The 130,000-nt window shown below is 45.2% G+C and overlaps 4 protein-coding genes and 1 long non-coding RNA gene across 10 annotated transcripts; 1 reads left to right on the plus strand and 4 right to left on the minus strand.

Moving 5' to 3' along the window:
- Positions 1-17,852: 17,852 nt before the first annotated feature.
- LOC129710115 (transformer-2 protein homolog alpha-like) lies at positions 17,853-37,212 on the minus strand. Of its 5 annotated transcripts, none has more exons than XM_055656859.1 (8): positions 36,992-37,212; positions 25,585-25,736; positions 23,343-23,514; positions 22,161-22,349; positions 21,461-21,576; positions 20,421-20,489; positions 18,398-18,459; positions 17,853-18,310 (listed from the first exon to the last, which is right to left on the minus strand). In XM_055656859.1, exons 1-8 carry the CDS (start codon positions 37,025-37,027, stop codon positions 18,306-18,308), a joined length of 801 nt encoding a protein of 266 aa, XP_055512834.1. In that variant the 5' UTR covers positions 37,028-37,212; the 3' UTR covers positions 17,853-18,305. The 5 variants fall into 5 exon arrangements, with proteins under 5 accessions (XP_055512834.1, XP_055512833.1, XP_055512832.1 ...); XM_055656858.1 differs by lacking the exon at positions 36,992-37,212 and adding an exon at positions 31,907-31,975 and having other exon boundaries at positions 18,398-18,456; XM_055656857.1 differs by lacking the exon at positions 36,992-37,212 and adding an exon at positions 31,907-31,975.
- Positions 37,213-45,018: 7,806 nt separating this feature from the next.
- LOC129710118 (uncharacterized) lies at positions 45,019-52,349 on the minus strand. The gene is made up of 2 exons (XR_008725635.1): positions 51,669-52,349; positions 45,019-46,299 (listed from the first exon to the last, which is right to left on the minus strand). It is a non-coding gene; the product is annotated as an uncharacterized LOC129710118 (long non-coding RNA).
- snf8 (SNF8 subunit of ESCRT-II) lies at positions 49,335-59,539 on the plus strand. Its single transcript, XM_055656862.1, has 8 exons — positions 49,335-49,484; positions 52,356-52,406; positions 52,546-52,684; positions 54,761-54,865; positions 57,062-57,134; positions 57,232-57,373; positions 57,687-57,761; positions 58,555-59,539. The coding sequence occupies exons 1-8, from the start codon at positions 49,431-49,433 to the stop codon at positions 58,690-58,692; spliced, it is 777 nt and encodes a 258-aa protein (XP_055512837.1). The 5' UTR covers positions 49,335-49,430; the 3' UTR covers positions 58,693-59,539.
- A 5,838-nt stretch (positions 59,540-65,377) lies between these two features.
- On the minus strand, positions 65,378-82,144 carry ube2z (ubiquitin-conjugating enzyme E2Z). The gene is made up of 7 exons (XM_055656855.1): positions 81,927-82,144; positions 76,780-76,852; positions 75,377-75,564; positions 74,108-74,219; positions 71,507-71,619; positions 69,838-69,928; positions 65,378-67,304 (listed from the first exon to the last, which is right to left on the minus strand). The coding sequence occupies exons 1-7, from the start codon at positions 82,097-82,099 to the stop codon at positions 67,134-67,136; spliced, it is 921 nt and encodes a 306-aa protein (XP_055512830.1). The 5' UTR covers positions 82,100-82,144; the 3' UTR covers positions 65,378-67,133.
- A 2,776-nt stretch (positions 82,145-84,920) lies between these two features.
- Positions 84,921-89,782, minus strand: atp5mc1 (ATP synthase membrane subunit c locus 1). Of its 2 annotated transcripts, none has more exons than XM_055656863.1 (5): positions 89,744-89,782; positions 88,938-88,987; positions 87,848-87,925; positions 86,043-86,233; positions 84,921-85,214 (listed from the first exon to the last, which is right to left on the minus strand). In XM_055656863.1, exons 2-5 carry the CDS (start codon positions 88,977-88,979, stop codon positions 85,100-85,102), a joined length of 426 nt encoding a protein of 141 aa, XP_055512838.1. In that variant the 5' UTR covers positions 88,980-88,987; positions 89,744-89,782; the 3' UTR covers positions 84,921-85,099. The 2 variants fall into 2 exon arrangements, with proteins under 2 accessions (XP_055512838.1, XP_055512839.1); XM_055656864.1 differs by lacking the exon at positions 89,744-89,782 and adding an exon at positions 89,664-89,687.
- Between the last annotated feature and the right edge of the window lie 40,218 nt (positions 89,783-130,000).

Here is a 130,000-nt window from a genome sequence, read left to right on the forward strand (position 1 = left end):
CAGTTACGAATGACTCAGAAAACACGGAACATTAATAATAATAGAAACATAGAAAATAGGTGCAGGAGTAGGCAATTCGGCCACTTAAATATAGCTACAAATAATAAAACATTAATGATAAAACACCATTGATCAAGCATGTGAACCAACAAAATGCCAGAGCATAGGGATTTTGTGTCTATCTTCGGTTTAAACCAGCATCTGCAGTTTCTTCCCACACAAGTGAGATGGGACTTTAGCACCGTTGCAGAGTTTGTCCCAGCCAGCGAGCCCGGGGCGGAGTCCAGCGAGGAGACACTGTACCGGGTAGCGGCGGCATGCTGGGTCCTGACCCGATTGGAAGTGCCCCGTGTTTGTCCACTAAACGCTCCCAGATATGAATATTAGTTTTAGATCAATTTAGAGATACAGCGCGGAAACAGGCCCTTCGGCCCACCGAGTCTGCACCGACCACCGATCCCCGCAAACTCCGTACAACACCAACATCAATATCAGGTCCAGGGAGCATGCAGCCCAGCAGTATGAATATTAATTTCTCTAATTTCAAGTAACCCTTGCACTCCCTCTCTCTCCCCCCCCCCCCCCCCCCCCCCCCCCACCCCAGTCATCCTGTTTTTTGACTGTTCGCACCCCTTCGTCACGACCTATTTCACTGCCAACAATGGACCATTGTGGGCTCCACCTTTCCTTGCTCATCATCGGTGCCGGCTCTAATTCGTTTTGCACCTTGTCATACCTCTAGTTTCCTTTTCCTCTGATTTTCAGTCTGAAGAAAGGGCTCGACCGGAAACATCACCCACTCAATAGACAATAGGCAATAGGTGCCATTCGGCCCTTAGAGCCAGCACCACCATTCAATGTGATCATGGCTGATCATCCCCAATCAGTACCCCGTTCCTGCCTTCTCCCCATATCCCCTGACTCCGCTACCTTTAAGAGCCCCATCTAGCTCTCTCTTGAAAGCATCCAGAGAACCGGCCTCCACCGAGGCAGAGAATTCCACAGACTCACAACTCTCTGTGAGAAAAAAGTGTTTCCTCGTCTCCGTTCTAAATACCTTACCCCTTATTCTTAAACTGTGCATGGCCCCTGGTTCTGGACTCCCCCAACATCGAGAACATGTTTCCTGCCTCTAGCGTGTCCAGACCCTTAATAATCTTATATGTTTCAATAAGATGCCCTCTCATCCTTCTAAACTCCAGAGTGTACAAGCCCAGCCGCTCCATTCTCTCAGCATATGACAGTCCCGCCATCCCGGGAATTAACCTTGTAAACCTACGCTGCACCCCCTCAAAAACAAGAATGTCCTTCCTCATATTAGGGGACCAAAACTGCACAGAGATCCATCCTTCTCTCCAGAGATGCTGCCTGTCCCGCTGAGTTACTCTGGCATTTTGAGTCTATCTGCGGCGTAAACCAGCATCTGCAGTTCCTTCCCACACACCCAAGTTCTGGTTTGAAACCCCCCCCCCCCCCCCCCCCCCCCCCCCTTGATAAAAACGTCTACATGTAAACACGAGGAACCGCAGATGCTGGGAGCATGCACTGACACAAAGTAACTCCGCCAGCGGGTCAGGCAGGCAGCATCTGTGGACAACTGCGTGTAGGAAGGAACAGCAGATGCTGGTTTATACCGAATATGTTGGGTTTGAAGAAGGATTCCGGCCCGAAACGTCAACTGTCACTTTTCACCAGAGATGCTGCCTGGCCCGCTATGTTACTCCGGCACATTGTGTCTATCTGTATAGGAAGGAACTGCAGATGCTTATTTACACCAAAGATAGACACAAAAAGCTGGAGTAACTCAGCGGGTCAGGCAGTATTCCTGGAGAATGGGACCCCGACTCGATACATCATCTATTTATTTTATCCAGAGATGCTGCCTGACCCGCTGAGTTAACTCCAGTACTTCGTTTCTATCTGTTCAAGAAGGAACTGCAGATGCTGGAAAATCGAAGGTAGACAATGCTGGAGAAACTCAGCGGGTGCGGCAGCATCTATGGAGCGAAGGAAATATGCAACGTTTCGGGCCGAAACCCTTATTCAGACTGATCTTATGGGTAGACCACACTTAAGGCTGTTTTAGCTTGTAACTACTTCACCACAGTTTAATTATCTGTCCCGCTTCGCTTTGCCACCGCCCCGGTGAAATCTACACGGATGCAAAGCGTGTGTCGGAAGGAACTGCAGATGCTGGTTTACACCGAAGATAGACACAAAATGCTGGAGTAACTCAGCGGGACAGACAGCATCCCTGGAGGATATGAATAGGTGACGTTTCGGGTCAAAAGAAGGTCAGCTAGGTATTGGTATGAAACTGAACTCAAATGTCTGAAGAATGGTCTAGACTCGAAACGTCACCCATTCCCTCTCTCCAGAGATGCTGCCTGTCCCGCTGAGTTACTCTAGCTTTATGTGTCTGTCTTCGAAAGGAGAAGTTTAGTTCTCCCTCCCCCCCCCCCCCCCCCCTCTCAGGTTGTGCTCCAATAACACTGACGATGAAGCTATGGGCAACCTTTCATTCATTTGTTTTATTTCTCTCTCTATCACCGCCTATACCTCTCGTTACCCGTTCCCCCCGACTCTCAGCCTAAAGAAGGGTCTCGACCCGAAACGTCATCTATCCTTTTTGCTCCAGAGATGCTGCCTGACCCGCTGAATTACTACCGTTGTTTGTGTCTAGCTCCAGATGCAACAGTTGCTTTTTGACCAGCGAGAGCCTTGGGTACAACGTGCAGTGTGAAGAAGTGTCTCGACTCGAAATGTCCTTCGCTCCATAGATGCTGCCTCACCCGCTGAGTTTCTCCAGCATTTTTTGTCTAACTTCGATTTTCCAGCACCTGCGGTTCTTTCTTAAACATGTACAGAGTGGTCTGATCTGTATCTAAATCGTTAGGATTATTCCCTGTGTGTGAAGTGGGCAGTTGACGGCTCTTGGTGACAGCTAATAATCTTTCAACGAATTCACTGCAAGGAAAATAATGAGCGGCTGTTCACTGATCGGCGGTCCCGCACCGAGCAGCCGCGGTCTCTGAAACACATCCTCACAATCCCTGATCATTGTGGAAATGAGAAACTAGAGAAAGCTGGAGTAACTCTGCGGCACAGGCAGCATCTCTGGAGAGATGGAATGGGTGTTGTTTAGGGTCGAGACCCTTCTTCAGACTAGTCAGGGGACAGGGAGACGATAGATATATAGAAACATAGAAACATAGAAAATGGGTGCAGGAGTAGGCCATTCGGCCCTTCGAGCCTGCACCGCCATTCAATATGATCATGGCTGATCATCCAACTCAGTATCCCATCCCTGCCTTCTCTCCATACCCCCTGATCCCTTTAGCCACAAGGGGCCACATCTAACTCCCTCTTAAATATAAGTCTGAAGAAGGGTTTCGGCCCGAAACGTTGCCTATTTCCTTCGCTCCATAGATGCTGCTGCACCCGCTGAGTTTCTCCAGCTTTTTTGTGTAACCTGGCCTCAACTACCTTCTGTGGCAGAGAGTTCCACAGATTCACCACTCTCTGTGTAAAAAATGTTTTTCTCATCTCGGTCCTAAAAGATTTCCCCCTCATCCTTAAAGTTTGTCCCCTTGTTCTGGACTTCCCCAACATATAATCTTCCTGCATCTAGCCTGTCCAACCCCTTAAGAATTTTGTAAGTTTCTATTAGATCCCCCCCTCAATCTTCTAAATTCTAGCGTGTACAAGCCGAGTCTTTCCAGTCTTTCTTCATATGAAAGTCCTGACATCCCAGGAATCAGTCTGGTGAACCTTCTCTGTAATCTTTCTATGGCAAGAATGTCTTTCCTCAGATTAGGAGACCAAAACTGCACGCACTACTCCAGGTGTGGTCTCACCAAGACCCTGTACAACTGCAGTAGAACCTCCCTGCTCCTATACTCAAATCCTTTTGCTATGAATGCTAACATACCATTCGCTTTCATCACTGATGTTGAGAGTTCAAAGAACAACGAATGGAAGGTATGCAACAAAAAAAAACAACGGCGATAAAGGAAACACGCCATTGTTAACTGTTTAAGAAGGAACTGCAGATGCTGGAAAATCGACGGTAGACAAAAGTGCTGGAGAAACACAGCGGGTGCAGCAGCATCTATGGAGCGAAGGAAATAGGCAACGTTGCCTATTTCCTTCGCTCCATGCAAACAGTTGATCAATCTCCACTATAGGAAATAGGCAACGTTTCGGCCCGAAACCCGGAAGGGTTTCGGGCCGAAACGTTGCCTATTTCCTTCGCTCCATAGATGCTGCTGCACCCGCTGAGTTTCTCCAGCATTTTTGTCTATAATTGTTAACTGTTTGTTGGGTGAAACCAAGAAGCTGGTGCGACTTTGGTGGGGGAGCGATGGGTCGGATTTAAGAAATGAACAATAAAACACACATAAAGAGTGAAAGATCAAGTGGCGTCTGCGTTACTCTATCGGTTCAGTCTCAGGAAAGGTCCCAACCCAAAACATCGCCAGTCCATTCGCTCCACGGAGTCTGCCTGACCCGTTGAGGTTGAAGGTACTCCAGCACTTTGTGTTTCGTTCAAGTCTCCAGCATCTTCATTCTCCCGCCTCACTCGCTCGTCTCTCGGTTCGATGAAAAGTGAGATATCATCGGTTTCATCCGCGGCCCAGATACATCCTCCTCACGAAATCTGATCGACCTAAATCATTGTTTTTTTTTCGCCAGACGCCGTCCGGTCTATCCCCCCCCCCCCCCCCCCCCATTATTTTAGTTTAGAGATACAGCACGGAAACAGGCCCTTCGGCCCACCGAGTTCATACCGACCCGCGACCATACAAGCCAGCAGTATGAATATTGATTTCTCTAATTTCAATTAACCCTTGCATCCCCTCTCTCTCCGCCCCCCCCACCCTAGTCGGCCTGCCAGCTCCACTGTTCCTACCCATTCATTATCACCCCTTCCACAGCCAACAATGGACCATTGTGGGCTCCACCTTTCTTTGGCCATCGGTGCCGGCTCTGATTTGTTCTGTGCTTTTCCATCCCTCTAGATTCCCCTTTCCCCTGACCCTCAGTCTGAAAAAGGGTCCCGACTCGAAACGTCCCCAGAGATGCACCGGAGATTCTCTCCAGAGATGCTGCCTGACCCGCTGAGTTACTCCAAGCTTTTTGTGTCTATCTTCACCAGCATCTGCAGTTTCTCCATACACATCCGTTCACACTAGTTCTATATTATCCCGTTTTCGCATCCTACACACTAGGACAATTCACAGAAGCCAAATTAACCCACGAGCCGTTAGATTTCGCGCAGCTGAAGCGTTTTGCATTTCAAATCTATAAATGTTTGTTTGCGGATCATTTAGGTCACAATGTCATTTGGAATTGCAGTAGAATGACTCTACTCCGCCATTCAATCGTGGCTCTTCCATCTATCCCTCCTAACCCCCCTTCTCCTGCCTTCTCCCCATAACCTCTGACACCCGCACTAATCAAGAACCTTATCTCTCTCTGCCTTAAATCGGGAACTTTCGTTTCTTTCTCAAACAGGATGTCAAAGGTTTCAGGGGACGGGGTGTTTCGGAGATTCGGGGGGTTGATGTCCTTGACATCGCGGTGAGGGGAATACAACGAGGGGGTGAAGAACACAGTGGGTCGGGCAGCGTCCGCGGAGAGGGAACTCGGCTGTTATAGGCCCGGCATTGAGGGCGAGAGTAACATCACACAACACTGTTTTCGTTCATGTTTTCGTCGGTATATTTTAGATCTTAGAAACATGGAAAATAGGTGCTTGAGCAGGCCATTCGGTCCTTCGAGTCAGCACCCGGATTTAATATGATCAGGGCTGATCGTCCAGAATCAGTACCCTGCTCCTGCCTTCTCCCCATATCCCTTCATCTCATTAGCCCTTAGAATTATATCTTACTCTCTCTCTTGAATACTTTCATTTTTAATACACATTCTTTATTCCCCAGAACAGAGTGGCATTATCTATTTGTTGCCTTTCGACGGTTTCTATGGTGTGAGGGAGGCTGCGTTAAAGGCATCGAGGGACACGAAGATTGCAGATTGAATTACTTCGGAATTAAAGGACGTTCCTTTAGGAGGGAGATGAGGAGGAATTTCTTCAGTCAGAGGGCGGTGAATCTGTGGAATTCATTGCCACGACAAGCTGTGGAGGCCAAGTCAATGGATATTTTTTTCAGGCAGATACGGGTAGATTATTTGATCAGTACGGGTGTCAGGGGTTATGGGGAGAAGGCAGGAGAATGGGGTTAGGAGGGAACGATGGATCGGCCATGATTGAGTGGCGGGCCAGAATTGATGGGCCGAATGGAGTAATTCTGCTCCTAACACGTGAATGTACTGATGATGGTGTGATCGAGATTACACGGATTTGAAGGCTAAAGGCCTCCTGTCATGCCCGAGTTACTTCCTCAACGCGTCTGGGTTGGAATAGTTACGAGAACAACGAGAAAGGGATAGCCACAACAAACAAGCTGGAGTAACTCAGTGTGCCAGACAGTTACATAGAAACATAGAAATTAGGTGCAGGACTAGGCCATTCGGCCCTTCGAGCCTGCACCGCCATTCAATATGATCATGGCTGATCATCCAACTCAGTATCCCGTACCTGCCTTCTCTCCATACCCCCTGATCCCCTTAGCCACAAGGGCCACATCTAACTCCCTCTTAAATATAGCCAATGAACTGGCCTCAACTCCCCTCTGTGGCAGAGAGTTCCAGAGATTCACCACTCTCTGTGTGAAAAAAGTTCTCCTCATCTCGGTTTTAAAGGATTTCCCCCTTATCCTTAAGCTGTGACCCTTGTCCTGGACTTCCCTAACATCGGGAACAATCTTCCTGCATCTAGCCTGTCCAACCCCTTAAGAATTTTGTAAGTTTCTATAAGATCCCCTCTCAATCTTCTAAATTCTAGAGAGTATAAACCAAGTCTATCCAGTCTTTCTTCATAAGACAGTCCTGACATATGGACCCCAGGAATCAGTCTGGTGAACCGTCTCTGCACTCCCTCTATGGCAATCATGTCCTTCCTCAGATTTGGAGACCAAAACTCCAGAGCTGCTGTCTGACCCGTTGAGTTACTCCAACTTTAAGTGTCCATCTTCGGTTTAAACCAGCATCTGCAGTTCCTTCCTACACGCGAGAATGGGTTATTAGAAGTAGATTGTAGCTAACATTATTAACGCGGATGAACAAAAGTGCTGGACTCTGCTTTGTGGCCAAATCTGAAAATTAAAACTGAAAATACTGGGGGGGGGGGGGGGGGGGGGGGGGGGGGGGGGGGGGGGGAGGGAGGGGGGGGGGGGGAGGAGGGGAGAGTTGGGGGACTCAAATGAGACTCAACGATGGCCTCAACAGGACAGCAAGTTCAAGTTCAAGTTCAAATTAGTTTATTGTCATGTGTCCCTGTATAGGACAATGAAATTCTTGCTTTGCTTAAGCACACAGAAAATAGCAGGCATTTACTACAAAACAGATCAGTGTGTCCATATACCATGATACCAGCATCGGTGGAAAAACAAACAGTTACTCTCGTAACATTCTTAGTTTAGTTTGGAGATACTGCATGGAAACAGACCCTTCGGCCCACCGAGTCCGCACCGACCAGCGATCACTCGTTCACACTAGTTCGATGTTATCCCTCTTTCCCATCCACTCCCTGCACACTAGCACGTCTTTGGGAGGAAACCGGGGCACCCGGAGGAAAGAAAACCACGCGTTCACAGGGACGACCTGCAAACTCCACACAGATAGCACCCGTGGTCAGGATGGAACCCGGGTCTCCGGCGCTGAGAGGCAGCGGCTCGGCCAGTTGCGCCACCGTGCCGCCCGCAAAGTCGTGTTTAGATGAACTCTGGAACTCTCTGCCACAGAGGGTAGTTGAGGCCAGTTCATTGGCTATATTTAAGAGGGAGTTAGATGTGGCCCTTGTGGCTAAGGGGATCAGGAGGTATGGAGAGAAGGCAGGTACGGGATACTGAGTTGGATGATCAGCCATGATCATATTGAATGGCGGTGCAGGGTCGAAGGGCCGAATGGCCTACTCCTGCACCTAATTTCTATGTTTCTATGTTTCTATGAACATCCAAAGCGTCAAAACATGGAGAGGCGAGCATTGGAAAATGTGATTAGTATAGTCAGGTGTTGATTAAAAAAAATACTGGAGTAACTCAGCGGGGCAGGCAGCATCTCTGGAGAGAAGGAGTGGGTGACGTTTCGGGTCGAGACCTTTCTTCAGACTGCCGGGCACCTGGCAGTTGGCACAAACACGGTGGGCCGAATGGCCCGTTTCCGCGCTGTGTTAATCTTATCACTGGATCTTTCTCCTCGGTTTGTGTGTTAGTTCCTTGAGATCGGCAAACCTTGAGCCCCACTGCTTGCACCGGGAGAACCGGGACAAAGGTTAAAGTCATGTTGAGACTTTACACAACAAACCCACAACATGCTGAAAACACGCAGCGGGCCAGTCAGCCTCTGTGGGGATAGATAACGTTAATAGACAATAGACAATAGGTGCAGGAGTAGGCCATTCGGCCCTTCGAGCCAGCACCGCCATTCAATGTGATCATGGCTGATCATCCCCAATCTGTACCCCGTTCCTGCCTTCTCCCCATGTCCCCTGACTCCGCTATCTTTAAGAGCCCTATCTAGCTCTCCCTTGAAAGTATCCAGAGAACCGGCCTCCACCGCCCTCTGAGGCAGAGAATTCCACACTCACAACTCTCTGTGTGAAAAAGTGTTTCCTCATCTCCGTTCCAAATGGCTTACCCCTTATTCTTAAACTGTGGTCCCTGGTTCCAGATTCTGCCGACATCTGGAACATGTTTCCTGCCTCTAGCTTGTCCAAACCCTTAATAATCTTAGTTCCAGTAGACTTTCATTTTGAAGACAGTCTGTAGAAAGGTGATCTATTACATGTTGCACTTTAGAAAAATAGAAACATAGAAAATAGGTGCAGGAGTAGGCCATTCGGCCCTTCGAGCCTGCACCGCCATTCAATATGATCATGGCTGAGCATCCAACTCAGTATCCCATCCCTGCCTTCTCTCCATACCCCCTGATCCCTTTAGCCACAAGGGCCACATCTAACTCCCTCTTAAATATAGCCAATGAACTGGCCTCAACTACCTTCTGTGGCAGAGAATTCCACAGATTCACCACTCTCTGCGTAAAAAATGATTTCTCATCTCGGTCCTAAAAGACTTCCCTCTTATCGTTAAAATGTGACCCCTAGTTCTGGACTTCCCCAACATCGGGAATAATTTTCCTGCATCTAGCCTGTCCAACCCCATAAAATTTTGTAAGTTTCTATAAGATCCCCCCCCCCCCCATCAATCTTCTAAATTCTAGCGAGTACAAGCCGAGTCTATCCAGTCTTTCTTCATATGAAAGTCCTGCCATCCCAGGAATCAGTCTGGTGAACCTTCTCTGTACTCCCTCTATGGCAAGAATGTCTTTCCTCAGATTAGGAGACCAAAACTGTACGCAATACTCCATATGTGGTCTCACCAAGACCCTGTACAACTGCAGCAGAACCTCCCTGCTCTTATACTCAAATCCCCTTTCCCAACTTGCTCTCCCCCACCCCACAATTAATCTGATGAAGGGTGTTGACCCGAAACGTAATAAGGTCATGTGGTCATAAGGGATAGGAGTAGAATTAGGCCATTCGGCCCATCAAGTCTACTCCACCATTCAATCAATCATGGCAGATCTATCTCTCCTTCCTAACCCCATTCTCCTGCCTTCTCCCCAGAACATCTGACACCCGCACTAATCACGAAACTATCTGCCCTAATCTATCCATAAAATAGACAATAAAATGCTTGAGTTACTCAGCCGGTCAGGCAGCATCTCTGGAGAAATGAAATGGGTGGCGTTTCGGGTCGAGACCCTTCGTAATCTATCGATAGATAGATAGATAGGCGTAATCTATCGATGTTCTCCAGAGATGCTGCCTGACCTGCTGGGTTACTCCAGCGCTTTATGTCCTTATTTTTTTGTATTAACTCGTTCTTAGTTTCTAATTTCTGAACTGCAGTGCGACCGGTGTTTTGGGAGGGAATCACAGAGCATAGAACTGGATTTCCAGAACATATTCTTCATATCTGAAGAAGGGTCTCGACCCAAAACGTCGCCCATTCCTTCTCTCCAGAGATGCTGCCTGTCCCGCTGAGTTACTCCAGCTTTTTGCGTCTAACTTCAGTAAACGCTCGTAAATTTGACGCTTAGGTTTAGCCGAATTTTCAGGCTAATGTCGAATCTTTTTCGTAGGAAGGAATAGCAGATGTTGGTTTACACCGAAGATAGACACGAAATGCTGGAGTAACACAGCGGGACAGGCAGCATCTCTGGAGAGAAGGAATTGGCGACGTTTCGGGTCGAGACCCTTAATCAGACCTTAACTCAGAACGGTTTCGCTTGGTTCAGAGGGAACCGGAGGTCAAATACCAGAGTGCTGGAGGAACTCAGCGGGCCGAGATTCCAGCATCTACAGTTTCTTGTGTCTCCGTCTTAATTCAGGTCAAGGACAGACGCAAAATGCTGGAGTAACTTAACGGGACTGTCTGAATGGGCTGTCTTCTCGACTCGAAACGTCACCCATTCCTTCTCTCCAGAGATGCTGCCTGTCCCGCTGAGTTACTCCAGTTTTTTGTGTCTATCTTCGGTATCAACCAGTATCTGCAGTTCCCTTCCACACACAACGACGTGGGTCAGAATCTCTTCACGAGGGAGGGTAGTGGCGTATGCAGGGAGTAGGTTTAGATACAATACAATAAACCAGAGAGAAAAAAAAGTTCAGTGTAAATACACACATCACAAACACACACACACACACACACACACACACACACACACACACACACACACACATATAGATATACGCGCACATACTTGTACTCATACAAGTCATACTTGCGCACATATATATATATATAAACACAAAAAGCCAACCAATAGTGTAATAATAATAATAGTCTATGTAGTTCAGAGCGTATTTGAGGTTTTAGTGCTTAATAGCCGAATAGCTGTGTGGAAGACTCGGCTTGTACTCGCTAGAATTTAGAAGATTGAGGGGGGGGGGGGGGGTTTTATAAAAACTAAAAAAATTCTTAGGGGGTTGGACAGGCTAGATGCAGGAAGAATTTTCCCCGATGTTGGGGAAGTCCAGAACAAGGGGTCACAGTTCAAAGATAAGGGGGAAATCTTTTAGGACCGAGATGAGAAAAACATTTTTCACACAGAGAGTGGTGAATCTGTGGAATTCTCTGCCACAGAAGGTAGTTGAGGCCACAGTTCATTGGCTATATTTAAGAGGGAGTTTGATGTGGCCCTTGTGGCTAAAGGGATCAGGGGGTATGGAGAGAAGGAAGGTACAGGATACTGAGTTGGATGATCAGCCATGATCACATTGAATGGCGGTGCAGGATTGAAGGGCCGAATGGCCTACTCCTGCACCTAGTTTCTATGTTTCTATGTTTCTAAGAAGCTGCTCCTGAACCTGGACGTTGCAGTTTTCAGGCTCATGTACCATTTTTTTTCAGGTGGCAGGGGGGTGAACTGAGTGCGCGGTGTACGTCTCTGGTGACGCTGGCTGCCTTTTTGACTCCGGTAAATCCATCTGACGGTGGGGAGATCGGAGTCGGTGATGAACCAACCGGGCAGCGTTCCCAACTCTTTGCTGTCTTCTTCGCTCCTGGGCATTCAAGTTAGATGGAGTTAATGAGATTATTGCTCCCAGTACAGTATGTGGGTATGACTCGCGAAGGAAAACATAATTCGAGTGACGTCCGGCACACAGAACAATAATGTGTGTGTGGTACCAGATTCATGTGCGATTTAAAAAATATATATAAAATAGAAACATAGAAACATAGAAATTAGGTGCAGGAGTAGGCCATTCAATATGATCATGGCTGATCATCCAACTCAGTATCCCGTACCTGCCTTCTCTCCATACCCCCTGATCCCCTTAACCACAAGGGCCACATCTAACTCCCTCTTAAATATAGCCAATGAACTGACCTCAACTACCCTCTGTGGCAGAAAGTTCCAGAGATTCACCACTCTCTGCGTGAAAAAAGTTCTTCTCATCTCGGTTTTAAAGGATTATCCTTAAGCTGTGACCCCTTGTCCTGGACTTCCCTAACATCGGGAACAATCTTCCTGCATCTAGCCTGTCCAACCCCTTAAGAATTTTGTAAGTTTCTATAAGATCCCCTCTCAATCTCCTAAATTCTAGAGAGTATAAACCAAGTCTATCCAGTCTTTCATAAGACAGTCCTGACATCCCAGGAATCAGTCTGGTGAACCGTCTCTGCACTCCCTCTATGGCAATAATGTCCTTCCTCAGATTTGGAGACCTGAGGATATCTTTCCAGCCAATGAATCGCGAGAGATATAGACGGCGATGTAGAGAGATATCGAACAAATTAATGAAAGATAAATGCATAAAAGTAACCAGGACAATGGATACAGTCCATTGTTAGCTGTTTGCGAGGTGAGATTGAAAGGTGGTGTGACTTTGGTGGGGGAGGGATGGAGAGAGGGGGATGGCAGGCAGGAGTTACTTGAAGTTAGAGAAATCAATATTCATCCCGCTGGGTTGTAAGTTGCCCAAGACACATATGAGATGCTACATGGCCACGGTTTTGGGGGATGAAATAGATATGAATTCTCCCAATGTGCAATTATGATCGGTTCTTTAATAGTTTTAACAATTTTAACAAACCACGTTACAGAGTAAAATTCAACTATCCCGTCGCGATTCCGTGCCCTTGAGAAACATCCGAGGATCGGATTGCAATGGAATTCTCGATTTCGCTTCGGATAGGAATCAAAATCAATAGAAGGTATATTGGTGTTCAAGAAGGAACTGCAGATGCTGGAAAATCGAAGGTACACAAAAATGCTGGAGAAACTCAGCGGGTGCAGCAGCATCTATGGAGCGAAGGTATTGGTAGTCGTTTTACATTCGAAATATTTGCAGTAATATCGGAAAAAAAAACATTTTGAAGGGAGCTAGACAGATAGAAGATAGTCACGACATGCTGGGGTAACTCAGCAGGTGAGGCAGCATCTCTGGAGAGATGGAATGGGTGATGTTTCGGATCGACATCCTAACAATGGCCTGTTCCCTTTATCAACGTTACTTTATTGCATATCTTTCATTCATTTGTTCTATATCATCGTCTATATCTCTCGTGTCCCTTTCCCCTGAATCTAGTTTGAAGAAGGGTCTCGACCCGAAACGCCACCCATTCCTTCTCTTCAGAGATGCTGCCTGTCCCGCTGAGTTACTCCAGCATTTTGGGGTCTATCTTCGGTGTAAACCAGCATCTGCAGTTCCCTCCTACACACGTCGCCCAGTTCTGCTGTGTTTTGTGGGGTTCTGTTGTATACAGCGCCGGTGCCTGGTTTCGTCGAGTTATTGGGCTCGTATGGAGGCTTTGAGTGGGTTGGATCGGTGTGGCTTTTCACCCCGAGTGTAACCCGGTCTCATGGCCAGCAGCAACACCTCATCCGAAAGACCACGCTGCCAATCTCCGCGCTTCCCTGAAACATATATTTCACGGCATCCTCTCCAACTTCTAACCCGCTTGCATTTTCAAAGCAAACTCAAAACCAAAGCAATATTTTTTTTTGTTACGGGATTAGACTGAGCACTCGGCACACGGGAGGTTTGGGGGGTTAGATGTATGATCAGTTCTTCAAGACGCCACGGGAGATCACAAACCCTGCCAAACCCATGGGGCTGTGTTTATTTTTTAATATATCAAATCGAGACACGTATTTTACGCCAAAATAGATGAGATTTGGCAGGTTAAACTTCCCTTTAAAATAACTTTTAAACAAACTTGGCTGGACGATAAAACTCGCACCGCCCGGACGTGTTAATCATGGCCAGTTTGGATCTTTACACAATTTCTACCGCCCCCCGGACCTGAGACGTGACGTTAGATGCAGCTCACAGGTGTCTCAATATCTTACTCCTGCAAATACACGTTGACTATTCCACCTTTGTCTTCTTTGGAAGAGCGGAGGCCGAGGGGAGATTTGATTGCGGTGGGGAATATAATCGGAGTTTAGATAAATTGACGTATTTCCCTGTTCATATCTCTCGTTTCCCTTATCCCTAACCAGTCTGAAAAAAAAGGGTCTCGACCCGAAACGTCACCCATTCCTTCTCTCCAGAGATGCTGCCTGACCTGCTGAGTTACTCCAGCATTCTGTGTCTATCTCCGGTTTAAACCAGCATCTGCAGTTCCTTCCTACAAAAATTGAGGGACATGGTTTTAGAGTGATTATTAAAAGGACATATTGAGCAGGTATGGCGGAGACGCCCCTCAAACGAGGAAAGGATATTACCCCTGTGTTCAAGAAGGAACTGCAGATGCTGGAAGATCGAAGTGTACAAAATAAGTACACAAAAATGCTGGAGAAACTCAGCGGGTGCAGCAGCATCTATGGAGCGAAGGAAATAGGCGACGTTTCGGGCCGAAACCCTTCTTCAGACTAAATGACTAGGTATCAAATCATATTTCTGGAAACACGCTAATGAATATATGCATAGACTCCGAGGATGTCGGATGATTTTTTTTACATAGTTCGTGTTGTATGTATTTTTTAAATTCTGAATGAAGTTCGTTTTAATTATTAACGTGATTCGATAGGAGATTGGGAGGTTTATTCTACCGAGCGGGACCAAGGGATGTGGATCTCACCGAAAGGGAGGGGGTTTAAAACACTGCAACTGGAAACACTCAATATGTCAGGCAGCATGTGTGAGTGGAGAGACAGAGTGAAAGTTTGTGGTCGGTCACTCTGCGAGAGGACGGGTCTTAGCTTGGAACATTGACACGGTCAGAAACGCCCCTCACATTTAAACAGAATTTGCATGAGTACCTGATTAAAACTCAAAGCGTTGGAGCAACTCAGCGGGCTGGGCATCAACTCTCCGGAGAAAAGTAGTGGGTGCTTTTTTTTTCGAATCTAGATCCTCCATCGGGGATAAGCAACTTGCTGGAGAGACTCAGCGGGTCGGGCAACATCCGCGAAGGCGATGGTGATACTAAAGTGAGAGTGCAGATGGAAGTGAGTGAGTGAGTGAGTGAGTGAGTGAGTGAGCGAGTGAGCGAGTGTGACAGGGAGGGTGAGGCAGGGGCTGGTAGGTGATAGGTGCGTCCAGGTGATGGAGGGAATATTTGGGGGGGGGGGGCAGGAGAGCGGGGTGGGTCGCGGGGGAAGGGGTAGACAGAGGAGAAACACAACTGAATATGTGTGTGACCACACGCGAGTGGGAGGCGGAGAAGGGAGAGGGGGAGCATGTGGGGACCGGGAGGAGTGGGAGAGAACCGCAGGTGTCAGTTTATGTGTAATAGAAAATGAACTGCAGATGCTGGTTTATACCAAAACTGGAGTAACTCAGCGGGTCAGGCAGAATCTCTGGAGAAAATGGAGATGTGACGGTTGGTGTGGAAACGGCAGGAACTGGATGCAATAAAAAGAAACAGGACAAATCAGAGCCGGCAAATGATGTTCTCTGGTAGTGTGGTTCCCCCCCCCCCCCACCCACCCAAACCTCTCTAGATTCAGTCTGAAGAAGGGCCGCGATCCGCAATATCACCTATCCATGTTCTCCAGAGATACTGCCTGACCCGCTGAGTGACTTCAGCATTTTGTGCCTATCTTCGGTGTGAACCAGCATCTGCAGTTGCTTCCGACCTAAATGTAGTTGATTGGGACTTTGGACCAGTTTTATTATGTCCCACCGTGAATGGGATTGTGTGATTTTCGCATCCGTACAAGTGCTTTGCCGAGTTTATCAGGTAACCGTTGTGTTGGAAGGAACTGCAGATGCTGGTTTGCAGCGAAGATAGACACTAAATGCTGGATTAACAGCGGGACAGGCAGCATCTCTGGAGAAAAAGGGTCTGAAATCTTCTTCAAAAAACCTGATATATGAAGTCTGATTAAAGGTGGTTCATAGGTCTCCATTTGCACACCGTCCAATCACATAAGGTACCACTATATATATATCATAACACACACACACACACATATATATATTTGATTGTGTATATGTGTGTGCATATATATATTCGAGTCAAACTCAGGTACAATGTACAAACTCAAGTACAATGTATATATAAATGTATTTACATTCATATATATATATAGTGGTACCTTATGTGATTGGACGGTGTGCAAATGGAGACCTGTGAACCACCTTTAATCCGACTTCATCCTGCACTAAATGTTATTCCCTTTATCCTGCATCTGTACACTATGGATGGCTTGATTGTAATCATGTATAGTCTTGTATGCAACAGCAAAAAATGTTCACAGTACCTTGGTACATGTGACAAGAAACTAAACTAAATTGCATTTATTTTAATTCTACATCTATATACTTGGAATAAATTCCTTTGTTGGGATGGTGGGATTTAAATCCCATGTCTTTAGTGCATTGTTGAGCCCAGGAATTAATGCAACTTCAGGAACGAAACCACTACAATACAATATTTTGACACATGTATACTGGTCCTCTTAACAAGCAGCAATACAAACCTGACTGGTTAAGGCTGCAACTACCAGTTTTTATGGTCTTTTCAAAACAGAAGTGTGTTTTCAAGGGGTATAGGTATAGGTAATGTCCAAATTTCCTATGAAGCTGCAACAAGAAAAAAAACGCCATAGTTCCACTTTATATACCGAGAATAACAAATAAACACTCTTGATCTTATTCCTGAAAATGGCGACACAGGATGGTGAAGGAAGTATTTGGCACACTTGCCTTCATCAGTCAGGGCACCAAATACAGGAGCTGGGCAGTCACATCTGTACGAGGAATTGGCGAGAGCGCCCTTGCAGTACCTGGTGTAGTTCTGAATCGCCACCTACTCTTTTTCTCCAGAGGTGCTGGGACTCCACTCCTGCATGGTCCTTCAGTAAGCTTTGGTACATCTCTGATTTTCCTCTACCCCATTGAGGACATTGGACAGAGGAGAGATTTCTTTAAGCTGGAAACTGCAGAAAAGATTCCCAAGGATGTTATCAGAACTGGTGGGCTCATAAGGAAGCTAGATCGGTTGAGACTTTTCCTGGAGCAGAGGCGTTTGTGGGGTGATCTGATGGAAGTATATTAAAATCACAAGGAGCACAGATACTGTGACTGGTCACAACCCCCTTTCCCAGAGAAGAAGAAGAGTGTAAAAATAGAGGGCAATGATTTAAAGTGAGAGGGAAAAGATTCAAAAAGGACACAAAGGGATGAATCTTTCCACACAGTGGGTGGTGGCTACATGGCACCAACTGCGTGAGGAAGATGTAGATGCCTGTACAATTACAATGTTTGAAATACATTTAGACAAGTACATGGATACTATTGTAAATGTTTAGAGGGATACAGGCCAAACACAAGCAAATGCGACTAGCTCGAGTGGACATCTTGGCAAGCGTGAATGAGTTGAGCCAAAGGCGCCGTTATTGTGCTGCATTTTTTCTGTGCAGCAACTTGTGTGAAGCAGCATCATATCGGGCGGAGGGGAAGGAGGCAAGGGTGAAGCAGAGCGGCATCAGAAAGTACTTTGCGATATCATCCACGGCATCACCAAAGCAGCCTGGCTCTGCGAGGCCCGGGTCAAATGGATCTCAGGTCTGATCTACGAGGAGTCTCAAAGGTTTTCCTGGAGGATGCGTTCACCTACACGCCAAGCGCTGACAGATGGCCAAAACCATGGATGTGGTGTATGCTCCGAAACATCAGTGATGCCATTCTCTATGGGTTCAGTGGCTGAAGAACACCCTCTTTTCACCAAACCACAAAACGTGCGATAGTAAAGAAATCAGGCCCCACATTGTGTCCAAGTCATTTATTGCAAGTCAAACAGCAGCTTTATCATTGAATCTTTTCTTATGAAGCACTGCATAATCAAACCTTTGTGCACAAAAAGTCAAGACACCGCTTAATATGCAAAAGTTAATTTAAGAACATTCGTACCAGAATTATTTCTGCAATAATGATTTAATGCAACACATACAGCATGTGGAATCCATTAAAAAGACAGACTCCTTCTTACAATGTATATGCAATGCCACTTAGTGAAGCACCAGAACACATCTTAAAATGAAAGACTGTTGATTATAGGGCTTTGCTTAATAAAATAAAAAAAAGCTTTTTCTTTTTATTTTGAAAAAATGCATTGCAATGCCCAAGATTTTCCATCTTTGTTAAAAAAAAAAAAATCCCTGTAGGCTGAAAACCTTTCCATCACTTAAACTGACAGGACGTACTTGGTCTATCATCAGTGTCAACCTGCAGGAAGAAAACAGCATTTCAGAATCAGATTGAGCACAAATAGCTCTGCAAAGCAGGAGAGAAACTGCAGGCGTGGACACTTACGTGGTGTGTAAGAACGAGATCGAGATCGGTATCTGCTGTAACAGGGTGAAGTTGAACGTCTTCTAGGAAGAGAAGAAATTCAGAATACAACCAGGAAGTTGAGATTTTTATCACGCAACCTCAATTTTCAAAATATACACAGGCTGGTTGGCTCGTCTCCTCACAGTTTGCAACTTTGAAATTTAGAGATGTCTGCTAGTTACTGTATTGTTATAATATAAATGGACATTTAATACACAAGAAAAAAGAGGCAATCCCCTTCATAACTTAGAGATAGCTTGGTCAGGTTACAGGTAAAACTTTGTTTATTGTTGAGTTGAGGGTGTGCAATGTCAATCTAAAAGCAGATTCAATCAGAGGTAGTGACTCCCAGTTCAGGTAGAGGCCTGAGGTGGGGGCCTCCAGCCTCCAGTCAGTAGAAGGGTCCCGAACAGAAATGTTCTCCAGAGATGCTGTCCCTTTGAGTCCCTTTCAATCTAAAATCAGATGGTTACTTAACTGTAGAGGAATTAACATTGATATGTGGTTATATTATGCATTATAGGCATTTGGAAGAAGGAATGATTATAATTCATTTGCAATTGTACGTTGAAATATTACTCATCTAATTTTTTTACTCAGCTAAACAAAGTTGGGTTTTATGTTACATTAAAAATGAGTGAGGTAAATTGCAGATGAGTTTTGGGAAGGAAATTCTAGTGAAAAGCATAAATCACTGGAGGAAATTCTGTCATTGCCCGAGTATAGTGAGAGGTGATCAAAAGACTAAAACTGGAGAAAGGGAAGGCATAGTGGAGCTTTAACGTTAGAGAAAGAGCAAAGTATGGAGGTATGTGGAAAAAGGAATCAAGATACAAAATATAAAGTTGGGGTTGGAAATAAAGCTATATCACATTTACATAGAGGCAAAACATCCCAGTGTACGTACATTTGTCAGAAGTGACAGCACAATATAGAAGAGATGGTTAGATGTACAAAAATATAAATTAAATTAGGCTTAACAAAATCTTAAAGACAAGCAAACACTAGTGCAAAAGTGATTTTAAAATAACATGAAATTGGTTGCCTGCATAACACTGGGAGTTAAGTCTGGAAGTGATGTTAAAGGCATGAAAGAGGACAAAATCCAAAATTTATCATCCAATTCATCTGCCATCAAATTAAGTTACCAAGCACCACGTGTGTGAACTATAGGGAGAGGTTGAGTAGGCTATTATTTGGAGTGCAAGAGGATGAGGGGTGATCTTATAGAGGTGTACAAAATAATGAGAGGAATAGATCGGGTAGATGCACATAGTCTCTTGCCCAGACTAGGGGAATTGAGGACCAGAGGGCATAGGTTCAAGGTGAAGATGGAAAAGATTTAATAGGAATCTGAGGGGGTAACTTTTTCACACAGAGGGTGGTGGTGTGCGAACAAGCAGATGAGGTTGTTGAGGCTGGGACTATCCCAACGTTTAAGAAATAGACAGGTGCATGGTTAGGACAGGTTTGGGGGGATATGGACAGGTGGGACTAGTGTTGTTGGGACATGTTGGCTGGTATGGGCAAGTTGGGCTGAAGGGCCTGTTTCCACACTCTATGATTCTCTGGAAAAACACACCAGTTTTAACCAAAGGAATGGAAGTTTAGACAACAAGATGGAGTTAGGCCTGAGGGAAGTCAAATGTGGTAACAATGGTGGTCTTCAGAGCCTTTGAGCTGGAGAGATTCAGTCAGGTAGACCAGTGATTCCCAACCTGGGGCCACATGAGGCCCAAAGGGGCCATGGCAAATTTCAGGGGGGCCACAGAAAAATTTGGGGATTTAGGGGGCCACGGGTTCAATGAACTTTTTTCCCCCACTAATAATGTCGGGAGGGGGGGCACAGAAAAATGTAAAGAGCCCAAGGGGGCCATGAACTAAAAAAGGTTGGGAACCACTGAGGTAGACAACGTTACAAAGAGAGAGACAGTTAGAATGGTCCAATTATATTAAATATGGAGGACAACACTGTGCACAAAGAATATATTCAAATAATTACCTGTAGGTGAAATCCCCATCATCGTATCTATCACTGTGAGAGTCATGGTAATGAGAGGAATGAACACGGCTGCAAAATGCCAACATAAAATTAGCATCCACCCATGTTCATAATTACTAGAGCAGGGGTCGGCAACCTACGGCCCCTGGGCCGAATGCGGCCCGCAACCCGAAATCGTCCGGCCCGCAAGCATATTTTTTTCCCCGTATTTATCCAGCCGGCCGACTTCCTTCTTCTCCGGTACCTCCCGGGCCCGAGGCCACGGCGCCCAGGCGCGGTGACGCAAGGAGACCTGGGCTGGCGGCCTCAATGGCGGAGCAGCGCCGAGCTGCCGAACAGCCGAGGAGCACCGAGCTGCCGAGGAGCGCCGAGCTATGGCTGTGCCGCATCCTGCGCTAAGCCGCCGGCACGGCTGCACAACCTTCTGTGTCTGGCCTTCACTCTCGGGATCAGAGGTGGACAAAAAAAAAGCTGGAGAAACTCAGTGGGTGAGGCAGTAACTATGGAGCGAAGGAATAGGGGATGTTTCGGGTCGAGACCCTTCTTCAAAATCAGATGACGCTGCTCTGAGACCAGTCTGAAGAAGGGTCTCGACCCGAAACGTCACCTCTTCCTTCGCTCCATAGATGCTGCCTCACCCGCTGAGTATCTCCAGCTTTTTTGTCTACCTTCAATTTTTCGAGCACCTGCAGCTCTTTCTTAAATGCACTGTCGAGATCGGTGGTGTCAATAGGCCGGGGACGAGTGATTGTGAATATTTGAGCCAGCGCCTTCAGGACAGAGCCAAGGCAATGGTCCGTAGGTGCGCCATGTTCGTGAGCACCCGTAACCATTTTTGTCTGCATCCTCAAAGGGGCAGGATCTATGTGAACACGCGATTTGATGCCTGCCATCCGGGGCAGGATCCATGTGTACACATGATAAATGTGGCCCACCATCCGCTCACAGACGTGCGTCCCGGCCCCTCTGCAGAACAAGGTTGCCGACCCCTGTGCTAGAGCATTACAATACAAAAATTATATATAAAAGGCTGAGCTCACGTTGTTGGTCGGCCCATGTAGATTCCTGGAGTTGGTGTGTGGGGCCGTTTTGTAATGGAATAATCTACTCTAATACGCCGGCCATCAAGTTCCATCCCATTTGCACGTTCCTTTGCCTATTGAGAAAAGCATTACTTTAATGCTGCTATTTGCAATGTTGCATTTTACCAGAACTTACACTTAAAGTAATAAGATTTAAACTGATGAATACAATTTTCGATGTACATATGTTACTGTTTTGTAGCCATAGGAAAAGTGTTACAAAAATGCTATTGCACTAGTTGGATTTGTTGCAATACGTGCCAACTTTACTGCCGTCATTCCAGATTAGAAAGTACAGACCCTTTGGCAAAATAATCGGAATTGACAGAACATAGATAGAGTAGAGGGTTTAAGATACATACAAAATGGTCACCCTTTATTTGAGATTTTTTCACAGAACTGTTACTTTAGCAATTTACACTTAAAAGGATAGCAAAAGTGAGATAAACCCTAGACTGTGGCTCTGCAGGTCTAGCCCAGAACTGGAGGGCCTGCACCTTCTAGCAACCCCAATTTTTTTTTAAAACTGGGTTTTATATTTCCACATACTGGAATAATAGTAAAACAAAGTGCTTGCATTTCCCAACATGAATTCACGCTGTCAGATGAAAATCTTAGTTTGTGCCCCATTGGCAGTCGAATTGCCAAGTAAACGTACTTCTTTAGAGTCTTCAACGTTTTCAAAATAGACAAACGCAAATCCTCTTGATCTTCCTGTCCGCTGGTCATAGACCACATTGATTCCTGCGAGTGGTCCATATCGGGAAAACACTTCACGCAGCTCCCGGTCAGTAGTGTACAAGCTCAGGCCAAACACGCCGATACAATTGTTAGGATTCGGGTTGGTCTAAAGAGGAAATAAAAACAGCAGTTGAATGATAGTAGTCACCATCCTTCCCCAAAAAGGAGATACTGAACATGTTATTGAAATATATATCATTCCCATCATGTATATTATGGTAATCAACTGTTCTGAAACTGATACTTGATAGATGTTCAGCTGCACAGTGATCACATGAATAAGCCCCACTAGCTGCAAGATTCATCTATAAATCAGTGTTCTGGATGCCAGTCAGATGACCGAGCCAAAACATAGTCAGTACAAATGGAGAAACAAAGCACTGCAGATGTTAGGTAATCACCAAAGATAGATACTCAGCAAGTCAGGCAGCATCTCTGGAGAACATGGATAGATGACGTTACTACAGATACCTACTTCAGTCAAGCACGAGAATTGAGAAAAGACAATCAAATTGTCAAAGAACATTGCTTCCAGCAAATCTTTCACTGAGTGTGTGGTCCTGCATCTGGCCATGACAATGAGGTGGCAAGATCCTTCCTCTTGAAGGAAAGAGGTGTACAAAGTTACTAGACTTGGCACAAGAGTAATCAAATCTCCTCTGTTACCTCCTTTGCTTAATAGACCAAAATTATATTGTGTAGGAAGGAACTGCAGATGCTGGTTTATACCGAAGATAGCCACAAAAGACTGGAGTATTGTAGTGGGATGTGCAGCATCTCTGGAGAAAAAGAATAGGTGGCGTTTCGGGTCAGAACCATTCCTGAAACAACACCTATTCTTTTTCTCCAGAGATGCTGCCCGACCTGCTGAGTTAGTCCAGCTGTTTGAGTCTATCCTCAAACCAAAGTTATATTGTTTGGATTAATTGATAATGTTTTTGAATATTTTGTAGCATATTGTTTGTTAGTCGATTCTATGAAATTAGATTGGTGAGCTACATCTGAGAACAATATTACCAAACAGCAGGGTTTCTTGGCATAATATACCTTTTTTTAAAAATAAATACACAAAATAATCAAATTCCCAATCTCTACTGACCCTGTTTCCAACGTGACGCCGCCTGCTGGATATGGGAGAGTGGCTGCTGCTTCTTCGACGCCTGTACACAGGTGAGTACGATCGGCTCCTGGTTTTCCTCCTGTATGACCGAGTGTGAGATCTGGATCGTGAGTAATACTTTGAGCGACGGCGATGACGACGGGAACGTGACCTGTGGAGACAGGAATGTAATTGATCAACAGTTCTATATTCTATAAAACAAAAATAAATGTGTATAATTATAATTATAAATAAATAACCTTAATTGTGATCTCAGCAAGGCTTCTACTTCAAAACTACATTTTACTGTGTCTTAACAGTGAATACGTTTCAATTGTACTTCACAGGCCACTTCCGGGCAGAGGAATAACTTGTCGTTTCAATGGATTAACACTCAAGCAAAACATTTCCATGTTCAGGCCCAGACAATTTTCTTCAAAGAAAAACTAAAATGTATCAAAATCTCCTGGGATAGCTCACCAAATAAATACATATAAATTGCAGAACCACAATAAGAACATCAAGGAATAAGATAAAGCATTTAGTTGCATTTTAAAGGAAATGCCAAGCACAAGGAAGGGAATAGCAGAATGTGTGGTCAGAATTAGGTGGGAGAAGCTTAAATATAAATGCTGCCATGGACGGTTTGGGCCAAACGGTCTGCTTCAGTATTGCATATTGAACGTAATTTTCTCTATTTGCTGAGTAAGTCACTGCAGTGATCAAGCAACAACTTGGAGCTGGTCACTTTATTTTTAAAGAAGTCTATCAGCATGAAAGTCAGTCAGTCATTGAAAGATGACAACCTGGCAAATCATTGTTTCATTCGTTTTTATGTTATCATAGCTTTGTAGGTTAATTGGCTTCTGTAAATTGCCCCTAGTGTGTATGGTGTGAAACTGGGAAAACATAGAACTAGTGTACTGGTGAAGTCAGCGTGAACTCGGTGGGCTGAAAGGCCCGTTTCCACGCTGTATCATCTCTAAACTAAACAAAATATGTTGAAGAATTCAAAAGCACTGTGTGCCTGTTTTCCCACCTTTCTTTCCCACTGCAAATTCTATTACCGACTCCCACAAAATAACAAAGGTTTCTAATGGCTGGGAACACTGCTTTTGTTTTCATCATTTTATGCAAATGCAAGAACCAAGGTTGGAAAAAGAGACCACAATATATTTCTGCCAAAATCCCAAAAAACTGATCCAAACAATCTCAGGCACGAGGATCCAAATAGCATATTTATACTTCAATATCTTATACTCTGGAGTCTTCTTCCTTCTAAACCTTGATGACTAAATGCCCAAACTAGTCTGTTTTGCCTATTTTCCTGTGCTCCCATAACCTTTTCAAAATATGAAGACCACAATCGATCGCCTTCCCCAAGGTTCTATTAACCCAACTTTCTTGCCTTTCAGAAAATGACCCTCGTACTCTGAAACGTACTCTGAATGGCCTTTTTCCTTTATCGTTACTTTTTTTTAAAAACATTTCTTTCATTCATTTGTTCTATGACCGTCTGATGAAGGGTCTCGACCCGAAACCTGATCCAGCATTTTGTGTCTATCTTCGTACTTTGAATCTGTCCTTTTAAGATTAGGCATCTTCGACTAACATTGATATTTTGCAATTTATGCTCCTGCATGTCAGATCCCTCTGCTTCTCAATTATATTCAGAGGCAGTTTCCAAGGAATGTGTTGCTTCCTACCAAATGTGTCATATTTATCTGCATACTAATGAATGAATAAGTTTATTGGCCAAGTATTCACATACAAGGAATTTGCCTTGGTGCTCCGCCCACAAGTGACAACATGACACAGTGACAATTAGGAATGACACATATAACATTAATAATAAAACATTATCGATGAAACGTGTGAATTCTGCAAAAGTAACATTTGGCTCATCATTTATTCTGGTAAAACACAATTTCACACTTTTCGGCAGTCTGAATAAATACTGTTACTCATAGCCCCCACTCCCCCAATTTGATATTCATTCAGTTACTAGGTTCAATCTTCAAATCCTCTACCACAAATCACAATATTACTATGTGAGAATTGGCTAAGATCTATTATAAATTCAAATATATTATGCAGTAAGAAAAAAATGAGTTCAGCATTAGAAATGAATACACAGTGAAGGGAATATTTTTAAATGCGCATCAAAGGTTTCAAACTCGAGTCATGATTGTGAAGAACATGCATCATAGAGATTCAGGAATCTTATAGTATTTCCACTCACCGTGATCTGGACCTTGACCGAGATCGTGAGAATGATGTCCGGGATCCTGACAACTTTGATATTCTTGACAGTGAGCGAGAGGCAGATTGGCTTTTAGGCTTAGCCAGTCCAGCTGGGCTCCTACTCCGTGATCTTGATGTTGACCTCCCATCCTAGTGCATCAGGATATTTTGTTACCAAATAAGTAGCAAGATAAGACAAACAGCAACCTAACCAGGCAAAATGCCTTATTCTCAACTATAGCACTTAATTTCACCTCAACCACTTCCCTAATAAAGCAAGCCCCATTAACCTAGCCAGAAAATTAAATAGTCCCTGATATTATTTGTCCAATTTTTTTTTCTATTAATCAGTCTGATTATAAAGTTTAGCATGCAATTTATACTAGAATTGTAGCATACAGACACAAATAGACTATATACATTACTTGGCCTAGGTATCTTTCCTTCAGACACCTTCTTTTAAATTTACTTCACTCGTTTTTAAATTTTCTTTTCTTCATTCTTCATTTTTCAGTTTTCTCACACCGAGAATTCTTCACCTTCCAAACCACTTAATGCCTTACACCATGCATGCTCTTCTATCTGACCATTCTTCGCTCTCATTTCAGCTTCAAATTTATTTGACTGATCTGCAATACTTGTGTCATTATCTTGATTATCTTCCATTATTCCACCTTCTTCATGTTTATTAACCTTAATGAAAAAAGAATATTCAGCATGATGAGGTATATGGGATCAGATTAAAACTTGTTGCAAATCTTAATTTCCCATTAAAATTTATTCAGCCATTTAGGATTTTATTTGAAGTGCCTACTGGGGAAAGGATGAGCCAATTGAGTTTTACTTTTTTTGTACGAATCAGACAGTATTCAAGTTCCTCGAGGTTTGAGATGGCAAAATCAAGCGCTACAGTGAAATAGTTACTTTAATAAATATTACTCAGTATTATCTCTGGTTTTAAAAAACCACTGCAATCAAAATTAAAAACTCAAAATTATACAAATATTTCTACTTGGATTCTCATACCCATTTATTGGCGTGGGAAATAGATGATATAATGACCACAATCCTTTCATTCAAAAGACATTTTGAAAAGAAAAAAAAAAAGTATGGGGAAGATATGTTAACAGTTTGCTCTCTACGTAGTTAGTTTCAACAGTTTCAACTTAATTCTTATCATTAGGCTGCTGCTTATCCAAATTTAATTTCATTCAAGTTGAATTTGGCTGCAAATCTGATTTGGATTATGTAATAAAAGCTTGTGCCATGATCCTTAATAAACAGAAAAACAAATCAAAGAGGAATAAAATACAGTGGGATGAATCTGATCATTCTTCTTGTAAACTGAAATTAGGTGAGAAGGGGCTAAAGATTATGTGCACACGTGTTAGCTTTACATGCTGGTAATCTCAAGAAGTCATCTTCCCCGAATGTTTATGACTTTATTGTAATCGCATCATTTTTGATCTCGCTGCAGAAAATCCTCAGACACGACGATTTGTGCATAATAAAACACGATAAAGCCCTATTATTAAGAGAGCAGTTCAAAACTAATCTGCCCAAAAGAATGCAGCACCATTCCACCATTGTTGGAAAATGCTCCAAAAATTTAAATACATGCTCAATTTGGAGTTAGCAATCAGACTGTATAGTTAAAAATAAAGACATCATTACTAATGAAATATAATGAGCGAGATGAAATAAATAACCTCATCAAGACAGTAAAGAAATTAATGTGCCTGTTGGGTACAGATTTGGCATTTTTGTGTTTCCTAAATCACCAAAATCAAACTGATTCGCCACAGAGAGAGATTACAGTAGGCAGGTCTAACGCCCATAGCATTTGGTTGCAAGTACTCAGCCATAGAGATTTTTCACAAACAACACAAGATTTAACCCAACTAGACCAAATCCAGCTACCAGAACAGATGAAACTGTCTAGCTAGAGCAAATTACTGAAACTGATGAGTGGTCATTACTGATATCTTGCAAGCCAATACCATCTTCCTGGAGGAATTGGTGGTCCACACAGGCTCAAACCATAACAATTAAAAAAATATTCCTGACTACATTTTACAAACTTTATTCAATATCAGCTTTCCTGTAATTCGAGTCTAAAATTCTCCAATTTATAGCATTCTTGGATATTAATTTATAAACAGCAAGCCGTTAACTGTCGTGTAAATAAAGAACTGTATTTAACTTCATTTACCAAATACATACATGTAAAGATTTTAAACTTAATTAATGTTTCAAGTAAACTGCCTGATTTCTATGTGACAAAAAATTATATAAATTGATATAATATCAAAACATCAGTTGAATGCAATTCAACAAGCAATATTTTGGTGATTTACTGTCTTGGTGCAAGAGGGTGGTAAACCCCAGGCTGCTCTAAGTGAATCATTTGCCTGTCTGCCATGACGATTTTAATGCCATTAGTGTACAAATCAGTGTTCTTAACGTAATAAATTCTGTTTGATTAATGCAGGCTTTTGAAGATTGGTAATAATACTTTGATAGATTATCTTTCATAAAAGTTTTAGTTTAGCTTAAGAGCGTGGAAACGGGCCCCTCTGCCCACCAAGTCCATGCCGACCAGTGATCACCCATACAATAGTTTTATACATTTTGGACAATTTACAGAAGCCAATTAACCTGCAAAACCGCATGTCTTGAGAATGTGGGAGTAAACCGGTGCACCCGGAGAAAACCCACACGGTCACAGGGAGAACGTACAATTTCCGTACAGACAGCTCCCGTGGTCAGGATCGAACAAGGGTATCGGGCGCTGGAAGGCAGTAACTCTACTGCTGCGCCAGTGTGGATTCTTTGAAACAAAATAGAAAATGCTAGAAAAACCCAGCATGTCACACAGCATCTGTGGAAAGAGAAGCAGAGTTAATGTTTCAGGTTGAAAACCCTTTGTCAAAGTGGAAAACTGCCTAATCTGCTGAATTTTTTTCCTTCTATTTTCATTTCAGATTTCCAGCATCCAGTTTTTTTCCATAGTCAGACAGAAAAGAAACAGGACCACTGAGTCAGTGCTGAACATAAAGCACCCATTTACATTAAAGCGACACTATTCTCATTTTATTGTACTTTTCAGAAGCTAATTAACCTATCAATTCACACATCCTTGGGAAGTGGGAGGAATTTTGAAGGGCTGAATGAAAGCTCCAATCACAGGGAGAACATGCAAACTGCACACAGATCAAGATCAAACCCAGAGACACAAGAGACTGCAGATGAGGGGAGAGGGGGAAGGGGGTGAAGAATGATCTGCATTTTTGTGTTGAAACCTTGCATTAGGACCCAGTGTGAAGATAGCCAGTATAAAGAGGAGGGGAGAATGGTGAGATGGGAGTCAGTGAATGGTGGATAAGGGAAGGGTGAAAGCTGACAGCAGGTTGAGCCAGGTGGGGGAGGTGAAGTTGGATGGCACAAGCAGGTAGATGATAGAGGGAGGCAGACAGAAAAGGGAATTTGGAGCCAGTGGGGGAAGTTGAGGATGAAGGAAGGAACTGCTGCTGGAGGGTGATGAGCAGGAACACAAAAGGCTACTAATGCTGGAAACTAATAAGGATTGTGATGCTGGGAACACATAGGCACAAAGAACTGCTGATGCTGGAAACATGCGGCAAACACAAAGTGCTAGAATAACTCAGCAGGTGGGGCAGCATCTGTGGAGGGAATGTACAGATGATGTTTCTCATCAGTACCCTTTGTCAGAATGATTGTGCTTAGGGGAGGGGAGGAGCCAGAAAAGAAGTGGCGGCAGCACTGGCAATTGATCGGCTGATGCTGGTATAGGGGGGAGGGAGGGGGGGGATGGCTGAATGGATGGACAAAGGGTAGATATGAAAACAGACAAAACAGTATCAAAAAAGGAGAGAAGCGATGTTAAATGTAAAGCAAGAGGGAGGGATATACATGGAAGGGCAGGGGGTGGAAGGAAAAGAGAGACAAGATAGTGAAAGAAATGGGTGCCCATTAAGGGAGAGATGAGTAATAGATGGAATCAGAACCAGATGGGGACAGAAGACCCTCTCGCAGAAATGTCTGCTGTGTGGATGGAACCAGGAGTGAAATGGGGGCAAAAATGAAAGAAATGGGAGGTTAAGGGAGGAGGAGTGGGAGAGAGACAAATGTGAGGACTAGAGAAGAATCGGATTTTTGAGAAACCATTGGAGGGTAAGTTTACTTTAAATTGTAAAACTCAAACTTCATACCATTGGGTAATAGGCTACAAAGGTGGAATACGAGGTGTTGTTCCTCTAGCTTCTTTTGGACGTCCAAGCTAGTGGAGACATGGTGTGGAAATGGGAAGGGAAATGGCATGCAACTGGGACCTCAGGATGGCAAGTGGCATCAGAGCATAAGAGTGCTACAAAACATTCACCTTGTCTGTGTTTAGTCTCTCTGAGGTAAAGGAGGCCACATTGCGCGTTTCAGACGCAGTAAATGAGGTTGAAGGAGGCGAGTACAAATCTTTGCTTCAACCAGAAGGGATGCTTATGTTCTAAGATGGTGATGAGGGAGGAGATGCAAGCACAAGTTGCAGAGGAACTTGGACAAGAATCTGGAAGGGGTGGGATAAGCAGACCAGGGAATCACATTTCAAAACCCAATGGATCAAACCCATGTTGGTGGAGCTGTAAGGTAGCATCTCTACTTACAGTATCATAAAGCCACAATTGTTTTTAATTACTGTAATTGTGTTTTAATAGTTCAGCCCAGAAGTAAAATCTAAAATAATGTGACAGTTTAAAATTGTATACAGACAATAATCCAGGGATATGAAACTATCTTCATATCATCTGTGTAAAAAGGAGGATGTAATATCAAGGTGAAGGTTTTATCTGGTCTAGTTCTGTTTATTATCCCACTGCTTGCAAGTGAGCCTCTGTAGACAGGAGCACTATTTTTCAGTAGAATACATGAGATAATTAACTTTTGCAAGGATAATAGTGATTTTCCTGTAATTACATTTAAATAAATTTCAATTGAAATGATTAATATCTGCGTGTTAAAGTAAAACATTTTTGTAAGCCAATTTCAAAACAGTTCCCACATCTACATTCAGGAAGCTGCTAACAACAAGTTAAATCTTAGATTTTCAGATATAATAAACAAAGGTAGACACAAAAAGCTGTAGTAACTCTGCGGGACAGACAGCATCTCTGGAGAGAAGGAATGGGTGATGTTTCGGGTCAAGACCCTTCCTCAGAATGAGTCTCTGAAGAAGGGTCTCGACCTGAAATGTCACCCATTCCTTCTTTCCAGAGATGCTGCCAGTCCCGCAGAATTACTCCAGCTTTTTGTATCTACCTTTGATTTAAACCAACATCTACAGTTCTTTCCTACACAAATAAAAAACAATGTTCTTTAAACACTGACACAACTCAAAATGGCCATACAGAAAAATTCTAATGTATTGATTTATGAGATGCAGTAAGAGAATTGATTGAAAGATACAGCATGGAAACAAGTCCTATGGACCACCGAGTCCATGCCGACCATCAATCATCATTCACACTAGTTCTATGTTATCCCACTTTCGCGTCCACTCACTACATGCTAGAGACTATTAACAGAGGGCGAATTAATCTGCAAACCATTTTTGAGACGTGGTAGGAAACCGGAGTACCCAGGGCATATCCATGAATTTGCACATTCTCAGGGAGGATGTGCAAACTCCTCACAGCCAGCACCCGAGGTCAGGATCGGATCCGGGTCAATGGCATTGTGCCGCAGCAGTTCTACCAGCTGTACCACTACCCTGACCAAAGATGCAGTTGGGCTTCAATGCAAGGAAAATAGGAGTACAAAAACAAAGTCTTGCTGTGGATGTACAAGGCTTTGGTGAGGCCAAATGTGGAACATTATGTGCAGTTTTAGTTTCCATACTCAAAGATATACTTGCCTTGGAGACAGCATGGTGCAGATTCACCAGATCGGACAACATTTCTCAGGAATCAATGAAAAGACCAAGGTTGGTCTATAGCAGGAATTGGACGTGCAAAGTGACATTATTAAAATATACAAGATATTGCAAGGAGCTGACAGAGTACTTGCTGTTTCTTCAGGCTGTAGATTCAAGAAGCACAGTCTCTACATGATGGATCAGTTCATCAATTATAATCAAAGTGCAACTTCCTTACAGAGCAGTAAAAACAAAAGTCTCCTCAGAAAGCAGAAGTTATTCAATCAAGTAGTATTTAAGACTAGAGGATGATAGCATTTGAACATTAAGTGGATAAAGGCATATGGAGATCAGGTAGAAAGTGGACAAGGTACAGGTTCAGCAATGATCTTACTGAATGGTAGAGCAGATTCAGCCGCCTATTCCTTCTTCTATTTCTTAGTTTCATACTTTCTGAAAACTAATCATAAATTTATGTTATGTGCAGGTTTATATCAGTCAATTTAAATGATAAAAGTCCTTTAAGTAAAATGTCATATACACCACAACATTAGAAAGTATTTTGCCAAATTTCAAACCAGTCCCTAGGAAAAGTGTCCCAAGATACTTTTCTATCATTGTCATTTAACTCATCTTGGAAACAAAAATTTACCTTAATGATCATAATTAGAGAGTCAAACAATGCATGAAATTACATATTTGAGTAAAATACATTTCAATAAAACAATCGATGGTCTGATTGTTAATCTAAAGTTAAACATATTCACTTTTGTTGAATCTTTCATTGGCTGGGGAAGGAAAATGTTACCCACTGATTTATTTTGGAAAATACATGTGTGTGGAAGGTATACAAGATGCAATAGGCTTCAACAAATGGCAGAAGTTTCTGTTTTCTTTATTAATTTATGTTTGAGCAACAACTATTTTGATACTGGCTTTTGAATCCTTGACTCAGTTTACCCAGTTCAAAGGTTTCAGAGGTCTTTTATTGTCACATGTACCAATTAAGGTACAGTGATATACGAATTACCATACAGCCATACGAAAAAAAAGGGAAAAAATCCAAAATGTTTGCTCTCTTTACCAATCCTAGATTTGGTTCTACAATTACCACCTGGGTTAGGTCAGGGGTGCAGGTAGAATGACAAAAGCTTCAAATGTATGAAATAATTTTCTATAAGTGCAGTCTTTGTCCCACCCCTAACTCTCTTTTCTAGCTTCCTTCCACCTGCTTTATCAGTCTGAAGAGTCCCGATCCAAAACGTCATCCATCCATTTCCCTCCACAGATGTAGCCGCATCCACTACTTCATTATTTTGCTCATGAATCTAGCTTCTGCAATATCACATCTCCACTGTTATATTAGATGGGCAAACCAACAAATAATATATCAGCCTATAGGCTCTCCCCAGATTATAACACGGTTCAGTTTCTAAGAATTGTAGCCCAAACACATTGGAAGTCATAAATGCAGCTGCAAACCGATTTCCCATGCGGCACAATATGCCTATAGAGAAACGTTGTCAAAAGAAATAGATAGACTGTAGAATCATTAAAAAATCTAATTTTCCCATTCTTAATAATGTTGACATTAACTAATTTAGGCCCAACCTATTTCAGGATAATATTATTCTTTTAATAGATTTTACTGCGGGTAAGGTTTTAAATGCTATTGACAGTTTTAGAAATGATACCACTGCTTGCCTGGACAGCAGGTCTTTTGATCGGATTCACAAAATGGACATCAATGCGTTAACTAGAATGCATTCTTCCTTGGTTCAATGTGGCAAAACTCCAGCTAATGCAAAGAACAATCACCTGCATACCCGCAGCAGCTGACATCTCCCAAACGCACAATTACACAAGTCAGGCATTTGTAAAATGGGAACTGCCTCATAATACGGTGCTGCAGGATTTCATGCGGGAGTAATTGGTCAGGATAAATATAGGAAAGGAAATAAACAGACTTAATAATGTATACATTTTCACAATTTCTGGACACTCCAACAACCAATTTAGTACTTTAAATAAAAGTCACTATTGGAGACATGAAATTAGAGTCAGTGTGGCACAGAGACACAAGTCCTTCAGCCCACCATCATGCTTCTCTCTACCAATTCCATATGCCTGCATTAATTCCATATCCTTCCATACTCTGCTCATTTAAGTACCTGTCAGATGCCTCAAGTGTTGTTACTACTCCTGCCTACACCACCTCCTCTGGCAGCTCATTCAATTTCCCAACTATTCTTTGTAAAAAAAAATCTACTTTAACCTCTTCCCTGTCACCTTAAACACATACACTTTAGTTTTAGACTGCCATGTTTAAATGGCAAACAGACATTGGCTAGCTATTCTTAAGTCTCTCATAATGTTGTTTGCCTCTATCATGTCACCACTTTACTCCAGGAAGAAATACTACTATTCCAGATGATCAATATCTTATTGTACCTTTACACAACCTTCTTCACCATCCATCCTTTACTGATGTTAATTGAGAGATAATTAACAGCAAAGACAATCACGTCGCTATTGAAAGATGCCGTCATTGCTAATGAAATATGCTATATGCAGGATAATATATTTAAAATAACTGATAACATACATCCAAAATAAAAGTCAAAGGGAACTGTAATGCCAGATTTCAACTGGCATTTATAAACCAATTGTAACTGGTGAAAATAACTCAAAATGTTTCCCAGGAGCGTAAACTTACAAGAACTGACTAAAGGTAGGGTTTTATGGAGCACGAGTAAGAAAAAGGAAGAGAGATCGACAAACTACAGGACGGAATTCCAAACCCTATGCGCTTTGCCAGCTGAAGGCACAGGTAATAATGATGCCAGAATTGGGAGGCATATATATATATATATATATATGAATAATTTTTAACACTTGCACCCAGCAAAAGAATAGTTGATCATCTGAAGAATCAATGATCATCTACTTCAGCACATCAAAAGTCTCTATCAATGCCGATAAATTCAGTTCCAGCATAGTTATTCCATAAATATGAAAAATTTGCCTGTGCAATTCCCCACACAACTTATCACTGACATTCAAAGAAGAAATGGGTGATGTTTCTGGGTTGAGACCCTTCTGAAGAACAGTCTTGACCCGAAACGTCACCCATTCCTTCTATCCAGAGATGCTGCCTGTCCCGCTGAGTTACTCCAGCATTTTGTGTCTATCTCAATTCTTTATTACAGTTTCTATGGCAGGTTAATACTAACAACATTTTGTTTTCATGATCGAGTTGAGGTGGGGGAGGCAGCATTTAAATCTTTCTAATAATCTAGATACAAAATCTATGACAGTAGTTCCCTTGGATGCCACCACATTCAAGATAATTCGCAGTCAAAATTGAACAATTCATTCTGTTACAAGGACCTCAAAAATACTAATAGAAGATGACAGCCAAAGATGATGTCTCCGACCATTTGAATGTGAACTGTGTGCATTGTTTCTTTTCACTGTATAGCACACATATGCGGTATTAAAATATGTGAGCAAGGAAGGACAGTAAACAAGTATAACCTTTCACCTTAAAGAGAACACTGTGAAAACAACTAAAGTTAGTCCTGTAGGAAGGATGCTGATTTGCACCGAAGATAGACACAAAAGCTGGGTCGGGCAACATCTCTGGAGAAAAGGAATAGGTGACGTTTCGGGTCGAGGCCCATCTTCAGACTTCTTCAGCAAAGTTTGTGCTTATATCTTCAGGATCCTATTTACATTTTATCCTCCTAGTGTAGTTTCAAACAAGCAATCTGAAGGGTCCTGACCTGAAATTTCATCTATCCATTTTGTTTCACAGATGCTGCTTGACCTATTGAGTTTATCCAGGAGTTTGTTCTTAGCACAAAAGGTCTTAATGGATAGAATCCATGGGCCACATAACGTAGGTAAATGTCCACACTTAATTTATTCATATTTGCTTATTTGATGAAAGAGGCCATTCAGCCCATCATGTCTATGCTAGCTCTCAGTAATTCAATTTTTCCAATCAGTATCAATTAGCACTAACCCCAATTCTGAATACTTTCAAGAGCGTGCTAGATAGGGCTCTTGAAGATAGCAGAGTCAAGGTATATGGGGAGAAGGCAGGGACTGGGTACTGATTGTGGATGATCAGCCATGATCATATTGAATGGTGGTGCTGGCTTGAAGGGCCGAATGGCCTACTCCTGCACCTATTGTCTATTGTCTTCTACTATCCACCTTTGTTAGAGCCAATTTACAGTAGCCAATTCACATAGCAACTGGCTAGTCTTTGAGATGTGTAGGGAAATCAAAGCATTGAAAAGAAACTCATGCAGTCACAGGGAGAATATGCAAATTCAAAACAAATAGAGCCAGGGATCACAATTCAACCCAGCCACTGAAGGTACGAGACTTTATTATTCAATCCGAAAAGACATGATAAAAGCTTGATCTTATTCTTCTGCGAGTCATACCCGATTTTCCAAAATTCATGCAGGAACGAGGGAACTAGCTCCACACTTTCTCAATCCCATCATTCGCACTAAACCAATACCAATACTAAATGCTACGCCGAACAAAACTGCGGGTCCAATTGAGGAAATAATAACAGCGTAATTTGACTCAGGGGCTTATGGTCTAAACAATTGTTTTCCTCGTCTACTAAACAATTATTTCTCTCATCTACCTAACACAAATAACAATTGTAAGTTGTCACCTGAAAGGTTGGCTTTTAAATGCCTGGGGCATCTCTATTCTGATATATATATATATATATATAGATATATAGATATATATAGATGTATATAATTTTTTTTTAATGCTTATAATGCAAAAAAAATGTCATGCCGAGTCGTCTTCCCCGATGTAAACACATATATTTACAGTATGCTCGATATCGAGCTACGGATGGTATTTGGTCCTGCGCTTGTTACATCTCTAGCAACTATATACAATAGATTTAAAGTGTACTATCCAACAACAATAAAAAAAAATCCATGTACTTGCAATGCGTAAGGTTTAGCAAAAATGTATATAATCTAAAAACAAAAGCAAAAGACCCGTTATAAAAATTGTGATACAAAATGTAAACGGCTGGATGCTTGTTTGAATGAAATTTAAGACACTATGCAAAGATGGCTGCCTATAATAAACAAACCTACCGTTTACTTTCACTGGATGCTGGAAACAAAATATTACGGAGAAAGGAAGGGAAGGGGCGAGCGTGTATTAAATCATTCGAATGTAGGTTGTCAAATAAACAGAAATGAATGGGGATACGCGGGAAGAAGTATTGGCACACACTTCATGGTTGCAGAACCGAAACAATAATAAACCCATGCGCGCCCCCAGCCCTGTGCGGTGTAGTAAATGGAAGTATTTGTTGATTCTCAGGACACACACACACACACATGAAGCCCGAAGTTGTCAGCCCTGGCTGGCTCTGCCAACCCTCGGGCTCCTTGCTCTGGTGACACTTTGCGCTATTACTACTCACCCTCTCCTCGTCCGTCAACTCTTCCGTGTCACTCATTTTTAACACAGAACAAAAAAAAAACCCACACACGTACGCACGCTTCCGCAACGAAAATAAATAACCGGATTAAATAACTTGGGGTTTTTAAAAAAAAAAAGACAAATGGGCAAATTAAAAGGAAACTTGGCCGCGCAGATTCCCGACAGCTGACAAAATGGCGCCTTGGCAACCGCGATCCGCTTTATACTGCTTGACAACCGCACTTGCTGGCGACCGTGACGTCACAGACGACGCTGATTGACGTGAGCCATGTCCAATGTGCGTTTGGTATCTTGGCAATGACGCTCCCCTCTGTCCCGCCCCCCCGTGTGGAAGTGGGCGGGGTTACCCCCACCGTCAAGTTAGGCAGACCCGTAGGGACCCCAGCATGTTCTAATCAAAGATACTCTTTGATCTTTTGTTCTAATTTCTATGTCAGAGGGAGAAGAGGAGGGAAGAGACAGTAACCCTAAGATTTTTGCCTCCATCACAGTGAGGAGTGCCTGGTGAACTCACTGTGGTGGATGTTAATTTGTGTTTATTGTGTGTTTTGTTGTTTATTATTACATGTATGGCTGCAGGCAACGACATTTCGTTCTCTGAATGACAAATAAAGGATCTAAGTAAGTCATGAGATCACTTCAAAACAAAACATCCAGTTGGGAAGGTATTGTACATAACTGCAACAAGGCAAAGGATTACCTCATGAAATTGATAGAAAAGTTAGAGAAACTCTTGCCCACAGTAGGGGAATCGAGAACCAGAGGACATTGGGTGGTGGTGGGTGTATGGAACAAACTGTGGGCGAAGGTAGTTGAGGCAGGTCCTACCTCAAAGTTTAAGAAACGGTTAGACAGGTAGGTATATGAAGATACCACACAAATAGTTGGAATAACTCAGCGGGTCAGACGGAATCTCTGGAGAAGAGGAATAGGTGATGTTTTGGGTCGAGACCCTTCTTCAGACAGTCTGGGGAAAGGGAAACGAGAGATATAGACAGTGATTTGGAGAGGTATATAGAACAAATGAATGAAAGATATGTTAAAAAAAAGTAACAAATGAATGAAATATATGCATTCCTTTCTCCACAGATGCTGTCTGACCCGCTGAGTTACTCCAGCGTTTTGTGCCTATCTTAGGTTTAAACCAGCATCTGCAGTTTCTTCCTAGACAGGTACATGGAGAGGACAAATGAAGACAGGTGGGACTATTGTAGATGGGACATGTTGCCCGTTGTGGGCAAATTGGGTTTATTAAGTATATTCAGCACTTTTTTGTTTTTTTTCAAATTTCCGGACTTGCAATATTTTAAATTATTGTGTCCTTCAAATGTAACTTGTTATAACAAAACAGATCCTGTTTTTCAATGAATTGGTTTCATGGTCACTGATGGCCACTGATATTTCATATCTGTATTGTTTTTAAACACGATTATGGACATTGTTACCAGTATTTGAAATCCAGGCTATTTTTAAACGGAATACAAATTCTCAAATTGCCTTGATGGTATTGGAACTCACATTTGGTACACTGTCAATTTGGGGGTTTGGAATATTGAGAAACAAGGAACTACAGATGTTGGTTTACAAGAAAAGACACAAAGTACGAGGATAACTCAGTGGGTCAGGCAGCATCTATGGAGAACATGGATAGATTATGTTTTGGCTCCAGACATTGTGGTGGGGAGTAGTGAGAAAGCTGGAAAAGAAGTGGGGGCAGGACAAAGCCTGGTGAGTAATAGGTGGATGCAGATGAGGGGGGGTTTAATTGACAGATGGTGGGACAAAGGCTAGAACTGAAGTGACAAGAGATGTGGCATAAGTAGGAAAAGGTGTGAGATGGAGAAATGGGTGAAAATTTGGGTGGGGCATAGTGATAAATGGAGTGATGGGGGAAGCAGGGGAGGGTTGTTTGTGAGTTAGTTCCCTAAAATTGGAGAATTCAATGTTCATATCATTAGGTATCAGATTCCTAAGTAAAATATGAGGTGTTGTTCCTCCAGTTTGCAAGTGACCTCACTCTGGCATGGAGGAGGACAGAAAGGTCAGTATGAATGAATACGTTATATTTTATTGTCACATGTGATAAGTCACTGTGAAATTCTTTGCTTGCATACCCAAGGTATACAAATAGTCACCACATAAAGGGCACGTAGAAAATTACAAAGTATCCATTCCAGGCCCCCCTTTATGGGATCTATTTATGACAGCAGGATAAAGAAAGATGACATCCCAGATGTCCTGGGATGGAAAACCTCATCTTGGGAGCAGATGCGGCGAAGATGTAGAAATTGAGACTAGGGGATAGCGTCTTTGCAAGAGACAGTGTGGGAGGAGATGTGGTCCAGATGACTGTGGGAGTTGGTGGTCTGCAGTCGATAGTCTGTCGCTTGTGATGGAGACAGAGAGATCAAGAAAGGAGAGAGAGGTGTCAGAGATAGTCCAAGTGAATTTGAGGGCAGGGTGGAAGTTGGGAGTAAAGTTAATGAAATCAACAGGTTCTGCACAGGTGCAGGAAGCAATTCCGATGCAACGTCATCAATGCAGGGAAAGGAACAGGATGATAGGGTTCATGGAATAAATATGTGTGCACTCCATACCCTTCTCTTTGTCTTTACATGATGCAGACCAAGAAACAGGCAGGGAACCAAACCATTATCACGTTGGACATTGTGCTGAACTATCTGGGTGAATTCTTGATTATTTTTAAATGATAATTCATAAAACAAAATAGAATCACTTTAGAAATAGAATCACTTCCAAATTTAGGAAAGACTGAATTTTGATTCTAATAACATTAATTTAATTTAATCATGTTTAAAGTTACTGGAGTGGTTCTCGGTAATGGCTGCTGAGAAAGATCCATGTAGAAATACTCAACCCAATCAATACCCATTCATTCGATCAATAACCTTTACTGGTCTAAAACATCAACATAAATTAAATGAATAGAATCACTCAAAGTCAATTGACATTTATAAAATTTGTTTTAACCTTCTACTTGTAACAATGAATAAATATTGAGCATTAAGGTTTACAGTTGGGGTTAAATAATCCAATATTTGACAAGCTATGGCAGTGGAGAAAAATGCTACATGTCATGTAACAGTATTGAGACAGAAACTGACAGACTAAGGAAGGATTAAAATTAAAGATTATTATTTGATTAGAGTACATAGAAACAAAGAGGGGAGGGTTTAAGAAGAAATTCCTGACTTAAAAGTCTAAAGAGCTGAATGAGTGGCTGCCAATTAAGAATTAAGAGAATTTAATTGCCATACGGTATGTAGCCACAGAGCAATGAAAATCGTACCTGCAGCAGCTTAAAAGAACAGTCCGAAGAAGGGTCTGATAATGGCAGGGAAGAAACGTCACCCATTCCTTCTCTCCAGAAATGCTGTCTGTCCCGCTGAGTTACTCCAGCATTTTGTGTCTACCCAGATGAATATAATAATCAAAAATCTTCAATAAATTCACATTTGTTATACTATTGTAAAAGAAAAACAAAGTCCATAGAGCAACCAAACACACAGACCAGAGACGATCAAAATTGGTGAGGTTTGGGTCTTGTAGTGTTGATGAGCCTGATGTTTCCTGGGAAGAAGCTGTTCATGAAACTGTGCTCACAGTTTTCAGACTACAGTGACTTCTTCCTGATGGTAGTAATGAAATGATAGCATGGCCAGGGTTGGCTGGGTCTCCGATGATATTGGCTGCTCTTTGAATGGGGGAAAGAACCCTTTGGTGGTGGGATGGTCAGTACTTGTGATGGATTAGGTATACAGTATATATTAAAAATAGATAGACACTTAATGCTGGAGAAACTCAGTGGGACAGGCAGCATCTTGGGAGAGATCCCATTCCTTCTCTCAGAGATGCCTCCTGTTCCACTGAGTTACTCCAGCATTTTGTGTCTGTCTTTCGTGTAAACCAGCATCTGCTGTTCCTTCCTACAGATATGAAAAATGGTTTGATATTGATTTATCGTTTTCACTTGTACTTAAGTACAGTTGAAAAACATTTTTTGTGTGCTATCCAGGTATATCAACCATCTTCATCCGCAGGTGCACCACGCTGTCGGATTGCATCACAGCTTGGTTCAGGAACAGTTCAGCCATGACCGCAAGTAATTGCAGAGATTTGTAGATGTAGCCCAATCTATCAAATAGACCACACTCCCCACCAATGACTCCATCTACACAACGCTGCTTCTGGAAAGCTGGGACATAATCAAAGACTTGTCCAACCCAGTTCATTCTTTCTACTCAATGTTCTGGAGTAACTCAGCAGGTCAGTCAGCATCTCAGGAGAACATGGATAGGTGACTTCTCGGGTCAAGACCCTTCTTCATACTTTCATCCCCCGGCTCCTGTCAGGAAAAGGTTCAGAAGCTTGAAAGCTCACACTCCAAGACTCAGTAAGAGCCTGTTATCAGGATTTTGAATGGTTCTTCCATAAGATAGGGTACTGTCAAATTCTCCTCCACCCCATTGCAGCCATTGGACTTTGTGTATGGAACTGGTGTGTTACAATGCTGAGACCGATATTCTGCACTCCGTGTCTTCCCCTTTGCTCTCCCGATTGTATTTATTTATAGTATTATCTGATCTGATCAGATGGCATGCAAAACAAAACCTTTCACTGTATTTCAATACATATGACAATAATAAACCTAAACAATCAAACCATGTTCGAGTACAACCGGAAGTATAAAAAGAGAAAGGAAATAGAGTGCAGAATATAGTAATACAGCCACAGAGAAAGCACAGATTTTTTTTAAATGCAAGCGCCCAAACAACGTAGATTGTAAGATCAGGAATACATCCTTAAACTAATGCGAAGTCATGTCAGGAGCCTGATAATGGCAGGGAAGAGGCTGATCTTGATTCTGGTGGCATGTGGCTTCCAAACTTTTCATCTTTTGTCTGGCAGGAGTGGGGAGAAGAGGGAATGGCAGAGATGTGGGTGGTCCCCGATTATGTTGGCTGCTTTCCCAAGGCAGCACAGAGTATAGACAGAGTCAATGAGGTGGGGAGGGAGGATGGTTTGTGTGAAAGACTGGGCTGTGTCCACAACTCTGCAATTTCCTGCGCTCTTGGGTGGAACAGTTACCAAACCAAGCTGTCTGACACACGGTGAATAAAGAAATAACAATTAGAGGGCCTGCTGTAAAAATCATCAGGCTGGCTTTTATTTTTAGTGGACTATTAATTATCACAGTTGTAGCAGAAACTTGGACAATTTAATTGCTAGTTTATTAACAATGCGGGGTCCATAAAGCAGGCTGACACGTGCATTATCTCTGTGAAGTGAATGTTGTGGTGAACATACACTTAAATTACAGAGTGTATTATATATAATTGTTTTGGGGCTGTTGATTACTTCCAGCCTGGGCAGAGAAAGAACTAATTTTCAGCTTTGAGCACAAGAAGATGTCAAAGAAGTTCCAGAAGTCAGGTGAAGAATCTGTGAAAGTACAGCAATGACATTTGGCTTCTATATTTAGGCTTTACGGAAGGTAATTAATTCGTGACTGCGCATGCTAAATGTAATACCTAAATATTGACACGATGCAGAAATATAATGTTATATTTTCGGAGGAAGAATAAGAGGGTCGCAGAAACTAAAGAGTCAAGCTTCAAGAGTGTTTTATTGTCATATGCCCTGAAAAGGAATAATGAAATTCCTACTTGCAGCAGCACAAGAAATGTATACATAGTACTCTGTAAACACAAAAAAGAAGTTCAATATACATATAAAAAGAAACAAACAATAATAGTGAATAGACACAATTTTAGGAGGAATGCAAGGACATGATGTGATTTTTTTTTTAATGGATCTGGGACTTTATTTATAAAGGCATGGATACAGCGCAAGGAAGTGATGATGGATCTTCACTAATTGTTGGCTTGGCCAGTAGGAACAATGTGGCCAGCCCCGGATAGCAGTGGTGCAGCGGTAGAGATGCTGCCTTGCAGCGCTAGAGACCCAGGCTTGATCCTGACCACAGGTACTGTCTGTACAGAGTTTGCATGTTCTCCCCGTGACCGCGTGGGTTTTCCCCAGGTGCTTCAGTTTCATCCGGGGAAAAGTGGTGAATCTCTGGAATTCTCTGCCACAGAAGGTAGTTGAGGCCACAGTTCATTGGCTATATTTAAGAGGGAGTTCGATGTGGCTCTTGTGGCTAAAGGGATCAGGGGGTATGGAGAGAAGGCAGGTACAGGATACTGAGTTGGATGATCAGCCATGATCATATTGAATGACGGTGCAGGATCGAAGGGCTGAATGGCCTACTCCTGCACTTAATTTATATGTTTCTATGTTTCTATCCCACACCCCAAAGCCGTACAGGTTTGTAGGTTAATTGGGTTCAATTAAAAAAATGTAAATTGTCCCTAGTGTGTAGGATAGGGCTAGTGTACAGGCATGATCGCTGGTAGGCGTGGACATGGTGGGCTAAAGGGGCTGTTTTCGCGCCGTATCTCTAAAGTAATGTCTAAATGTCAAAGACCCTGACAAAGGGTTTTCATCCTTAATAATATGTTAACTCTATTTCTCTCTTTCCACAATTGTTGCTGTGTGTTTTCAGCATTTTCTAATTTTGTTTCAGATTTCCAGTAGTCTCTGGGCTTTGCCCTTTGAGGGAGCAATGAAGATTTTCAATCCAATTTTCATGCACTTCATTTTTTCATACCGTTGGATTAATATGTGGAGAGCTGCATTCCAATTCTACAATCTCAGATACTATGTATATTTGTACAGAGAATTCTTGAAAACAAGATTTTTTTCCCCTCGGGTTTGGGATCCGGGAACCAGTGGACATAGGTTAAGGTGAGAGGGGAGAGGTTTAATAGGATCCTGAGGGGCTATGTTTTCTTACAGAGGGCAGTGGGTACATGGAAAGAGCTGCCAGAGGCAGTAGTTGAGGCAGGTCCTATAACAACATTTAAAAGTCATTTGGGCACGTGCATGGATAGGAACAATTTAGAGGGATACAGGCAGGAAGAAACTGCAGATGCTGGTTTAAACTGAAGATAGACACAAAAAACTGGAGTCAGACAGCATCTCTCGAGAAAAGGAAAGAGCCAATTTCCATACTTTATGACTCTTTAACTATTAATATACAGCATGCAAATCCGGCCAAAAGTACATTATGGGCAGCACAGTGGCACAATGGTAGAGTTGCTGCCTTACAGCGCCAGAGGCCCGGGTTCAATTCTGATTACAGGTGCTGTCCCTGTACAGAGTTTGTACATTCTTCCTGTGACCGCATGAGTTTTCTCTGGGTGCTCCAGTTTCCTCCCACATTCGAAAGGCGAACAGGTTTGTCGGTTAATTAGGTTCTGCAACTTGTCCCTGGCGTATAGGATAGAACAAGTGTATGGGTAATCGCTGGCCAGTACACTCAGTGAGCAGAAGGACCTATTATCATGCTGTATCTATAAACCAAGCTGGTGGAGCTGCTGCCTCACAGCGCCAGAGGCCCAGTTTCAATCCTGACATTGGATGCTACCTATGTGTACGTTCTCACTGTGCATTGTTCCTCCAGATGCTCCGGTTTTCTCCCGCATCTCACAATCGTGTGGGTTGCTCGGTTAATTGGACACCGACTCTAAGTCTCCCCCTAGTGTGTAAGTGAGTGATAGAATCTAGGAAGAGCCGATGTAAATGTAGGGAGCACAAAATGGGATTAGCGTTGGATTAGTATAAATTGGTGCTTGAAGACGGAGATAATCTCTATCTAAAGGGCCTGTTGCTCAGCTGCTGGACACTCATAAAGTGGATTCTCTGACAGTTGCACACTCCTTCAGTTGAATGGCAAGCTAGATTATCTGGGTGTGATTTGGACCTATACCTTCCCACTCAGCGTTCCGACTGAGCCAATGCTGATGGATCGGCTAAGTACATCTCTGTTCAACCATCCAAACCTCATTCATTCACAAACAGAGCTGTTTTTGGGAGCAGAGTGCTGCCTTTGAATGAACAGATAAACGTATACATACTCATGTGTGAAGAGTCAAGAGCGTTTTTATTGCCATATGTTCACAGATACATAACCCAAAGGTATCGGCATTTCCTTGTTTCTACATGATAGGAGCAGAACCCACTATTGATGAATGCCACCAACAGAAATCCAACCATTTAAATATAGTCGTGACCATAAAATACATTATTATGTTGAAACAACACAAATCCAGAAAGGAAAAATCACAAATTAGATACATTTCGCCTCTAATTATAAACAGTGAAATAGAGATAATAGCAATTGTAAGGATGGCAAAAATAAGTGTGACAATGCATGAAACTTTGAACAATGTCGATGATGTCGTAAATTGTCGATGTTGAAATACAAGAATTAATATCCTTAAACCTATTGATCTTGGAAAACCGTATCTTACTGTCATTATCAGGGAATCATTTTTTCCCCCTAGTAACAACAATAAAACTGAAAACAGCTTCCACGGAATTAAATTTCAACTTGATTATGGACTTAGGGTGAAGATATTTATTCACTGTTTCTCACCGTGGGACCCATTATTATCCTCAAAACCAATTCTGACGTCCACTGCAATTATTTTATCGTTCCATTTGAAAGAGATGTCTGGAGTTCATGATTTACGATCACTGTCTTTAATTCTGGGTTCCTTAAATGAAGTCCAACCATGAGATTAAATCTTGGCACAGAGCGTGATAAAATGAGAGTGTTTTTTTTCACCCTGGCACTCTTGACTGATGCACAGCATCCTGAGATATGACCTAAAGCTGCAGTGACAATACCTCCAAGCTCTGTCCATTCTGCTCCACCTGACAGATCAACTGCTCTTGATATGATGTGATTTGGGGCTCAATAACGCCTTAATAGATCTGGGTTCATTGATAGGTTTAACTTATCTTACCCAGTAATTTGAAGTGTAAATCATTTTTTAAAGGCTATATACCAAAACAGCAAAGGTAGAACTTGGATCAGATACTGAATCCTTTCATATAAATTGAAAATACTGGACACATTTAGCAGGTCAGGCTGCATTTGTGGGAAGAGGAATTTGGAATAGTACACCACAGGAACAGGCCTTTCGGCCCACAAGGTCCATGTCAAACATGATGCCAAGTTAAACTATCTCTGTTTACATGCGATCCATATCCCTCCATTTCCTTGTGTAAATATATATGATGAAGGGTCCCAGTCTAAAGATAGGCGATCCGGAACATCGCCTATTCCTGTCCTCCTGAGATGCTGCTTGACCTGCTGAGTTACTCCAACATTTTGTGTTTTACTCAAGATTCCAGCATCTGCAGTCAAAATGAAATGAAATGAAATGATTCAATTTATTGTCATTGTCAGTGTACAGTACAGAGACAACGAAATGCATTTTTAGCATCTCCCTTGAAAGGGAGACACAGGGCGTCGCGGTGTGCCCGCGCCTGCCGCCGTAATTACATTCCATTACAGGCAAAGGTGGGTGAAGTGTCTTGCCCAAGGACACAACGACAGTATGCACTCCAAGCGGGATTTGAACCGGCTACCTTCCGGTCGCCAGCCGAACTCTTAGCCCATTGTGCTATCTGTCGCCAATTGTGTGTCTCTCCATGTGCCTATGCAAAAGTATCTTAAATGCGACTATCTTATCTGTCTCCATCACATAGAAACAAGAAACATAGAAAATAGGTGCAGGAGTAGGCCATTCGGCCCTTCGAGCCTGCACCGCCATTCAATATGATCATGGCTGATCATCCAACTCAGTATCTCGTACCTGCCTTCTCTCCATACCCCCTGATCCCTTTAGCCACAAGGGCCACATCTAACTCCCTCTTAAATATAGCCAAGATATCACCACCCCTGACATCACTTTCCAGGCACCCACCTCACAACTACCTCACACATCACCTTTAAGCCTTTCCCCTGTCACCTTAAAGCTATGCCCTCTAGCCCGTTGACATTTATACCCTGGAAAAAAGGTTCTATCTACACAGAGTTAACATCTTCGACCTGAAATGTTAACTCTACTTCTCCCACAGATGTGCCCTGGTCTGCTAAGTGTTTCAAGCGTTTTCTGTTTTTATCTTTTAGATTTCCAGCATCTGCAGTTTTTAAAATTGAATTCCTTCTTTCTCCATCCCATATCATTGTTATCAATCAGACCCCTATTTGCACAGGTCAATATTCCTGTGAGGTTTGGACATCTTAATATCACCAATGTCAGGTTCCATATAGCACAGTGCTGGAGGAACTCAGTGGGTCAGGCAGCATTTGCTGAGGGAAGTGGATAGATGACGTTTTGTGTTGGGGGTCTTCTTCAAATGAGGCGAAGTTATCCTCTGTCTCTATTCTTTTTACTGCTGTGTTCTCCAGATACAACCATGGCCCTAACATCAACCAAACATTTGTTGGCAAAATGTCATTACTACCCTCAAACACCACAATTTAATGTCTTTAACTTGAAGCAAATGGAAAAGAATTCAAAGTCAATGTTCGCCAATGGTTCAAACGTCAGCATTTGAATTTTTTTTAATTGTTCTTAGAAACTGGTGATCAGAAGTTGGGAAGATGTGGGTGGGCAGGGGATTGTGGGTGGTTCTTATAGAAACATATAAAATTCTTCAGGGATTGGACTGGCTAGATAGAAACATAGAAAATAGGTGCAGGAGTAGGCCATTCGGCCCTTCGAGCCAGCCATTCAATTTGGCTGATCATCCAAAATCAGTACCCCGTTCTGGCTATTTCCTCATATCCCTTGATTCCCTTGGCCCTAAGAGCTAAATCTAACTCTCTCTTGAAAACATGAATGAAGGAAAAATGTTCCCGATGTTGGGGGAGTCCAGAACCAGAGGTCACAGTTTAAGAATAAGGGGTAGGCCATTTAGGACTGAGATGAGGAAAAACTTTTTCACCCAGAGTTGTGAATCTGTGGAATTCTCTGCCACAGAAGGCACTGGAGGCCAATTCACTGGATGTTTCCAAGAGAGTTAGATGTAGCTCTTAGTGCTAAAAAAATCAAGGGATATGGGGAAAAAGCAGGAACGGGGGACTGATTTTAGATGATCGGCCATGATCATACTGAATGGCGGTACAGGTTCGAAGGGCTGAATGGCCTACTCCTGCACCTATTTTTTCTGTTTCTAGGAAAGATGGAAGAGGGGGGAGGCAGGAGGTGATTGGGGGTGGATGGGGATGATGAGAGTGTGGGGAAGGAGAACGGTTGGGAAGAGCATGTGGGAAGGGAGTGTGGGGAATACGAGGAGGTGAGGAAGATGAGGGGGGGAGGGGGGTGTGGAGTGTGGAAAAGGGCATGTATGAAAGGAGAAGGGCTGGGACGATGGGGTGTGGAAGGAAAGGGGCCGGGGAAGAAAAGATGGGGGTTGACATGGAAAGCAGGGAGGGGGATGGGATGTGGTGGAAAGAGGGAGTTTGGGGAGGAAGAGGACAAGGCAATGTGGCGGGTTAGGGTCGGTGGGGGGGGGGGGGGGGAGTAGATAAGACATGGGGTCAGCAGGTAGCTGTGGGTGGGGGGGCGGGGGTGGGGAGAGTGGACAAGGGGGAAGCAGGTAGCTGTGTGTGGGGAAGTGGACAAGGGGGGGGAGTAGATAAGACATGGGGTCAGTAGGTAACTGTGGGTGGGGAAGTGGACAAGAGGGCGGGGGGGGGGGGGGGAAGCAGGTAGGTGTGGGTGGGGAAGTGGACAAGAGGGCGGGGGGGGGGCAGCAGGGTGGGGGGGGCAGCAGTGGACAAGTGGGGGGGGAAGTAGACAAGGGGGGGGTCAGCAGGTATCTGTGGCGGGGGCAGTGGACAGGGGGGGGTCAGCAGGTAGCTGTGGTGGGGGAAGTGGACAGGGGGGGGGGGAGTAGATAAGACATGGGGTCAGGTAGCTGTGGTGGGGGCTGTGGGAGGGCGGGGCAAGCTGTGGGTGGGGAAGACGGGGGGGGGGGGGGGGGGGGGGGTCAGTAGGTATCTGTGGGTGGGGAAGTGGACAAGGGGGGGGGAGTTGATAAGACATGGGGTCAGTAGGTAACTGTGGGTGGGGAAGTGGACAAGAGGGCGGGCAGCAGGTGGCTGGGGGGGAAGTGGACAAGGGGGAGTAGTAGACTGTGGGTCAGTAGGTAACTGTGGGTGGGAAGTGGACGTGGGGGGGGGGGGGGGGGAGTAGATATACATGGGTCAGCAGGTAGCTGTGGTGTGGGGAAGTGGACAAGGGGGGGGGGGGCAGCAGGTATCTGTGGGTGGGGAAGTGGACAAGGGGGGGGGGGGGGAGGCAGCAGAGGAGGTGGGTGGTGCAGGGTTGGTTGTCCTGCGGTTCCACCTGGCGGCCGCGGCGGGAGGAGGAGGAGAAGGAGGAGGAGCCGGGGCCTTGGATCGAGGCGGCGGCCGGGGGCCGGAGCTTTCCCGTGGGCGAGGGCAGCGGCGGCGGCGGCGGCGGGGAGCGGCCATGCACCGGCGGGGGGTCGGAGCCGGCGCTATCGCCCGCAAGAAGCTGGCGGAGGTGGGTGGCCGGGGCCGGGGGCCGGGGTCTGGGGTCTGGGGTTGGGGTAGGCCCCGGGGACAGGCCTCACTGCTACTGGTGGTGGGACCGTGCTAGAGTCAGGACAGTGACATTACTTGTTGCAGCACAGCAGCATAAATAAACCTCCAGGCAGGGGTTAAACTCCATTACAACAGGCAGACAAACATCCAGCAAGCGATCAGCCATGATCATATAGATTGTCGGTGCAGGCTCGAGGGGCCGAATGGCCTACTCCTGCACCTGTTCTCTATGTGTCTAAATGTTTAGAGGGATCTGGGGCAACGTTGAACACAGAACAGTACAGCACAAGAACAGACCCCTCACTCCCACCCTCACCCCCCCCCCCTCCCCTAACCCCCCCTCCCTCACTCCTCCCCTCACCCCCCCCCCTCACACTCACACCCCCCCCACTCTCAACCCCCATCCCACTCACCCCCCCCCACTCTCAACCTCTAACCCCCCTCCCTCACTCCCACCCTCACCCCCCACTCTCGCCCCCACCATTACTCCCCCACTCTCACTCCCAACCTACCCCCCTCACACCCCCCTCACCCCGCCACTCTCAACCTCCATCCCACTCACCTCTCACTCTCACCCCCTCCCTCCCTCCCTCTCACTCTCACCTCACCCCCCTCCCTCACTCTCACCCTCACCCCCCTCCCTCTAACCTCACTCACCCTCACCCCCCCTCCCTCACTCTCACCCCCCTCTCCCACTCACCCCCCTCTCTCACTCTCACTCTCCACTCTCCTCTCACCCCTCCCTTACCCCCACTCTCACTCTCACCCCCCCTCCCTCACTCTCACCCTCACCCCCCCTCCCTAACTCCCACCCCTCCCTCACCCCCTCCCTCACTTACACTCTCACCCCCCCTCCCCCCACACTCTCACCCCCCTTCCCCACCTCACTGTCCCCACCTGGCCGCACACCCATTTATACCCTTCCCCCCCTTTTAAAAATAAAAATAAACTTCAGAATAAAAAATATAAAGAATATATTATTATTATTATTAAATCGTTGAAAACATTAGCGACGCAGTGGTGCTGGTTTCCGATGGTCTTACAATGCTATTTGCGACAGTGATCGCAACTTCTACTGAAGTGTGGATGGCCGTTGGCTCGCTAGGAGCTCATCCGCCCTTTGACAGGTCTTGTTTTTGGTCCTGCTGGGGGTCCACAGCCCCCTGGCCTCACCTGGCAAACCAGGTGAGGGAGACGGTTTAGTCGCCGACTATCCGACCATGGAGCAGGTAGCACGGGATTACATGGTACCCTTGGCGGGGTGGAACTCCCCCCCCGACCTGACAATTCAGAGTCTGAGGATCCTTCAGTGCTTCTACTCTGGGGCTGTAGAAAGCATCTTGTCCGACAACATCACAATCTGGTTTGGGAACTGCTCCGCCCAGGACAGGAAGGCTCTGCAGAGAGTAGTGCGTTCGGCCGATCGCACTATGGGAACTACACTCGCCCCCCTGCAGGACCTATACATCAGAAGGTGCAGATCCAGAGCCAGCAACATTATGGGGGACCCCTACCACCCCAGCAACGGACTGTTCCAGCTGCTACGGTCAGGCAAACGCCTCCGCTGTCATACGGTGAAAACAGTGAGGATGAGATGGAGTTTCTTCCCACAGGCCATCAGGACTGTAAACTCTTATCTCACCAGGGACTAATTTACTGTACTAATTTACTGTTGTGTTGTGTCTTTTTTAAATTGTTTTTTTTCTAACATGTTTCTGTTCTGTTCTGTAGTTTTTACACAATCCGCAGGCATTGCCACTTTCATTTCACTGCACATCTTGTATGTGTATGTGACAAATAAAGTTGACTTGACTTGAATATACACAAAACAAGAACAGTGCAAAAATGGTTCTGGCATTCTCGGAGACTATACATACATTCATTAATTTTTCCCCTCCACCTACATTCCTTCCTCTGGCTTCACAGTTCTCACTTTTTCTATCCTTATCTCCCACCTTTTGTATTTTCATCTCTTGCCTTTCTCCAATTGCCTATCAAAAACCACACTCACTTGTAGCCACCTATCATTCGCCAGGCTTTCTCCTGCCTCCTCCAGCTTTCTCCTCTTCCAGCCTTCCAGAGGTTATGAAATAAGTTTGCAAATTCAGTTTAGTTGATAGATACAGCGTGGAAACAGGCTCACCGAGTCCACTCCGACCAGCGATCCCCACACACTGGGAAACACCCCTCCTTCTTCTTCTTGCCTATGCCGTGCACAGCCTAAAGTTGTAGGACAGCTTGTTCTATTTGATCTTATTTCATTGTGCACGCTGGGTTGATTGCATTCGTCGAAACAGGGCAGACCACGTGAAGGTTGCAATCTTCCACCCCACTGGGTAACACAATTTACAATTATACCAAGCCAATTAGCCTGCAAACCTGTAGGGCTTTGGAGTGGGGTGGTAGGAATCCAGAGATTCCAGAGAAAACCCACGCAGGTCACAGGAGAACATATAAACTCCATACAGACAGCACCCGTAGTCAGAATCAAACCCAGGTCTCCGCCGCTGTAAGGCAGCTACTATACCGCTGAGCCACACAAGGTTTACAGAAAATATTCAGTGACAAAATGTTCAGGAGCAGTGGACTTGTCTCCAACTTTCTGAAGAATATTTGTACCACTAAAACATTATCTGGTCTTTACCACATGTAGGTCTGTGTTGTGTGCAGATTGCTACTACCTTTTCTGAATTTCCCCAATGACTTGATTTGAAACATTATTCTTTATATGTAAACATCATTACAACCTCAGGTCATGTAATAAGCTCTGCAAATGCGAAATGATATTTAAGTCTGACAGTAGACTGACTTGCAAACTTGATTTGTTTAGGCCAAATATAAGGAGAGAGGAACAGTGATGGCTGAGGATCAACTAATGCAGGTTAGTGCTCAATGTCTTGAGTTGAAATCCCTTCATCTGATCATTTTTCCTGCCTGAGTTTTGCCTTTTAAATTCCTGCATCTTTTTCGGCGGAAGAAGTAGTGGACAGTATTACAAAAGTTTGTCCCACATTTTGCAGATGTCAAAACAGTTGGAAATGTTCAAGACTCACCTGGAGGAATTTGCCAGCAAACACAAGCAGGAGATTCGGAAAAACTCAGAGTTTCGAGTTCAGTTTCAAGACATGTGTGCAACAATTGGAGTGGACCCCCTGGCATGTAAGTCCAGAAACACAATGAAGTGCAGATGCAGGAATCTTAAGCAAAACACAAAGTGCTGGAGGAACTCAGTGGCCCAGGCAGCATCTGTGGATGGAACGGGCAGATTGATGTTTGGGTTGGGACCCTTTTTCAGTCCTGATCCAAAAAGTCAGTACATTTCCTCCACAGATATTCATAAGTTAAAGGAGAAGAATTAGGCCATTTGGCCTATCAAGTCTACTCTGACATTCAAGCATGACTGCTCTATCTTTCCCTCTCAACCCCATTCACGTGCCTGCTGACCATAATCCCTGACACCCGTAGTAACCAAGAATCTGTCAATCTGTGCCTTGCGGCGGCACCTGATAGCAACCCAAGGTCACGACAAACCATCGGCTCTAGAGGGCAGCGTCTTGGTGGGGGAGGCACGAGTCACGGGGTTGTTATCTGAGTTATTATTTAAGGCCGGGCAACGCCCGTGTCAGCTGGGGAGTAGGGAGCTGTATGCAGAAGAATAAACACGTCTAGAGCACACACTTGTGTCGGACTAGTTTTTGGCTGGACTCCTGCCAGTCCCCGCCACAACCTTAAAAATACCCAATGACAATGGCCGGACTGCAGAGCAAGAATTCACCAGATTCTGATTCCTAGAGAATGTCCAGGACTGTCTTCTGTTGAAAGCACTTTGGATAGACTTGTAATTGCCTACTCTCTAGAGTTTCCAGGATCCATATGTTGGAGGTGATCTTATATAGATGGACCTTTCCACAAAATTTCTTAAGGGCCTATCCTGACAGGCTAGATGCAGGAAGATTGTTCTGCCTAATCCTGTGATTGGGGAAGTCCAGGACAAGGGGTGTACAGCTTAGCAGGAAAAGGGGGAAATCCTTTAAAACCGAGATGAGGAGAACTTTTTTCACACAGAGAGTGGTGAATCTCTGGAACTCTCTGCCACAGAGGGTAGTTGAGGCCAGTTCATTGGCTGTATTTAAGAGGGAGTTAGATGTGGCCCTTGTGGCCGGGGGGATCAGGGGGTATGGAGAGAAGGCAGGTACGGGATACTGAGTTGGATGATCAGCCATGATCATATTGAATGGCGGTGCAGGCTCGAAGGGCCGAATGGCCTACTCCTGCACCTAATTTCTATGTTTCTATGTCTATGTTTCTATGACTTGGCCTCCACTGCCGTTTGTAGCAATGAATTCCACAGATTCACCACCCTCTGACTAGAGAAATTTCTCCTCATCTCCTTTCTGTTGCCTAACCAGCACTTTGTACTTTGCATGTAATCCTGCCTATTTCTCTCCAGTCAACTTTCCACTATCCATATCCGTTGGGGGTGTTGGTTAGTATAGATGGACCTTTCCACGGCATTTATCCCATAGCATGCCTATCCTGAGGGCATTCGATGGGGCAGACTTTATTCTGCCTAATCCTTGTGATCTTTGCCCTGGCAGTGTTTGATGGTACAGTGTACAGGGAGCAGGAAAAGGGTCCCAACCCAAAACATTGTCAAGCTCTTCCCTCCATCGATGTTGCCTGAGCTAGAGAGAGGTATCTAACCCAAAATGTGTCTCTGTATGTACCTTGTACCTTCACTGTATCTAACTGTACCTGTGCTTGAAGTGTTTGATGGGGGCAGTGTCAGAGCAGAAAGTATTAGGTAGACAAAAATGCTGGAGAAACTCAGCAGGTGAGGCAGCATCTATGGAGCGAAGGAAATAGGCAACGTTTCGGGTCGAAACCCTTCCGGGTTTCGGCCCGAAATGTTACCTATTTCCTATAGTGGAGATTGTTCAACTCTTTGCATGGAGCGAAGGAAATAGGCAACGTTTCGGGTCGAAACCCTTCTGGGTTTCGGCCCGAAACGTTACCTATTTCCTATAGTGGAGATTGTTCAACTCTTTGCATGGAGCGAAGGAAATGGTCAACGTTTCGGGTCGAAACCCTATCTTCAGACTAATGTGAGGGTGGGGGCAAAGTCACCGTAATAAAACAAACAGAATATTTGCCACCAATAATTGTATTACAGATTTTTGAAAGTTTCTATTCCACTACCACTGACTTGAGGTTTATTTTTCACTCCCCCTGTAGCCGGCAAAGGATTCTGGTCTGAGATGCTGGGTGTTGGAGATTTTTACTATGAGCTGGGAGTACAGATTATTGAAGTCTGCCTGGCTCTGAAACACAGAAATGGAGGTAATACACTGACATTGTTCTGCATGTGTCTCTGTGCTGTGTTCATGGGTGGAAATATAAAAGGCACTATAATTTAGTCATCAAGTTGTACAGCATGGAAACATGCCCTTTGGCCCAACTCTTCCATGCCGACTAAGATGTCCCATCTATGCTAATCACATTTGCCTGCGTTTGGCCCATAACCCTCTAAACCTGTGGTTCCCAACCTTTTTTTGGCCATGCCCCACCTAATGACCTCTAAAATCCTGATGCCCTCACCCCCCCCCCATGTGGTGATATATAATTCTTATCATTTAAAAAGTGAACTCCGTTTCAGCTGAAGAAGCTTAAAACGCCAATACCTTGGTTTAAACAAGCTTCAAAAGAACATGGCATCCATGAAAAAGAAAAATGAAAGAAACAAAAGACAGTTAAAGTTCTGAGCAAGAAATTACTAAAAAATTGTAAAAATAAAATAAAACGAAAATTTGGACCCAGACCTCCTCAGTCGCGCTCAATTGCCTCCCTTAAAAATCAAATTGCTCCCCTGTGGGGCGTACGCCCCACGTTGGGAACCACTGCTCTAAACCCTTCCTATCCATGTAACTGTCCAAGTGTTTTTTAAATGCTGTTATTGTACCTGCCCCAACATCCTCCTCTGGAAGCTCGTTGCATATACCCACCACCATCTGAGTGAAGAAACATAGAAACATAGAAAAATAGATGCAGGAGTGTAGGCCCTTCAATATGATCATGGCTGATCATCTAAAACCAGTATCCCGTTCCTGCTTTTTCCCAACATCCCTTGATTCCGTTAGCCCTAAGAGCTAAATCTAACTCTTGAAAAAATCCAGTGAATTGACAGAGAATACTGGCAGAGAATTCCACAGATTCATAACTCTGGGTAAAAAGTTTTTTTCCTGATCTCAGTCCTAAATGGCCTACCCCTTATTCTTAAAGTCCTGACATCCCAGGAATCAGTTTGGTGAACCTTCTCTGTACTCCCTCTATGGCAAGAATGTCCTTCCTCAGATTAGGAGACCAAAACTGTACACAATACTCCAGCTGTGGTCTCACCAAGACCCTGTACAGTTGCAGTAGAACCTCCCTGCTCCTATACTCAAATACTATATATTGTAAATAACTGGGTCCCAGCACCGAGCCTAGCGGCACCCCACTAGTCTATCTTTGAGACCTTTGTTTGGACTCATGGACTTATTGGGTGAAAGGGCATGTCGGTAGCTTATTTGGCTGTTATAAATTGACCTTAATTTGTTACAAAACTGGAGGAAATTGATGGAAGGAGGGGAGAATAAAAAAGACTGGGATTACTGCAGGATTGACGGTCAGCATGGACTTTGTGGACCAAAGGGCCATGTGAGGGAGAGGGTGATAGTAAGGAGTTCCAGAGCTAATCATGTGCTGGCTGAAACCTCTAGAGGGCAGTGTAAATTAGGAATGTGTGAGTGACCAGAACGGGATGTGGAGATGCCGGAGGGAGGAAGGGTCGTCGGGATTGGGAGGGGGAGGGGGAGGGGGACGATGGAATCAGATAAGAGGTGCTGCTGCTAGTCTGTTGGGAAGAGTTTCTTGCCCAGAGTAGATGAATCGAGGACCAGAGTACATAGGTTTACAGTGAAGGGGAAAAGATTTCAGAGGAATCTGAGGGGTAACCTTTTCACACAAAGGGTGGTGGGAACAAGCTGCCGGAGGAGGTAGTTGAGGCAGGGACTATTCCAATGTTTAAGAAAGAGTTAGGCAGGAACATGGAGTGGTGAGTCTCTGGGGAAGTCCAGGCCAAGGGGTCACAGCTTGGTGAATCTCTGGAATTCTCTGCCACAGAAGGTAGTTGAGGCCAGTTAATTGGCTATATTTAAGAGGGAGTTAGATGTGGCCCTTGTGGCTAAAGAGATCAGGGGGTATGGAGAGAAGGCAGGTACAGGATACTGAGTTGGATGATCAGCCATGATCATCTTGAATGGCGGTGCAGGCTCGAAGGGCCGAATGGCCTACTCCTGCACCTATTTTCTATGTTTCTATGGATAGGACAGGTTTGGAGGGATATGGACCAAACGCAGGCAGGTGGGACTAGTATAGCTGGGACATGTTGGCCGGTGTGGGCAAGTTGGGCCAGTTTCCACATTCTATTACTCTAAGACTTTGAGATGTATGGGGTCTGGGGCAGGAATCACCTCTCCTCCTTGTATCCTCGGACAGGCCTGATCACACTGGACGAGCTGCACCAGCGTGTGCTGAAAGGGAGAGGCAAGTTTGCCCAAGACGTCAGTCAGTGAGTAGTGGAGAGTAAAGAGAGTATCATCATGATTGCTGAGTGTCTTCTCAGTTCTTTGCATTCAAATTCTGTCCTCTGCAACCCGCTCATCCAGGGACGATCTCATCCGAGCGATAAAGAAGTTGAAGTCCTTGGGCAATGGCTTCACTATGATCCCAGTGGGAGGCAGGTACCTGGTGCAGTCTGTTCCGGCCGAATTGAACATGGATCATACTGTGGTGCTGCAAATTGCAGAGGTAGGTGTCCCGATTCCTGACAGCTTCTGCTGTTTAACTCAGCGGGGCGGGACAGGCAGCATCTCTGGAGAGAAGGCATGGGACCCCTTCTTGAGACTTAAAACGTCGCCAACTCCTTCCTTCAATCCAGAGATGCTGCCTGTCCCGCTGAGTTACTCCAGCATTTAGTGTCTATCTTCGGTTTACAGTTCCTTCTGAACCATCAAATTCTACTTGTGCTCTCCATTCAACTGTTTTGTTTCAAATACTTCATGTGTTTAGATTCTGATTTATTCGGGGAAGGGAATTAACTCAGCCCATCTTATTTTTACAGAGGAATGGATACGTGACAGTCAGTGAGATCAAATCAAGCTTGAAGTGGGAGACGGAACGCACCAACCAGGTGTTGGTGGGTATTTACACTTGGTCTGGGATTCCCACGGTAACACCTTGCTGTGCTTTGGAAACAGTGAATTAGACTGTTTGCATCAAACAGCTTTCATTTTCACACATCTTGAAATAACTTTTCAGTGCAAGGTGCTACATTCAAACAAATGGCACCAATGGGTGCAGAGTGATGAAACATAGAAAATAGGTGTAGGAGTAGGCCATTCAGCCCTTCGAGCCTGCACCGCCATTCAATATGATCATGGCATGGACATGTTGGCCAGTGTGCTCAGTATCCTGTACCTGCTCAGTATCCTGTACCTGCCTTCTCTCCATACCCCCTGATCCCTTTGGCCACAAGGGCCACATCCAACTCCCTCTTAAATATAGCCAATGAACTGGCCTCAACTACCTTCTGTGACAGAGAATTCCACAGATTCACCACTCATTGTGTGAAATATGTTTTTCTCATCTCGGTCCTAAAAGACTTCCCCCTTATCCTTAAGCTGTGACCCCTTGGCCTGGACTTCCCCAACATCGGGAACAATCTTCCTGCATCTAGCCTGTCCAACCCCTTAAGAGTTTTGTATGTTTCTATAAGATCCCCCCTCAATCTTCTAAATTCTAGCGAGTACAAGCCGAGTCTATCCAGTCTTTCTTCGTATGAAAGTCTTGACATCCCATCAAGAAATATAGTTTGCATGTTGCTACCGACTACTTTATAGTTGATAGCTGTGGTGTGAAAAACAGTGGGCCGAAGGGCCTGTGTCCACACTCTAGTTCTAAACTATAATGAAGCTTCCCAACTTTTTCAGGAACACTTGTTGAAGGAAGGCTTGGCGTGGATTGACAAGCAGGCTCCCGACGAGCCTCAGTATTGGCTGCCTGCCCTATTCTCTGACCTGTACTCTCGGGACGTGACACCAGAGGAAGCTGATGAAAGCTTGCCATGAGAGGAATAAGTTCATCAAACCGAGGGGGGAAACAACAGCACAGATTGGGACTGTAGCACTGCTGCCTGAGTGAGGGGAATTGGTGTCTGAAGATGAAAAATGTCGCCACTTGTTATTCATATCCTGTATTTAATTTTACTTAATATTTCTGGTATCAGTGTCAAAGATCTCATTCTATATTGCTGTTGGTGGCAACTTTGTGTGTTGTTGAGACAGAAAAAACTACAGATGCTAAAACACGGAGAGTGGAGTAACTCAGTGGATCCGGCTGCATCTGGGGGTGGGGGGAGGGGGGTGGAATGGACAAGTGATGTTTCAGGTTGGGACTCTGCACCCTGAAACTTCATCTGTTCATTTCCCTTCGCAGATGCCGCCTGACCGGCTGTGAATACCTACAGTACTTTCATTATTTTACTGTATTGTTGCAATTATATATCTTTCTCCCAGTCTTTACCTGGGGGTTAAAGTTTGAGAGGATACAAGGAGGCAGAGGAAGGAGGAATGGGTGAAGGGAGAGTGGAGGAAATTGATCAATTTGTTATATATTCCTAAAAAATAAATGCTAATGGTCATAGCTGAACTGCAGGCCAACTGATGTTGCTGCAGCTTAGAATCAGTTCCAGCAACTGGCTCATATTTAGAGAAATTGAATAACAAAAGTCAAGAAGAATAACGTGATTTTGTTTCGGTAACTTAACGCACTAAAAACATTGTGCATCCTGTTCACATCCCATCCATGGTAGAGATTGGGACTGTAGTACTGCTCCCTGGGGAAGGGGAATTACCTGAAGGTGAGAAATGGGGATTTGTTATTCAGTTCCCGTTATTAAAGGTGTGTTGAAAACAATCCAGAAGAGTTTTGAGTTTTTCACGGCGTTCGGTCACTTTAAGTAATGGAGAGTTTCCAGTCTGCATTGAGTCTTTTACCACAATGAAACAGGCCCTTTGGCCCGACTAACCCATGCCGACCAAGATGTCCCATCAAATGGTTTCATTTGTTAATAGTCCTCTTCGCCATGTCTCACTTTCTTGTAGTTCATAAAACCAACTTCAGGCTTCACGGCAGATCATTTTACGTAACTGCCTCTAAGAGCTGATCAGAGCCAAATGTGGATTGTGGGCCAGTTTTGTCCTGAGGTTTATTTAAGTTCACGATAGCCTATAAGTATTTATCAGTTTTATTTTTAAGGGGCCCTGACCTGCAGCGTCACCTATCCAGAGACGCTGCCAGACCTGCTGAATTACTCTGGCACTTTGTCTTTTTGTAAATTCTCACTGGATTGTACAGTTGTGCAGGACTGTGCAGGATTGTAGTTTAACACCTTACACCTTGGTTTTTCTCCCACCCTCATTCAGACCTAACACTTTGTCTCCTTGATCTTCATGCAAAGAACTTTAACTTGTTATAGAGAGTAATACCCACTGTACAGTTCTCAATCCAAGTGCATAAACACAGGTCTAAGGTGATGTTTTAGTACAGGGTGCTGCTGTACTGTCATTGCGATGTATATCCAAGGCCACATCTAACATATATTGAAGAATAGCAGAGCCGTCTAGTATTAATCCTTCAATCATCATGACGGAAATAGATTTCAAGATTCAGTTGGTGGGGAGTTACTGTGTGCAAAATAGCCGACACTTTCTAAAACAGTGAGTACACGGCAACAAGATGCACTCACGCCACACGTCCTTCCTTTCTGGCAAGGTAACTGTTATACATTCTCTTGGGTGGAAGCTTACGATCGGATATTGCTTCTGTCAAAGTAGATTCTCCTGTTTCTGTAGAGTACCCCAAAACATTCTCATACACACCTGCAGCAAGATTGAACAACGTACCTCGGTGACTGCCAATCACCACCCCCCCCGGACACTTATTATTATTTATTCAAATCATTTGCTATGTCGCTCTTCCAGGGAGATGCTAAATGCATTTTGTTGTCTCTGTACTGTACGCTGACAATGACAATTAAAATTGAATCTGAATCTGAATCTGAATCTGAAGAGACAGTCAAGGTGCAGGTCGACTAACAAAATACAAAGTTCTGGAGTAACTCTGAAGAAGGGTTTCGGCCCGAAACGTTGCCTATTTCCTTCGCTCCATAGATGCTGCTGCACCCGCTGAGTTTCTCCAGCACTTTTGTCTACTCTGGAGTAACTCAATGGGTCAGACAGCATCTGCAGAAGAATGGACATTTTGGGTCAGGACCTTTCAAGATTTGATCTGATTTATGATCAACCCATTGCATTTTAATTAGTTTGAGTGACTTTTACCAGATCGTTCCAACTCAGTTTAGTTTAGAGACACAGCGCGGAAACAGGCCCTTTGGCCCAGCGAGTCCCCGCCGACCAGCGATGCCCACACATTAACACTATCCTACACACACTAGGGACAATTTACTATTTTACCAAGCCAATTAGCCTACAAACCTGTACGTTTTTGGAGTTGCTCTCAGTTCAACTGAACACTTGCATTGTGGACACAAATGTCTGCAAAGGAATAGCTGGAAAGGTTTGCAAGGCTCTTAAGCAATTTCAGACAGGATTAAATGATTTTTTTTTCCCCCCAACAGCCTGTGTAATTAACTGAATGGCTTCTGTACTGAGATCTCGACAAATGATCGCGACAAATCTGGTGCACTCTCCCATCATGGGTCTATTTGCAAAGAATGAGGCAGCACAAGAATCATGCGTTGTGTAAATTTTCTGCTATCAGCAAATTTTTATTGCACCAAAAAATTCAATAGTTGCTTATATACAATATGAAACAAATAGACATCAGTGCTTTACATAGTTTGCATATTAGTTGTTAACCACAATTAGACAGTCCTTAACAGATGCAGGTGGTTAAATCGGTGTCATAACCCAGCCTGAGTAGCATTACTGGATCTCCTATCACCCAGGGACTAGCAAATAACCCCTTCCCTCATGTGTAGGAAGGAACTGTAGATTCTGGTTCACACCGAAGATAGATGCAAAATGCTGGAGTACCTCAGCGGTCTCTGGAGAAACGGAATAGGTGACTTTTCGGGTTGGAAAAAGGGTCTCGATTTGAAACGTCACCTATTCCTTTTCTCCAGACATACTGCCTGACCCCCTGAGATATTCCAGCATTTTGTGTCTTAATCTCCTCCCTCATGTTGCCTTGGATAATGTCCTTGCTCACCACTAACGGGCACTGGAATGTACTTTCCAGCTGGAGAATTTAAACCGCTGCATGGAGCCATGAAAAGCCGATGAATGGCCATTCCCCCAGATACATTTTCACCACATAAGGAAGCCGATCAGAGACAAAAACTAGTGCGGCACTGCCTGGCATCATAGACCGAGAGATCACCTGTATGTGTGGTCCATCCGGCCCAGGTTGCCATACAAGGAGTCACTGCAGTGAGATGTCGCTAACACGAGTAGCCCAGGCTGAACAAACCAATGTGTGGAAAGGAACTGCCGATGCTGATTTATACCGAAGATAGACACAAAATGCTGGAGTAATTCAGAGGGTCAGGCAGCATCTCTGGAGAAAATCCGACAGGTGATGTTTTAGGGTCGGGACCGTTCTTTAGACTCTGAGGTACGAAGAAGGGTCCCGTCCCAAAACATCACCCATCCTTTTTCTCCAGAGATGCTGCTTGACCTGCCGAGTTAGTCCAGCATTTTGTGTCAATCTTCTGAACGGACCAATCTTTAATTTACAAAAGGAGGTGCAAGCAGGTGTTTGACATGAAGTTCTCACTTCAGTATTTTCTCTCCCCACTCGTTGCCGAGATACCTGCACCCCATCCAGGTGCCTGCAGTGACTTGCAGGATGTTTGGACAAGAGTGGAGACGGCACAGTGCCTTTTCAGGCCAACGTACACAAACACTCGAGGCATTGGCGGAGGATGACGAGGTTGGGCAGACTGACTGAGGGCATCAGTGTCAACTCCCATCACAATCAGAACACTCAGTCCTGCACAACCCTGGGTCTCCCGACATTTACCTGGGGCTTGAAAACAAAAAGAAATCCAAATAATTGGTTTAAAGTGAAAAAAAAAAAGCATTTGATTAGTGCAGGGACGGAGCAAAGAAGACCAAACTCAAGTGGTCTTCTGTGGGAAAATTATTTTTGACCAGAATCAGCTTCAAGGCTTGCCTGCCTGTACAAAAAACCCACTGGTTTCCAATCCTTGTGCAAGACAATACAGCAAAGACTTTCAGGGAGGTTCTGTGTGCTTCTTGGTTGGACCCTAACAAGTATGCTTCAGTCAATATACCCTTCGAACTACAACCTTCCTGCCACTAACAACATCATTTGCAATCCAGTGGATGTCTTTGCAAAGAAGAAAGTCAATTGATGCACTGTTTGTTTATCCTTCTGATGCTTTGCATCAGACAGTACTCATGCAAGCCTTTTGGGTTAGAAAGAATATCTTGGCAGCTAATTTCGGAACCACACTTTTCGATACATTTGGGATCCACGAGTATAATAAATTCCAGTTTCACAAACTACTGCTTTTAAAATGGACAAATCAATCATGAAATTAACGACAGCCCAGTGGACCAGAGAGCTATTATCAATCTATTATCCATTCACCCATTTACAACATTCCAATAATCCTGTTCAAGAAGGAACTGCAGATGCTGGAAAAACTCAGCGGGTGTGGCAGCATCTATGGAGCGAAGGAAATAGGTAACGTTTCGGGGCCGAAACCCTTGAAGGGTTTCGGCCCGAAACGTTGCCTATTTCCTTCGCTCCATAGACGCTGCTGCACCCGCTGAGTTTCTCCAGCATTTTTGTCTAGTCCAATAATCCTGGTGGCCAGAGGTCTGGTGGTCAGTCGTTAAACATGTTCACCTACTAACGGCCTTAAACGTATTGCATTACGTTTGGTTCAAACATTTCTTCCATTTCATTCCACATGACCGCATCTGAGAGAAGTTTTGCCTGAATGTGTACCCCGGGTGGTTGAAGTTCAGAGGGGCAAACCTGCTTTGGATTAGGTGTCAGAATCTACACTGATCTGAGATCTCAGTTCTGGGTAGCAAAAGGTTTCCATTGCAAATGAACATTAATGATGAAAGGTTTACGAAGGAACTGCAGATGCCGGAACAATCGAAGGTAGACAAAAAACGCTGGAGAAACTCAGCGGGCGAGGCAGCATCTATGGAGCGAAGGAATGGGTGACGTTTCGGGGACCCGAAACGTCACCCATTCCTTCGCTCCATAGATGCTGCCTCACCCGCTGAGTTTCCCCAGCATTTCTGTCTACCTTTTAATGATGAAAGGGTTAGAACAACCCAGTAATAATTGTATATCTGTGTAATGTGAGCCAGTCTATGGACTGCAAAACAGTTCTCACATCCCTATCTTCCCTTATGGCACAATACTTTACTGTGTTGTGGGGGGGTTTGAAGCCTGAAGTGTACATGACATAGGTTTTAAAATGCGCACGCACAGGCACAGAGTAATGCATGTTGCCCAACAGCACCGTGAATGAAGGAACCCTGGACATCCCACCAGAAAGCAAACCGAGCCACTGAAGTGGTCTGGCACCAACTCACTCTTGAGAAACAAGGTGTTAGTCATCATGGTGAAATCGGACCAATTGTCTCAAAATATAAAGTGACTTTATTGTTCCATCAGATATCTATCAAAACCATTTGCTCACAGGAGCAAACCCTCGCACTGGCCTCGGCTATTAATTGCATTGAAAGTGCATAATTACAAGAGCTGTGATCAATGTCCGTGGTCGTTATCTTGGATCGCTTTATAGGATGGAGAACTATTGCATAACACGACATGCCCACCGAACAATCACACACTCGACTCCTGAGAGCAGCACACTCTCGCTGGTACAACAGGCAAGCGGCTGGAGGATCCCTCCTCATCATGCGACGGGGCAATTTCAAGCTGGGTGACCCAGGCACACACACACACACATCTTTTAAACCCGATCTTGCTGGAAAGTGCACAGGGGAGAAGAGTCTTTGCACATCGATCAGGAACAAAGGCAGTTTGGTGAATGTTTCCCCTTCCCCTTCCTCCTGTCACCTGGCAAACCAAAGGAGCCACTCTGGTGTCAACCAACCCAATGCAACCAACCATCAACGGCCCAGGACACCTCTGGGGTCTTTGGGGGGGGGGAAAGGATTACTGTGCAAGAACTGAACTATTAACCGAGTTCCCTTTTTCCCCACAAACGTTGCCTAACCCGCTGAGTGTTTCAAGCAGTTGATATGTTTGCTTGTGGTCCATCTACTCAGGTCCAGTGGCAGAGAGCCAGCTCACCGAAGAGTTAAATTAAAAAATGGAGACATTATTTAGAGAAAAAGGAAATCCTGATTGCACCGTGATGTGACATGCTTCAAGATCCTGCCACAAACTGACAAAAAAACCCAGGATTCTATGTCTTCAACTTTTGAATGACACACGAGCAGGTCCCTACAGTACTCATCACCAGTCAAGCCCATAGATTAGTGTAACAAAGGATCCAAGGCAAATTCATTGGACTTGTTGAGGAACACAGTGTATGGCCTTGTCCTCTGGACCACCAGAAACGGGATCCTTGGACAAACAAGGTAACACGGTCCATAGGCATCTACTCCACTCCATACATCAATAACTCCATACCACAAAAGTATAATCTCTGGGTGGGATAGAAGAATAAAGCAACAAGCAGGCCACATGGAAAGTGTTTTGTTTTATCTCCTACTTGTTGTTGGTCACAGAGTACAAAACCAGGAGGACAGGATACTCGAACCCCAGGAATTTTACAGCCATTGGCCTGTCAGGGTTGATGTTTTACAAATGTTCTGTCTTGCTCGCACCTAGTTAGTTAATTCACCTGAGCAACAAATCCGAAATAGACACCAGAACTCAACTAAGGTGAAAGCTACTTTGAACCAGAAGGGACATTGTGGATTGAGGAAGGATTTAACAGTCTAGTCTCCTAGATTGGATTTGAACTTGCATCGGAGAATGACAAAGTTATGATGGGAACGCAAAGAATCCAGGGCGTGGAGACGGGACTTCAGTAGCATAGTATGTAGGAGAAACTTTGAATAAAGATTTATATTTATCTCCAGTTTTAAGCCAGCCCAACTGTACATTAATGCATAAGAAATTAATTAGCTATGATCGCACATCATCTCCAGATATGGTCTGCAGAAACCTAACAGATCACCAGCCTTTTAAAGACAATAAAAGGAACAAGCAGGCAATAGTGCTTCTTCAACAGGTTGTTACAACTGTTAACCGTGGGGCTTTTTTTGGATTCTAGTTCGATTTTCCAGCACACACTTCAAACAATCTTTCTCCTCGACCTGGGTAACTGACTGCTCAACCAGTTACTCCACAAGACAATTTGCAGGCACCCAGTAGAGTTAACATTATTACACAACATGTGAGACTTGAAGCCAGACTGTGATAAATTCACAGTTTTTAATACTTAAAATCTCGATATGTGGAAAAGGGTCAGGAATAAAGCTGTCAAACTACCATGAACATTAGACTAAATATTTCACAATGCGTGGTTAGTCACGTACCACAAATTCCCTTTAAAAAAAATACATGCCTTTGGGTAGTTTGATAAGACAATTTGAATCGTATCGATTTACGTTATTGATTGGTTAGGGGAGGGACCATAAGGAGCTACTTGTCACCAGTGCAGCCTCATGGAAACAAAACAAAACTGAAATGAAGTAAAAAATGTGGGATTACTGTAAATACTTACTTTAGTGGACAATCGAATGTCATTAATAGAAATGCCTGTAAAAGTGGCCTTTCAGTAAACTGTATTTTGCTGCCTTTGTTTGTGTTTATCTGTTAGCAAGATCAAAGGGCCTTTGAAAAAGACTGAAGGAAGATTCTCTGTAAATGGAGTGGATTAATTCTGTAGGTTGTGCGGGAACACGTTAGCCCCAGGCTCTCTCGCCCCACCTGGTGAAGCTGCAAAAAACTGACTGAAGATGCAAATCCTGAAGCCATAAATACTTGGAACAACAACAGCCCAGAGGAAGTCACCACCACAAACTGCTTTGCATGTGAATGTCACTTATGTAAAACACACAAAACGTCTGTCTGCTGGTTGTATTGGTCGGGATGAAGCACAAGGGTGACATTGTTGGGTAATCTGGGCATTGGAGCAACACTTTACAATGAAAGCAGGGCCCTGCCATTGAGGAGTATGGATTGGAGAGCTAAAATCTTAAAAAAAAAAATATTATCATATATGATTCTGACCCAAGCCAATTCTCCCCTTCACTCTCTCTCTCTCTCTCTCTCTCTCTCTCCTCTCTATCATTATAAAGCGAAAGCCAAGTGAAACAGGTGGCCCACAAAGATCCCTGACCTTTGGTCTATTTACAAAACCACACGAAGGGTCTCGCCCCTGGACCTGAGCTTGTGCCCAGCTTCCCTTAGATCCTCACCACCACAGACACGGCCCGTCCCACAGTCTGTACCCTTAGGGGTTCGAGGTGCCCTGGCTGTCTTGCTCGTTTCCTGAGGAGCTGCTGTCAGAGTCTGGCTCTATCTCCTCCTCTTCGTTTTTCTTTTTCAATCGTTGCCGGGTGATCTGCAGCCGATTCAGTAGGGTCTGGTAATCAAAGTGACCGCGCCTCTCTCCAAACGGATCCTGCAAGGGCAAGAAGAAAATGGCCGCCTCTTTACGCTGAAATTGATTACTACCATTAACAAACACACACGCGCACACATACACGCACACGCACGCGCACACACACACAATATACAATACGGTTTTATTTTTCACATTGCACATAAAGTGCAAGTGAAATGAATTTGCCAGCAGCGGTACAATGATAAAGAACATACAATACACAATTAAAATTTAACACAGACACCCATCACAGCATTCATCACTGTGGTGAAAGGCACAAAATGCACACACACACACACACACATGCAGGAAGGGAATGCAGACGCCAGTTTATACCGAAGATGCTGAAGTAACTCATCTTCACCGGGCAGCATCTCTGGAGAAAAGGAATAGGCATTCTGGTTGGGACCCTTCTTTAGACACGAAACGTCACCCATTCCTCTTCTCCAGAGATGCCGCCGCCTGACCCGCTGAGAGCTTAAGAGCCTTTTCGATAAGTAGATGGATATGCAGGGAGTGGGGAAATAGGATCATGTGCAGTTTAGATCAACCTGGAATCAATCATGTTCAAGAAGGAACTGCAGATGCTGGAAAATCGAAGGTAGACAAAATTGCTGGAGAAACTCAGCGGGTAAGGCAGCATCTATGGAGCGATGGAAATAGGCGACGTTTCGGGCCGAAACGCTTGAAGGGTTTCGGCCCGAAACGTTGCCTATTTCCTTCGCTCCATAGATGCTGCCGTACCCACTGAGTTTCTCCAGCAATTCTATCTACCCTGGAATCAATCATGTTTAGCATGGGCATTGGGCCGAAGGGCCTGTTCCTATGCTCTACTGCTCTATGTTCCTAAGTAATTCGCAGAGAAAGTTCAGCAAATTTACCGACGACTTTGCAAGATGCATAACTCCTTTCGACAAGCATGTGTGAAATCATGTGTATGGCATTAAATGTGAAGTGCTTTGCGTCCTCAATGACAATTTGAGGCATAAATTAAGGAGATTGGCTCAGAATGGAGAGATGACGACACAGTTGGGCTGCTTGTAAAACAACAATTAATCTGATTTGAAACATGCCAATGTTACATTTCTCTTTGTAGTGGTGCTAATGTCAGCTTTTGACTGTCAAGTGGGAACAGATGAGTCAACCTGGATGTGTAATGCTTGGAGTACTGATGCATCATCGTTGACTTTGAAAGAATTTGGCATTACTCTTAGTCAATAACCCCAATGGAATGATATCCCAGTAACTAATTAATAACAGATTCTGTAGAGGCAACAACATCAATCCAGTCCATGTGGAAGGTTGCTTCACAGAACAACTTTGTGAGGAGAATCCACAAGGAAGCGCCCTGCCCAAGTGCGGGGGGAAATGAAGAAGCAATATGTTTTTTTAAATGCTCCAGTCTGGGATCTAACAAAACCAATCAGCATGCCAGATATAATTAAAACAACGTATGTGGGTGTTCAATGCAAAGCAACGTGGAGGAAGGAACTGCAGATGCTGGTTTGAACCGAAGTTAGACACAAAATGCTGGAGTGACTCAGCGGGACAGGCAGCATCTCTGGAGAGAAGAATGGGTGACGTTTCAGATCGAGACAAGTCTTCAGACTGAAGAAGGGTCCCGACCCGAAATGTCACCCATTCCTTCTCTCCAGAGATGCTGCCTGTCTCGACGAGTTACTCCAGTATTTTGTGTCTATCTTCAATGCAAAGGAGATGGATTGGATTAGGTTGGATTATTGTTGTAACGTGTGCCAGAGTACAGTGAAAAGCTTTTGCTTTTTGTGGTAACCAATGAATTCAGATCATACTATACATGAATACAATCAAGTCATACACAAGTTCTACAGCTAGCGCAGAGAAAAAATACCAGAGTGCAGAATATAGTTTACAGCATTGTAGCATTACGTTTACAGAGAAAAACAGAATTTAAAAAATAAATTGTTAGTTTATTCCTTTATTTACTTTATAAGTTTATTACTGAGATATAGTGCAAAGCTTTTTGTTGCATGCTAGCCAGTCAGCGGGAAGGACAATACATTATTACAATCGAGCCATCCACAATGATTTGGAAAATAAATGGTTAAAGTTATTTTTGTACACTGATGCTGGATGTTGGATGAATGATGCTCAAGAAAATGAGGCTCTCTATAAGAGCACCCATTATGGCTGAATTAATCACCAACAAGGCTGGGAGGTACAGCTGATGCCTCACGGTGCCAGAGACCCAGGTTTGATCCTGATCTCGGGTACTGCCAGTGTGGCGTTCGCACGTTCTCACTATGACCATAGGATTTCCTCCGGCTGCTCTGGTTTTCTCCCACATCCCAAAGACGTGCCGGTTTGTAGGTAAATCGCCCCCAAATGTTCAGTGAGTGGATGGGAAAGTAAGATAGGAGAACTAGTACAAACAGGTGATTGAAGGTCAGGGTTTGACTCGGTGGACTGAAGGGGCTATTTACACGCTGCAATCAATCAACTGATTTCACCAATGGCACAGGAGAAAATCACATGTAGATATGAGTAACAAGATTGAGCAAAAAGATGTTACCTGCATGGTTTGTCCCTGTAGATGAAGTCGATCCTTACAAGACAGTTCATAGAAATCGTAGAACTCCATGAAAGATTTCTCCATCACACTCCTGAGTCAATGGAAAACAATCATACAGTAATTTAACTAATCAATATTTTACAGTTGTGTATCTGATTTGTAATTTACACAGCAACAAAAACAACCTACGGCTGAAGACTAGAGGGCATAGGTTTAAGATGAAAGGGTTTTTTTGGAATCATATGGTGCAACACAATTGTTAAAAAATAACTGTTTCAGGACTGGACGAGGGTTGGTCAAGATTATAAATAATGATTCTGGGAATCATCCCCTATCCTTTTCTTTAAATTAGGGGCATAGTACTACTTCTAATACTGTAAATAAAATATTAAATTTTTTAAAAAAAAAATCACAAAAAAAAATAAGATGAAAGGGGCAAAGTTTAAAGGAGATGTGCGGGGCAAGTTTTTATTTGACAGAGTGTGATGGGTACCAGGGCTGGAGATGGAGTTGGAATGAAATTGGCTTTAAGAGAGACTTTTAGATATGCACACGGATATGGATCATGTGCAGGCTGAGGAGATTAGATTAATTTGCCACCAGGTGCAGCGTGGACATTTTGGGCTGAAGGGCCATATCCTGTGACGTACTGGATATCACGCAACAAAAAAGCTTTTCACTGTACCTCGCTACATGTGTCCATAATGAACCAAACTACTGTTTTATGTTCCATTACTGGATGGTGGAGGAGAGATGAGGGGCAAGATAGCCTACTCCTGCTTCAATACCGTATGTTTTTATACTAGCCAATTTAAATGCCACTAGAATAATAGAGCACAAGAGGCCATTCACCCCACGGCATCCATGCTGGCTCCTTCAAAGAGCCATTCAGCTCCCTTGCTTTCTTCACCTTGTTTGCAAATTTCCCACAGAATCGTGTCAATATCAAATTCTCGTCCACTGAATTAAACCCTTTCAGGGAATGCATTCCACATTACATCCACCTACTGATTAAATATTTTCATTTCCATTCGACAAATATTACATCCTTTGGGTATTGACTGCAGTCAGTCACAAGTACTCTGTGCTTTCTTTAAACTCCCTCAGTATAATTATCACGCAAATCGCATTTAACAGTGAAAGGCAACTGGATGGCATTTGATGGCACTGGGCCTGTACTCGCTGGAGTTTAGCAAGATGAGGGGTGCCGTACTTATTGAAACTTACTGAATCGTGAAAGGCCTGGACAGAGTGGACGTGGAGAGGATGTTTCCACTAGTGGGAGAGCGCCCAGGACCAGAGGGCACAGCCTCAGAATAAAAGGAAGCATCTTCAGAAAGGAGATGGAGAGGAATTCCTTTAGTCAGTGGGTGGTTCATTGCCACAGACAGCGGTGGAGGCCAAGTCATTGGGAATTTTTAAGGCAGGGATCGACAGATATTTGATTAGCAAACATGTCAAAGGTTATGGGGAGAAGGTAGGAGAATGGGGTTGAGAGGGAAAGATAGATCAGCCACGACTGAATGGCGGAGTAGACTCGGTGGGCCGAACAGTCTAATTCTGCTCCAATGGTTTATGATCTGAAGGATGAAATATTTCAGAGCATAATTTAACAAGCTTCACCCTTGAGTGAAATTGCTTCATTTAAACCCATGTGAAGTGACCTTACCTTAGTGCATCTGGGCAAGGACATTTCCCATCTAACATATCACAGACAGCTACCCTGACAGATTCATGCCGGATGCATTCATTGTAGTTTTTACTGTCTCCTGGATGTCTCTCCTAAAAAGATTAAGTTAAAAATATCACAGTTTTTAAATAATGTCCATTAATATATTTACAAATATTACCCGACCCATTCTCCTATCCTTCCAAATTTTTCTCCGACTCAATAGGATAGGGAGGTTCTAGAGAGATGTGGGCGAAATGCAGACAAGCCTAAAATGCCAACCTGGTTGGTATGGACAAGATGGGCTAAAGCTCAATGTTGCTGATCTATATAGCTCTGTGGCTCTAAGTGACACACGGCTAGGATTTTGATGGGAATGACAATATTTTGATAGCCTTTGTGTCTCTCTTAGGCATAAATCAACATCTGCAGTTCATTTTCATTACAACATTAAAGGAGATTTTTTTTTTCATGTTACCCCTCTTTCCCCTACAAAGATAAGCCGTTACTCGACCACGGTCCCGGAATAACACATTTAAATGGTTACAGCTTGTTAGCTCTGACTGCTGATGGTAATGGCTTCTCATTTGCAGCATGCACCACGTGACGAGCCTGCCTTTACTCCATCTGCTCTCTGGTATAACAGGTACAAACAGGAACCTCGGGCAATTTTCCCTTTTGCAAAGTCCAGAGTAAAACCTGGACGCTGCTAAAGAATCACAACCCTCCGCAGTCACCAGTGGTGTTCCCCAGTGCTCAGTCCTAGGGCCCCTCATTTTTATCATTTATTTACTTCCCCTTGGTTTTATTTTCAGGAAATACAACATTCAATTTCACTGCTACGCGGATGAAACCCAGCTCTACCTGTCCCACCAAACCCACTTCCATGCTTCCTCCCTCTTCCCTGTCTGCCTGCTTAGTGGAAATTAAAACCGTGTTTGCTCACAACTTCCTCAAACTCAACAGTGGCAAGACTGAAATTCTCCTTGTTGGCTCCAAATCCACCTTATCTAACTGTCCCAATATCTCATTCACCATTGACAATTCCATAGTCCCTCCTTCCCCCCAGGTCAAGAGTCTGGGTGTCATCCTTGATAGCGCACTTTCTTTTGAAAAACACATCAATAGTCTCACTCGGTCTGCTTACTTCCACCTACGCACTATCCACCGTCTTCGCCCATCACTCACCCCTAACAGCACTGCTACTCTCATCCACGCCCTCGTCACCTCCATTATTGATTATTCAACTCACTCCTCTCTAGTTTACCCCACAAGTCCATCCATAAACTCCAGTTGGTCCAGAACTCAGCTGCCCGTACTATCACCAGAACCCCATCCACTGAACACATCACTCCCACCCTCACCCTCAGTGATAGGATGAGAATTTTTATACTGACGAATTGTAATGTTTATGTTGGCCAAAAATAGGACACCTTGATAGTGTCCTCTGTGATGTTCAAAGGAAAGACTCTGAACTCTTGAAGTCCCTGTCCAATTGGTTTTAAGATTCTCCTCCTCACTTTCAAAGCCCTCCACAATCTCGCTCCTCCATACCTCTCTGAACTCCTCCAGCCTTACACTCCATCCCGAACTCTCTGATCCTCTTCTTCCTCCCTGCTCTCCACTCCATCTGCCTGCCCGCCCACGATGGGGTTCAGAGCCTACAGCCGTTTTGCCCCCCGCCTCTGGAACTCTCTCCCACCTTCCACCTGTACTATAGAGTCTCTCCCCACCTTTAAAACCTCCCTCAAAACTCACCTATCCAGCCTGGCCTATCCCACGTAACTCCACCTTCTATCAAATTCATGGATGTGTTGTTTTTGTTTCATTTTGTACTGTTCTGGGTCTTTTTGCTTTTTCTTTTTTATTTTATATGGGTTTATTGACATTTAATCTACTCAATTAGTTTAATCAATCTCTGTAAAGCACTTTGGTTCAAAGTGATTTTGTTTAAAAGTGCTATATAAATAAATATTATTATATTATTATTTTATTTATATATTTGCAATTTGCTTGTTTTAACTGTAAGGTGTCCTTGAGTGCTCTGAAAGGGCGGCCATAAATAAGATGCATTATTATTATTAATATCAGCAACCGCGGGAGAGGTGCCGACTGGAACCAAGGATTATGAAGTTCTCGTCCGTTTAATGCTATCTCTGGTCTCAGACTTGGGGAGGAAGCACAGTGGTTTCAAGACTAAGTTGGATGGAAGAAGTTCCGAGGTTGGACTAGGTCCGAAGAAAGGTCCCAACACAAAACATCACCTATCCCTTTCTCCAGAGATGCTGTCTGACCCACTGAGTTATTCCAGCACCGTGCGTCTATCTTTAGGATGGAAAACAGATTGGCAGAATTTAAATTAAAAATTCATCCACCTAACAATACTTCTTTGGCATATCACTACACTCTAGAGGCCAAATGCCTCAGACGTTTGCTACTTGCCACAACTAGATTGCACTAGTGTCGCTGGGCTCTCCCACTCCTTCACTTCACCGCAATACCGTCATCTTCCATTTCCATCACTCATCTATTTATCTAACTTCCCATAAATAAAATCGTCAAGTCCAAATTATAAATGACTCTAACGTTGTTGAAGCTTACCTGTTCAAAACCCGGCTCATTGTGATATGGGTTCTCAGTCATCAGGGACTGAATGGATATGAGTACTGAAGAGATGCTCTGGGCCGGGCTCCATGCTGGACCTGTCCAGGTGCTAAAATGAAAGATGTCTCCTTAAGACAGAGCAGAAACCTCCAAAATCAGAATATTGGTGATTCGGCACCAATCTCATGCGATATCGGCAAATCTTTTATTTAGTGCAAATCGTCAGCCTGCAACTGTTTTCTTTAAAATACAAAATGCTGCAATCATTCAGCGGGTCGGGGAGCATCGATGGGAAGAGACACTGCCTGGTCCGCTGAGCACTTGTGGCTTTTATTCCAGCTTTCCACAACTCCAAACGCAGGCAGGACGGACTAGTGTAGATGGGGCATGCTGGTCGGTGTGGGCAAGTTGGGTCTGTTTCCACACTGTGTGACTCTGTGAACTGGTGGTTCGGTGATCCCTCTGAATTTTATAGTCGGCAGGGCAGTACTCTGCATATCGCCAACTTGGACAATTTTTACATTTTATCAAGCCAATTAATCAATCCAATTAACCTACAAACCGGTATGTCTTTGGAGTGTGGGAGGAAACTGAAGACCTCGGAGAAAACCCACGCAGGTCACGGGGAGAACGTACAAACTCTATACAGACAGCATCTGTAGTCGGGATCAAACCCGGATCTCTGGCGCTGCATTTTGCTATAAGGCAGCAAATCTACCGCTGTGCCACTGTTCTTGTGTTGTACTCTCTATGATTCTGTCTTTGCAAGGACAGCAAAGCAAAACGTAACTGCATATTCGCACATCCACTGTGCCAAACATCATAGCATTCTGCATCTCTTTATGAGGTGTGTCAATTGCTGATTTCTGCTGGTAAAATGGCTCAGCGGGTCAGGCAGCATCTCTGGAAAAAAAGGATGAGTGATGTTTTGAGTCGGAACCCATCTTCAGCCAGTCTGGAGACCAGTTCCAACTCGAAACGTCACTCGTTCTTTTTCTCCAGAGATGCTGTCTGACCCGCTGAGTTACTCCAGCACTTTGTGTCTACCCTCAGTACAAACCAGCATCTGCAGTTCCTTCATACGTTCATAAGTGATAGGAGCAGAATTAGGCCACTCTGCCCATCAAAGACCCTTCCTCAACATTAGGTAATTCTCTCAACTGGTTGCAGAGTTCAGCATTCAGCCCTGCCTCAGCCTAGTGGGAGGCATTTCAACTTTACTCAGAAATATATGCACTGCATCTCCACCTGACTGTCAGTACTTACCCAAGTATGCTGAGGCACACTTTGCCGTTTCTGTAAAAATTTGGGTTAAAGCGCACGCTGTTATTTCCAGTTGTCACGAGTTTGACCCTCGGAGGGTGGATGGGATAGTCAGGAGGGCAGCGAAAGAGAAAAAGAAAAAAGCCCCCTTCATACGGTGTGTCGAAAGGTCCTGTGATTAGTGCATGGATCTGCATGGAAACGACACAGAAAATCTGATCAGAATGTACTTAACAATTACAGGGCATCAACCAACAAGAGAAAAATTCACGTGTTACAGTGCCCTCCAAATTGTTTGGGACCAAGACCCGTCATTTATTTATTTGCCTTTGTACTCCACAATTTGAGATTTGTAATAGAAATCACACGTGGTTAAATTGCCAAATTCTATTGGGAGGCCGTTTTTGTATATTTTGGTTTCACCATGTAGAAATTACAGCTGTGTTCAAAAGAGCTAACATAGAGCTCTTGGGGCTAGCAGAATCAAGGGCTATGGGGAGAAGGCAGGAACAGGGATACTGATTGTGGATGATCAACCATGATCACATTGAATGGCGCTGCTGGCTCGAAGGGCCGAATGGCCTACTATTCCTATTGTCTATGTATAAGCTATGCCCTCTATTCTTTGACATTTTCTTCCAGGGAAAAAGGTTCTAGCTTTCTATCCTATCTATGCCTTTCAAAATGTTATACATTTCTATCAGGTCTTGACTCAACTTCCATAGAAAACAATTCAAGTTTGTGCAACTTTTCCTTATTAGCTAATACACCCTAATCAAGGCAGTATTTTGGTAAACCTCTTCTGCACCTTCCCCCAAGCCTCCACATCCTTCCGGTAAAGGACTGATCAGAACTGCATGCGATACTCCAAATACGGCTTTACCAAAGTCTTAAAGAGCAGCAACAAGACTACCTGACTTTTATACTTAATACCCTGAAGTATTAAGGGTTCAGAAGGTTAGCATTCTATAACCTACTTCTATCCACCACTCTATCTATGTGTTGCCACTTTCAGGGAGCTATGGACCAGGACCCCAAGATCCCTCTCACATCAATGCCGTTAATGGTCTTGCCACCTACTGCATACTCCCTCCTTACATTTTGCCTCCCAAAGTGCAAAACGCCACACTTGCTTGGATTAAACTCCAGCTCCCATTTCTCTGTCCTTATATGTCGGTATTCTATATCCTGATGTACACGTTGACAGCCTTCCTCACTGTCTGCAACCCCATCAATCTTGGTGTCATCTGCAAATTTGCCATCTACATGCATGTCCAAGTCATCTATTCCACATGCAATTATATGGATCTGAATTAACTCTAAAGGTCAGATTTCAGAATGTATTTTTGGTTTAATATGGAATGCTAAACGAAATTGTGTATGTGTGTAACACGTTGCAGTCACACCTTGGTCATATCTTGTGGGTCTGGCACCACAAACATCCCCGGGGGCGGCTCTTTGTAAATGGACATGATATCCCTGCATCAGAGAAGGAGGACAGCATTAAAACACATTCAACGTTAGACTGCAAAGCTGCATACTACAACAACTAATTCAATCACTGTAACTGAAGTCTTTAAAATTGTGAAAGGATTTGAACTTTTAGTTTAGTTTTTGATTTGCTCTCTGCGGAGAAAAAAAAAGAATAATGCAACAAACACCGGGAGAGACAGAGAGATTCAAAGACAGTGTGAACTCCCTGGCAATTGGGAGTGATGATCAATGTTTGCTGCAGAACAAGGGGCAGAGAAATGGCAGCTTCATCCCAGAAACAGTTTGTGTTTTTGGAACACTTTCCCAACCCAACCAAATTCTAGAGAACATACATACAGAGGTAAAGAATCCCAGATTAAACCCAATCCAGTTCCCGTTCTATTGCGCTTTTCATCCACGTAACCACAAAATCCCAGGTAAACCACGTGAAAAAGGTAGAGGACTCAATATCGTTTCTGATAATCATTTAACTGCATCACTGATAAAGCTAGCGTTTATTCCCCATCCCAATTGCTCGAGAAGGTGTTGGCGAGCTGCCTCTTGAACCCCTGCGGTTCTTTTGGTTAAGTTGCTTCCAGTGTTGTTGGGACTTATCATGTTCTTTGTGCTGGGGTGCAGAGTCATACAGCGTGGAAATAGGCCAAACAGACTGACGCCAAACAACATACCCTCTAAACCTATCCTATGCTACCCATGAGCCTGTCCAATTGTCTCTTAAATGTGATGATAGTGCCTGCAGTACTAATCCTGGGCGATTTTCCGTATTGCCAGGTAGATGTCAGTGTTATGACAGTACTGCTTTGCCTAGATGGCAGCCAGCTCTGGTGTACATGACCACACTTGGGACGTTGTCTGTGCTTTCAGTCATTGCTCGGTATCGTGCGGAGTGAATTGATGGGCTGCACACTCTTGTGGTGGCATGGATGTCGGGAGAAGTCCAGATGCATCATCTATTCGGCATTTCCGACATATCAAATGAAGCAGATCTGCCACCCTATCACAGCCTGTGGACTGTTGCTGCTAAAAATAAAGGCTGAACATCAGATAAGAATAGAATTAAGATTAGCAGTGATGGCTTCCACAGTCGAATTGCTCATGAAGACGAACAGTGAATTTGTCCTTGAAGACACACTGGAATGATGACATGTGAGCGGAGTTAGCAAAGTCTATTGACAATCAAGAAATTTTGTTCTGAAATATTACGCTTCAATTTTTCGTCCTGCTAGAATTTGATGACAGAATTTAACAGGCAATATTTAATGTAGAGCCCCAGCAAAATTGGTCAGTCTATTCAATAACAGATCAATAATAGAAAACAACAGCCGTGCCAAAAGCTAAAAGGTCGCAACACAAAATGCCAAAGCTTAGAACATCGCCAACTCCAGTCTGGATTAGATGCCACGTGAAGGAAATTTAGTTACAGAGAGCAATTTATTTAATTATTTAGTAAAGTGTGATTGCAGATCCACTTCTGTGACCCGTACACAAAGAGTCGCCTGGCCTGGGCGCCATCTTGGATTGCACGAGCAGATACAAAAACTGTATGTACATTCAGAATACACTCAAAACATGTTTTGAGACAATTAAGCACCTTTGAAGTACCGTCACTGTAGAAATGTAGAAAATACAGTCTAATTGCACAAAACAAGTTCCGATGTAATAGACGGAGAATGGTTTTGTTAAAATTATGCTCTCGGCACCTCTGGACCAAATTGCTTCACCATACACCAAAAGAGCTCACTAATAATTCTTCGGAAGGAGAGCAGGAACTGTATTTTTTTTAAAATGTTGATCTCGTGCTCATCTCCAGAAGAGAATGAACCATAAATACCCAAGGGCCTTCAGTTATTTAGCCAAGGTGCACTGGAAGCTCTCAAGGATACACGAACCAAGACCTTGTGACTTAGTTTCAACAAAGCCTTAGTTTTTTTTAGAATTTAACCTACTGCATAATTTATTGGAGCAGTGTCAATCATGATATGTTCATTGATAATTAAAAATTAACTGAATGGACAAAACTGTGCTAAATGGATTTCAATGCAGGTAGATATAAGGCTGTCCATTCAAAACTAGCACAGAGATTGCTTTCCAAACGGAGGGGTACATAAATCATTAAAATATCAAGGAGAAAGTCAGAAAATAATTAAAATGGCAAACAGAACCTGGACCTTTACATCAGGAAAATTAAAATACACAGCATTAAGTCACGCAAGAGCTTGCCAGGACTACAATTGAAATACAGCTGGCAGTTCTGGGTGCCATTTAGGAATGATCCATTGGTCTTAAAAGAATAGATTTAGTCAAGCTATGAAGGTACAAGGGTGCGGGTCACCACTGCCTTCTCAACAGCCGTAAGAGATGGGCAAAAGGTAGGCCCAGGTCTTAAAAAATAACTGAATTCCAAGGATAAACTGAACAACCTCAGGGCGCATTCCCTAATTCAAAAGGTAAATCTGCAATTTGATTAACGTTTCGACGGTACTGAGGAGAATTATTAGAAAGGTTGAAAGAAACACTTGCCGCTGCAAATAGTTTGAAGTGAGGAATCCTCTCCCGCACAGAGCTGCCAGAGGTGGTAATTGAGGCAGGTACTATTTAAATTTAAAATAGCTCCTTCCAAGACCGCAAGAAATTGCAGAGCATTGTGGATGCAGCCAAGGCCATCACGCAAACCAACCTCCCTTCCATTAACTCCATCTACACTTCACGCTGCCTCGGCAAGGCCACCAGCATAATCAAGGTCGGGTCTCACACTCCTTCTTTTCTTTCTCCTCTCTCACATCTGGCAAGAGGTGCAGAAGTGTGAAAATGCAAAGCTCCAGGTTCAGGAAGAGTTTCTTCCCAGTTCAGGCAACTGAACCATCCTATCACCAACTAGAGAGTACTCCTGACCTAGCATCCACTTCTTTGGAGACCTTGAGACTACATGTAATTGGACTTTATCCTGCATCTGTCGACAGTGGATGGCAGGATTGTAATCATGTATAGTCTTTCTGCTGACTGAATAGCACACTTTTCACTGTACCTTGGTCCACGTGACCAAAAACGAAACTAAAGGTGGCCCAAAGAAAAGATTGAAAAGACTAGGCTTGTATTCACTGGAGTTTAGAAGGATGAGGGGATATCTTATAGAAACATATAAAATTATAAAAGGACTGGACAAGCTAGATGCAGGAAAAATGTTCCTAATGTTGGGCGAGTCCAGAACCAGGGGCCACAGTCTTAGAATAAAGGGGAGATCATTTAAGACGGAGGTGAGAAAAAACGTTTTCACCCAGAGAGTTGTGAATGTATGGAATTCCCTGCCACAGGGGGCAGTGGAGGTCAAGTCACTGAATGGATTTAAGAGAGAGTTAGATAGAGCTCTAGGGGCTAGTTGAGTAAGGGGATATGGGGAGAAGGCAGGCACGGGTTATTGATAGGGGACGATCAGCCATGATCACAATGGCGGTGCTGGCTCGATGGACCAAATGGCCTCCTCCTGCACCTATTTTCTATGTTGGCCCGAAAGGCCTGTCTCCATGCTGTATGGCTATCTAATAATTCTACAGCATAAGAATGGGTAGATCCACATTATACCCATTGTTTCACAACTCTCCATCTCCCTGCACAGAATATTACCAAAGGGGTTAGTTCGCAATATTTTAATTCCACCAAATCCTCTGTTGCTTTAAAATATTCACACAGGACAAATCATAAAGCTCCAAATACCTTCATCAGAACATCTGCAAATGTAACTGCTGGCACTTTGTTAGCTAGCAACAGATATGAATGCTCATGACCGTAGGGAGTTTAGCAGGGAGTGGGCCTCCATCACAGAGAGGAGTAGGAAGTTGAAATAAACACCAACGTTTGTGTAAAAGCAGTATGCAAATAAAGTTGGCTTTTGAAAACAAAAGAAAAAGCGGGCTTAGGGAATGCTGGTGGAGGAAAAACCGAGTTGAAGGTACAATGAAAAGAGACACCGTAAATATACATTTAGTACGCGCACTGATGTGCATTAAAGTGAAACTGATAGACACTGGAGTAACTCAGTGAGACAGGCAGTATCTTTGGAGAGAAGGAATGGGTGATGTTTCGGCTCGAGACACTTCTTGAGACTTGAGACGTCACATTCCTTCTCTCCAGAGATACTACCTGACCCGCTGAGTTACTCCATCAATTAGTGTCTATCTTCGGTTTAATCAGGCATCTGCAGTTCCTTCCTGTACAAGTGAAACTGATAGTTGTGTACGAGGGAGGCTGGGATTGAAAGGATCGCGGATGAAGGAAGTGATTGAGCTCAGGAGACTGCACCATGAACGTTCTCCTAGACCATTCTTGCTTTTTGCTCCTTACTGCACCCTGCTATCCTAAACATCCCCCCCCTCCCTCCATCTCACAGCGACCCCCAGAAGCCCCCGTCCTCTACACCCCCTGGATATTGGGTTACTTCACTAACGCCCTTCCCCCACCCTTCTCCTGTGTCCCCCCTCTTCTCTCCATTGTGACCCCTCTCCCCTGTGATCCCTCACCTCGTCCCCTCTCTCCCTATGACCCCTCACCCTGTGACCCCTCTCCCTGTGACCGCTCACCTCGTCACCCCTCTCCCTGTGACCCCTCACCCCGTCCCCTCTCCATATGACCCCTCACCCCGTCCCCCGCCCTGTGACCCCTCACCTCGTCACCCCTCGCCCTGTGACCCCCCACTCCTCTCCCTCCCCCTCTCCGTCCCCTCGCCGTGACCCCCTCACCTCGTCCTGTGACCCCTCTGTCGTCCCCCTCACCCTGTGACCCCCTCCTCCTCACCCTGTGACCCCTCACCCCGTCCTGTACCCCCCCCCTCCTCACCCTGTGACCCCTCACCTCGTCCCCTCGCCCTATGACCCCTCACTCACTCTCCCTGTGACCCCTCACCTCGTCCACCTCTCTCCCTCCTCACCCCTCACCTCTCCCCTCCCTGTGACCCCCTCACTCCTCACCCTGTGACCCCTCACCCCCGCCCTGTGACCCCTCACTCCTCACCCTGTGACCCCTCACCCCGCCTCTTGTCCCCTCTGGGCCGGCCTAACGAACCCACCTCTTGATCCGCAGCAGGCAGGGCTGCGAGGGCTTCTCGTTGTCCCAGTCGGTGCTGAGGGTGGGGTCCCACGAGGTGGCGTGGAGCTGACTGAGGAGGCCGCTCGCCACCGTGCCGGTGCTGCCTGGTAACAGCATCGGGCTCACGCTCTCCTCCACCGGGGCCTCCGCCATCTTGCCCGCTCCGCCCGCACTGCGCGCACGCGCCGACAGCCGGCCGGCCCCGGCGTCAGCAGCGCCGCCACCGCCCGCTCCCAGTACTGCAGCCCGCCCGCCCGCCGCAAACACCGCCCCCCCGCCGCCCGCTCCCAGTACTGCCAGCCCGCCCGCCCGCCACAAACACCGCCACCCGCCGCCCGCTCCCAGTACTGCAGCCCGCCCGCCCGCCGCAAACACCGCCCCCCGCCGCCCGCTCCCAGTACTGCCGCCCCTCCCAGTACTGCAGCCCGCCCGCCCGCCGCAAACACCGCCACCCGCCGCCCGCTCCCAGTACTGCAGCCGCCCGCCCGCCCACCGCCACCCGCCCGCCCGCTCCCAGTACTGCAGCCCGCCCGCCCGCCGCAAAAAACCCGCCCACCGCCGCCCGCTCCCAGTACTGCCGCCCGCCCGCCCGCCCGCCGCAAACACCGCCACCCGCCGCCCGCTCCCAGTACTGCCGCCCGCCCGCCCGCCACAAACACCGCCACCCGCCGCCCGCTCCCAGTACTGCAGCCCGCCCGCCCGCCACAAACACAAACCCACCGCCCCTCCCGCTGCGCCCCCGCCCTCCCCAGTACCGCCGCCGCCCCGCTCCCAGTACCGCCCGCCAGTACCAAAGATCTTTGGCCAGTACTGCGCCCCCGCCCGCCCACCGCAAACACCGCCACCTGCCGTCCGCTCCCAGTACTGTCGCCCGCCCGCCCGCCGCAAAACACACCGCCACCACCGCCCGCTCCCAGTACTGCCGCCCGCACGCCCGCCAGTATCGTGAACTATGCAGCAGCCTCGCCCCGCGTCTTGCGTCTGCCACACACCCAGGCTCTGCAGCAAATGGCGGACTTGAGCAAGGAAACACTGCAATGCCGGCACAATGAGATTCCCAGAATAGTGCAAAAGATAAAATGCTGGAAAAACCCAAGCAGACGCAGCCTGACCGACTAAGCTAATCTGTGTACATATTTACGAACATTCCCAGATTTTTTGCTTTTATTGCAAATTTCTAGTACATGCATTTTTTTTTGTTTTAAAAATCACTGCTGAATGTAAATGGGTGCCTCTATATATCACACACTGCGCTGTTGAGTCACGTCCTTATGGGAAGAGCAGGAAGTGGGGAATTATCCACGTTACATACGATGTGCAACACCAAATGTCGTTTGACCCAACCAGCTCTTACTGCCAAGCACATTGCGTAAATATAGTTGGTCCTATCTCTATAACTCATTTGTTTAATCTAATCGTAAAATATATCTACGCCCTATACCTCGACTACACAAGAGAACAAGGTAAAGATAGACACAAAAAGCTGGAGTAACTCAGCGGGACAGGCAGCAGCTCTGGAGAGAAGGAATCGGTGACGTTACTCAATATTCTGACTGATGAAGGACAATGTGCCAAAAGCCTTTTTGACCACTTAATCGATCTGCGACTCAACCTTCGAGGAAGCATGCACCTGCACTCCGAGAACCCTCTGCTCCACAACACTCCCCAGAGGCCTACCATCCGTTGTATAGGTCTTGCAGGACTAATCCTTAATCTTTATCTGCATGGATCCTATTTCTGTCTTGCCCCCTTTAAAAAAAAAATTACTGCTGCTCTGATGCCCAATAGGCATTGCAATTCCACTCCATTTCCTTCTATCCTTTATAAATCCATCTCACCCCGAACTGATCCATCCTCATCCGATTTTTCTTTAGCCGTCTCATTACATCCCACCCAGTCTTGTTTCAGTTCAGTTAATTGTCATGTGTACTGTGGTTATAATGAACAGCTTTTGCTGCATGCTAACCAGTCAGCAGAAAGACTATACATGATTATAATCGAAGGTAGACAAAAGTGCTGGTGAAACTCAGCGGGTAGAGCAGCCTCTATGGAGCAAAGGAAATTCGGGCGAAACCCTGCCTATTTCCTTCGCTCCACCCGCTGAGTTTCTCCAGCACTTTTGTCTACCTTCAATTTTCCAGCATCTGCAGTTCCTTCTTAAACATGATTATAATCGAGCTGTCCAGTGTGTTCACTAACGCCAAGCTTTATTAGACACCATTGTCCAGAAAGTTGAACTCGTGTGAATTGGATTTCCAATCACCTTTAAAATCTCCACCCAGTTTAACTCCTAGAAATGTTTATGCAAACCACTCATCCATAACCTCCCATATTATTGTCATATGCTCTTTTACTAACTATACTTTTTGTTCATATTTCTTGGAGATGTTTCCTTGTGTAAGGACTTTGACATCGTCCCGTTTACATAGATTACCTGACCTTGATGTTAACCTCTTGCTGAGTTACTCCATTATTGTGTGTCGATCTTTGGTGCAGCTACATATGTGGGAATGCTCCAAGAATAAGGGGTAGGCCATTTAGAAAGGAGATGAGGAAAAACGCTTTCACCTGGAGAGTTGTGAATCTGAGGAATTCTCTGCCTCAGAAGGCAGTGGAGGCCAATTCCCTGGATGCTTTTGAGAGTTAAATAGAGCTCTTAAAGATAGCGGAGTCATGGGATATGGGGAGAAGACAGGAACAGGGTTCTGAATGTGGATGATCGAAGGGCCGAAGGCCTACTTCAGCACCGACCGTCTATTATAAGCAAGCCACGATGGGGCCTGTAAAGGTACTGCCATGTTTGAAGTACATCTGTTACAGACACGTTCATGGAATCATCAAAATGTGAAGAATAAAGTCAGTTAGCGAGCAGCCTCATCACCGAGCGTTATCAAATTTCTGGCTCCATATGATTACCACACTCCTCAGTCATGCACTGTTTCTGGACAGGACAATGATTCATTACTGACACACATTTTAGGAGTTGGTTTAACCATTTTATTCAGACATCGATCCTGTTGGACTAAATCAAAGAGTTCTTACACAATTGGACTGGACAAAATAATCGGTTTGAATACTCGGGGACGACAGAGGCCACCTGTCTTTGCAATAATTTACTCTTCCCCAACATGTCTTCCAGATCTCTGCAGGAATTTACATGGCAAACAGGATGAGGAAGGCAACCATCAGACAGAAGAGCCCCATGGCTTCAGACAGGGCAAATCCCAGGATGGCGTAGGAGAAAAGCTGCTGTTTCAGAGAAGGGTTCCTGTTGAAGAGACAAAACAATGATTGAGTAAAGTAAATCCATATTCACTGATGAAGTGTCATTGGCATAAAACTTTAACTGGTTATCCAAGTCTGAAGAAGGGTCCCGACCCAAAACATAGTCTGTCCATTTGCTCCCCTAATGTAGCCTGAACCGCTTCTTCAAGATTCCAACATCTGTAGCTCCTCGTCTCCACGATTACATTTTGGAGACACTGCCCAAATTGTTGATTTTGTTCGTTCCCTTGGCTACCTGCTCAGCAAATTTCATTGCCACCCACGGTTGAGCTCCCATTAATCTTAGCACCCCATATATGGCGCCTTCTCCCACACACAGCAACCCTGCTTACTACCCATTGTCCTGTAACCTTCTTATCATGTTGACCTAAACTACAATGGAACTTGCAGTGCAAAAAAGCAACCCAGCATTCTGCTCTGCACAACCGGTGGAATCAAAAAAAAAAAAAAAGTTCTAATGGATGATTTTACCATAGGCCGCAGCACACATAAACAGACCTGGATAATGGTGAAATTCAAGCCGGTTCCTTCTCCCTAGAGTATTAATCCTCCTTTAGATCGAAGCAACGTGGGACAGATTCAAAGTTTTACAGAACATGATTGGTAGTGTTTCCGGCTGAGTTAAAAGACACCCGACCCAAAATATCACCTATCTTTGTTCTCCAGAGACGCTGCTTGACCCGCGGAGTTACTCCAGCACTGTCTTTTGTTTTGTGTAAATCAGCATCTGAAGTTCCATGAGTCCACAGTTCCTTGGTTCAACACGTGATAGCTAAACTAACACTCCACAACTTGGCTCAAGGAGGCTCACCTGGCATAGCCGATGATCAAGCTGCCAAACACAGTTCCAATACCAGCACCGGAGCCAGCCACCCCCACGGTGGCAGCTCCAGCACCGATAAACTTAGCAGCAGTGTCGATGTCCCGGGAGGTGACACTGGTCTGGAGGTCCCGCCTTACCATCTGCATCAGTGCGCTCCCTGGTCCAGGGAGGAGCTGTGCCTATAGAGGAGGCAGACAGGGTTAAAATGCACCGCCTAAAAACACAAACCATTCCTTGCAATTTGCCAAATTCTACTATTTGATACAAATCATAGCCGTGTGGCCTAGGGGCTTCCCTGGTCAAAATGGGAGATAATGGGGAAGTGAGATCTCAGGCACACAAGCATAACATAACATACGCTCCAAACAAAACTACATTTAAGGCAAAGTATAAATTTAAAGTGTAAGTGCGTGATCACTTGTCATAGTACTCTGTTAGGAACAGTGGACATGAGGTTTTGGTTTATGTACAGGGACCATTAAAATGACACGGGCAGGTACAAACATCAATGGGATGTTAGACAACAACCAAAGGGCCAGAACATCAATGGGAAGATGTGGGTGCTACCGCTTCACCACACTGGAGAATTGCTTCAGAAGGAAAGCAGAGTAACAAACCGCAATGGCAGAGTGAGGTTCAGCACTCTGGCTTTTATATGGGGCAATTTGATTAAAAATAATAGGACTTTGACAGAAAAATAGGAACTGTTTAGGGGGATATGGACAGACAGATAAATGGTATCAGCTTACATCACCACAGAAAGGTTGAGTCGAAAGACACGTTTCTTTGCTGTGTTACTCTATGACAGCAGGACACACATACAGCAGGCAGAAGCTACAATGAAAAGGAGATCCAGAAGCACCTGCCACAAACAGCTTGGCAGGCCGCTCAATGTTAAATCTGAGTACAACCTGAATCTGCGAGCCAGGGGGCACGCAGTCAAGACAGGATAAGCATATGAAGCTCAATCAGGATGTTGTACAGGTGAACAGAAGCTTCTGCTGCCACGAGGCTGCTCAAGGGCAAAGCGTGAAACTTTATCCTAATGCATTCAGATAGAGCTAAATGAATTGGGGGGGGGGGGGGGGGGGGGGGGGGGGAAGGAATGGACACCTTCTCCATTGATGTGTATGCTTTACTATTCAAACTGAGCATCTCCCTCCCATATTCTCACCCAAACATCTACCAATTCTTGGTCCCAGCCAAAATCCACTGGAAGGAACTCCAGATTTTCACTCCACGGAATTTGCGCTTCACTACACAGAAGCAGCAACTCTGTTGACCCAGTCAACCGCCCACCTTAATGGCCTGGTGAAGAACTCTGCTGCAGGCACCACTGGATAGATTGGAACCCAGCACCGAAGGTCGTTTGTATTTAATTTAGCAAAGGCAACCAATGGTACTGGCCCTGGGCTCCAATGGGGAGGGTAAAAGCAGAAAAATCGCCAATCTATCCCTGAGAAATACCATTGGCTGTTTTATGCCACGTTCTATACAAATAGGCATTACTACTGCCGTTTTAACAGCAGCAATTAATTGAACAGATCAATCTGCTACAGGCACAAAGGAGATGCGTAAAGTGGCAAATTGCTTTTCCTGTACCCAATCTTTTAATCATTTTATTTGTAGCAGCAATCCATTTTGGGGAAGGGAAATGTCCGTCGTGCTTTTGACTTGCATTGCACTTGGCGAGTGTCACTGCCACCATGACAAGTGGCCAAGAGCAGTCTGACAATCGTGTCATTCAACAACCCCATTTCCTAAACTCCACGAGGTTTCAAAGAAATTTGCACCTGTTCATTTCGGAGCTCTGGTCTGCTTAGGACAGAGGCCGACATAGGCCTGAGGAATGTCCTTGAAGTGCTGCGAACCTGCAAACAAAAAAAGGTGCTTCAATAATAAAATAAAAAATCCTCGTCCTACTTCAAACCCAATCGCCATGCGCCATGCCCACTCCCCATTGTCCCAAAGACAATTCTGCCCAATGGCTAATGATTCAGACACCTCACCCAACCATCTCCACTTTGAGCATGCATGTTACCTCTCTACCCAACCACCCACAACCCTCTCCAACTCTCCAAGGTAAGAGAATGGGGTTGATAAAAAAAGGACCAGCCCTGACCTAATAGCAAAGCAAATTCACCCGTCTTATGGTCAACGGCTCAAGGCATCCTATAAAGATCATGACCCACAGTTAAACCACCTCTTTTCTGCAACCCACAGTTAAACCACCTCTCTTCTGCAAAATGGTGCCAGATCAAGGCAACTCTTTGCATGCTCTTCCCAGAGTTGGATCTACTACCATCACTCAACTCTTCCAATTATCTTTTCTACAAAGTACCACCCCTTTGCTTATTTTATTGTACTCAAATTTGAATTGATGGGAGTCCATGTATGATGTGCCTGAACTGTTTAGATAGCCTGCAAGACAAAGCTTTTCACTGCCTCAGTACAGGTGACACTAAAAGCCTGAACCCACATTTCTTCAACATATACCATTACACTTGAACATCACACATCCTTTCCAAGCATCAGTACATTTCATTAGAAATCTACCAGAAACTGACCATCAAGGTTTGCCATTTTCTGAGCAGCACAAGGTCAGATACGAGACACTAGCAAGGTAGGGCACAATATGGAGAAATTGCTGATATTGGAGATTGCAGATAACATTTCTTGTTCCAGAGAGAAGCTAATTAAGGTACACTTCATCTTTCAAGTCAAGTCATCTTTACACCGAGCATAAAGACAATGACAAGGTGACCCACAATTATGCCAGAGGAATGTATAGCAAATCAAGGAGATTAATTCCATCGTACAAAATGAAACAAAATGTCATAGTAAAGAGCAGGGAACCACACAGAGTTTTCATCAAACACTTACCACAGCAGGACAGGAGACAAACTTAGCACAAGCGTACATCATGGTTAAACCTACAGGAAAGAAGAAAGGTTACACACAATGTCTAAGATAGACAAACGTGCTGGAGAAGATGCTGCTGCACCCGCTGAGTTTCTCCAACACTTTTGTCTACCTTCGATTTTCCAGCATCTGCAGTTCCTTATTAAACACACAATGTCTATCTGACTCGCCCCTAATGGCCTGTACTATAACCGGCACTTTAATGCGCGGAGATAAAGGAATAATGCGATTAAGGGGGTGAGGTGGGTGGGGGATGCCGAGTGAATGGGGACACGCAGGGCTGCGGCCAACACCGAGCCCCGGGGTCGGTCCAGGGGACCCTCGCCGCCGGCTGGAGGTCAGCCCGAGGTCGGGGCCGGAGGATCCTCCGCTCGGCCGCACGGGGAAGGGGTGACCGGGGGCCCAGGAGGTGGCGCTGACCGCCCGAGGTCAATGGCCGCAGTGGAAGCCTCGGGGCGCGGTGAAATCGGCCTGAGGCGCTGGGCCCCGACCACCGGGATCGCCGAACCCTCCCTCCACGCCGCGCCCGTCCGCCCACGAGCCGCAGGTCCCGGCCGCCAAAGCAGGCGAGGCCCGAGGCCTATGGTGAGGCCCACAGGCCCAACCCTCCGAAGCCCGGGGCGATTCCCACCGCACCGCGGGGTGACGGGGGGACGGAGGCCCGGGAGCGGGGGCGAGGGATGTTACCGGCGGCGGTGGTGTAGCGACGCGCGTCTGTCCGTCCGTCTCTCAGCCCCGCTCCCCCAATGGCGCCGCCGCTCACTCACCTTCTCCTTTAAGTCACCTCGAAGCTCCTCTGTGCCGATTGGCTGCCCGCGCCGGATATCCCGCCCCACCCACGCACGTCCGCTCGCCGATGATTGGCCGGCTGCGCTGAGCGGCGGCGCGGGCGGCCAATGGCCGGGCAGTCGGCGGCGGCGGTGGAAGTGGAGGCAGCGCTACCTGGCGGCGGGAGGACCGAGGGGCAGCGCTCCCTGGCGGCGGGAGGACCGCGCGGCAGCGCTCACTGGCGGCGGGAGGACCGCGGGGCAGCGCTCCCTGGCGGCGGGAGGACCGCGGGGCAGCAGCCAGCGCCCCGTCCCTGCGCGCCAAACCGCCGTCCGCTGCATTCTCAACCTCAAGGTGACTTTGCATCAGGGACACGTTCATTGAGGGGAATAAGTAATTGTCACCACATCTTCACACCATGAATCGAATTAACAATCACCTCATAGATTAATACAGTGCGGAAACAGGCCCTTCGGCCCAATATGCCCACACCGGCCAACAATGTCCCATCTGCATCAGTCCCACTTGCCTGCGCCTGGTCCATATCCCTCCAAACCCCACATTTTTCATTTTTTTATTTGTATCATTTTCCTTCCACTTCACAATTATGCACCACTTTGTGTTGGTCTATCACACCAAACCCCAATAAAATACATTTACGTTTGTGGTTGTAACGTGACAAAATGTGGAAAAGTTCAAGGGGTATGAAAACTTTTGCAAGCCACTGTATTTACAATATACATCAATGATTTGGATGAAAGGATTCAAAGTAACATTAGCAACTTTGCAGATGACACAAAGCTGGGTGGCAGTGTGAACTGTGAGGAGGATGCTGTGAGAATGCAAGGTGACGTGGATAGGTTGGGGGAGTGGGCTGATGCATGGCAGATGAAGTTTAATGCGGATAAATGTGAGGTTTTCCACTTTGGTAGCAAAAAAAGGAAGGCAGATTACTATCTAAATGACGTCAAGTTGGGAAAAGGGGAAGTACAACGGGACCTTGTACATCAGTCTATGAAAGTAAACATGCAGGTACAGCAGGCAGTGAGGAAAGCGAATGGCATGTTGGCCTTTATAACAAGAGGAATTGAATATAGGAGCAAAGAGGTCGTTCTGCAGTTGTACAGAGCCCTAGTGAGACCACACCTGGAGTATTGTGTGCAGTTTTGGTCCCCTAATTTGAGGAAGGACATTCTTGGTATTGAGGGAGTGCAGCGTAGGTTTACATGGTTAATTCCCGGGATGGCGGGACTGTCATATGCTGAGAGAATGGAACAGCTGGGCTTGTACACTCCGGAGTTTAGAAGGATGTGAGGGGATCTCATTGAAATATATAAGATTGTTAATGGTTTGGACACGCTAGAGGCAGGAAACATGTTCCCGATGTTGGGGGAGTCCAGAACCAGTGGCCACAGTTTAAGAATAAGGAGTAAGCCATTTAGAACGGAGACGAGGAAACACTTTTTCTCACAGAGAGTGGTGAGTCTGTGGAATTCTCTGTCTCAGAGGGCAGTGGAGGCAGGTTCTCTGGATGCTTTCAAGAGACAGCTAGATAGGGCTCTTAAAAATAGCAGAGTCAGGGGATATGGGGAGAAGACAGGAACGGGGTACTGATTTGGGATGATCAGCCATGATCACATTGAATGGCGGTGCTGGCTCGAAGGGCAGAATGGTCTACTCCTGCACCTATTGTCTATTGTCCATGTTCATGTCATAGGAGCAGAGGTAGACCCTTCGAGTCTACTCTGCCATTCAATCATGGCTGATCTATCTTTGTTTCTCAACCCCATTCTCCTGCCTTCTCCCCATAACCCTTGACGTCCTTACCAATCAAGCATCTGTCAATCTCTGCTTTAAAAATATCCAATGACTTGGCCGTTTGTGGCAATATATAGGATGTGGGCTTAAATTCTAAGATATTTTAAAGGAGCAACAAAGGTTTGTGTGGTACAAAATTGTATCAATCATCATCACTATCCACTTCCCGAACCTGGAGCCTCACAAGTTCAAGTTCAAGTGAGTTTATTGTCATGTGTCCCTGTATAGGACAATGAAATTCTTGCTTTGCTTAAGCACACAGAAAATAGTAGGCATTTACTACAAAACAGATAAATCTGTCCATATACCATGATATAAATATATACACACATGAATAAATAAACTGGTAAAGTGCAAATAACAGAAAGTGGTTATTAATAATCAGTTTTGTCTGAGCCAGGTTTAATAGCCTGATGGCTGTGGGGAAGTAGCTATTCCACTGCCTGCTGTACCTGGGGGAGGGGAAAGCTTACAAAGCCGTCCCCCTCCCCCACCTTGGTCAGTCTGATCACCTCTCATTGTTCCTGCTCCCTAAGTACTCCCCACTCATCAGACGGGTTAAACCCACTGTGAGGACAGTTAAAGTCTGGTCAGAGGAGGCGGACTCCACACTTCAGCAGTGTTTTGGAAACACTGACTGGAAGGCGTTTGCAGCCCAGGCCACCCTTGACTCCCACACGGACATTGATTCCTACACATCCTCTGTTCTGGACTTTATAAACTCCACCATCAATAGTGTCACCTCCCTCAAACGGGTGACCATATTCCCGAATCAGAAGCCATGGATGAACAGCGAGGTCAGGCTACTGCTGAAAGCACGGGACACCGCTTTCAGGTCAGGCGATGCTCGAGCCTACAATTCATCCAGGGCTAACCTGAAGAGGGGCATCAAGAAGGTCAAGCACTGCCATAAGTTCAGGATTGAGGAGCACTTCAACAACAACTCCGACCCCCGACGCATGTGGCAAGGCATCCAGGCCATCACGGACTATAGACCCACCAACACCACCCCCACATCCAGCGACGCCTCCTTCCTTGAGGAGCTTAACCACTTCTATGGCCGCTTCGACAGGGACAATCTAGAGACAGCCATCAAGGCTGTGCTCCCTGCTGATCGCCAACCCCTCACACTCACCCCCTACGACGTGTACGTGGCACTGAGTAGGACTAATGCACGTAAGGCTGCTGGCCCTGACGGCATCCCCGGGCGCGTCCTCAGGGCCTGCGCTGCGCAGCTGACAGACGTCTGGACTGACATCTTCAACCTGTCACTTGCCCAAGCAGTTGTCCCCACGTGCCTTAAAACCACCTCCATCGTGCCGGTGCCAAAACACTCCACTGCGGCAAGCCTCAACGACTTCCGCCCAGTTGCACTTACTCCCATCATCACGAAGTGCTTCGAGAGGCTGGTCCTGGCACACCTCAAAGGCTGCCTACCCCCCACATTGGATCCCTATCAGTTTGCCTACCGCAAGAACAGGAGTACGGAGGATGCCATCTCAATGGCACTTCACTCCGCCCTCTCCCACCTCGACAACAGAGACACTTACGTAAGAATGTTGTTCATCGATTACAGCTCAGCATTCAACACCATTATACCCTCTAAACTGATCACCAAACTCGGTAACCTGGGCATCGACCCCTCCCTCTGCAACTGGATACTGGACTTTCTAACCAACAGACCCCAGTCTGTTAGGTTAGACAAGCACACCTCTTCAACCCTCACCCTGAACACCAGCGTTCCACAGGGCTGTGTGCTGAGCCCCCTCCTCTACTCCCTCTTCACCTACGACTGCACACCTGTACATGGTACTAACACCATCATCAAGTATGCAGATGATACAACGGTGATTGGCCTCATCAGCAACAATGATGAGTCGGCCTATAGGGAGGAGGTCCAGCTCCTAGCAGCATGGTGCGCTGACAACAACCTGGCCCTTAACTCCAAGAAGACCAAGGAGCTCATTGTAGACTTCAGGAAGTCTAGGGGCCGCACGCACACCCCCATCCACATCAACGGGACGGAGGTGGAACGTGTTTCCAGCTTCAGGTTCCTGGGGGTCAACATCTCCGATTACCTCTCTTGGACCCACAATACCTCAACTCTGGTCAAGAAGGCTCACCAGCGTCTCTTCTTCCTGAGAAGACTGAAGAAGGTCCATCTGTCTCCTCAGATTCTGGTGAACTTCTACCGTTGCACCATCGAGAGCATCCTTACCAACTGTATCACAGTATGGGATGGCAACTGCTCTGTCTCCGACTGGAAAGCACTGCAGAGGGTGGTGAAAATTGCCCAACGCATCACTGGTTCCTCGCACCCCTCCATTGAGTCTGTCCAAAGCAAGCGTTGTCTGCGAAGGGCGCTCAACATCGCCAAGGACTGCTCTCACCCCAACCGTGGACTGTTTACCCTCCTACCATCCGGGAGGCGCTCCGTTGCCGGAGCAGCAGGTCTAGGAACAGCTTCTTCCCTGCGGCTGTCGAGAGATGCTGCCTGGCCTGTCAAGTTACTCCAGCATTTTGTGTGAATTCTCAGATGCACAGTTTGTTTGATGCATAGACTGTGATATATATTTATATATCCACATTACCTTCTTATGGCAATGAAGAGAGCCATTCAGACAGGCATGTCTATGCTTCTAAAGCAATCCCGTCAGTCCTATTCCCCCATTTATTTTTTCTGTAGCCTATTGGAATAGCATAGTGGCGCAGCGGTAGAGTTGCTGCCTCATGGCGCCAGAGACCCAGGTTCGATCATGACCTCGGGTGCTGTCTGTGCAGAATTTGCACGTTCCCCCTGTGACTGGGTAGTTTACCTCAGGGTGCTTCGGTTTCCTCCCGCATCCCATAGACGTGCGGGTTTGTGGGTTAATAGGCCTCTGTAAATTGCACCAAATGTGTGGGGATTGGATGAGAAAGTGGGATAACATACAACTAATGTAAATAGGTGATCACCCTTGGACGGAAACCTTCTACAGGCTGATTATGATAAAGGGGGTGAAAGCTGGGAAAGAGAGGTGGGGGCGGAACAATGCCTGGTAAATGGGAGGTGCCCAGAATGCAAACTTGGTCAGCATAGACAAGTTAGGGTGATGAGCCAGTTGGCATGCTGTACACTCTATGAATCTAGGACACCACAATGGACTGGGTCCACGCCAACCATTGATCATCCATTTACACTAGTTCTCTATTATCCCTCTTTTACATCCATTCCCTATATACCAGGGACAATTTACAGAGGCCAATTGACCTACAAACTCACATGTCTTTGGGATGCGGGAGGAAACTGGAACACCCAGTGGAAACACGAGGTTACGGGGAAAACATATCATTTTTTAGCTGAATGGATAGCACGTAAACGACAAGCTTTTCACAGTACATTGATGCACATGACAATAATAATAAACTAAACTAAACTAAAACATACAAACTCCACAAACACAGCACCCAAGGTCAGGATCAAGCCTGAGTCTCTGGCGCTGTGAGAGAGCAGCTATACAAGCTGCGCCATTGTGCCGTCCAAACTAGCGTGCTGAGCAGCAGCAGCAGGAAATATCTTCAGGAAGGAAGGGAGAAATGCCTGTTAATATTTCATGGTGGACAGGATCAAATAACCATGATAAATGTTTAGCACTGACATATCTTCCACTGTCCCAAAGATTAAGGGTCACAGGAAGAATTAAAAGCATCTCATAAACATCACAGGATATAAATAACAAACAATTTAAAAGGCTGAGGTCTTTCGCAATTTAGATGATGGGTAAATCCTGCATTTACAGGAATTAAATCATCCTACAAGATTATTGCTGTGTAATTATTCCTCTGTGATTTCTCTTTTGCTTTTTTATTTATATAAATTGAACTTCATGATTGAACCCAGGATAATTTTGAAGTTAGATCAGTTCTAAACTTTCACAATCAATTTAAGCTAAAGCTTGAGATTGAAGAAGGGTCCCGACCAGAAATGTCACCTACCCATGCTCTCCAGAGATGCTGCTTGACCCTCTGAGTTATTCCAGCCATTTGAGTCATTTTTTGCCAACCAGCATCTGCAATTCCCTGCATCCCTTATAGGTTGGGAGAGGTTGGGCAGGCTGGCACTTTATTCCATACAATATATATATTAATGATTTAGATGAGGGAATTGAATGCAATATCTCCAAGTTTGCGGATGACACTAAGCTGGGGGACAGTGTTAGCTGTGAGGAGGATGCTAGGAGGCTGCAAGGTGACTTGGATAGGCTGGGTGAGTGGGCAAATGCATGGCAGATGTAGTATAATGTGGATAAATGTGAGTTTATCCACTTTGGTGGCAAAAACAGGAATGCAGACTATTATATAAATGGTGGCCGATTAGGAAAAGGGGAGATGCAACAAGACCTGGGTGTCATGGTACACCAGTCATTGAAAGTAGGTATGCAGATGCAGCAGGCAGTGAAGAAAGCGAATGGTATATTCATAGCAAAAGGATTTGAGTATAGGAGCAGGGAGGTTCTACTGCAGTTGTACAGGGTCTTGGTGAGACCACACCTGGAGTATTGCGTACAGTTTTGGTCTCCAAATCTGAGGAAGGACATTATTGCCATAGAGGGAGTGCAGAGAAGGTTCACCAGACTAATTCCTGGGATGTCAGGATTTTCATATGAAGAAAGACTGGATAGACTCGGCTTGTACTCGCTAGAATTTAGGAGATTGAGGGGGGATCTTATAGAAACTTACAAAATTCTTAAGGGGTTGGACAGGCTAGATGCAAGAAGATTGTTCCCGATGTTGGGGAAGTCCAGGACAAGGGGTCACAGCTTAAGGATAGAGGGGAAATCCTTTAGGACCGCAATGAGAAAAACATTTTTCACACAGAGTGGTGAATCTCAGGAACTCTCTGCCACAGAAGGTAGTTGAGGCCAGTCCATTGGCTATATTTAAGAGAGAGTTAGATGTGGCCTTTGTGGCTAAAGGGATCAGGGGGTATGGAGAGAAGGCAGGTGCGAGATACTGAGTTGGATGATCAGCCATGATCATATTGAATGGCGGTGCAGGCTCGAAGGGCTGAATGGCCTACTCCTGCACCTATTTTCTATGTTTCTATGTTTCTATATAAGCATCCATCATAGGAGCAGAGTTAGGCCATTTGGCCCATCCTTGGAGCACAAGAGCCTGAGCAGTGATCTTCCAGACGTATAAAAAATCATGAGGAGAATAGATAGGATGAAAGCACAGAGTCTTTTACCCAGGGTGGGGCAATCAAGAACAAGAGGACATTGTTTTAAAGTGGGGAGATTTAAATAGGAACCTGAGGGGGCAACATTTTCACTCAGATTGGTGGATATATGGAACGATTTGCCAGAGGATAGACACAAAATGCTGGAGTAACTCAACGGGACAGGCAACATCTCTGGAGAGAAGGAATGGGTGACGTTTCGTGTTGAGACCCTTCTTCAGACTGATGTCAGGGGAATGGGAGGTACATAGATAAGGAAGTGTATAGCTAAGGAAATGTAAGGTGTGAAAACAGGACAAAGGGAATGGAGATCAAGGAAAATGTAGAATAGATCATTGTGAGTTGGGAGAAGGGAACAACGAAGCAAACTGAGATAAAATGTAGTCGGAGACAGTAAGATTGGTCGGTGAACTGGGAAACGGGAGGGGATGGAAAGAGAGGGAAAGAAAAGGTTACAAAGTTTCTCCGACTACATTTTATCTCTGTTTGCTTTGTTGTTACTTCAAGTAACCCTTTCTTGTTGGGAGGGGGTTTGTGTTCAATTACACTGTATTGTTGCATGTACCCAGGTACAATGAAATTCCTTTCTTTTTGCTTACCGTTCAGTAAAAATCTTACTCGACATAGGCACAATCATCCTTCAAGTTTCAAAGTAGTTAAAAACCTAGAGCCTTAACTTGGCCATAAAGGCTTGTGTAGGGAGGAGGTATGGATTAAGCTTCATAGTTTTGAGGCTGTGGAAAATAACAACTGACTTGCATTTTTTCTGAGTAATAATCAGTGCAGCAGATGGTAAAATTGATCAGCCTACACTTATAACTCTTTATAAACCCAATTAATCTGATAATATTTTCAGCTTCAATCATATTATGGTGGCACAGTGGTGCAGCGGTAGAGTTGCTGCCTCACAGCGCCAGAGACCCGGGTGTGATCCTGACTATAGAGGGAGTTAGATGTGGCCCTTGTGGCTAAGGGGATCAGGGGGTATGGAGAGAAGGCAGGTACGGGAATACGGAGTTGGATGATCAGCCATGATCATATTGAATGGCGGTGCAGGCTCGAAGGGCCGAATGGCCTACTCCTGCACCTAATTTCTATGTTTCTATGTTTCTATGTGCTCTCTGTATGGAGTTTGAACGTGCTCCCTGTAACCTGCATGGGTTTTCTGCAGGAGCTCCAGTTTCCTCCCACATTCCAAAAGATGTGCAGATTTGTGGGTTAATTGCTTTCTGTAAATTGTAAATTGTCCCTAGTGTGTAGGATAGTGTTAGTATACGGGGTGATTACTGGTCGGCATGGACTCAATGGGCCGAAGGGCCTGCACACTGGCACTTTCCTACACACTAGGGCCAATTTACAATAGCCAATGAACCTACTAACCTGTACGCCTTTGGAATGTGGGAGGCAACTATTTCTGCGCTGTATCACTAAACTCTACATGGAGGAATTCTTCAAAGTGCGCAAAGCAGGATCTGGATTAAAGAGCTGGACTTTGCAGAATGGGGGAATCGTTTCGACTGACCTCTGCACCGTTGCCAGACCACTTCCTTTGCAGTTCCGTCACTGGCCAGACGGTGCCACATGCGACCTGTTAATGTAAAGACTGTTCAGTTACAACAGGAGCCAGGCAAGGTCCCAAAATCACAAGACCCAGAGGAACACTTAGCATGTCTCAGCTTACCCCGACCCAGACACTTTACCCTGTAAAAAGGTCTGATGAAATATGTCGACCCGAAACGTCATCTATCCATGTTCTCCAGAGATGTGGCCTGGCCTGCTGAGTTTACTCCTGCAGTTTGTGTCCTTTTCTGTATTAACCAGCATCTGCAGATCTTTCTTTCTATAACTTAACTGTGTATGTTTGTCTGTTCATTATTTCGGTTTAGGTTAATTATTGTCAAGTGTATCGAGAATCGGTGAAAAATGAGTCAGTCTGAAGAAGGGTCTCTACCAAAACGTCACCTATCCATATGACTCTTGTGTACTGCAAGGTGAGATATGATTTTACCAGATTATATGCAAAACAAATAATTTTGCTGTACTTAGGTACATGTGACAATGAAGTATAATTGTTGATTGATTGATTCTCCAAAGATGCTGCCTGACTCATTAAGTTATTCCAGCACTTTGTGTCTTTTTGTGAAATAGACAATAGGCAATAGGTGCAGGAGTAGACCATTTGGCCCTTCGAGCCAGCGCCGCCATTCAATGTGATCATGGCTGATCATCTCAAATCAGTACCCTGTTCCTGCCTTCTCCCCATATCCCTTGACTCCGCTATTTGTAACAGCCCTATCTAGCTCTCTCTTGAAAGCATCCAGAGAACCTGCCTCCACCGCCCTCTGAGGCAGAGAATTCCACAGACTCACCACTCTCTGTGAATAAAAGTGTTTCCTCGTCTCCGTTCTAAATGGCTTACTCCTTATTCTTAAACTGTGGCCCCTGGTTCTGGACATGTTTCCTGCCTCTAGTGTGTCCAAGCCCTTAACAATCTTATCAATCGAAATGCTTGTGTGCTGCGTGTTATTTAATCAAATCAGATAATATGGCGGAGACACAAGGAACTGCAGATGCTGAAGTTTTGAGGAAAACACAAAACGTCAGCGTCAGTGGATCAGGCACCAACTCAGAAGGGAATGGACGAGCAATGTTTTGGTCAGGACACATCTTCAGTCCGTTCATTTGAGTTGCTGAATCAGGTCATGATACAACCAGTCACACACAGCTCTTTGAGAAGCTCCTCCACAAATAGACACAGGTCTCTACATTTTAAGTCTGCTGGGGAAGAGCAATAAATGTTGACCTTGCTACTTAGACTGCCATTTAATGAACTAATAAATAATAAGTACTACATTGTTACTTTGGCAGGACTGCTTCAACCAGATCAATTGAAGCTCACCGACCGGCAGAGAGGCAGAGTTTGCTGATTTATTGGCCTATTGGTGGGTTGAGTTGAGTTTATTGTCACGTGCGCCAAGATACTGTGAAACGTTTTTGTTGCGTGCTAACCAGTCAGCAGAAAGAAACTACATGATCGCAATCGAGCCATCCACAGTGTGCAGATTCATGATAAAGGGGGTCAGACTGCTTCACAATGCCAGGGACCCAGGTCCGAATCCTGACCTCTGTTACTGTCTGTGTGGAGTTTGCACATACTCCCTGTGACATTGTGTGGATTTCCTCCAGGTGCTCCATTTTCTTTCAATCCCAAAGACCCATGGGTTGGTAGGTTAACTGGACTCTGTAGGTTGCCCCTAATGTAGGTGAGTGATAGAATCTTTGGTTTAGGTATATATTATTGTCATGCTTTCGAGACACAGTGAAAAGCTTTTTGGTTACGTTCTGTCCAATCAAAACAGATAATACAATGCATGAATACACTAGACACTAGCGGCAGGAAACATGTTCCCGATGTTGGGGGAGTCCAGAACCAGGGGCCACAGTTTAAGAATAAGGAGTAAGCCATTTAGAAGGAAGACGAGGAAACACTTTTTCTCACAGAGAGTGGTGAGTCTGTGGAATTCTCTGCCTCAGAAGGCGGTGGAGGCAGGTACTCTGGATGCTTTCAAGAGAGAGCTAGATAGGGCTCTTAAAAATAGTGGAGTCAGGGGATATGGGGAGAAGGCAGGAAAGGGGGTACTGATTGTGGATGATCAGCCATGATCGCATTGAATGGCGGTGCTGGCTCGAAGGGCCAAATGGCCTGCTCCTGCACCTATTGTCGATTGTCTTATACAAGCAAGCCCAAGACAAGTTCAAAAGGTCGAGCAGAGAGAAAGATAGAAATTATGATAGATTTATAAGTGGAAAAGGGATTGAAAAGAGTTGAACATTTGTATTGGATGATAGTGGATCCTCCTCTGGGACTAGAATGCAAATAGTCACCACACTCCAGCGCCATCTTGAATCTGGAGGGAGTATGGGGATGTGCAGGAAATGGGTGGTTGATGTTTAGCATGGACTCAGTGGGCCGAAGGACTTGTTTCCAGTGGTGTATGTATCTATGACTTCATGAAAACATAGTGGTTACGTTACCAGTTGCGACCAGTGACACCCAGCAGGGCAGTGGGGAATTTAATTAATTCAATAAACCCAGATTACATTTGGGTATTTGTAATAAAATACATGGATTGAAACTTCTGGATTAGTTCAGTTTAGTTTGGTTTGGTTTGGTTAGTATAGTTTAGTTTGTAAAGTATACTTTACTTTAGTTTAGAGATTCAGCATGGAAACAAGTCCATCTGTATTTATGTACAGCATTTTTTTTCATTCATCACCGTTGTAAACATTAGCGACGCAGTGGTGTTGGTTCCCGACGGGAACGGTGACGGACGCACCACACATCTCTGTCCTCCAGTTCCTGCGGAAGTCCAGGATTCTGGTGTGTGTGTGTGTGCTTTATCAACATTCCTTTCAATGCTATGTATGACACTGATCGCACCTTCTACTAAGGTGTGGATGGCCGTTTGCTCGCTATGTGTAGCATTATCTGATTTGTTTGGATTGCATGCAATCCAAAGTTTTTCACTGTACCTCGGTACACATGGCAACAATAAACCTAAACCTAAACATGTCCATTTAAAACAAATAATTTAATCTCATCTACTGAGCCCCCACCCCCACGGACTGTCTCCCTCAGATAGTCACGTCGCACAGACACATCTGCACTTTAGTCTGTTTTGACTATTTTACTGTTGTAATGTTCTTTGTACAAACCATGTTCTCGGGGTATCTAAACCTAAATTTTAGTAGTTACTTAAGTTATGATGTCGGATGGAAACTGCATACCCAAATCTTGTTGCACTTATGTGCAATGACAATAAAATATATTATTATTATTATTATTATTATTATTATTATTATTATTATTATTATTATTATTATTATTATTATTATTTTATATTTTGTAAACATAAGATTCCGAACTTAAGATATTTATGAAATTGTCAAATCATGAGTTAAGATTACCGTACATTCCCTGGGTACTGTCTCAGGTTTTTTAAGTTATTGAAGTTGATCAGGTTAATAAATCGATATATTCTTCCAAATGGATTCCAGAAAGAGAGAACATATCCATTAAAAACCCCCTTCCTGAGATGTCTCCATCCCCCCTCCAATCCCCACCTCCTTTGAATATGGACACTCTTTGTGCCATCACTAAACTCAGGAACAGCATCTTCCCCTCTGTTATCAGGCTTCTGAATTGTCCTTCCGTAAGCTAGGGTACTGTTCGATTCACCTCTACCCCATTGCGGACATTGGACTTTGTATCTGGAACTGACGCACTATAATGCTGAGAACTATATTCTGTACTCTGTATCTCCCCCTTTGCTCCACTGATCATACCTGAGAGTCTGACTTGATTATAGTGATGTACAATAATATATGCTTTGATTGGATAGCATGCAATGCAAAGAGTTTCCCTGTACCTCAGTACACGTGACAATAATAAACTTAAACCTGGAAACATTATCTCTCACGTTTGCCTCTGCACTGTGTCCCGCTATCTTGCCCCTTCCGGCAAATTAAACTGGTGAAGAAACAGGCAGCAATTATTTGCTTTCCATCCACAAACATCTGGTTCCCATTGCAACTCATCAACTGTGGTGTTTAATGTGAAAGCATCACACAATGGAGGTGGCAACGTTGCAGTTACGTGGGGGGAAATTAATGGAATTGTTGGGAGAACGGAATTGTCGGCCCGAAACGTTGACAAATCCTTCCCCCCTCCACCACCCACAGATGCTGCTTGACCAGCTGAGTTACTCCAGAGGTTTGGTGTTTGCTACACAACGGACATCCATGGTCATTAGTGAACAGTGTTTAATTGTACCGAATACGCGACAATGAAATTCTTACTTAGTTTTAGTTTAGTGTAGTTTAGTTCAGAGATACGGAGCAGAAACAAGCCATTCAGCCCACCGAGTCCACGCCGACCAGCGATCCCCGCACACTGACTTTATCCGACACACTCTAAGGATAATTTACAATTATACCAAGCCAACTAGCCTATAAACCTGTACGACTTTGGAGAGTTTAGTTTAGTAACACAATACACATAAATAATGTATAACAATAAAATAATTAAAAAATCTACCTTATTGAAGACCCTCGAACTATTTTTAATGGGACTTTACTGGACCTTATCTGGCACTAAATGTTATTCCATTCATCATGTACACTGTGGAAGGCGCGATTGTAATCATGTGTAGCCTTTCCACTGACTGCACAGCGTGCAACTAAAGCTGTTCACTGTACTTTGGTACACGTGACAATAAACTAAACTGAACAAGTGGGATTTGGAATCACCAGCTTCTGACTCAGGATGGAGACAAAATGCTGGACTAACCCAGCGGGTCAGGCAGCATCTCTGGAGAGAAGGAATGGGTGATGTTTCGGGCTGAGACCCTTCTTCAGACCGGAGTAAGGGAGCTTCTCATTGAGCTATAGCTGATAGCATATTGATTTTCCAGTTTCCAAGGAGATAATGGAACACGTGTCAGGACTTTGCACAGGGAACAGGGATGTGTGGAAGCATGAATCATGAGGACTAGTGACTGCAGTACACCCTTGATGATTTCCTAGTCATCTGCTCCCTTCCTCCCCCAATCCATTAAAACAGCTCAGCAACAAGTAAAGGCCATTTGACCTAATAAGTCAGTTTCCTTCTGGTCGATTTTAATTCTGACTTCCTGCGCCCTCACCAATCCCCTCTTTCTCGGTAAGAATATAGAGCTGTCTCTTGAAGCCATTCATCATAATTACTTTGTATGACCTTGACTCCTTCCCTGGTAACTTAATCCACATGTTTATTGATGTGGAATGTTTCTACCTGAAGTCCTTGTTCACTTCCACGTTTCAAATGATGCCATTTAGATTTTGAGGCCCTTGTCAGCATGAATAACATTGAAGGTTATTTCTCCCTAATTCGCCATCCCTGCCTCTCATCGGAATTTTATTCAACCGAGTGTAAACTTGATACAACTAGGACTGCCAAATATTGGCTAGAGGTAGTTGCCCTGATTGAGAGTGTTGCTAAAGGGGTTCGTTTGTTAAGGAACGGAGTCACATATAATGAACCGGTTAGGATTTATGACACTCTGAGAGCTTGTCAGTTTGTTTTTAACTAATAGCAGATTTATTGTTTTAAATTGAAATGATATTCTCAAGCCATGCTGAGGATTGAACCCCCCAATCACTGAGATTAGTGGTTCTGCAGAGTGGTAGTGCTATAGCCACACCACCTCTGCAACTATGTAAACTCTACTGTTCAGAATAGATCTTGGTCTCTCACCCATGGCTATTCTCGTTGGGAGAGATAGGAGCAGCTCTTTGAGTTGCGGGTGAGAAGGTGTACGTGGAAAAAGGCCAATCCCAATTCTATCCAGGTAAAGTTCTGGTGCGAGATATATTGAGTAAGTAAGTACATTTTATTTATATAGCACGTTTAAATCAACTCGGGTTGAAACCAAAGTGCTTTACAGAGAAGAAATAATTAGAAACATAGAAACATAGAAATTAGGTGCAGGAGTAGGCCATTCGGCCCTTCGAGCCTGCACCGCCATTCAATATGATCATGGCTGATCATCCAACTCAGTATCCCGTACCTGCCTTCTCTCCATACCCTCTGATCCCCTTAGCCACAAGGGCCACATCTAACTCCCTCTTAAATATAGCCAATGAACTGGCCTTGACTACCCTCTGCGGCAGAGAGTTCCAGAGATTCACCACTCTCTGTGTGAAAAAAGTTCTTCTCATCTCGGTTTTAAAGGATTTCCCCCTTATCTTTAAGCTGTGACCCCTTGTCCTGGACTTCCCCAACATCGGGAGCAATCTTCCTGCATCTAGCCTGTCCAACCCCTTAAGAATTTTGTAAGTTTCTATAAGATCCCCTCTCAATCTCCTAAATTCTAGAGAGTATAAACCAAGTCTATCCAGTCTTTCTTCATAAGACAGTCCTGACATCATTAAGTTTCCGTACATCCATAGAAAAAAAAAAAACAGTAAAATGACACAGAACACATTATAGAATTCAACATGAACGTCCCCCCACAACGGAATCTACATTTTCCACTGTGGGGAAAGGCATCAGAAAGTTCAGTGCTTCTCCTCTGTGATCCCCCGAGGTCGGGGCCTATTTGTGGCCTCCGCAGCTAGCCCGATGTTTTCAGGCCCTCTTGCCGTGAAGTTGGAGCTCCGGTGTTGGGTGATCACTCCTCAGCGGCTTGGAAATGTCTGGAGCGGCCGCTTCCTCCCCCGGAGACTGTGGTTCGCAAAATCCTCATTGAGGCAGTTAGGCAATTAGAATGAAGACTTTATGTTACAGATAGAGTGTGGAAACAGGCCCTTTAGCCCACCGAGTGTGCGCCGACCAGTGATCACCCTGTACACTAGCACTATCCTACACAATAGGGACAATTTCCAATTTTTACCAAATCTAATTAATCCAACTGTCCGGTGTGCTTCGACTTCCTCCCACACTCCAATGACCTACACGGTCACAGGGAGAACGTACACACTCCGTATAGACAGCATCTGTGGTCAGAATTTAACGTGGGTCTCTGGTGTTGTGAGGCAGCAACTCTACTGCCGCACCACCATGCTGCCCCTGTATTAATTGGCAACATCCTTGTAAATCTTCTCTGCACTTTCCAGCTTAACAAGCAAGATGCCCCATCTACTCTAGTACCATCTGGACGCGTTTGGCCCATATCCCTCTAAACCTTTCCTATCCAAAGTTGTTACATTTTAATCCTATTCATGATGGATTGTTCCACTCTCTGCTCCTCTCCATTTGCAGTAGGGATTTAGTGCAGCCTCAGTTATTGTTGCTTCTGTTACCTGAACACCAGGGCCGATATTTGACCATAAGGCTTCAGCTGGGCTCATTCATTATCAAAACTTGGTGGCTGCTCTGACAGGTGATGGCCTAAGCTGGAAATGCCAGAAGAAACATAGAAATATAGAAAATAGGTGCAGGAGGAGGCCATTCGGCCCTTCGAGCCAGCACCGCCATTCATTGTGATCATGGCTGATCGTCCCCTATCAATAACCCGTGCCTGCCTTCTCCCCATATCCCTTGACTCCACTAGCCCCTAGAGCTCTATCTAACTCTCTCTTAAATCCATCCAGTGATTTGGCCTCCACTGCCCTCTGTGGCAGGGAATTCCATAAATTCACAACTCTCTGGGTGAAAAGGTTTTTTTCTCACCTCAGTCTTAAATGACCCCCCCTTTATTCTAAGACTGTGTGGCCCCTGGTCCTGGACTCGCCCAACATTGGGACCATTTTTCCTGCATCTAGCTTGTCCAGTCCTTTTATAATTTTATATGTTTCTATAAGACCCCCCCCTCATCCTTCTAAACTCCAGTGAATACAAGCCTAGTCTTTTCAATCTTTCCTCATATGACAGTCCCGCCATCCCAGGGATCAATCTCGTGAACCTACGCTGCACTGCCTCAATCACAAGGATGTCCTTCCTCAAATTAGGAGACCAAAACTGTACACAATACTCCAGATGTGGTCTCACCAGAGCCCAACACAACTGCAGAAGACCTCTTTACTCCTATACTGAAATCCTCGTGTTATGAAGGCCAACATTCCATTAGCTTTCTTCACTGCCTGCTGTACCTGTAAGCCAACTTTCAGTGACCGGTGTACAAGGACGCCCAGGTCTCGCTGCACCTCCCCCTTACCTAACTTAACCCCATTGAGATAATAATCTGCCCCCTTGTTTTTGCCGCAAAAGTGGATAACCTCACATTTATCTATATTATACTGCATCTGCCATGCATCTGCCCACTCACTCAACCTGTGCAGGTCACCCTGCAACCTCCTAACATCCTCTTCACAGTTCACACTGCCACCCAGCTTTGTGTCATCCACAAACTTGCTAGTGTTGCTCCTAATTCCCTCTTTCAAATCATTAATATATATGGTAAACAGTTGCGGCCCCAACACCGAGCCTTGCGGCACTCCACTCGCCACTGCGATGTACAAAATTGACAGGGTGGCACTGTGGCGCTACGGTAAAGTTGCTGCCTAACGGAGCTTGCAGCCCCGGAGACCTGGGTCCGATCCTGACTACGGGTGCTGTCTGTGCGGAGTTTGTACGTTCCCCCCGTGACCTGCGTGGGTTTTCTACCAGATCTTCGGTTTCCTCCCCCATTCCAAAGACGTGCAGGTATGTTGGTTAATTGGCTCGCTATAAATGTAAATTGTCCCCAGTGCGTGTAGAATATTGTCGGTGTGCGGGGATCGCTGGTCGGTGTGGACTTGGTGGGCCGAAGAGCCTGTTTCCACGCTGTATCTCTAAACTAAACTAAACAGCTACAGGAAGAAAAAACTCCCCTCTGGAAGACAAAACCCATTGCCTCAGCTGTAGCTAACCTTCTGAACTTGGTATTAATATTGATTTATTATTATCAGATGTAGTGAGGCAGGATGAACAGCTTTCGTTTGTTTGCTATCCAATTAAATGAGATCATTTGATCAGCATTTGATGGCCCTGGGTTGGTGCTCGCTGGAGTTTGGAAGCATGAGGGGGGATCTCATAGATACCTACTGAATAACGATGGGTCTGGATAGAGTGGATGTGGAGATGATGTTTCCAGTTATGGGAGAGTCTAGCCAGAGGGCACAGCCTCAGAATAAAAGGACCTACCTTTAGAATGGAGATGAGGACGGTGGTGAATCTGTGGAATTCATTGCCACAGACCGCTGTGGACACCAAGTCATTGGGTATTTTTAAAACAGAGATTGACAGCTTCTTAATTAGTATGGGTGTCAAATGTTACGGGGAGAAGGAAAGAAAATGGGGTTGAGAGGGATCAATAGATCACCCATGATTGATTGGTGGAGCACACTAGATGGGGTGAATGTACTCATTCTGCCCCTATGTTTTATAGTCTCATACTACACATGAGAACTTCCACTCACTTCCAAATCTTGTTGCTTGCTCTAGAACTCACCTGACATCTGTCCTAACTTCACATATGTCAACAATGTACCTTGTGGGGACTTTACAAGCAGAGGCACACTAACACACATTGTTCATGCACGTAAGCAAATAAATGCACAAATATATTGATGCACATCAAGATGGAAAGGGTCCAGAATAGATTTATGAAAATGTTGCCAGAACTCCAGGACTTGAACTATAGAGAAAGGTTGAGTAGGCTGGGTCTCTATTCCTTGAGTGCAGGAGGAGGATGAGGGGGTGATCTTATACAGGTGTACAAAATCATGAGAGGAATACATCGGGTAGACACACTGAGTCACTGCCCAGAGCAGGGAAATCCAGAACTAGGGGAGATTTAATAGGAACCTGAGGGGTAACTTTTTCATACAGGGGGTGATAGGTGTATGGAACAAGCTACCAGAGGAGGTACTTGAGGCAGGTGGGACTAGTGTAGATGGGACATGTTGGTTAGTGTGGGCAAGTTGGGCCGAAGGGCCTGTTTCCACGCCGTATGGCTATCACATTGCACACACTAATAACCACACATAAATAGTGTATATACACTCATGTAAGCACTTTCATACCAATACAAACATAAGAAAATAGTGACACACATGTTCATCCACTAATACAACCAGCAGACACAAAGCAAAAGAATTTGCAGACTCTGCCAGCAAATGGTGCAGGGGTGTGAGGTCCCTTTAAACACCGGGCTGCAAGGAGGGCGCTGGATACAGCTGTGAATGAGGGCAGAGGGGATTCTTTGTCATGTCGCCATGGTATTGTGTTGATTGTCAGCCCGGACCCGGAAGCAGATCTCACTGAACTGCAAGTTACGCTGTGAAAGTATATGTGTGGGAAACGCCTTCTAGGTTTCTATTTCATTGTTCAAGGTGTGCAGTCACTTCTGTTGTGTGTATTTATCAATATTATACATGCACACAACTGCACAGACATATATACATGGACATATGTACACACACACACACACACTCGCACACGCACACACACTCACACACACACACAAATGCACACAAGCACACACCCTCACACGCCCACACACACTAACACACACACACTCGCACACACACACACCCACACACACTCACACACACACACACACACCCACACACACACACACACACAGTCACATGCACACAAGCACACACCCACATACGCCCACACACACTCACACATACACACTCGCACACCCACACACACTCACACATGCACATGCATAAACACACGCACACAAACACAAACCCACACACACTCACACTCACGCACATTCACTCTTACACACGCACACATACATACACACATACTGGAACACCTGGAGTAAACCCACGTGGTCACAGCGAGAGCGCCGACCAGTGATCACTCCGTACATTAGCACTATCCTACAATATCGGGGCTATTTACAATTTTTACCTAAGCCAATTAACCTACAAACCTGTACGCCTTTAGAGTGTGGAAGGGCCACAGTTTAAGAATAAGGACTAACCCACTTAGAACGGAGACGAGGAAACACTTTTTCTCACAGAGAGTGGTGAGCCTGTGGAATTCTCTGCCTCAGAGGACGGTGGAGGCAGGTTCTCTGGATGCTTTCAAGAGAGAGCTGGATAGGGCTCTTAAAAATAGTGGAGTCAGGCGATATGGGGAGAAGGCAGGAACGGGGTACTGATTGGGGATGATCAGCCATCATCACATTGAATGGCGGTGCTAGCTCGAAGGGCCGTATCGGCCTACTCCTGCACCTATTGTCTATTGAAACTGGAGCACCCGGAGAAAACCCACGCGGTCACGGGGAGAACGTACAAACTCCGTACAGACAGCACCCGTAGCCGTGATCGAACCGGGGTCTCTGGTGCTGTGAGGCGGCAACTCTACCGCTGCGCCACCGTGCTGCCCCTAGTTGATCCTAACAGAGCAAGGGCACAGGGAAAAGCACAGCAGAAGGAGTAATTGGATTCCACTTGCAAGGAACTGTTGCAGGCACGGTGGGTTAAATCATTTCCTTGTGCAGTGAGCTGCCGAATGATTTCAGGATTCTGATCGTGGATCAGACGGCGAGTACAAAACTGAGGATCTGCTCAGAAACGGAGAGAATCTGGGGCGGAGGGGCAAGGATCGTAATCAGCTCTTATGATAAAGGAATGAATGAATGATGAATGAATGAATGAATGAACAAGCCTGCTGTTTGCCTGGACTACAACATTCCCATCCTCCACGGTGCCTCCATCCCGGACTCTCGACCGTTTGTCAATAAACATTTTACAAGATGCCTCGTTCCCATTGCACCTGCTGCTTGTTAAATAATCTGGGATCTCATCTTCGTCACTCTCTCAACAACTCCTTTCACCCCGCTTCCTCCTGTCTAGACACATTGTAAGTGCTTTATTTACCTCACCCTTCCTCAAGATGATTCCATTCGCTGGAGTACAATACACATTTCACACCGTGCATTTCAAAGCAGCACATTTTGGGGAACACAGGAGTGGGAAGCGTTGACCTTGATATTTGTTGATCATTGTCACGCACACCGAGATACAGTGAGAAACTTTCTTTTACGTGCGATCCAGTCAAATTATACTGTCCACGAGTACCATCGGAACCACGTACAAAAACAACAGTTAGTGCAAGGATTCAGATTCAGATTCAGATTCAGATTCAATTTTAATTGTCATTGTCAGTGTACAGTACAGAGACAGGGGAACCGGTGATGCGTTGGGCAATTTTCACCACCCCCTGCAAGGCCTTCCGGTCGGAGACAGAGCAGTTGCCATACCATACTGTGATGCAGTTGGTAAGGATGCTCTCGATGGTGCAGCGGTAGAAGTTCACCAGGATCTGAGGAGACAGATGGACCTTCTTCAGTCTCCTCAGGAAGAAGAGACGCTGATGAGCTTTCTTGATCAGAGTAGAGGTATTGTGGGTCCAAGAGAGGTCATCGGAGATGTTGACTCCCAGGAACCTGAAGCTAGAAACACGTTCCACCTCCGTCCCGTTAATGTGGATGGGGGTGTGCGTGCCGCCTCTGGACTTCCTGAAGTCTACAATGAGCTCCTTGGTCTTCTTGGAGTTAAGGGCCAGGTTGTTGTCAGCGCACCATGCTGCTAAGTGCTGGACCTCCTCCCTGTAGGCCAGCTCATCGTTGTTGCTGATGAGGCCAATCACCGTTGTATCATCTGCATACTTGATGATGGTGTTAGTACCATGTACAGGTGTGCAGTCATAGGTGAAGAGGGAGTAGAGGAGGGGGCTCAGCACACAGCCCTGTGGAACGCCGGTGTTCAGGGTGAGGGTTGAAGAGGTGTGCTTGTCTAACCTCACAGACTGGGGTCTGTTGGTTAGAAAGTCCAGTATCCAGTTGCAGAGGGAGGGGTCGATGCCCAGGTTACCGAGTTTGGTGATCAGTTTTGATGGTATAATGGTGTTGAATGCTGAGCTGTAATCGATGAACAGCATCAAGGAGAAATACACTGTAAGGGTGTTACAGGGTTACAGTCACAGAGAAAGTGCAGAGAAGAAAAAGTGCAAGGCCCGGAATGAGGTAGGTTGGGAGATCGCTAGCTTATGGGAGGACTGTTCGGTAGTCTTGTAACAGCAGGGAAGAAACTGTTCCTGAATCTGGTGATACGTGCTTTCAGACCTTTGTAGCTGTTCAGCTTGTCGAGTCTGTACCAGCATTAGATTAAATAGGTAGGAAGGAATCGCAGATGCTTGTTTAAACCGAAGATAGACACAAAGTGCTGGAGTAATTATGGAATTCCCTGCCACAGAGGGCAGTGGAGGCCAAGTCACTGGATGGATTTAAGAGAGAGTTAGATAGAGCTCATTGGGCTAGTGGAATCAAGGGATATGGGGAGAAGGCAGGCACAGGTTATTGATAGGGGACGATCAGCCATGATCACAATGAATGGCGGTGCTGGCTTGAAGGGCCGAATGGCCTCCGCCTGCACCTATTTTCTATGTTTCTATGTTTCTAATTCAGTGGGACAGGCAACATCTGCGGAGAGAAGGAATGGGTGACGTTTCGGGTCGAGACCCTTCTTCAGACAAATAGGTCAAGGATATGGAGACACAAGAGACGGCAGATGCTGGAATCTTGCTGCAGCACAGAAAGAGGCCATTCAGCGCATCTTGCTTATACTGGACAACCTGAAGTGCTGCACAAACAGAACCTCTTGGCATGGAGACTCATGGAGCTGTTGTGCAAAATGACAAATACTTGTGTTAATAAGGTCACGGTCTATGAACTGTGTCTTTGATTGCACCACATTTTATTTTGCACGAGTATTATGGTTATTTATTTGTTGTTTTTTTTGTTTACTTTATATCATCTGTGTGTTTTGCCTTCACAGGCCCGTTAAACTCCTGCAATAACGAATTTCATTGTTTCATTGTCGGTACAATGACAATTAAACACTCTTGTCTCTTGACTCTTAGCTCAGGACCACTTTCTAGTTGTTGGTAGAATTGCTCAGTTGCCTCTGAACAGTCGGGAAGAAACCATCCCTGAATCTGGAGGTGTGTGTGCGTTCGTTTTCACACTTCTGTACCTCTTGCCTGATGGCAGAGGGGAGAAGCAGGAGTGGTGAATGCTGGAACTCGCCACTGAGGGTAGTTCTCCAGCTTTTTTGTGTAACCTTCGATCATTGGCTATATTTAAGAGGGAGTTAGATGTGGCCCTTGTGGCCAAGGGGATCAGAGGGTATGGTGAGAAGGCAGGTACGGGATACTGAGTTGGATGATCAGCCATGATCATATTAAATGGCGGTGCAGGCGCGAAGGGCCGAATGGCCTACCCCTGCACCTAATTTGTATGATGACCAGGGTGAGACTGGTCCTTGATTATGCTGCTGGCCTTGCCGAGGCAGCGTGAAGTGTAGATGGAGTCGATGGGAGGGAAATTGGTTTGTGCGATGGTCTGGGCTGCGTCCACAACTCTCAGCAATATTTTGTGGACTTGGATGGATCTGTTCCCAAACCATGATGTCTTCTTCTTCTTCTTGCGTATGGCGTGCACGGCCTTAAAGTTGTAGGACAACTTGTTCTGTTTGATCTTATTTGATTGTGCACTCCAGGTTGATTGCATTTGTCGAAACAGGGCGGGCCACGTAAAGGTTGCAATCTCCCACCCCAAACCATGCTGTGATGCATCCTGCTTCCCAAGGAGCATCTGTAAAAGTTGGTGATTGTTGTTGGGTTGAATGTCCTAATCCTTCTAAAGATGTAGAGGCATCGGTGTGCTTTCTTGACCATTGCTTCCATATGGCTAGTCCAGAACAAGCTGCTGGTGACATTCACTCCGTGGAACTTGACGCTTTCAGTCATCTCTACTTCATTGCATACTGGGGTATGTGTACTGCTTCGCTTCCTGAGTGTTTCACATGATTGCTGTGGGAGGCACCCTGGAGCATGGAGAGAGAGCATTGGCCGCGGGAGGTGAGGGGCCCGGCCGTTCGTGGTTCGAGGTGTGGGTGGAGTGGGCCGCTGCAGTAGCCTGGGCCTCGATTGGATCTGGCCCCGCTCCTAATGGCCACGCGGCCTGCAGCACCACGGAGAACACCGCCAACATCGCCAGGCCAGCCCGACCCCTGCAACTCACACCCAGTGCCATCGCCAGGACAATGGACCCTTGTGGCCAAGTTAAAAGTCTACATTTATTTTGAACAACTTTGAATATGAAGGATAGAAACATAGAAACATAGAAAATAGGTGCAAGAGTAGGCCATTCGGCCCTTCGAGCCTGCACCGCCCTTCAATATGATCATGGCTGATCATCCAACTCAGAAGGATGCAAGATGGGGCCAGGCACATGGTGACTGTGGTGTAATCTGCTATTCATTCACACTTGTACTTACGTATGATTGTGCATATGTACAGTAAGATTTTTACTGAACTGTATACCTCGATGCATATGACAATGAAGTACCATTCAAGCATCGAACCACTGAATCAGTGTGGGAATATCTCATCCTGCTGTAGATTTACCTCGTATATCTTAGGACTGGGTCTTGATCAGAGAGGTTCTTCTCCAAACTGGAAGTGAGAATTGTAATTGTAATTAATTTATTATTAGCCAAGTACGTAAACATACAAGGAATTGTTGGGACTCGTGACTGATAGCAGAGATGAGAGTGAAGGTAGACACAAAATGCCCGAGTAATTCAGCGGGTGAGTTACTCCAGCTGAGTTACCTTTGATTTTACCAGCATCTGCAGTTCTTTCTTACACAAGAGATAAGAGTGAGTTGTATGGTTCAATGGTTCAATGATGCCTTTATTCTCACATGTACCAAGTGAAATTATCTTCTTACAAACAGTCCAGAAGAGCATCGCCATACCTAATCCTAAAAGGATTTGAGTATAGGAGCAGGGGGGTTCTACTGCAGCTGTACAGGGTCTTGGTGAGACCACACCTGGAGTATTGGGTACAGTTTTGGTCTCCTAATCTGAGGAAGGACATTCTTGCCATAGAGGGAGTACAGAGAAGGTTCACCAGACTGATTCCTGGGATGTCAGGACTTTTATATGAAGAAAGACTGGATAGACTCGGCTTGTATTCGCTAGAATTTAGAAGATTGAGGGGGGATCTTATAGAAACTTACAAACATCTTAAGGGGTTGGACAGGCTAGATGCAGGAAGATTGATCCCGATGTTGGGGAAGACCAGAACAAGGGGTCACAGTTTAAGGATAAAGGGGAAATCTTTTAGGACTGAGATGAGAAAAAAATTTTTTACACAGAGAGTGATGAATCTCTGGAATTCTCTGCCACAGAATGTAGTTGAGGCCACAGTTCATTGGCTATATTTAAGAGGGAGTCAGATGTGGCCCTTGTGGCTAAAGGGATCAGGGGGTATGGAGAGAAGGCAGGTACGGGATACTGAGTTGGATGTTCAGCCATGATCATACTGAATGGCGGTGCAGGCTCGAAGGGCCGAATGGCCTACTCCTGCACCTAATTTCTATGTATGTTTCTAATCTCATCCCTAATCTACCCCCAACTAGCAAATTGTACAGGAGCTGAGCCTGCAGGCAAGAGGGACCATGTTTTCAAAGTCCAGTCCGCGCACTAGTTGTTATGTTGGGCGAGTCCAGAACCAGGGGCCACACACAGTCTTAGAATAAAGGGGAGGTCATTTAAGACTGAGGTGAGAAAAAACTTTTTGACCCAGAGAGTTGTGGATTTGTGGAATTCCCTGCCACAGAGGGCAGTGGAGGCCAAGTCACTGGATGGATTTAAGAGAGAGTTAGATAGAGCTCTAGGGGCTAGTGGAGTCAAGGGATATGGGGAGAAGGCAGGCACGGGTTATTGATAGGGGACGATCAGCCATGATCACAATGAATGGAGGTGCTGGTGCAGGCTCGAAGGGCTGAATGGCCTCCTCCTGCACTATTGTCTATGTTTCTATGTTATGAGCGGTGGCCGATCCAGGCTGATGCGGGGCCTCCAGCCGTCACTTTCCCTTGGGTATGTAGGTGGGCCAGTGAACCCACATCCCTCTCCTCGCCCGTCTACCTTTGTACCCCGGGGGGGGGGGAGGGGAGCCTTCAGCAGATGAAAGATACAACCACACTGGTGTTGGGGAGGACCGTAGGCATCAAATATATCCCCAGAACATGTCTGAGGGAAAATCTGGGTGAAAGATCACTGGAGCATTTAAACCCAACTCATCCATGACAACCAAGATGTCCCACCTAAGCTAGTTCCATTAACCTGTGTCTGCGCTATGGATTCAATTCATCAGTTTGTAAGTGAAAGGAGCAGAATTAGGCCATTTGGTCCATCAAGTCTCCTCTGCTATTCAATCATGGGTGATCTATCGTTCCTTCATAATCCCATTCTCCTGCCTTCTCCCCATAACCCCTGACACCCGTGCTAATCAATAATCTATCTATCTCTGCCTTAAAAATACCCATTGACGGCTCCACAGCCTTCTGTGGCGATTAATTCCACAGATTCACCACCCTCTCACTAAAGGAATTCCTCCTCATCTCCTTCCTTTACTTCTGATGCTACGACCTCTGGTCCTAGACTCTCCCACTAGTGGAAACATCCTTTCCACATCCACTCTTATCCAGGCCTTTCACTCTTCGAACTCGAGCAATTAAACAAATCTGGAATAAGCATCTGGTCTCAGTAGCCGTGACCTCAAAACTCCGAGAGAGAGAGAGAGAGAGAGAGAGGTGCTCGTTCTTGCCTCGTTGGCCTGTAAGTGACTTGATGTTCACCAGTGCTGTCGGCTCTGAACTGCCCAGCGAATGGCCCAGTTAGTTCATGGGGTCAATCCGGAGTAGACCATAAACACTGGCCTCACCACTGATCTCTATGCCCCGCCAGTGAATTAAACAGAAAAGGGAAACCAAATGGAAAGAATAGTTACCTTTGAAGGATCACATCCTTTAGATTAGCAAACAGGCTCGCTGGTTATAAATTAAAACTAACTGTCTCGCTGATCAGTTGACAGAACATGGTGCAAGAGGGGGCGCGGGGGGCTGATTTTAATTAAAGCCCTTTCCTCCACGTTTAATTAGCTTTCAACCCTCTCCAGTACAGTCCACATCATTCATGAACAGCCAGGTTGCTGTCTGCACATCAGCCCTCACCCTCTGCAACACACTTCCCCTCATTTTTCCGGCCCCTGTCACATTGACAGCAACGACAGGCAAAGTTGGCCCTGTCTCCATTGCATCTCAGTGCCGACCTTGCACATTTCCTCCGACAGAAAAATGGGAAAAGAAACAGGAGTGGATGTGTTTCTAATTTATTAATTCAGTGCAGCCCAGACTCCTGGCCCTGCTCCTCTGAGTCCATTAAGACAGAACGCTGTCTGCCCCAATTCAGTCACATATTTTTTTTATTGCAGCGTTTTACTGCTTTCCTCTGCCACCTCCAGCTGTTATAGTCATTTTTCCTGTTGTTTGTGATCATATTTATTGCTAATAAGCCTTTATCTGTGAACGATGAGATCACTGATACATAGGAAGTTGCAGTACAAGGGGGTTTTGTGAAGGCGTTGTGTGTTTGACTCGGGTTTTGGACTTGACTCCATTTCTCCGCCAACACCGCTGTTTCCACTTCTGTTCATTGTGCTGCTGTGTCCCTGAACCATCACAACCTCTTCAGATCAGTTCAGTTTATAGTCACGTGTACCGAGGTACAGTGAAAAGCCGTTATTGCGTGCTATCCAGTCAGTAGAAAGACAATTTCAGCCATTTACAATGCAAAGATACATGATAAGGGAATAACGTTTAGTGCACAGTAAAGCCAGCAAAGTCCGATCAAGGATAGTCCGAGGGTCACCAATGAGGTAGCTAGTAGTTCAGCACTATTCTCTGGTTATGGTAGGATGATTCAGTTGCCTGATAACAGCTGGGAAGAAACTGTCCCTGAATCTGGAGGTGTGTGTGTGCGCGCGTTTTCACACTTCTGTACCTTTTGCCTGATGGGAGAGGGGAGAAGAGGGAGTGGCCAGGGTGCAACTCGTCCTTGATTATGCTGCTGGCCTTGCCGAGGCAGCTGAGGTATAAATGGACTCAATAGAAGGGAGGTTAGTTTGAGTGATGGTCTGGGCTGCGTCCACAATTTGCTGCAATTTCCTGAGGTCTTGGATGGAGCAAAGTTCCATCTAGAATCGATTATTCACTTGTTCTTCATGGTCCAACTCCTTTACTCCGCCTCTTACGGACACAAGATGATCTGGTTTTGTCCTGTACTTCCCCTCGATTATCCGGCTTCTGAACGCTCCTTCCATATGTTAGGGTATTGTCCGATTCACCTCTACCCCATTGCGGACATTGGACTTTGTCTCTGGAACTGATGCGCTACAATGCTGAGAACTATATTCTGCACTCTGTGTCTTCCCCTTTGCTCCACCTGTTGCACTTGAATTTGACTTGATTGTATTAACGTATGGTATTATCTGATCAGATTGGATAGCACGAAAAACAATGTCTATCTCATGTACACGTGACAATAGTTAACTTAAACCTGTACTTACACCTAACTACCCAACCAAAACTCACTGGCCAATTCCCATTCCTAACCTAGAAACATAGAAACATAGAAAATAGGTGAAGGAGTAGGCCATTTGGCCCTTCGAGCCTGCACCGCCATTCAACATGATCATGGCTGATCATCCAACTCAGTATCCCGTACCTGCCTTCTCTCCATGCCCCCTGATCCCGTTATCCACAAGGGCCACATCTAACTCTCTTTTAAATATAGCCAATGAACTGTGGCCTCAACTACCTTCTGAGGCAGAGAGTTCCAGAGATTCACCACTCTCTGTGTGAAAAATGTTTCTCTCATCTCGGTCCTAAAGGATTTCCCCCTTATCCTTAAACTGTGACCCCTTGTCCTGGACTTCCCCAACATCGGGAACAATCTTCCGGCATCTAGCCTGTCCAACCCCTTAAGAATTTTGCAAGTTTCTATAAGGTCCCCGCTCAACCTTCTAAATTCTAGCGAGTACAAGCCGAGTCTATCCAGTCTTTCTTCATATGAAAGTCCTGACATCCCAGGAATCAGTCTGGTGACTCTTCTCTGTACTCCCTCTGTGGGAGTTTCAACATGCTTGAAACGTGCTGTTGTTTCCAAAGCCTTGTATGGTCCTTCCCTCTCTACCTCAGTGATTCGTATCCAGCCCTCAAGTCACCAGTGGGCTCTTTATTTCTGGAGATACTATGAACTACAAATGCTGGAATCTTCAGGTAAGCACAAAGAGATGGACATTGAATTCCCCCCCCCCCCCGGTAGGAAGGATATGGACCCACGATCCTGTTTATATCGTGTTCAAGAAGGAACTGCAGATGCTGGAAAATCAGAGGTACACAAAAATGCTGGAGAAACTCAGCGGGTGCAGCAGTATCTATGGAGCGAAGGAAATAGGCGACGTTTCGGGCCTGAAGAAGGGTTTCGGCCCGAAACGTTGCCTGTTTCCTTCGCTCCATAGATGCTGCTGCACCCGCTGAGTTTCTCCAACATTTTTGTGTACATCCTGTTTATATCAACTGGACGATGGTGGAAAGGGTCAATAACATCAAATTCTTGGGCGGGCATATATGAGAAGATCTTTCCTGGACCCAGCAGACCGATGCAATTGTAAAGAAGGCACATCAGCGACTCTACTTCCTGAGAAGATTACGGAGATTCGGCATGTCGAAGAGGATTCTCCTAAACCTCTACAGGTGCACAGTAGAGAGCATTCTGACTGCTTGCATCGCTGCCTGGTTCGGCAACTTGAACGTCCAGGAGCGAAAAAGACTACAAAAAGTTGTGACCACTGCCCAGTCCATCACCGGCTTTGACCTCCCCACCGTCGAAGGGATCTATCGTAGTCGCTGCCTCAAAAAGGCAGCCAAAATCATCAAGGACCCACACCATCCTGGCCACACACTCATCTCACCACTGCCATCAGAAAGAAGGTCCAGGATCAGGAACACCTCCTTCCCCACAGCCATCAGGCTATTAAACACAATGAATAAGCTCTGAGCTCTGAATTACAAAAGACTATATTATTATTTGTTATTTGCACTATATTTGTTATTTATTGAACTTTTTCTTTATTTCCCCCCCATGATATACAATGATTACATATTCACATATTCTGTTGTGCTGCAGTGAGTAAGAATTTCATTGTCCCATCTGGGACATATGCCAATAAAACACCATTGACTCTTAAACCAATATCAACAAGCCTCCACTCTAATGGTTCTTTGGGAAGTTAAAGGCTTTCAGTACAGATGTTACATGATGCAAGTTGTTGTTGAATAGACTAACACAAGACATTCAGAGTGGATGGGATTAAATATTGGAACCCACATTCCAAAACTTGCTTCAGCCCATTGGCCTTCTCACAATGCCGCCATTTATTATCCATCTCTAATTCTCTCATTTATTGGCAATCCCTCCCTAAGTGCCGGTCCATCACCGATACTGATCTCCCCTCCAACAAAGAGGTCCACAGGAAGGATAGTCTCAAGAAGGAAGCCAATGTCATCTCAGATGATGGTCCCAAGAACCAATTACGTTGATACCATCAGGAAAAAGGTGCAGGAGCCTATGTTTCATGACCTTCAGGTTCAGGAACTGCTTCTTCCCGACAACCATTAGGCTCCTGAACCACCCTGCATGCCCGTAACCACAACCTTCCCTCAGAAACACATTGCAAGGGAGTTTATTCAACAAATAGTTGCAATATATACTATGGCTTGCACTCTCACGGTTAGGTTTACCTAGAACTGAACCAATCCATCAACAAATAGTTGCAATATATACTATGGCTTGCACTCTCATGGTGGGGTCCTGAGCTACCATCAACCTCATTGGAGACTATTGGTGTATGTTTAATCGAACTTTATCTTGCAGTAAACGTTATTCTCTTTATCATGTATCTGTACACTGTGGATGGTTCGATTGCAATCACGTATTGTCTTTCCGCGGACTGGTTGGCACGCAATTAAACCTTTTCATTATACCTCGGTACACGTGACAATAAAAGAATCAAAATCAAACTAAATCAAACTGCCTTTGAATCCTAGAATCGCTGAGGGATAAAACCAGCTAATGTTGACACAAGGAACTGCAGATGCTGGAAATTTGAGTAAAAAACACGCAAACTGCAAGAGGAATTCAACGGTCAGGCAGCATCTGCGGAGGGATTGACCAGGCAACGTTTCAGGTCAGGACCCTTCCTCAGACTGATTATAGCAGTAGGGACTACTATCTACTGTAAAACTGCACCGCCTACTACAGTCAGTCTGAAGAAGGGCCATAAGATCAAAAGACATAGGAACAGAATTAGGCCATTCAGCAGTCAGTCTGAAGAAGGGTCATAAGATCAAAAGACATAGGAACAGAATTAGGCCATTCAGCCCATCGAGTCCACTCCGCCACTCGATCACACTCTTACTAATGAATAACCTGTCGATCTCCGCTTTAAAAATACCCAATGACTTGGCCGCCACAGTCGCCTGTGGCAATGAATTCCACAGATTCACCACCCTATGACTAAAGAAATTCCTTCTCATCTCTATTCTAAAGGTGTGTCCTTATATTCTGAGGCCGTGTCCTCTGGTCCTAGACTCTCCCACTATTGGAAACATTCTTTCTACACTCTATTTCCGACATCAATAAGATCACCCCTTAGCCTCCTGTGTTGCAAGGAATAAAGTCCTACCTTGCCCAATCTCTCTGAAGAAGGGTCCTGGCCCAGAACTCAAGATTGATAGATTCTTGATTAATGCTAGTGTCAGAGGTTACAGGGAGAAGGCAGGGGAATGGGGTTGAGAGGGAAAGACAGATCAGCCGTGATTGAATGGCAGAGTGGACTTGATGGGCCGAATGGCCTCATTTTGCTTCTATAACCAATGAACTTATGAAAATCGAATTTGTCCATTCTCTCCACGGATGCTGCCTGACCCGCTGAGTTCCTCCGGCACTTTGTGTTGTGGTGGAGATGTACTGTGCCAGCTGCAGTACTGGTGAAGGCCAGGAGAGGACTCTGCTTCCCCACAATGGGACTGCTGCTGGCTGCTCCAGTACAAGACTCAGGTACTTTAGTCCCTGGGTTCAAGGAATCACTGAAATAGGCAGTGAATTACAGCTGGTGCATTTTCTGTTCTTATATTAATCGAGCCAGTTTTACCGCCATATGTACAAGTGGCGCAGCTGGTAGGGCCAATGCCTCACAGCGCTGGAGACCTGGGTTCCATCCTGACCTCAGGCGTGGTTGTGGAGTTCCCACGTTCTCCCTGTGTTCCCGGTTTCCTCCCACATCCCAAAGACGTGCGGGTTTGTAGATTAAATAGACAATAGACAATAGGTGCAGGAGTAGGCCATTTGGCCCTTCGAGCCAGCAATTCAATGATTCAATGTGATCATGGCTGATCATCCCCAATCAGTACCCCGTTCCTGCCTTCTCCCCATATCTCCTGACTCCGCTATTTTTAAGAGCCCTATCTAGCTCTCTCTTGAAAGCATCCAGATAACCTGCCTCCACCGCCCTCTGAGGCAGAGAATTCCAGACTCACCACTCTCTGTGAGAAAAAGTGTTTCCTCGTCTCCGTTCTAAATGGCTTACTCCTTATTCTTAAACTGTGTGGCCCCTGGTTCTGGTGTCAATGGACATGGTGTTTGGTACAGACTTTGTGGACTGTAAGGCCTGTTCCTGTGCTGTACTGTTCTCTGTTCTAAGGCGCAGGATCAACCATAAACTTAATGGTAATGCAAACTGAAGGGGGAAAAAATGTCTTCTATTTCTTATCTCAAGGTGAGTGACCAATGTTTTTAATTTAGAAACATAGAAACATAGAAAATAGGAGTAGGCCATTCGGCCCTTCGAGCCTGCACCGCCATTCGATATGATCATGGCTGATCATCCAACTCAGTATCCCATCCCTGCCTTCTCTCCATACCCGCTGATCCCTTTAGCCACAAAGGGCCACATCTAACTCCCTCTTAAATACAGCCAATGAACTGGCCTCAACTACCTTATGTGGTAGAGAATTCCACAGATTCACCACTCTCTGTGTAAAAAATGATTTTCTCATCTCGGTCTTAAAAGACTTCCCTCTGATCCTTAAACTGTGACCCCTAGTTCTGGACTTCCCCCAACATCGGGAATAATCTTCCTGCATCTATCCTGTCCAACCCCTTAAGAATTTTGTAAGTTTCTATAAGATTCCCCCGTCAATCTTTTAAATTCTAGAGTGTACAAGCCGAGTCTATCCAGTCTTTCTTGTGAGGGAACATTGGTGGGATTACTGGGTGGAATTTCCTCTTGCTTTGATACGGTGGTGAGGGATTTTGAACATTCACGAAGGGTGCCAGGCAGACGACATATCTGAAGGACACAGTAAATGTGAAAAGGTAATTAAAGAATAGTTCAAACATTGCCAAAGCGGAGGTTTAATGGCTGTGAGACAAGTCAAACAAACAGGTATGATCGGCAGGTTTACGGGGAAGGGCTTAACCCTCTGTTACTAAAAGTTAGCTGAGACCCACTCAGATCTGAAGTGGGTGAGATTAGGTTTTAATCAGATCCAAACCTGTTCCCCAAGTGGGAGGGTGAAGGTCACGGCTGAAAAACTTTGAACAAAGTTCACCAAGGGCAGGCTTGTGGCCTTAAAGCTCAAAGGAAAAAAAACCCTCATAACCCTCTTTAGATAACAGGCCAGAGGAGGCAGGGGCAACAGAGGTCTGAGCTTGGAAACTGTAACGTCCAGGTTCAGGAACAGCTTCTTCCCTACAGCCATCAGGCTATTAAACATTACATCCTCCAATAAGCTCGCAACTACATGGACTATTATTATTATTATTATACTATTATTGTTTGTTTGTTCTTTATGTGTATGTATATGTGCTTGTGTGTGTGTGTGTGTGTGTGTGTGTGTGTGGCCTTGCGTGCGTGTGTATGGCCTTGCGTGTGTGCGTGTGTATGTGGCCTTGCGTGCGTACGTGTGTGTGTATATATTTATACATAAATATATATTTGTAGATAGACACAAAATGCTGGAGTAACTCAGCGGGACAGGCAGCATCTCTGGAGAGAAGGAATTGGTGACTTTTTGGGTCAAAACCCTTCTTTTGACCCAAAATGTCACCCATTCCTTCTCTCCGGAGATGCTGCTTATCCCGCTGAGTTACTCCATCATTTTGTGTCTATCATCGGCTTAAACCAGCATCTGCAGTTCCTTCCTGTATACATATATATCTATGTGTATATATGTATGCATACATGTGAGCATGTGTATATACACACACACACACTGAACTTTTTTTCTCGTTTATTTGATTGTTTACAGTGCACTATGTTTACATATTCTGTTGTGCTATTACAAGTAAGAATGTCATTGTTCTATCTGGGATATAAGACAATAAAACACTCTCGACTCTTTTATCGAGCTCAGTCTCTGAAAGTCTTTTGCTGCAAGGACATTTTCCTCTGGTTTCAGCAGAGATGTCTGAGTTTCGGATGGGCTGGGCGGGGATGGACCTGTTTGACCAGTCTGTGCTTCTGTGCTCTTTTTCCGCCCTTCGTCACAGCTCACATCCCTCAGCTTCCCGAGCACCCCACCTTTGCTGGAATGTTCAATTAACCACAACCTGTTGCAGCCTGAAGATGGACACAAATTGCTGGAGTAACTCAGCGGGACAGGCAGTATCTCTGAATGGAAGGGATGGGTGACGTTTCGGGTCGAGACCCTTCTTCAGTCTTCCTAAACCTGGTGCTGTAGTAAAATCAGATTTGCATGAAAGGAAATTTGTGGCTAGAAAACAATAGACAATAGGTGCAGGAGGAGGCCATTTGGCCCTTCGAGCCAGCACCGCTATTCAATGTGATCATGGCTGATCATTCCCAATCAGTACCCCGTTCCTGCCTTCTCCCCATATCCCCTGACTCCGCTATCTTTCAGAGCTCTATCTAGCTCTCTCTTGAAAGTATCCAGAGAACCGGCCTCCACCGCCTTCTGAGACAGAGATTTCCACAGACTCGCCACTCTCTGTGAGAAAAAGTGCTTCCTCGTCTCCGTTCTAAATGGCTTATGCCTTATTCTTAATCTGTGGTCCCTGGTTCTGGAGTCCCCCAACATCGGGAACATGTTTCCTGCCTCTAGCGTGTCCAACCCCTTAACAATCTTATATGTTACAAAACAACGCAAGTCAGTGTGTAAGAAGGAACTGCAGACTCTGGTTTATATCAAAGATAAGCTCCACAAGGCGCTGGAGTAACTCAGCAGGACAGTCAGCATCTCTGGAGAAATGGTTTTCTCTGAAATCAGAAGTAGGGTCACAACACAAAACGTCACCTATCCATGTTCTCCACAGATGCTGCCTGACCCGCTGAGTTACTCCAGCACTCTGTGAAACGTCACCTATCCATGTTCTCCACAGATGCTGCCTGACCCGCTGAGTTCCTCCAGCACTCTGTGCCTATCACCAGTTTCCTTCGTTTAGCAGTTAGTGTTTAATGTTAAATTTCTAATACGATGTGCTTTTAGGATTACAAGCCCTACACAGTGTGGCCAATGAAAGTTTGCAACTTTTCTGTCCTGGGCCTCCTCCACTGACAGGGTGAGGCCCCACACAAACTAGACGAACACCACCTCAGATTCTGCTTGGGCAGATTACAACCCAACAGTAAGAATATTGAACGCTCCAATTTTAATTAACAGCCCCCTCCCCCCCCCCCCCCCCCCCCACTCTTTTTCATGTGGTCTCCCCACTACCCCAGTCCAAACACATTTCTCCCACTATCCTGCGCCTCTTTCACCCTCACCCCCCCCCCAACCCATCCAATCCACGCTCCTAACCCATCCCCTTCCATCCATATCCCACTCATTTCACTTCTTTCGCATCTCCCCTTATCTGACATCTTTTTGCCTCCTTGTCACCTCTAACCTACGTCACCCACTCCGCTCAGCAGCCAATCAACCCCCCCCCCTCACCTGTATCCACCTATCACTTGTGTAGGAAGGAACTGCAGATGCTGGTTTAAACCGAAGATAGACACAGAAAGCTGGAGTAACTCAGCGGGACAGGCAGCATCTCTGGAGAGAAGGAATGGGTGATGTCAGCCTGAGTTACTCCAGTTCTTAGCATCATAGAGTCATAGCTATAGAATCCATACAGTGTGGAAACAGGCCCTTTGGCCCAACATATCCACGACGACCAACATGCCCCATCTACACTAGTCCCACCCGGCCTGCTTTTGGCCCTTCTTTGTGTCTTTGTTTTTTACACAATGTACCATAAAATTCTATAAATTGACTTTGTGATCATTTGCCATTATTTCTCAAGTTACTTTCTCCGGAGTTAAAGAAAAAGCAGTGAGAACAATGCTTGTGCTGTTCCCAGGGCTACATCTCAAAGTAATTCAAAATCCAGACCTTCACAATATTGATACTAAAGATTCACTGATGAGATGAAGTACATGTTGTATTTCCCTCGATATACTTACTATAGATTTATGCCATTAATTTGTCAAAGCTTTGCAAATATGATGATCTTCTATAGCAGATAAATCCCATAGATTCTGTCAATATTCCCTTATAAATAACTCTTTAATTTTGAATGTGAAGATATTGAACATTTAAATCCAAGTGTATTAAATTACAGCTTCTGATTTATTAAAACTCTTCCTTTTGATTTGAATGAAATAACAGTTAATTTATTTGAACCTCCAGTATTTCTTTTTGATGTCTCGGTTTATTGGATCCTTTGCTCAGTGCTTGTCAGGGAAGTTTTCACAGTGTTCATGTCAGATTAGGACAAAGCCAAGTGCAACGAGACCTGGGTGTCCTTGTACACCAGTCACTGAAAGTAAACATGCAGGTACAGCAGGCAGTAAAGAAAGCTAATGGCATGTTGACCTTCATAACGAAAGGAATTCAGTATAGAAACATAGAAAATAGGTGCAGGAGTAGGCCATTCGGCCCTTCGAGCCTGCACCGCCATTCAATATGATCATGGCTGATCATCCAACTCAGTATCCTTTACCTGCCTTCTCTCCATACCCCCTGATCCCTTTAGCCACAAGGGCCACGTCTAACTCCCTCTTAAATATAGCCAATGAACTGTGGCCTCAACTACCATCTGTGGCAGAGAATTCCAGAGATTCGCCACTCTCTGTGTGAAAAATGTTTTTCTCATCTCGGTCCTAAAAGATTTCCCACTTATCCTTAAACTGTGACCACTTGTTCTGGACTTCCCCAACATCGGGAACAATCTTCCTGCATCTAGCCTGTCCAACCCCTTAAGAATTTTGTAAGTTTCTATAAGATCCCCCCTCAATCTTCTCAATTCCAGCGAGTACAAGCCGAGTCTATCCAGTCCTTCTTCATATGAAAGTCCTGACAACCCAGGAATCAGTCTGGTGAACCTCCTCTGTACTCCCTCTATGGCAAGAATGTCTTTCCTCAGATTAGGAGACCAAAACTGTACGCAATACTCCTGGTGTGGTCTCACCAAGACCCTGTACAACTGCAGTAGAACCTCCTTGCTCCTATACTCAAATCCTTTTGCTATGAAAGGTATAGGAGTATAGAAGTCCTTCTGCAGTTGTACAGGGCCCTGGTGAGTCCACATCTGGAGTATTGTGTGCAGTTTGGTCTCCTAATTTAAGGAAGGACATCCTTGCTATTGAGGCAGTGCAGCATAGGTTCATGAGGTTAATCTTCGGGATGGCGGGTCTGTCATACGAGGAAATATTGAAATTTAGAAGGATGAGAGGAAATCTTATAGAAACGTATACAATTATAAAAGGACTGGACAAGCTTGATGCAGGAAAAATGTTCCCAATGTTGGGGGAGTCCAGAACCAGGGGCCATTGTCTAAGAATAAATGGGAGGCCATTTGAAACCGAGATGAGAAAAAGGGTTTTCACCCAGAGAATTGTGAATTTGTGGAATTCTCTGCCACAGAAGGCAGTGGAGGTCAATTCACTGGATGAATTTAAGAGAGAGTTAGATAGAGCTCTAGGGGCTAGCGGAATCAAGGGATATGGGGAGAAGACAGGCACGGGTTATTGATTGTGGATGATCAGCCATGATTACAATGAATGGCGGTGCTGGCTCGAAGGGCCAAATGGCCTCCTTCTGCACCCATTTTCTATATTTGTATGTTTAAATAGAAATAAAAAGCTTTCTTTAAAGATTAAATCTTTATGCTCATAGACATTCTGGTGGAAAACTCCTGAAGGATTTTGCTGCTGTCCAATGATGTACTCTGAGGTGAAGGGAAAGATGATCAAGTCAACACTGTTTAATTGGGCGGCACTTGGACACAGTGGTGGAGTTGCTGCCTTACAGTGCCAGAGTTGTTTAGCAGAGACTGATGAAGGGTCCCAACCTGAAACTGTAACGGGTATAGCTTGGACCCAATAACAGCACAGAGTAAAAACACAGGAATGGGTACACCATACTCACACAGAGGCTCTGGATTGAGCGAGGGTTCCGAAGAGGGGCAGGCAGGAGACGTAGTCGGGGTAGCGGAAGGTCCGGTAACCAGGAGATCCAACACACGATGCAAACAAACCAGCGAGGGACAGACGAAAGGAGAGTCGAAACCAGGCAGGAAGTCGAGGAGCCGTTGCAGGGATACACCAAACAGCCCAGGAGAGAGGCAGACAGAAACCAGGAGGTTCGGGACGAAGGCCGTGGTCGGGGACAGAAGGCTGAGGTGATATCCGGGAAGACGACAGGACGGGATGGTCAGGGGCAGGCAGGTTCGAATCCGTGTAGTCAGTCAGGAAATCGCTGGAGAGTCTTGCATGAACGCTGAGAACAATCTGGCACTGTGTGAACGGTGAGGAGAGTCTATATACCGGGTTAATTGGTGATCAGAGGCAACTGAGTGCAACAGGTGAGGAGAGTTGGGCTGATGAGAGGGGAGTGGCAGGCAGGTAGGTGAGGAGAAGGAGGGACCGGTGGAAAAGTACTGGGAGGTGAAGTGGATGAGAATGAGGAGAGGGCAGACTGTGACAGAAACATCACCCATCTGTATTCCCCAGGGGTCTGGAAAAGGGGCTCAACATGAAACGTAACCGTATTATGTTCTCCAAGAATGCTGTCTAATCCGCTGAGTTACTCCAGCATTTGGTGTCTTTCTTTGGTAAACCAGCATCTGCAGTTCCTTGTTTCTACTAGGTCCCAACTCATTTCCATATGGGTAAAACAACAGAATGGCCAATTGGACGATCACCCCCCCATAGTGTAACACGTCTCGTAAGACTTCTGACGAGATACCTCGTAGGGAACTAGTGTCGTACTGCAAGGAACACATTTTACTCTCGGTAATAGACCCAACATGCTGGAGTAACTCAGCGGGTCTGGCAGCATCTCTGGAGAGAAGAAATGGGTGACGTTACGGAACAAGTCATGGTGGCGCAGAGGTAAAGTCGCTGCCTTACAGCGAATGGCAGTGCCGAAGACCCGGGTTCGACCCCGACTACGGGTGCTGTCTGTACGGAGCTTGTACGTTGACCTGCGTGGGTTTTCTCCGAGATCTTCGGTTTCCTCCCACATTCCAAAGACGTACAGGTATGCAGGTTAATTGGCTAGGTAAATGTAAACATTGTCCATAGTGGGTGTAGGATAGTGTTAATGTGCGAGGATAGCTGTTCCGGTGGGCCGAAGGGCCTGTTTCCGTGCTGTATCTCTAAACTGAAACGAACGAAACTAAAAAGACAAAAATGCTGGAGAAACTCAGCCGGTGAGGCAGCATCTATGGAGCAAAGAAAATGGGCGACGTTTTGGATCGAGACCCTTCGAGGTCTGAAGAAGGATCTCGACCTGAAACGTCACCTATTTCCTATTAAACGACAACTGCAGTTCCTTCATACGTGGTTTGTGAAGGAGAATGAGTTGTGGGGCATTAGCATTGACAGGATTACTGCGAGAGCTAGCATAGCCATGATGAGCCAAATGGCCACCTTTTACTTTGCGATCAAAAACAAGAAGCTTGGGCTAGCAAGGTGGGCTGAATGGTCTCCTCTTGTGCTGGGAGCTCCTACAGTTGTTCAAGTTGGTGGCAAGCTGCCAGACCTGCTAATGAACATGTTATTGGCAGGTCCATATAACCAGGGCACCTGGAGCCATATCTACTGGTATGAACAATTGGAAAGATGCAGCAGAGCAGAGCAAGTAAATCCTGTCTAATCAGCCGTCTCGCTCCAGTCTGAAGCAGCTTCATCGTTTAAAGGGCCCGCGTCACCATTGCAGGACCCGTCATCAGACAGGGCTGGCGACTTTACACCGAGTCCGCAATAACACTATCCAACTATACACACTAGGGACAATTTACAATTTTTACCAAGCCAATTAACCTACAAACCTGTACGTCTTTGGAGTGCGGGAGGAAACTGGAGCACCCGGAGGAAACGCACGCGGTCACAGGAAGAATGTAATGTAATGTTGGCAACAGTTGACTCGTCCATGCCTTCACCTCCTCCCGACTGGACTATTGCAATGCACTTCTCCTTGGCATCAGCTCCACCTACATCAACCGACTCCAACTGGTCCAGAACGCAGCCGCCCGACTCATCACCCACACCAAATCCTGGCATCACATCACTCCAATCCTCAAACAAATTCTCTGGCTTCCCATCTCCCACCGGATCACCCACATAATCCTGGTCCTCACCTACAAAGCCCCCCCCACCATCCCCCCCCCCCCCCCCCCCCCCCCCCCCCCCCGTATCTCACTGACCTCCTCTCCCCCTACCAACCCTCACGGTCCCTCAGATCCATCA

The sequence above is a fragment of the Leucoraja erinacea genome, chromosome 27 (genome assembly GCF_028641065.1).
Source record: "Leucoraja erinacea ecotype New England chromosome 27, Leri_hhj_1, whole genome shotgun sequence".
In the NCBI taxonomy this organism is placed as follows: Eukaryota; Metazoa; Chordata; class Chondrichthyes; order Rajiformes; family Rajidae; genus Leucoraja; species Leucoraja erinaceus.

Excerpts from the sequence above, each read along its gene's own strand:
- LOC129710115 (XM_055656857.1), bottom strand. The coding sequence starts at position 31,960 with ATGAAACTAAGAAATAGAAGAAGGAATAGGCGGCTGAATCTGCTCTAC. Across the intron at positions 22,350-23,342 it reads GGCGTCACGTTGGAAACAGG|ACCAACCCGAATCCTAACAA; the intron begins GTCAGTAGAGAT and ends TTTCCTCTTTAG. Across the intron at positions 20,490-21,460 it reads TACATGGGCCGACCAACAAC|CCGTGTTCATTCCTCTCATT; the intron begins GTGAGCTCAGCC and ends GGCATTTTGCAG.
- snf8 (XM_055656862.1), top strand. The coding sequence starts at position 49,431 with ATGCACCGGCGGGGGGTCGGAGCCGGCGCTATCGCCCGCAAGAAGCTG. Across the intron at positions 52,407-52,545 it reads CTGAGGATCAACTAATGCAG|ATGTCAAAACAGTTGGAAAT; the intron begins GTTAGTGCTCAA and ends CACATTTTGCAG. Across the intron at positions 57,374-57,686 it reads TGGTGCTGCAAATTGCAGAG|AGGAATGGATACGTGACAGT; the intron begins GTAGGTGTCCCG and ends TTATTTTTACAG.
- ube2z (XM_055656855.1), bottom strand. The coding sequence starts at position 82,099 with ATGGCGGAGGCCCCGGTGGAGGAGAGCGTGAGCCCGATGCTGTTACCA. Across the intron at positions 76,853-81,926 it reads TGCCTGCTGCGGATCAAGAG|GGATATCATGTCCATTTACA; the intron begins GTGGGTTCGTTA and ends TCTCTGATGCAG. Across the intron at positions 74,220-75,376 it reads GTGTGCCTCAGCATACTTGG|CACCTGGACAGGTCCAGCAT; the intron begins GTAAGTACTGAC and ends CTTTCATTTTAG.
- atp5mc1 (XM_055656863.1), bottom strand. The coding sequence starts at position 88,979 with ATGATGTACGCTTGTGCTAAGTTTGTCTCCTGTCCTGCTGTG. Across the intron at positions 86,234-87,847 it reads CAGAGCTCCGAAATGAACAG|GCACAGCTCCTCCCTGGACC; the intron begins GTGCAAATTTCT and ends CCTCCTCTATAG. Across the intron at positions 85,215-86,042 it reads TTGATCATCGGCTATGCCAG|GAACCCTTCTCTGAAACAGC; the intron begins GTGAGCCTCCTT and ends TCTCTTCAACAG.